Source organism: Trachemys scripta, chromosome 22 (assembly GCF_013100865.1).
Source record: "Trachemys scripta elegans isolate TJP31775 chromosome 22, CAS_Tse_1.0, whole genome shotgun sequence".
Taxonomy (NCBI): Eukaryota; Metazoa; Chordata; order Testudines; family Emydidae; genus Trachemys; species Trachemys scripta.
Window position 1 is genome coordinate 5282669 of NC_048319.1, and position 142690 is coordinate 5425358.

A 142690-nucleotide genomic window follows, 5' to 3' on the forward strand; every position below is an offset into this window, starting at 1 on the left:
AAGGAATAAAGAGCTGAATGTAATATGCTCTCCCTGCCCCCCCCCCAAAAATCAAAAAACCCAACCAAAAAATTAGTGGGGGGGGTGAGGAGAGGAATAAAACAGGGACTGTACAAATGCAAAACCTACTAAAAATCTAAACACCCCCCTACCCCAGCACAAAAACCAGTGACAAAGAGTTCTCTGGGGGCCATCCCGCCGGATTTCTCTTTGAAGGTCGTCAGGCTGGCCCTAAAACAGCACGTTGGAGTCCTAGCGGCAAGCGCTCCACGGCATCGTCCTAGCCAGACCTTCAGAAGTGAGCAGGTGGGCTCAGCAGAACTGTGGGCTAGTGGGGATTTGGGGGCCACGAACCAGAGTTAAGGGGATGAGGGTAGGGAATGACTCTTGGCTTGTCCAGTGTTTGGCACGCAGAGGTGCCCTGTGGCTTGTCTGCGCTGTAGGCCCCTCCAGCCCCTGTACCCGTTCCCCCCGGATGTGTGGCCTGCTCAGGGGCTCCTGGGTTAGCTGCCGGTAGAAGCCGGGGCAGCCCAGAGGCAGAGCGTGCCCACCGGCGAGGCGGTGTGGGAGACGAGCCCTTTCCACACACTAGCTGTCCCCGGTGTGGAACTTGAGGGTCCCCCTCGGGCACACACCCACGCAGCCCCGAGGCAGCAGGCCCACAAAGATGCACGCAGCCCTTTCTGAAGTCAAGTATCTCAGTAGTGCTCGGGTCCAGGTTTCCTTGCAGCCGCACGGCCTCCTGCAGCAAGAGCAGGGCAGAGACAAGCTGGAAGCGACGCTAGCAAAGCTGCCTCTCCTACGGAGCCAGCACTGGGGAGAAACCCAGGTCACCCACCCGCCGTGCTGGGCAACTTTAAGGCAAGTTTCTCCTGGATAAAAAAATCAGGGCTAAGAAATCACACCTCCTTCCCCTCCTCCCCCCAAATAACTGGAACTTAAAATAAATGACACAGCAAGCAAATCCTGCCCTGCCCCTTCTCCCCCCCCCCCATACCCAGTACAATCAGATCCAGCGGGTCTTTTTCCCCTGAGTTACAATCCTGCTCTTGCTCCGAGAGCCCAGATTGCATAAGAAACACGTTTTACCCCGAAAGTTGGTTGGTTTTGCTTTATACGCACACTCAAAACACACACGAGATATAGAATTTGACATAGAATTTCTCCCACCCCCAACCCACCCCGCTTTCTAAGGCTCCTTATACAAGGCGAGCAACGCCTTCGTTCTGAGACAGGATACGTTTCCAGGCCAGGCACAGAGCCAAGTCTCAAGGGCCTGACTGGCTAGGGCGTCTGGAGAGCAGAGATGCCACCTCATTGGTCCTGCACCCAACACGGGCTGAGAACAGCCACAGATCCCCTCAGCGACGAAGTCAAATGTACGGTCTGTGCTCATAAGTCTTCTCTAGCTACAGGTTTTGGCATTGAGGAGGTGGGAGAGGGGAAAACCCTTAGTTTTATCTAACTACCGAGAGAGGGTTTCGGGATCTTTGATCTCGCCTGAGTTGCATACTGAACGTTGGCTGCGGGTTAGCAGGGTTGCTGGTCCCAGCGTGCAGGGTCAATTCCACGGCAGGAGCGTAAAGAGCGAACTGCCCAGCTGGAAGGGGAACTGAACACTCTAGAAATCGGTCCCGTTTGTCAGGCTGCAGGGGTGGCTCTTGGTTTGCTCGAGGCCGCATCGCTCTGTGACATCGGACGCCAGCAAACACACCCAGCCCCTGATTCAGCCAAGCACATCAAAGGGCTTGGGTGACTCGGGGTGGACCGAGGCGAGACCCAGGAAGTGCTGGAAGGTTTCCGCAGGAGGGATGAAGCCCCGTGTTATGGTGCCGGCTAGCAGGGAGCAGACAGCTCCTATCTCTGGGCTGAGCTCCACTTTTCACTTTAGCTTGGCAGTTCCCCGTTCAAAGCTGCCCGGGCTCCATGAAAACGGAGCTCCGAGGGCAGCAGCCCAGGGCGGCTTCCAAAACCAGGACGCAGCAAAAGGAACCAGAAGGCGTTTGGGGCTAGCAGGCAGGGAAGGAAAACGGCAATGGGCAAAGGGCTGTAACTTTCTGTGCGTCTGCACAGGACAAGAGGAGAGCACTCCGAAACAGTCTGTTAAAGTACAGAGATCTATAATCACAAGTGGCACCAGGCTCCATCCAAAGCCCCCTGCAGACAGTGGGAGCTGTGCCGTTGACTTCAATGGATTCTGGCGGCTGGCTGAGGAAGTCGAGTGAGCCCTCCCTCTATAAAAACACCCTGCTTTCTCCATGACGGGAGCTTGTATCGCCGACGGCCTGCTTCTACAGCTGGTCCTCGCTCACCAAATCCCCTCGCTTCCCTATTCTCCCCGCTTGAGCGGCGGCAGAGAGAGATGGACGCTAGCTTGGATTCTCTGCAGGAGCTGTCCCATAGGGCATTAAAAAGGGCGCTCCTTGGCGATCGTGCCCACCTGGCTCTTGGTATAGAAGCCACTGGCGGTCTGACTCGTTGCTGTGCTGCCTAAGGAGGGACGGTCATGCCAGGAATCTGGTAGCCATGCGGGGAGAAGGGGCCAGGGAGTGAGATGCTAATTGCCACCGAGAGCATCAACAAGCAATTGGCAGCAGGCTGGACCAAGGCACATAAATCTGGCTCGCTCCGAGTCAATGGGAGAGTTGTCATCAATGGGTTTGATCCCGGGTGCTCCAGAAGGAGCTACCGCAGCATCATTAACCTAGAGATCGGGGAGAGTTTTTTAAAATACAAAACAGCTGCCTGGTTAAAAAGAAAAGATGCAACGGCCAGGCTGGACGGAACAGAGGGGAGCGGCTTGATGAGGATACACGTCCCCTGGCCTCTAAGGTCAAAGGGGCACTTGAGTGACAAGTCTAAACAGGGAGCGCATTTCTAGCCAGATTCTCCGGAAGGCCAAGATGCCTTCGGCCACCTGAGAAGCCTGGGCACCTCCCAGAAAGGCACAACCTCCTCCCAGGATCTCAGCAGTCAGGGAAATAAAGGAGTAGCCAAGCCAGGCCCTGCTTTGTACTGGGGGGTTACTGGCATGGGTGCGACCAACAGGCAGTGAGGATTGCCAAACGGGTCCCCAGCTGAGCAGTGAGGCCCCATGGCTCGGCATGCAGGGCTGTAATGGAGCAGATCCAGGCCTGGTTAGTTGGGAACAGGGAACCCCCAGCATTCCCCTCTGGCTGGCTCAGCAACGTCAGCATCCCACTTAGCGGAACACAGCTCACAACACTCACAACGATGCTCTCCCGCCACCCGGGAGCAGCCGCTTTTCTTCCGCGACAGGCACTGGAGACCAACGTCAGCCGTGGCCTAAGCAAATGCCAAGCCCACTGAAATCAACAACCACTTATCCCAGGGCTCAACAGGACCCCGTGCATCACAGGTATGTACCCTGCAAAGCGGATACATGCACCGTAGCGGTCACATTTCCCCAGGGAAAAGAGAGGAGCCCACTCTCAAGTGTAAGGCCGGGAAAGAGGACAAAACTCCACTCCACTCCAGAGGGTGCCCTCTCCCTCTGCCTGACAAAGCTGATTAACGCTTGAACCACAGAGCTTTTAACACTTAACAGGATTAAATCCAGCCTCTTTCGGCGTCACGTTTAAGCAGCTTCGGGGATCCTCCCTCCCCAGGTAGACAGGTATAGTTAAAGCAGTATAACCCCACTAGTGGGGACGCAGTTACACAGGTAGAAAGGTGCTCTTGCTGTAGGAGAAGGGAAATAACTCTCCTGGTATAAGTCACCTTTATACTGGCTTTACTGTAGCCACACTAGGAGCTGTACTGGTATAGCTATAATGGTAATAAGTCATACTCCTAACTGCCATAATGATATTGGTACAAACCATCCTGGCCTAGAGAACGTGTTACAGCTTCAACATTCCCTGCCCCACCCCCAGAGAAAGAATTACCGTATATGACAAAACCTAGGGGTCACGACCATCCTGCTGTTTCCATGAGAGGGAGATCCTGGCTAGATCCCAGCTAGATGGGAGGTGGGTCTGCTGGCACGAATACCTGGGTTCAGTGACCATTGGTTTCAGGAAGCCACTCAGGGGAGCTTTAAGGGACCATTTATGGAGGGACCCAATCAGCTTGAGATCTTGTCAATTTCAATGACCTGGAGGCAGCAGGAGGGTTTTGCACCTGCTCTGCAAACCCTCTGCCAATTTCCCTGCTTTCCCAATCCCCTTAAGATCCACTCTGAGGAAGGGAAACTGAGGCGCTAGGGGCTTGACCAAAGTCAGTGGAAACTGAAGTGGGCTTTGGCTTAGGCCCCGCAGAGGGGGGAAAACAGTGAAACTGACCACACACAAAGCGCTGTCAGATGCACAGAGGGAAACAAACTAAAAATAACCCAGAGGGATTTTGTCCTATCTCTAATCTCCTTCAGGGAGCAACAGATTAGCGGCAGCAACGCCAGGGGAACTTGTTCAGACAGCTATGCGGAGAGCCCATGGTGTCTCTTTAACATTCAGTGTGGAGATTAAAAAAAAAAAAAACAATCCCAGTGCACACTCTAAAAATATCACTGCAACAATATGTTTCATGGCAGCGCTCCCACCCTCGTCCGCCTAGCAGCACAGGGAGCACCAAAGGCCTGAGGGGGAAAAATCTTGGGGTGTGGGGCCACATTTTCAAATGCTCAATGCCCACCACCGGGGCTAGAACAGCACGAGCGCTCAGCTTCTATTGGGACACCTCGGATCAGTTTTCACAAAACGCTCACGACCCAACCTGCTGGATTCCTTTGACAATCTGCCCACTTATTTCAGTGCCGCAAAAGAGCACTGAGCCCGTCTGAAAATATCTAGTCCTGACATCTGCTTTTCGCCAGCGACACCGTAGGAGACATCAGGAAAGAGTTCCGCCCCCCTGCACGCTACGGCCGACCCAGACAGAAAATGGTGCAGAAAGATGGAAAGCAGGAACCTCACTGACTTTTATCTAGTACACCTGATTTTTCTGGTTATTTTCTTCACCTGTCCAAAAAGAAAAGAACAGAAAAGAAACCTACGAAGAACCAGTTTGCTGTTTCAGCCCTGAGCAGACGATGAGGTGTCACAAGTATCTAGAATCTGGCGAAAGAAGCAGGGGGGGCGGAGAGGGCATGTGTACAATCTGGATTCTACATTGTAGTACGAGATTCTCTGTGCTGGTTTCCAGCAGAGCAGTGAGCTAACAGGCTGGGTAGCTGCTGGCAGAATGCAGGGTCAGGGAGCTGGAGGCAGTCAGAGCGGCTTGTGACTAGAAAAACAGGCTGGGGAGGTTGGGAGCCGGTTTATCAAATGGAAAAGCACAAAAATCAGCAGGAAAAGAGGTTGTTTTAAAAAAATCCAGAGTGCCCCACCCCCGTTGTTTGCACGAGAGGCCAAGCTGGGAGGCTTTGGGTCTCCAGTTCATTGCTTTGCCCTTTGCACAGATTTTCACCCCAGTGCAAGGGCACTTACACCAGCGCAGAGGGTGGGCGTGAAGCGAAAATGACAGCAGCTGAGAATCTGAGAGTCCTTTAGGGGCCAGGACTATTATGCAGGTAAGGATCCTCGGGTGCCACAGGACAGGGCAGAGGAAACGCATGGCTACGGCAGGACACATGCTTAAGGCCCGATCCTGAGAAGTGCTGGGCACATTCAACACGCAGCTGCTTCGGTGGGAGTTAACGGCACTCAGCACCTTGCAGGGGACTTCCCAGCTGGGGATGTTTTAGGCTCCTCAGATGAATTCTGCAGCAAGCCCTCGATTGTCTCTAAAATGGAGTTTCTCCTCCAGAATAACCCCGCCCCCGCACTCACGTCAGGAACACGGCACACAGCGCAGAGCTCATTAAATTATGCTCCCTGGACCTAATTACAGGGAGAGAATTGTACTGTAAGCCCCTGGGAACAGGGTTCCCTGGGAGGGGATGGGGTGGGGAAGCAGAGGAGTCATCGACGTTAATTTCCTCCACCGAGAAATTAAACAAACACACGAGAAAAATACAAAACAGACCAAGTGTAACAGGCCAGCCGGTCCCTTGTGATGACGCCAAGTTGCAGGTAACTGCAAGTGGGACCCTCTCTCTCCCCTCCCTCAATGGTGCAGCATCAGTTGTGCCACAGATTCAGTTTAAGCCTGGGATTTCCAAAGAAGCCAGATGGAATTAGGGGCAAGTCAATGGGAGTTGGGAACCTAATTCCCTCTCATGTAGGTCCAGATCAGAGGGAATAAAAGAGGCACAGGGAGCGGGAGGGTGCTCTGGACTGGGGATGGGAAGTAGAATTCGGGTAGCTTTACCGTTCAGTCTCGCGATGCAAAACCTGTTTTTTGCCTCCGAAGCCTACCAGCCGGAATCGCACCTTTTGCTGCCCCTCGGGTTACGCCTGGAGAATTCCAGCCAGCGAGGGCAAGCGTATCGTTACTACAGGCTACGGGTGTCAAGCAACGACACATCCACATGCACTGCCTTCCCCCTGCTGCCCCCAGCCCCATCCACACAGCTCTCAAACCTAAACCGTAAAGCATTGGCTGAAGTCCCCTTACCGCCCGCGAGCCTCGACCACGCGCTTTGCTGAAGCAGGACCCGAAGGAAGCAGGCTGGCCGTGCGGACAGCTCTGCTTTACGCCGGCTGTGCGCTCTGGCCCTGATCCAAAGCACCGCTGTGATGCACCTGCTTGACTTGGAGCAGCGAGTAACCCCTTCGGCGTCACTGAGCCGATGCCTGAAGTCCAGCAGGCGCGTAAGAGCTTTTCTGGATCAGGGCCGGCACAAGCCCCTAGAGGACCAAGGTCTGACAGCTAGTTGTGGAGCGGAGCGGAGAGGCTGACGAGGTGGCACCTAATCCCTTTACCTGGATCCCTGAAGGAAACGGATCCTAGAAACGCAGACTTTTCCCAATGAGGCAGCTCTACAAAACCGTCTCCTAATAACTGCAGATCAACGACACAACTTCAACCCTAAGGATCTCCAAACGGAGTTTGCTTAAATCCCCCCCCCTCCCTCCACCCTGCATACAAACACCTGAGCTCATTTGGTGGGGTCACCCTGGCTCTCTCCCGAACCTCGGGCGTCACCAGTGTTCAAAAGAAAGTAGCGCGGATCGAACTCGACCAAAGATCAACATCCGACGATGACAAGAAAAAGAGGTCACAAGGTTTCCAAGTCCTGTTTCCCTGAACGAATGCTAACATATATCATTTTTGTGAGTTAAGGTTTGATTTTTTTTTTTTAGAGAATAAAATAGAAGCTATTTACAAAAAAAAAAAAAAATCCAAATAACCACCTCGTAAAATGCCATATAGTTTGAGTGTAGTTCTTAAAATTAAAAAGATTTAAAGGACTAAAATTCCTCCCGCTTTTGCAAATGTTGTTTTTGGTTTAAAATAAAGAAAAGGAGAGGAAGGTGGGGAGGTTTCATTAAAAACACAAGCCCGCGGGCATCGGTGCGACTGTGTGTCTGTCTGGAGGTATCCAAAAGAACACAACTTCAAACAACATTAAAACCAACAAACGCACAGTGCAAAGTGGGGTGTCGTGAGGTAAAGCGTTCCGGGAGGACGGTGCATCACCTCCAAAGCTAACGGGTAACGACTGGCTCAGGGTCCAGGCTGCTTTTAATGAAACCCCCTGGATTAAAGCTTTTCTCCTTGCAAAACGTTCTCCAGTCCTCTCGGGAGGAGTGGGAGACGGGGCTTCCTCCCCCCACCCCCCGGGAAAGCCAGATGCAAGCTTGGTTTTTGGCATCAGCTGTGATAGAAGCTCCATGTGTGGGTTTATTATTCTGTGTGTGTGTCTTTTGGTGAGATGAGGCGCTGCCGTTGGGGGGAGGGGGGGTTAAGGCGAAGAAGAGTTATTAGAGGTAGAGGTTGGAGGGGCGGACAAACCAGCGGGGGCAGCCTGGGAGACGCCGCTGCTGCCCCCCACACCGCTGCTGCTGCTGCTCCGGCTGCCGCTGTTTCCTTTGCTGTAGGCGGAGGAAGGGAGCGAGGAGGACGAGGGGCCGGGGGTCTGTGCGAACAACACACCTGGGGGAGAGACAAGAGGGAGAGGCTTGGGGTGGGGCTGCTCCTAACTCCAGCGGGAACCAAGCTGTGCAGTGGGGAAGAACGCTCCTTCTCCCCCCGTCCCCCCTGCTAGGACAGTGGGGCCCCGATGCATAGGAACCGTCAGCCCGGATCAAAGCAGCGATCCATCCAGCCCAGCATCCGTCTTGGTCAGTGGCCAGCGGCTTCAGAGAAAGGGGCAAGAAACTCTGCAATAAGCAGCTACGGCATAAGCTTCATTGGAGAGGGGTGATCTTGTGCTTAGGGCCCTGGCCTGTTCCTAGCTAGTTCCTGTGCCACTGTTTCCCCTTGCAACCGTGTCTCTCTAGACCGTAAGCTCTTCGGGGCAGGGACCAGCTCTCGCTAGGTGTCTGTGCCACGCCCAGCAGAACAGGGTGTGGCGCTTGGCCTCTAGGCACTACCATAGTGGTGCTAATTCGTGAAAATAACTTGCAAGTGCCTTTGTCCCCAGAGGAAAGAGTTTGGAAGCACATTGTCTAAGGGCAGCGAGACACGGAGAGGCAAGTCGCTACCTCCTGAACGCCAAGACCGAAAGCCTGCAAAGGGTGAGGTGCGTCCGGCACGGAGCAATCCAATCCACCCCTGGAAAGCAGGGTTGGCTCCAGGGTTTTGGCCGCCCCAAGCAGCCAAAAAAAAATAAAAAAAAAATCATGATCTGCGGCGGCAATTTGGCGGAAGGTCCTTCGCTCCGAGCGGGAGCGAGGGACCGTCCGCCGAATTGCCGCCGAATAGCTGGACCTGCCGCCCCTCTCCGGAGCGGCCGCCCCAAGCACCTGTTTGCCAGGCTCGTGCCTGGAGCCGGCCCTGCCGGAAAGGCTGGAAAGGGACTGCAGAATAGGAACCTTGAGACCAGAGCCTGGGCTCTGATCAGACAGCCTGCTCTCGGTTTGTACAGCTCCTGGCGCGATGGGGCTACTGGGGCATCGTCTCACAGTTACACGTCAACGCGATCACCGGGGAGAGCCGTGTTTTGCTGTTTGTCTGGGCCAGCAGGGGGCTGGGGAGGGGCGGAGCGAGAGGCAGAGACGGAGGCCCAGCCGCGTTCCCCTTACCTGTATAGACGATGCCGTTGATCTCCACTGACATGCTGATGCTGTTCGTGCCGTTGCTGGCCAGGCTCATGCCGGAGTCCTGACGGTTTTCTGCAGCAGGATAGATCAGATTATAAACAAAGTGCTCAGTCAGAACAAGGCCATCCTGACCCGCCAGGATCACAGAACCCTGCGGACGCCATCCCCAAATCCTTTCCTCTCAGCTATTAACAGGGATGGTAAAAAAATCCCTCTCCATTTACAGATGGGGGTCTTAGCATCCGGGTCTGCCTTTAAATGTTATTGTGGTCCTATTGGACAGGCAGCAGGGATACATGGAAACCAGCGGGTGGGAAAAAGGACGGGGAGAATGAAAAGCGAGCCCTCCGGACAAGGCTGGTTTAGGGGTCTGGTACCAAAAGCAGGAGCAGAGGCCCTGGGAATCAAACCCGGCTTCGCAAGACACCAGCAGCTTTGGGATTTGTGTCTTCAGATTTGCTAAAAGTGGGGCCAGCACAGTGCCAGGAAATGCTTTTGGGACAGGGAGAGGGACCGGATCAGACGTGACACGGAAGAGGCGCTTGTTTTTAAACCCGGGCTAGTAAAACAGCCCTTCCTATGCTGGGAGAGGGGAAAAGGCCTGGCTGAGCGGCCCAAGCATGGGACAGGGAGCTGGGGACAGCTCTTTTAGCTCATGCAGTGGAGGCTCGACATTTAAGAATCAGAGGTCCCGGGTTCAATCCCCACTGCCGACGACCCGTGCACGGGGTGGCCTTACTCCAGCGGGCTGGGATAGGGTTGGGGGCCCCTAGACTAACCTCTGGGGACGATCCACAGTGCGACCGCCTCCCTTTTCTCTCCCTCCCCCCACGCCAGCCCCAGCGCTGCCCACCTGGCGAGCGGGTCCCTTGGCTGTTAATGCGGATGCTCATGGGTAGCTGCGCCGTCATGGCCAGGAGGTTCTGCTGAATGGCCCGTTGCATCAGCCTCTGCTGCTCATCCGTCACCAGAGCCAGCTTCTTCTCCGGAGGCTCCCCGGACTCCAGCTTCTCTCGCAGCTGCTCCAGGGCCGCGGCCTGAGCGGCCACCGCGGCCTGAGCGGCGGCCGCCTGCACGGCCGCTGCCTGGGCCGCTACCACCGGGTGGCCAGCCAGGGACACAGGGAGTCGGCTGGGCATGGTGATCGGGATGGGGGAATCCTCTTCTGCAACAAGGAGAGGGCACGGGAGTCCCGTGAGCTCGCGAGGGCCGGTCCAGGCCAGACTCTTCATGTGCACGAGAAACAAGCTTTACGTACACCCAGCCTTCCCAGCCAGCTCCCTGCTGCAGTATGGGATGGCTCCTTCGTATGGTACTCTCCTTTCACAAGCATTGATTCACACGGGCGTGGCACTGAAGACTAGTGGTTAGACCAGGGGGGCTGGGATTCAAGACACCTAGGTCCCAGCTGCCTTCCTGTACGACCTGGGTCAAATTACTTCCCCGCACTCTGCCTCAGTTTCCCCAGTGGTAGACTAGGGATAATCCTGGCTTGTTTTATGGTGGGTGAGCAGAACAATCCCAATGGCTCCGTTAATGGTTATAAATTGCTCTGAGACTCTGACATTAAAGTGGCACCATGTAAAGGGGCCGGTGTAGCGGCGTGGACTGAGCGCAGGCCTGGGAGCCAGGACTCCTGGGTTCTCTTTCCAGCGTTAGAAGAAAGAGAGCAGGGAGACTGGGAATCAGGACTCCTGGGATCTCGTCCCAGCTCTTGGAGGAAAGCAGGGTCTAGTAGTTAGAGCAGGGGGGGACTGGGAATCAGGACTCCTGGGTTCTCGTCCCAGCTCTTGGAGGAGAGCAGGGTCTAGTAGTTAGAGCAGGGGGGGACTGGGACTCAGGACTCGTGGGTTCTATCCCTTGCTCTGCCATCATTTGCCCATGAGTGCCATACGAATGTTATTAACTCCCCGCTCCGGAGGGCTCTGAAACTACGGGGTGAAAAGCTCCAGCTAAAAGAGCCAAACCCTGAGGCCTTTACTCCCTCGCTCTCCCCATCGCTTTAACCCGCAGCCCACGGCCCAGTCCACTCATGCCAAGCAGGGCGCCAGCCAAGCCGTTACCTTTCTTTATCTTTTGCCCGGGGCCGATGGGGCCGCCGTTGGTGGCCCCCGCCAGCCCCAGGCCAGGCACTTGCAGCTTGGGGGAGGAGAGCAGGCTGGGGGTGCCGCTGGGGGAGTAGGTGAAGAGGGAGCCCCCGAAGCCCTGCCGGCGGCCCTCTCGCCGGTTGCTGTCGATGGCGGCCTGCAGCTCGTTGGGGTTGCTGAGTCCTCGCTTCTCGCACTCGTAGGGGTACAGGTACTTCATGTATCTGCCAGAGGAAACGCCTCGCTCAGCCCGCGGCACCAGCCGCCCCCTGCCCGCCCGAGAAACCTCCCAGCCCACCCGCCGAGGAGGCGGCTCCCGCAGGCCAGCAGCTAACACGGGTGCCTGTCGGCGTTGATCCAGAGGTGCCTTTTCCCCAGGGCCGCGCCGCCTCCATGCCTTCAAGCGAAAGGGATTTCTGTAGCCCCAACCCCTCCCCATCTGGGCAGGGGCAGCAGGAGGTTTGGAGACACCGACGCTCTGGCCTGCACCAGCCAAACCAGAGATCCTTAACAGGGGCGAGTCTAGATCAGCCTCTAGCTACAGAGGCCCCTTTCTCCATCCGGGGCGGGGAAGAGAGAGCGGGTGCGGCTCCAGCAGGGCAATCCAGGGGGTTGGACTAGATGACCTCTTGAGGTCCCTTCCAACTCTGATATTCTATGATTCTATGATTCTATGAATCCGGGAAACGGGGAGGGGACCCAGCACCCCCCACACCCCCCTTAAACAGTAGCTGATCCCCCCACCAGCCACCTCTGGCCCTTGCTGTACTAAGGAACGGCGGCTGGGATCTCCCACTGCTGTGAGCAGCTGGGATCGAGCACTAGGCCAGCTGGATGGAAGGGCAGGGTGGTCTCCCACCTGCCCAGGGAAAGCCCCCTCCCGCCCCCCGGATCCCACAGCACTTACTGAGTGCGTAGCGTGAAGGCAGCGCTGGTGATGGAGGTGGGCAGGTTGAGCCCTTTGGTGATCTCCCGCCACAGCTTCTTGTTGATCACTTCCACCAGGCCCCCTTTCTCGGTCACCAGCACGTAGAGCATGTACAGGTCCAGCACTTGCTTGGCCATGATGGGGATTCGGTTGACGGGCGTCCCTGTGGAGTGGGGGAGGTCAGTATGCTGGAGAGAGCTGGGCCAGGGGCCATGAAACGGAGGAGCAAGGTGCAACTGGGACTCAGAAACCCTGGATTCCATCCCTAGCTCTCGGACAAGTCACCTCCCTGCTCTGTGCCTCAGTTTCCCTCCCTTCCTCCTTTGCCTTTCTAGCTTTTCAGGGCTGGGACTGCCCCTAACCACATGTATATTATAGAATCTAGCACAATGGGGCCACGATCTCAGCTGGGGTCTCTGGGATCTACTATAATGTGTGATTAACACGAGGAAGGAAATACTTGTCCTTCAGATGAGATCTTCTTTATCCCGAGTGTGCCTGTGACAAGTTTTTGAAGAAAATCCTTTTCGTAGTAGCATGGAAAGGTCCCCTAAATTCCACTGGCCGTTTCATCTGTGCTTAGCACAGGAACAACCCCAGCTCCCTTCCCAGCACGCCTGGCTGGTATCCGATTGTGGGTAGGGGAGGTTTGCCTATTTGCAGGGTACTATTTAAACATTTTTTTATTCACATCCCTGCCCTGCTCTGCTGGGCCGGGGCCGGTCATTTGAAGGAGCCTGGTGTATTGGACTGGGCTGATATAGAGACCCCACTGCCTATTTTCTTGGACTTATCTGCCACCCTGCCCTGATCAGCGACAGCTCCTGGAACGTGGTAGGGGGCAGGGAGGTACCACAGAAGTGACTGGCGGTGGATAGGAAAAGGATATGATGGAGCGAGAAACCCAACCCTCCCCACACAGGATACTTTGGCCATCTTCCACCGCTCTGTCTTTGCATTAGCGTCAGATGCACGTCACTCTCCCCAGATCCTCGCCCTGAGACGTCAGCAGCTCCTCCGCACATCCAGTGCAGGGAGAGGAGCTTACAGACACCAGCTCGGTCATGTCCAGCAGGTGGCGCTAGCAACCAAAGCCCAGCAATGGGGCTTTTAAGAGGACGAGGGAATTCGTCAGAGAGCGGAAGAGGCAGAAGCCACCGTCCCAGAGCATGAGACACCAAACTGTTGTGCAACGGACCGGAAGGTCCCGTCTGCTCTGGTGAGCTGGATTTAAAAACCCACAAGGGATCACAGCGGAGACACTGCTCTTGGCGGGGCCAGAGGGGGCAAATGGGCCAATGCCTTCAAATCTGTGTTCACGCTCCAAGACGGAGACTAGGGGCTAACCGGGCTTGAGCCCGAAACTTTCCCTGAGAGTCTCTCTCTCCCAAACAGGGCTACAGAGGGTCCCCCACCTTCCCAGCCCCCAATGCCCCAAGAGACCAAAACTGCAGGAGAGTCAGTGTCATTCCTGATAAAAATCCCGGGATAGGGGCCAGGCCGAGGATACTTTAAGGATGTGTCTATTATAAAAACTGGATGCAGACTGTTATAGGGACAAGATGACATCATCTCACTGTTTTCTTGTGCTCCCCGCCCTGTCTCCCAGCTTCATCCATGTCTTTCTTCTCTTATACGTAGATTGTAAATTCTTTAGAGAGGGGCTGACATTTTGTTGTGTGTTTGTACAGCACCTAGCGCAATGCAGCCCCAGTCTAGGACTGCAGCTTCCAGGTACTGCAGTAATACAAATAATTAATAACAATGTGCCTGGTGACCCTCAGAACATAGACGAGGGCCCTGCCCGTAGAGCTGATTGTCTAAGGAGGATCTTACATTTGGTCGTTCGTTCTTTCAAAAACAAATTTTCAATGAAAAACAGCCTTAAAAAATAAAAAGTCTCTGGGGACCCCCCCCTCCCTCCAGAAAACGTGAACAAGATTTTTCACCAACATTTTCATTCTGTTTGGAATGTTCCAGTTTTTCAAAATTTTTTTTTTTTTTTTAGCTTTTAAAGCCAAACAGGTGTTGTTTTGTCAATGCGCCGCCTACCCAGGCTGTCTCCTCTCCCATTTGTCACTGGAAAGCGGGAGGAGAATGAGAAAAGGGGAGAGGAAGGATTTGAAGTTTGCATTTTTTATTGGAAAACAAACTTTTCCATGGAGGGGGAAAAAACAACCTTCCCCTCCCTCCCCCCAAACAAAAGAAAAGTAAAAGTTTTCTGCAAACCCCCTTGGCTCCCCAGTTTCCTACAACGCAGAGCAAAGAGCGTCTGGTCCAAAGCTAATGGGAACCTTTCCAGGCCCGTGGGGTTTGCCCTCTGAGGGCTGAGCAAAGTCAGGTTGGCTCTAGTTTTTCCCCACACCTGCCCTGGGAGATCCAGGCCAGCGGAACCCATACCCTGAGCTGTGAGAGAGAGAGACGAGATGGGCAAGGCCCTCTCAATCATATGATATGAGAAATCAGCTAAGCAGTACGGGGGCTTCCCCTAGAGGGTGCAGTCCCCACTGTTCACCCCACCCCAGCACAGTGCCTCCCTCTGACACCATGGAGGTGCAGTGAGCTCAATCCGGATCAGACTCACATGGCCGCAAGCCAGTTCTTACCGTGGGATCTCTGCAGACCCCACATCATTGGTGTATCAATGGTAGCTAGGGCCCTAGGGTTTGATGGCCCTCTGAGACTGACTTCCCCCCCTTACCCCATAGGGCTAGACAAGGGGGGGGCTGAGTGCCAACACTGCATGCAAGACAGACTCTGCCCATCAAGCTTACAGTCCGCGATGGATGGACCACATGGTTCCAACCTAATGGGTTGAAGCTGCCCCAGCCCCTGTGCAGCCCGAGTTCCCTGCCCTCAGCAAAAGGCGTGTGGGAGGGATCCCCAACCCCTGCATGCCACTGAACCTAGCTGCCCGGCTGTATCCCGGCTCATGGCAGGGGAGGGAAGGAGAAATTGGGACCTGATCCAAAACCCGCTGAAGTCAAGGGGAAAAAGCTGCCCGTGACGTTATTGGGGTTTGGATCACGTCCTTGGGATGTGGCTAACCTGGGTCAACCAGCGACGCCCGATCCCAAGGAGGTGGCATCGTGACCTCGAGGCTGCAGTAGTAGATGGATGGGAGCGCAGCCGCTGCTTTGTCGTGCGCGGGCACTGGGGGAAGGATCCTGCCCCACCCCAGCCCTCTGTCTCTCCCTGCACTAAGTCCAGCTCCTCACAGCTTGGCATGATGGGTAGGACCCAGCCCATTGCAAGCAGGGCTGGGCCTTCGTGCGCCAACAGGCGTCTTGGCACCAGACTCGCTGGTCTTACGTCGTCCAATCAGGGGCCGGAAGCCGAGCCCGCCCTGCTAGAGATGGAACGTCTGCGGTGGCTGGTCCCGGACCGTGGCACAAGCTGCCCCGGGAACAACAGCCCATCCCAAACCTCCCCACCTTCCACTCCAAGAGCCAAGCATGTTATCTTTGACCAGCCTTCGCGCCCATCGACACAGAGCAACGCATGTATTAAAAAAAAACCCGACCAACTCCGCTGCCCATGCGTCACGGCCACTACGGGAGGGGTGTCAGTTGCATGACTTAATACACAACTGGGAGGCGCTCAGATACTCGGGTGAGGAGCCCGGTCTAAGACTAGAACTTCAGAATTGGCTAGTTCAATCCAGCGACCACCTGGAGGGGCACGCTACGAACACCGGCGCAGGCCCCAATCGGAAACTGGGAAAAAAACAATCCACTGAGCAATCGTGCACGGACATTTGTCAAAGAAAATAGCCACCACCACAATGACAACCAAACAACACAACACACACACACACACACACACTCTCTCTCTCTCTTTTACACAATCAGTTTGTGGACTAATTTTCCCATCTGTAGAACAGTCGTCTGCAACGAGTCACGTGACCAGCTTTAAGGCTACACGTAGCAAACAGCTGGTTCCAGCCAGTATCATTCTGAACCAAACACCCTAGTGCAGAGCTGGGGCCGAGAGTGGCTGGGAAAGGGGGCGGGGGGGAGGGGGGAACGCGGACACAGGATGTTTATACAAAGCGGCAGAGAGACCACGTATATTCAGGGAGGGGGACGGGGCTGTAATACATCCATTCATCAATAGCTGCTTGAAGAATCATGCCGATGATTCAATCAGACAAGCCGGGGGAGGGGTGGAGGGGGGGGGTCTTGACCTCTGGTTTATTGTAGGGGGGAAGGGTGCAAAGGGCGGGGGAGGGAGGTGGCAAAGTCCGAAGTCGGGGGAAGCCAAGGAGGATTTCTCCTCTCCCGCCTCTTCCTTTATTGATTTATTGCCTTTTTAAAAGCAAGAAACAAAATCCCCACCCGTGGTGCTGCTGCTAATTTATGGCTGCTACCCGGAAGAAGGGAAACAGGCCGGGGGCGGAGGGGGGTATTGTTAAACCGCAGCTACTGCCATGGGGCTGAGCTGCAGCCTCTGTCAGCAACAGAGATTATTGATACGGTGGTAGCGCCTTGAGGCCGTAAGAGATCAGGGCCCCATCGCTGCGCATGCGCAGAGCACGGGGCAGTCCCTGCCCCAAAGAGCTTACTGTCTAGACAGACAAGAGAGAGGAAACATTTTACAGACGGGGAAGGGAGATTAAGTGACTTGCTCAAGGTCACACAGGGAGACGGTGGCGGAGCTGGAAATGACGTCTGGATCTCCTGAGACCCAGCTCAGCGTTTTAACCTTACGGGGCAGATTTTCAAAAGAACGTGCTTTGTTCGTTTAAAAATCTGGGCACTTATTCTGGTCCCTAACCAGGAGCCGAGAGCTTCTGGGGTATGTCTACCCGGCCACAACAGACCCGTGGCAGCGAGTCTCGGAGCCTGGGTGAACTGACTTGGGCACGCAGGGCTAAAAATAGCAGTGTAGATGTCCAGGGTGTGGCTGGAGCTCAGGCTCTGAAACCTGGTGATGAGGGAGGGTCTCAGAGGAACCCAGGCTATTCTGAACCCTCGTGAACAGCAGCCAGCCTGCAACCCAAGTCCCTAGCTCCCGTGTTCCCACCCTCACGCCTGCCATAGCCCTGCCCCTACTTGGGCGAGGCAGCAGGTCTCAGCGCGAGGCTGAATGGGACAGGTCACACCTCTTAGTTCAGGCTGTCTGCAGACTCAGGCAGACGTTCCCGTGTCAGATACACTCAGGTCCCCTTTTCAACTCTTAAGATTGCTAGCAATGTTAAGGCTGGCTGGTTGGTGCGCACATGGCTCAGGGTCAAACTGATCCCCATACGTGGGCCTGGGAAGGAATTTTCCGCAGGTCAAACTGGCAATGACCGTGAGGATTTTTTTTCCTTCCTCTGCAGCATAGGGTGCGGGTCACTTGCCGGGATTATCGGGGCACATCTCACTTAATCGCTTCCCTATTCTCTGCCTGTGGCACCTCACAGTCTAGTCTCCTGGGAGCTGTAATATTTTGCCCTAATTCCCGTTGCTGGGCCTGTGGGCAGGTGCTGGCAACCAGGGCTACAGAAGAGGTCAGACTAGATGATCTGCTGGGCCCCTGCTGCCTTGAAGGCTGAGATTTTGGATCTCATCACATGCCTCCGGGAGCCCGGGCCCTAGGCCAGGACCTCTAGTCCCTACACTTGAATCCGGCCCTGTCCATTCGCTGCTCATGCCTGCCACAGGGACTGCACCAGAGCAGAAAGAGTTCACCCAAGGAGTCACAGACCGACGAGGAAAAGGTGGTAGGCCTGAAACGTCTGCCTCATCTTCTCACCCCAGAGCTCTTCAGCCCTCACTCGGATCCCTGGGCAGTTAACCCGGAACAGGCTCCTGCCACTTGAGCTGAAGGTCTCAACGTGTTTGGTGGGAGCAGCTTACGGTGGCTGTCTGCCACTGATCAACCCCAGCCACGTTTAGCCTGCGCATTGCATGAAAGGGGGAGGGATAGCTCAGTGGTTTGAGCATTGGCCTGCTAAACCCAGGGTTGTGAGTTCAATCCTTGAGGGGGCTATTTAGGGAACTGGGGTAAAAAAAAAAAAAAAACCAACTGTCTGGGGATCTGTACTGCTTTGAGCAGGGGGTTAGACTAGATCAGTGGTCCCCAACGTGGTGCCCGTGGGTGTCATGGCGCCCGCCAGGGCATCTATGTGCGCCTGCATACTGTCTGGCAGACGAGCAGCTGCCGAGAAGCAGCGTCATCCAGAGGCGTTGCCGCTGAAATGCCGCCGATTTTCGGCAGCATTTCAGGGGCGACGCCTCTGGATGACGCGGCGTTTCGGCAGCGACGCCTATTGACGTTGCCGCTTCTCGGCAGCATTTCGGCAGATGCTCATCCGCCAGCCACGGTCCTCGGTGGCTCGTCGTCCGGCGCCCGCCAGATGAAAAAGGTTGGGGACCACTGGACTAGATGATCTCCTGAGGTCCCTTCCAACCCTGATATTCTAGGATAATTGTTATTTGCTGACCGTGCACAAGCAATGCTGTGTTGAGTCTGCCAGCACCTGCATGAGGTTTCACCTGGGAGTTTATAATCGATGTGCCGTCCCAATAGAAAATCCGGTGGCTTTTTTCCTCCAATAAGGCTAAATGTATTTCCCCAGGACCTGGGTGCGATTTCTGAGGTGGGCAAGGCCAAGAGTGAGCAGATCCAAGCGTGTCAAACATACAGGTCTCGTGTTCAGTCTGTACCTTGTCATTCTCCACTGCAGCCTTGCTAGGGAATTCCAAGAGGCGTGAATTTGTCCTGCAGGTTCAACGCTCATGCTTAGACCGGCCACCTACCCTCCAGGAATACCACTGCCATGTAAACTCAGCCTGCCCACCTGCTGTTCACCACCTCGCATTGTTCTCCCTATATTCTGCTGACACACCCGTGCAATTTGCTTTCGGCATCCTCCTCCTGGTAGTTTTGGCAGGCAGCGCGGTTGAGTGGGGAGGGCATGGGGCTGGGAGTTGGAATGGCTGAATTCTGTTCCTCGCTCAGCTGAGGCCTGTGGGTGACCTTCTGGAAAGTCTGTGCCTCAGTTTCCCCCCGCCCCGGCCCTTCTGGAAAATGGCAACAGCGATGCTCTTTCAAGAGCTTTGACAGCCACCGATGAAGAGCGTTACATAAAGTATTAATTACTACAAGATGAAATCAGGCCCTGTCTTCCTAACTGACTCTTGGCCAGATGGACAAGCCCCGTTGTTTAGAGGCCTCCTATGCTCCCCAAAACTTTCCCTCCGACCATGGGAAATTAGCTTCCGAGAACAGCTTTCCAAGGTTCCTGCACACAGTAATATCCGCCACGAATTCCAGCCGCTCTGGAGGGTGACCTTTCCTGCCTTGGAAGCATGTTGATTTCAGCCCCGCGTTGGCTGGGGCTCCTCCCTTCCCTCCCCCAGTCGAGGAGAGCCCACACCTTGCCGGCCGCATTGTTTGTGGAAGCGCCGGGGGCTGGGAGAGGACCCAGAGGATGGAATAAGTAAACTTGGGAAAGCGCCTGGCTGATTCTTTCCCCCTGCCCCGTTTCCTAGATGCTGCCTGCTTGACAAAAGGCCCCACGCAAGCGGCAGCACCATCTGCTTTCCTCGGGAACCCGAGCCCTCTGCTGAGGCAAACAGCCAGCCCCTTGGCCATTGTAAACACAGCTGCAGAGTTGTTTTTGCATCTCTGAGGCGGCTGGCTGGAAATCGCCTCCCTGACCCAGGGCTGCTTGGGAGATGGGGACCGGCTTCTCCCCCTCAACACGCCTCCGTCCTGCCACCATCCCCCTCAAGGGGGAAGGTTTGAAGCCAGCTGGGATCAGCCTCCTCCCCACCCCACCTACGAGCCCCAGTCCGTCCCGACCCCAAAACCTTACAAGCTCTAGTTCTACTTCGGGTCTATTTTCCACTCCCACTTGCCCTGTCTTATCCCCGCCAGGTATTATCCCAAACCCAGGGGCATGTGTGAATTCCTGGCTATCCTTACACTGCATGCGATAGCCACGCAGCACTTTGCAGTGAATTCAGATCCTCCTGCTCCCGCGGAACAGGCTGAGGTACTCGCTGTAACCCGTGAGCGGCTCAGGGGCCTAAGACACACACACTGACAGTTCAGATTCCATCCAGTAGAGGCCAGCGGCGCATCCGGACCCGGGCGACTTCAGTGCAGGTCACCAGCCCCTCAGCACTGAGTCACACGCACCGGCGGCGACACTCTCATGCCGTGTCTCGGAGCTGGTTTGCACAGGCCTCTCCGTAGGTGCCGCAAGATTTCCTGCTCCGGTTTCCCAGCCCATACAGGGGCCGGTGCACTGTCTTTCCCGGTGACGCCTCTCCTTGATCCCCTTCCCCATATGCTCCCTGCTGATCCTCTCTCCTACACCAATAGCAGTTTCATATTTACACAAATGTCTTAGAAGTCCCTCACTACCCCAAAACCACAAATATTGGCTTGATGTCCTGAGGAAAACTAGATTTTCTTCCCACAAGGCTGTACCCTAACGCTCTGCTCGGTGTTCTGGCTTGGATGTGTGGGGAAGTTATGCTAGGGCCAATTTCACCCCTCGAGGGTTGTTCTGCAGCGTAGATGGGGCTCAAGGGGTTTATGCTCATGGATGGTCACTGCATGTTTTGGTGTAGTATAGAAGCAATCCTATTGATTTCTATGGGCCCGATCCTCAGCTGGTATATATTGGTCAGGTCAGCAGAACTAAGCTAATTCATACTGGCAGAGGATCTGGTCCAGCCAGAGTGTAGCTTCGCTGCACGGGCCTGTATTTCACCCCCGTGCAGAGATCTACCCTGCTGAAGCAGGGCCAAATTTAGGTTTTGGCAAAAACTAAAACTGCTGGGATTCTGCTGCTGGGAAGCTTTAAGGTCTGTAGAAATGTTCCCACTTTTTAAAATTTTTGTTTAACAAATTTAAAGGCCAGCGGAAGCAGTTTTAAACAACCCAAACGCAGCAGGGCCGGGCTCCCGCAAAAGGAGCCAGAACAAGAAAGCCACTCAAAACTGATAAGCAAAGTGAAAGTGGCTCGTCTCTTTCCACTGTCCACACTAAGAAATGCAGGAAGTGAACAAGCCAACCGGCATAAACAGCAAAAATGGCTCAAACTCTGTCAGATGTATTCATCCAAGGTGTTTTTGTATCAAAGAAAGGAATTCAATATATATATTTCTAACTTGACAGCGCCCCTTTAATGCCACAGGCCTAGATATGGCAAAAGTGATGAGCAATTTGGGGTGCCTGACTTGAGACACCGTCAAGGGACCTCATTTTCAGAGAGTGGCCAGTTCGGCACTTCTGAAAAAGGAGGCACGAAAAAAAGAAAATCTCTAATTGCTTTTGAAAATATTGGGCCGGATTTTTCGTCCGCTCCATGGTGTTTGCCACGGAGCCGCTTTGCTGGGTTGACTCTGTTCATTGTTATTGCGCGGTGTGAATGCACCAGCTCCCTGCTCCCAAGCCAAAGGCATGTTTGAAAAGCCTGAAGGAGCGGCTGGAAATTGTGGATTCTACCTACGGAGTGAAGCTGCACGGGAGGAAAGGGGGATTCTAGCAGCCGCTTATCAATCCTGGTAGCAAAGTTTCTGATGCAGCATCACATCCGCTCAACAATATGAAGCGATGCACAGCGGGAGAGATGAGCAGAAGAGACAATGGAAGCAAATTACTGCTCAGTGACCAAATCAAGGATGCTGCATCCGTGCACAGCAGGCAAGGATCTCTGTTACAACGGGGCGGGAAAGAAGGAAACAAACCGCATTTAAGAAGGGAGAGGCGCTTGCCCAGAAGCAGGGATGGGGGGATATCAAGCGGAGAATGAATGGTCGTATGTAGGGCTTTGGCAAACCGAGACCCAAAGGATGAAAAGTCAAGAAAGCAAAGCCACTGGAACGAGGGGCCCAATCCTGCTCCACTGAAGTCAGTGGGGACAGAGGTGCCACCCATTTCAGTGCAGCAGGATTGATCCCCATGTGCGGAGAGGTTCATGTTCATGATTTAGTTGGGGATTGGTCCTGCTTTGAGCAGGGGGTGGGACTAGACCTCCTGAGGTCCCTTCCAACCCTGATATTCTATGATTAGGCCGGCGAGAGCTTTCACCTTGAGGCAATAATATTAAGCAAGAAAATAAAACCTGGAGCTCTGAATCTCACCTGAGATGGCGAGGGGAGAGGGAACACACATGCACAGTAGTGCAAGCTCGCCAGGACAATACAGCAGGGCTCACCTCGCTTCTGCATAAAGCTGAAGAGGTCGTCCAGGAATTCTTTCCTCTTGGGATCGCCATCCAGCTCGTACAACTGTGCACAGAGAAGGAAGAGAAGAGATCACTCGCAAGGCACCCGGGGTGGGAGAACATGACAAACACCCGCCTGTCGGTGCATCCCCTGTAGGGAGGGGCCCGGAGAGCCTGGCTCTGCAGGGCCCAGCCCGCCCCGTGTCAGAGGAAGTTAAACACGGCGCTTGGCCTAGTAGGTAGGAAACACGACAGATCGTTTATTATGAGAGCGCCACTGCCGGGTCAGCTGGTGAGCAGAGGCAGTGGTGAAACGGGGGAGGCTGCATGAAGCAGAGTCCTGAAACGCAGCCAGATCGCTGTCTCACCCACCCGGTTTCCTTTAGCTTCTAGGTTTTCCAGCTATGCGACGAGAGTTATAAACGCTGCTCCCTTTCTAGGCACAGCCGCAGCGCAGCGTGCGATACTTGCTGGTTTTAAACCATTCGCATGGCTGTGGTTTGGAGTGGTGATTAGAAGGGGGAAGAGGAGATAGCAGGTGAGCACACGCTTCTTTACATGCATCTCCACCCCGTGGCCCAGTGGTTATTTGTTATGGCTTGGAAAACTCACCGACTGTAAGGTTAGAAGGGACCACGGTGATCATCTGGTCTGACCTCCTGCACATCGCAGGTCACAGAACCTCACCCACCCACCCACTCCTGAAATAGACCCCTGACCTCTGCTGAGTTACTGACGTCCTCAAATCACGGTTTAAAGACTTGAAGTGACAGATAATCCACCATTTACAGTACTTTAAACCTGCAAGTGACCCGTGCCCTACGCTGCAGGGGAAGGCGAAAACCCCCATAGGGTCTCTTCCAATCTGACATGGGGGAAAATTCCTTCCCAACCTCAAATACAGTGATCAGTTAGACCCTGAACGTGTGGGAAAGACCCACCAAACTCACTATATGACCGTGGTCAAGTCACTTAGCCTCTCTGTGCCCCAGATCACAATCTGTAAAATGGGGATAACGGTTCCCATAATGCCCCACTTCACAGGAGGGCTGGGAGATTGGGAGGGGCTCCAATGCTATTGTCACGGGGACCATAGATAACTCCCAGGATAATGCCATCAGATTGGTCCATTCTGGCAACATCAGGTTACTGCTCCAAGAGACTCCCAGAAACCTCACTGGGGGGAGCGGGGGTTTATCCCCAGCTGTGTGTTAGGGGCTGATGATGTACGAGCGGCAGCACAGCCCCTGGCCTAACGAGCTTGACATCTAAGCCAGGCTGAGTGTGGGGTGCACTGGTACACCGTGGGGTCTCTTGGGACGGTAGCACTCCTTTGGGCTGGAGCATCATGGAGTTAGGTGCCCAAATGACAAGAGAAGCCAGTTCAGGAGTCGGGCGCCTGACTACCGTAGGGATTTGAAATCCCCAACCGTAAGCAGGGGCTTAGCTTCAGGAATGGGAGCAGGATCGGGGCCACAGCACTGTCCCACACGCGATCACGTCCTTCTTTGGAAGGAGGCGAAAGCCATTCTGCTGCCCGGCGGGCGGTGTGGGCCATCGGCGGTTGCAGGAGCCCTGGCAACTTTTGCTGCTTGCGGGCAGCGTTGATCTACACGAACAGCTGAAGCACCGGTGGCATGACCCCTGCTCTCGATAACGAACATGCTCTCCGGGCACACACTTTGCATGGCTTAGGTGAAGAGCAGCAACGTTTCCTCCCCAAGAATAGGCAGCAAGCGCGTCACGCCCCGCAGCGGCGTTGCGGCTTTAAAGAGGCTGAAAGACGGTAGGTTAACTGGAAAGGGTTCCAGATCGTTTGCAGTTAGCAAAGCAAGCCCTGGGCAAACACCTTTAAGCGTATGCAGCACGGTTGGTCAGAGGGTATTAGAGAGGGGGAGGCAATCTCTTATTGGACCGACTTCTGTGGGTGAGAGAGAGACGTCTGTGAGCCAACACCTGCAGAAGAGCTCTGTGGGGTGCGAAAGCTTGTCTCTCTCCCCAACAGGCGTTGGTCCTATAAAAGAGATTCCCCCTCCCACCTTGTCTCTCTAATCCCTTTAATGGCAAACGCTCCAGATCATTATGTGACGATCCCAATTCCCAAGATAGGGGACAGAAATTAATATATCCAGACTGTAAGCTCTTTGGGGGCACGGAGCATCTTATGTTAGATGCACGTACAGCTCCCTGCACACTGGAGCCCTGATCCCCAACTGGGGCAGGCGGGCATTACCACAGTACATCTAACAGCAGCAGCAATTAAAACAGAGCCGTCTGCATGGCAAAGTTCCACTGATGAGGTCCCACGGATAAGGGTGCATTCAGCGACCCAGCCAGGCTAGTTATTATGGATGATCCTTTGTTAAGCTGGGCACTAGAATCTCCTTTTCTTTAACAATACACCGCAGCAGTGCTCTAAAGCCGTCAAGGGAGGGGTGCACTGACACAGCACAGAGATTCATCCCCTTTCAAAGCCGTTTCCTTCATGGCTCATGCAAGCGTTTCTCAGCAGCTGTTTGCAGGAAGGGAAGCCCGCGAGCCGGTAGAGGGAACGCAGCGAATCTTCGGCGCACGTAACGCTCATTAGCGGCAGAGTGCCTGGGTGTCGGAGTCCTGCCTCAACTATTAATATCGCCTCCCCCTCTCCCCGTGCAGCAAGAGTGTCAGTCACTCAGAACAGCTGGTGGGACCTTTGCCCCTCTGTCCGTTTCTAACACGACCCCAAAAGCCTGCTACGTTAAATGAAACTGAGTCGGCGCCTCCGTCAGAGATTGAAAAAGTCACCGTAAAACCACAGCTCCCCACCCAGAGCTCCCGAGCCGGATCCCTTTCCGTTATTTGTAAAGCGTCGCTGACCTTCTGAGCGCAGCATGCAAGACACAATGACCTGGGCCCAGAGAGTCTTGAAGAGATTTAGGGACCTAATTCCCATTGAGGATCTGGGCCCGCCCCAAAGAGCTTCAACTACCAAGACAGGGCAATAAAGAGGCCCCCAGGACACTTGTTCCTATTAGTGCATAATGCAGAGAGCCCTATTGGTCCCAGGACATTAGAGAGACAAGCTGGGTGGGGGAATCTCTTTTATGGGACAGAAGCTGGTCCACTAAACTCCATTATCTCACTCCCTTTGTGTTTCTGTTAGTGTATAAAGGGCAGGGCTCATCACTTTGTTCTGTGTGCAGACAGCGCCTACCACCGTGGGGTCCTGGTTCACGACTGGGCTCCCAGGCATGACCCACAATCCAAATACCAACAGTGACTGTAACTCACGCTAACTGAATGCGTCTTGCATCCTCCACTAGCGGACACTGGTCTCCTGCCGCTACCAGCTATTGGAGTTACTCCCTGAGCTCAAGCGGGAGACCTGCCCTCTTTTACTGCTGCGGGTTCCAGGTTTGAATCCCACTGGTAACCTGTAGGTTGACCCCAGGACTCCCATGGCCCAGGCTAGTCCCCTAGCCACGGACCATCCTTCCTCAGCGGTCACACAAACGGCAGCTTGCCTGGCCCTAAAGCCTTCACCTCAGCATTAACTTGGACGGTCTTGGCTGGTGCAGGTTTTTCCATCAGCCCCTTCACGATACAGGAACGTTGCTTTGCCTGCAGCACTCCACTGCGGTGCCCCGTATTTCGTCAAAGAGCATCCCAATGGGATCACCGGGGCTCTTAGCGTCCGCAAGCCCCCCCCCCCCCCCTTTATAAATTGGATCCGGTCTGGTGAAGCTACCGACCTTATTTACAAAGCATCTTAAAGCCACCACCTCCCGCGATAGTGAATTTCAGTCTCAATGAGACCATAGGGACAGAAGCCCCTTCCCCTCCTTTCTGCAAAGGGATCCTTTGATGCAAGACGCCTTCTTCCCACCCCACATCCAAGCCTTACACAATGCAAGGCGCTAATGCTATTGTAAACCAGACAAGATTAATGAAGCAAGGCACAGGGGCATTACATGCTGCAAGAAGTCTTAGCAATACACAACTGGGGGATGTTTTTATAAGCCGTGACAGGAAGATCTATGCAAGGCTTCTAATGCAACCTCTCTGTGGGCTTCAATTTATACTTGCACCAGCTTTTCTCCTAGGACCACACCCATCGTTTGACAGCAGAGCACATTCCAGATGTGATTGATGAGAGCAGGCCTTGCCGGCCTGGGGAGGAAAAGAATTGAAAGCCACGTTAAATTCTTAACCGCCTTTTGGAAGCTGGATCCCAATGCTGGTTAGAGTTTTTGCACACCAGACGCATAGCCAATTAATAATCGTTATTGCCACACATCCGTCAGAGGAACTGAGTAAAGGGCAAGCACGTGTGAAATACAGCGAAGGCTGCTTCACAAGCTAAAGAGAGAAACAACCACTGCGCCCGCCTACAGCCAATGCGTCACCCACCAGTGTTTCAGGTCCTCCTTTAACGACTGGTCCGCATGTGCTCCAATGTTAGAATGGAAACGCTCTACAACACGGGCAGGGAGACAATGGAGTGAACTCCCCGAGGAACTAAGGACCACCCCACCCCACCTTCCGTTCCAAGTGGAAGGTGACTTTCTTTGACCTGCCTTCCCTACCAAACGTAAGCCACAGGGTGGCCTAGCTAATGGGTGGAGCAGAACCTTGCCTGGTGATTGTGGTGGCACTTTGGGGAGTGACAAGCGTAGATCCGGGAATCAGGCACCAGTCCAAGGGTGAAGCTGGAGTCAGGGTCAAGTGACCAAAAACTAAGCTCGGAACTGGAGTCAGAAGCCAAACCTAAGCTGACGGATGAGCTGGAATCATAGTTCAGGATGGAGCCAAGAGTCAGAAACCAAGACGGAGCAGAGAGGTTGGGGGTGCAGCAGGAACTGGGCTGGGAGCAAGGACTGGAGCAGGAAGCGGAAGTGAGAGCAGCTGCGGGCACGTTACGCCTTGAGCAGGCTGTATGCTGCCACGTTAGGCTCGCGAAGCAAACCGCTGCTCCCCAGCCCCGTCAGGAAACGCAACCGTTTGGAGGGAGCTCAGTGGGTCCAGGTGAGCTTGCGGAGTTGCCTAGCAACCAGGCTGAGCGCCAGCGGAACACACAGCAAAAAAAAGCCAACCCTACGAAAACAAGATACTCCACTGCACGCGCTTCTCTCCCGAGGGAGTGGAGGAGAAAACGAGCCACTTGGGACAGATGCGAGTCACGCCGTGTAACGCATGCCTGGATGGTGCTCAGATACGGCGGCCATGAGCGCGGGTTAAGAACCGATGCGGAACAGAAACGAAACCCCTAGAGAATAACAGCAAGACTGCTCCGAAAGTACAGCTTGGCTGCTGTGGAAAATGTCATCCAAACCTAATTCTCCCACCCCCCCCGTTTTCACTGAAGGTTCTGACTTTTCATTGAAATAGAAAAAATGGAAATATTTTGGCTGCGAGGCGTGTGTGTGTGTGTGTGTGTGTGTGTGTGTGTGTAAAGCAGACACACGTTTCAGAAAAAAAGTTTATTTATAGTTGAAATCCCAGAAGAGGTCCAACGGAAAAAACTGTGACCAGCTTGGGTAACAGCTTACTACTGCTGCTAGCTAGGAACCAGCCTGCTGCGCTGTTAATAGCCTTATTCCGTTAATCCCTCTCTCAGTCGATCCCTCTTTTCACCTCCAGCATTCTGTCACTTTAGCGCTTTAGGGTGAGGACTGTGTCTGCGCTCCCTGGGTCAGATGCCACATGGCCCTCGACGCTACAGACACACGTTAAATAATACGGAGAATCTAGAGATGCAATGGACAAGAGACCAGTAGTCACGTTTAATGGCTCTAAGCCGGTTGCATGGCAGAAGGGCTGGGGCATGGGCTGCACATTTGGCAGGGCAGCAGATTCGGTCAGGGTAGCTCAGTAGGGTATGTTAATGGGCACGGGGGATGCGGCTTTGAACACAACCGCTGAAACACAGGACCTGAGCTGCCAAGGTCTGGAGCGTCCCCTGGGAGGTGCTTTGCTCCCTCAGCGCCAGCCAGGAGACTGTAACTCCTTGTAGGATCAGACCAGGGGCTGGCAGGATCAGGTCCGGGTCTGGCATGGAAGGGAGGAGCTGGGAAGAGCGGCAGCCCCACCAGAAACCAACACAGGACATCAGGGTCCAACAAACTTTTGAGGCGAGGGGGAAGAACCCAGAATTCCTGTGTTATTTCTCCTCCCCCAAAATACATCTCCCCCCACCCAGTCCAGGGTATTGATTCAGGTGCTGCAGCTCCCCACCCCCCTGCAGTGCTGACGCATATGCCCCGGTCACCCCACAGGCTGGGAGCACGGTGCCAGGCGAGGCAGTCCCTAAGCAGCCCGGGCTTTGCCGAATCCCACGCCGCGTCAAGCGCCTCTCGCTTTTCTCAATGACCATTTTGATCAACTGCCAGCGGAGCCGAGGCCTCGGGGGCTGCTCCAGGCCTATAAATATTAGCAGGTATCTCAGCAGGGCACGTACCGCGGGGCCACGGACTGCGCCTTGGCGGATTAGCACATTAACCGTGTAACCGATATGCCGGGCCCCAAGCTCCAGCTTGGCTGCCTGGGATGATTCCTCTTTGGAGAGGCGTCTGGAGCTGCTTAAGAAGCCATGTGGGTTGTCAGGGCAAAGGTCTGCGAAAGCAGGTCTGCAAAGGAGCTGCCTCTTCCCCTCCCCTGACTGACAAGGGAGAGATGGGGGAAGGGCACAGGGTTTTCTCTGTCTGTCTTTGGTACCACTATGGCCCCCATTATCTCAATAATCAAGAGATAGCCAGAGCTGTGGGAGGCTGTGTGGCCTAGTGCACAGCCCACGCACCTGGGAAACACAAGACCTAGCTTCTATTCTTCACTCTGCCCCTGATCTGTTGTGTGTGCTTGGCCATGTCCCTTCCCCGCTCTGTTCCTCAGTTTCCCCTTCCACTCTTTGTCTGTTTAGACTGGACGCATTGTGGGGCAAGGACTCTCTCTTACTACGTGTGTGCCCATCACAAAAGGGCCTCTAGGATGATGATTGTCAAACGCTCAGGGAGGTTAAGAGAGGCTACAAAAAACAGAATACCCACTAATAATGGGGGATTTCAACTACTGTACCCCCATATTGACTGGGTACATGTCACCTCAAGATGGGACGCAGAGGTAGAATTTCTAGACTCCGTTGATGATTGCTTCTTGGAGCTGCTTGTCCTGGAACCCCTCTAAGGGGGAGGCAATTCTTGATTTAGTCTTATGTGGAGCACAGGATCTGGTCCACGAGGTGAATAGAGCTGAACTGCTCAGAAACAGCGACCACAATGGAATTAAATGTAACATCCTTGTAGGGGAGGAAATACCAAAAAAACCCACCACAGCAGCATTTAACTTCCAAAGGGGAACGACACCAAAATGAGGAAGCTAGCTAAATGGAAATTAAAAGGCACAGTCACGAGGGTGAAATGCCTGCAAACTGCATGGAAACCATTTAGAAACACCATAATAAAGGCTCCAACTAAATGTATGCCCCAAATAAACAAAAACAGTAAGAGGACTCACAAAAGTGCCACCGTGGCTAAACGGCACAGTAAAGAAGGCAGCAGCTAGAAGCAAAAAGGCATCCTTTAAAAATTGCAAGGCTGATCCTACAGCGGAAAACAGAAAGGCGCATAAACGCTGGCAAGTCAAGGATAATTAGCCAGGCGGAAAAAAAAAAAAAAATTTGAAGAGCAACTAGCAAAAGACACAAAAACGAACAGCAAAATTGGTTTTAGGTAGTATTTCTTGAGGGTGTTGACAACACGTGAATAGAGCCTACTTGGACTTTCAGAAAGCCTCTGACCAGGACTCACAACAAAGGCTCCTAAGCAAAGTAGGCCGTCCAGAGATAAGAAGGTCCTCTCGTGGATCAGTAACTAAACAATAGGAAACAAAGGGTAAGAATAAACATCCAGTTTTCACAATGGAAAGAGGTAAATAGTGGGGTCTCCCAAGGATCTGGATTAGGACAGGGACCGTTCTGCTTAGAAGAGGGATGACTGAGGAGGGATACGATAGAGCTTCTGTAAAATCATGAAGGGTTTGGAGAAAGAGAATAGGGAAGTGATATTTAGCCTATTACACAAGAACCAGGGGTCACCTAATGAAATGAATAGGCAGCAAGTTTAAAACAAACATAAGGAAGTATCTCTTCACACAATGAACAGTCAACCTGTGGAACTCATTGCCAGGGGATGTTGTGAAGGCCAAAAGTAGAACTGGCTTCAAAAAAGAATCTGGTAAGTTCACGAAGGATAGGACTAGCAGTGGCTATTAGCCAAGATGGCCAGGGACGCTGCCCCATGCTCTGGGGGTCCCTAAACCTCTGACTGACGGAAGCTAGGACTGGACGACAGGGGGTGGACTGCTCGATAATTGCTGTGTTCTGTTCATTCCCTCTGAAGCATCTGGCACTGGTCACTGCTGGAAGACAGGATACTGGGCTAGATGGACCATTGGTCTCACTCTGTGTGGCCGTTCTTATGACTATAATATAAATAATAAGAAGTCTGGTGGCACCTTAAAGACTAACAGATTTATTTGGGCATAAGCTTTCGTGGGTAAAAACCTCACTTCTTCAGATGCAACTGATTGCATCTGAAGAAGTGAGGTTTTTACCCACAAAAGCTTATGCCCAAATAAATGCCACCAGACTCCTTGTTGTTTTTGTAGATACAGACTAACACGGCTACCCCCCGATACATAAATAATAAGAGTTCATCTGGCCCCCATGCCTGTGGTACCTAAGAACTTCTCAGACTTGAACCACCCACCTAGGAGGTGGGGCTATTATTGCCATTGCAGAGATGGGCGAACCAAGGCACAGGAAGGCTAAGTGACTTGCCCAAGGTCCCATGGGGAGTCTGTGGCAGAGCAGGGACTTGAAGCCAGGGCGCTGATCCTTTGAACGATAAACTTCTGCCTCCCCCAGAGTCATTTGGCCCTGGCTGGCAGGGAAGGCTGCCCGCTAAGTGGGCTTTATAAGTAAGGGAACAGTGCAGAGGGCAACATCACGGTTTCTGAAGCCTGGCATTTCTCTCTGCGAAGTCAGGCCTCCGGAGCAGGGTGACCTATCGAAGAGATCAGTGGGACCGCACCGATAACCAGGGGTGTTAAAAGAAAGCCATAAAACCGGCATCTCCCTGGGAAGTCCGTTAAAGTCTCAGCCAGCCTCTGTGCAATGGATGCAGGCAAAGGTCAGAAGCTGCCTTTATCACCAACACCAGTTGTGAGCCCAGACTGCTTTCAAGTCGCCTCCCTCCCCCACTCCAAGCCGCGCTGGCCCAGGGCTGGGGAGGGAAGGGCAGCAATCCCAGAGAAGCTGCAAAGGAGACTGGGATCCAGCAATTATATGGGGGGGGGGGAGCCTAGAATTCCTGTATCGGGGGGATGGATTCCGGGAACAGAGCTTGGGTTTCTCTGGCTGGGGAAGGGAGGCTCCGGATCTGGCATGTGAGGAGGACAGTGGACGGGGTGTGGTTATCGGTGGCAGCAGGAATGCAATAGACATGGCTCCGGGGGGCCCAGCAGTGCAGGTAACGCCTGACCCAGCTGAGGAATCTTGGGCCCCGGCCAATGAAGAGTCCAGGAGACTTCGGGGTCTTTCCCAGCAGCCCCTGCCCCTTCCCGAGACGCTGGTCCTGTGCAGTGCTGAGCGCACTCCACTCCCCGGGGGATCGGGCCCTGAGCCAGAGAGAGGCAGTGGAGGGTGACATCCTGTCCCTTAGCTGAATTCAGTTCTCCACCGAGACGCTGCCAAACAGCTGTAGCTGCTCCGGGGGGCACTAGAAGCCCCTCCTGGGAACAGCAAAACTGTCGAGCTGAATTAAAGAAATACCCCCCACCCCCTTAACAGCCCTCCTTACCCCTGGCCTTCCCCAGCTGTCGCACACTAGGGGACCGGATACAGCTATAGAAGTGTGAAAAGGGATCATTGTGGGGCCAGGGGATCTCAGGGCTTGCAGGTGGGGGAATAAATTAGGAAAGGGCTTCTATCGATTAGGCAGATTAACGGAGAGGCTCAGACTCACAGGCTTGGTGCTGTGCCCACCCGGTGTGTGAATTTCCGGCTGGCACCAGCTCCCTGAACTCAGCACCACCCTGCAGCGCAGTCCTCCCCAGAAAACACCCTGGTTCGTTCCCTTGCCCATGTACCGCACAGACGCGAAGGCCTAAAAGCCAGTAACCGAGAGCAAGGATGAACCAGGGTTGGTAGCACGAATTTGGGAATGCTGGGTTCAAATCCCAGCTCTGCCACAGACTTCCTCCATGACCTTGGGCAAGTCACTTTGCCCCCTCTCTGCCTCAGTTCCCCGTCTGTACAATAGGAAGAACAGCACTACCCTGCCTCAGAGAGGTGCGTTCTGAGGATAAATACATGAAAGAGGGTGAGGTGCTCAGATGCTATGTTAACAATACCACCATAGTTAAAGCGGTAGAACTTCACGGCACTGAAGCAGTTATAAAAGGTGCTTTTCCCAGTATAGCTCTTCCTAGACAGGAAGGGAATAAGCTATGCTAGTATATAAGGCACTTTGATGCCAGTTGAAGTGTGTCCACACTGGGACCTTGTTCCGGGATAACTATATTGATTAAAAGACAAAATGAGAAAAACCTATCCCCTATTTGACACAGTTATACTGGTCCAATCCCACGGTACAGGCCGGGCCTCTGAGTTACACCCACTTCACATTGCAGAGCAGCGTAAAGGGGCCTGAGAACCAGGCCTGGAGTTTCTAGGAGGCACGGGATGGTGTGGAGGGGCTTCCCCGGTGCTGTTGGAGACCGATAACCCAGCACAATAACTCTCCCTTCACACCCACTCAGTCACTCCTGCTTCGACTCATGCCATTATCACAGCAGCCCAGCGGGTCTGATTTCAATGCTTCAGTTCCTAAAGGCTCGTTTTCCCCGCTCTACGCTGGCTTTCAAGTTCCCCTCCATTGCCCCGCTACTGGAATTGTTACTGACACCATATTGCTTTCTTGTAAAGAAAGCTCCTCGGGGAATTCACCCCCACCCCTCCTGCCCCTGTTGTGAACATGTGGCCGCTTCCGCACCACGGCCAGTTAATTCAGTTCCTTCTCTCCCGTCAAACACGTCACCGGGGAGTGGAAAATAGACCGGCCAGATGCTAACTGCATGAGGCCAGCAGGCGCTGAGTGCCAAGAGTGGAGCGGCTTGGTGGACCTTAGATTCCCGTTTCCAAAGGAGATAGGGACCAGAATTAGGCCCCTATGTAAGATTACATGCAGGTGAAGTGTGATCCTATCAGACTCTTTCCTTAAAACAGGATTCACCTGTCATCAGATTTCATCACCAGAACCCATGTCTCCTGACACCCGGTGCCTTGTCCGCTAGACTTCACTGCCTTCCATAGTAACCGCTTTGTTCCTCTCTGTCTCCGAGGCCAGTCTGTCTCATGATTAAAACTACGCTGAATGCTGCAGCCCAATGGCAAGCCTCCCCAATGCCACCCCAAAGGGTCCGTGTGCCCGCATCAGCCCAGAACCTACCCCCCGCACTCCCCATGGCGCACGTAGAAAATCTCAGACCTCCATCTAAGAAGAGATGGACTCACCACAGACCCACTCTACCTCCGATTGCAAAATCAAAACATGAAATTGTCATGGGGTTGTGGACAACGTCTGGAAAACCACTAACCAGCTTCCCACCAAGCGCCCGTATCACCTGCATGAACACGTGCCTCTCCCTCGCTTCACACAAAGGAGAGGGTTTGAGAATGGGAATTATGAGACAGGATCCTTTTAGGCGGAACCTGCTGTTTAAATACAAATGAGCGAAGCAAGGAAAGGTAGCTTAATTGATGGGGGAGGGTGTGGGGGGGGTTAAAATGTCACAGTCCTCTGCCGGATGGAATTGCAAAGAGAAAGCTGCATTAAGCAAAAAGTTCCTTGCGTTTTCTTTGGGGGAACAAGAAATGCACACACTTGGGCAGTAAGGTCAGTATAAAACAACCCACAGGGGGCTGCTCGCAGAGATCTGAAGCTAAAACCTGACCAATTCTGATATTCTTCATCAGAAAGAGACACTTGCTCTGCCTCACAGCCCCGGACTTCAAAAGCCTGGCAAACAATCCGAAAGGTCAGCCAGAAAAAAGAATCACTGGCTACTTACCACCTGGAAGGTGAATAATAAAATAGCTAACTGCAGCCAATCAGGAGGTGCTCATTTGCATGTGCAGTCTGACTGGCTGAAAACAAACGTTCGGGTATCTTATCTAAAGCCACTAGTACAATATTAGCCAATCAGGCTGTGCAATTTCTCTCTTCTACATAATCAAACAGAATGGAAGTTTTTTTTCCAGTTTATGGGGAAAATGTTCATCTCGTGGGATGAAAAAGTAAACTCAGATGGGCAACAAGGTCCCCTCCCTGTAATCTGGATATTGTAACCCAGTGCTGGTCTCTCATAAGAGTTAGCTAATTAAATTAATTATAATTGTCTTCCAGTCCACAGAACAATAGTGCTCAGCTACAGACCCCAATTTCAGTCCATATATATGTAAATAGTTACAGTACCTACCTTTAGCTATCCAAATAGCGTGGCTATCTGGTAAAACCAATGAAAATAAACAGTTTGAATTCCTATAGCATCTTTTTGGACATTACTGAATTAAGCTTCACAACCGTTCGAGATAGGTATTATCTGCACTTTATGGATGGAAAACTGAGACTCAGAGGGTAAGGCTCAAATATTCAACAGCGCCCTCTAAATTTGTGTCTCAGTTTCAGATGCCCATGTTTAGACACCCAGAGCCTGGTTTTCACAAGGGCCGAGCACCCAACCCTCCATCTGAAGGTGATGGGAGCTGCAGGTGCTTGGCGACTCTGAAACATCAAGCCCCGAGGGATCTAAGAACCCAAGAACTGTGAGTCAGTGACAGTCATAGAAAGAACCCAGGCATCCTGACTCCTTGTCCTGGGCATTAGCCACAACAACACCCTTCCCCTCTTCATGCTGTGCTGGCGTCTAGTGCCCAACAGTTCCACATGCCCAACGGCCGAGAGGTCACTCACCGGCCAGTGCACTCCCTCGTGGCCAGGCATGGTGCAGCAGCCTCTTCCGCTCTGGCGCCCCGTTCGACGGTCCCTCCGAGCCCGTGGTGCTTTGCCCTTTCTCACCGCTCAGCCCTCCAGCCAGGCCGCTTATAATCCCCACCCCTTCCAGGGTAATGGAGAGTCCAATGGAGCAGCAGTCTAGTGACCTTACCCCAGGCTTTCAGCCCCACGCTGGACTCGACAGTCCTTGTCACTCCTTGCATGGGGGGGCGGGGGGGTGTTTACATCCCCTTCCTTGGGGTCAGCTGGGGACCCCAGCCCTTCCTCTACTCCGGACTGTGGTCCAGGGACCCCGTATTGAGAAGCTAAGCGCTGCTTCCCTGGGCCACTGGCTCCTTCCTCTGCCTCCAGGCCTCTTTGGCAGAGCGACTCCCTCCAGTGCGCTCTCTCTGGAGGGTCTGGCTCCCTGTGAGTCTTCCTCCCAGTTTGTGGCTGATACAGTGGCTGGGGTCAGATAGCTGGCCTGTCAGATAACACATGATCAAACCGCTCAGAGTGCGTGTGTGTGTGTGTGTGTGTCGGGAGGGGGGGTGGGCAGATCAATGAATGGTTGCATTGTTTTCCCCTCCACTCAGGGTTGCCATGAGGCCGGTAACACGTAGCAGGAATACAGGCAGACAATGCACCGTGTCTAGCCCAGAGGGAAGGGGTGGGATAGCATGGTACCAGCGTGGCACTTGGGAGACCTGCTACTAACTCCTTGCGTGACCTTGGGCAACTCCCTTAGTCTCTCTGGGTCACGGGTCTCCATCGGTGCAGAATGGCAAATATTTGTGTGAAAAAAGGAACTGACTTGATGGGTTGTACAGGCCACACTTTAAGGATGGCTTAGAAAGGGTTAATACGAGGACTACTGACACTGCATTGATGAGCAGACAGAGGGAGAACAGATGCTAGAAGCAGGAGTAGTAGGTGGCATAGATGGTTATAAGCAATCTATTGACCTGGGGGACCCTAACAATTGATTAACCATTTGTTAAAACATCTGTTCATGGCTTATTTCCCCGTTACAAAACGTACCCATTCTATAAAATGTGACCCTCTCTCACTCCCCCTTATTCAAGAACATTCAGATACGCGCTGTGAATTCATGAAAACAGCTGCAAATCCAGGAAGTTGCATTATTTCTATTTATTTATTTCCGATTTTCCAGAGAGGATTATTCAGCCACAGAGACGGTCTCCTATTTGAAACATCTGTCGGACACATCCAGTCCAGGAGCAGAGCTAACACCATATGGTCTAGCCACCCAATGGCACAGCTGGAGTGAAGACCAAATAGCCGAAGCAAAAGGTTCGCGAGCAGGTTTACCAGGTGTCCGGTTTTCGACTGGAACACCTGGTCGAATAGGGACCCTGGTGTCCGTTAAAAATCCGGTTGGCGCAGGGCTGGCAGGCTCCCTACCCGGCTCCATGCAGCTCCCTGGAAGCAGCAACATGGGTCTTGACTCCTAGGTGCAGGCGCGGCCATGGGGGCTCCGCGCGCTGCCCCTACCCCGAGCACTGGCTCCACAGCTCCCGTTGGTCAGGAACCGTGGCCAATGGGAGCTGCGGGGGTGGCGCCTGCGGGCGGAGGCAGCATGCAGAGCCACAGGGCGGTGCCTTCGTCTAGGAGCCAAGGGACTTGTCGCCGCTTCCATGGAGCGCCCCCAAAGTAAGCGCTGCCTGGAGCCCGCACTTCTTACCTCCCCCATTCCAATCTTCTGCCCCAGACCTGAGCTCCACCCCCCCCTGCACCCAAACTCCGCCTCAGAGGCCACACCTTGCACGCCCCTCCTGAGCCTCAAGCCCCACCCGCATCCAAACTCCGTCTCGGAGGCCGCACCATGCACCCCCTTCCTGTGCCCCCTCCCACATCCAAACTCCCTCACAGAGCCTGCATCCCACACCCACCCTGAACTCCAGCCCCCTGCCTGGAGCCCCCCCCCATACTGTGAGCCCCTCCTTTCTGGCCCCACCTCAGAGCCCACACCCCCATACGCCCTCTCACACCCCAACCCCCTGCCTCAGCCCGGAGCCTCCTCCTACACTCCAAACCCCTCGGCTTCACCCCCCAGCCCAGAGCCCCCTCCTACACCCCATACCCCTCATTTCTGGCCCCAACCCCACTGTAACTCTGAAACTAGAGACATGAGAGCTCCGAAAGCATCACATTCAACACAAACCTGCTGCACCCGATCTGCACGAACCTTTCCGGGCAGCCTTGCTGCTTTCTGAGCTGCTCGACTCAGGCCCCATCCGAGGAATAAACAGCTGCCCTTAAAGGCTGCGTGAGGATGGTGTGTAACTCTCTCCAACTGGGTGTTTCAGCCATACACCTGCTGAAGAGTAACAGACGCCGTTAGGGCAAGCCAGTGCAGCATGGGCCATGCGGAAAGCAGTTATGTCCAGCCTGGCAGGCTCGATCTGTACAACGCGGCAGAGTTTGACCGATGCTGATTGGATACTCAGCCCCGAGATCAACCCGCTGCGCCTCCGGAATAGATGGTGCTCTTGGAGGTAAAAGCAAGAGAACGCGCTGAGACCTTGACAAAGACTCTGATGAGCCCGTGCGTCCTCTGTGTGTGGATACCGGTCTACCTTAAACTGCTGGAAGAGCCCCAGTTTGACTCCTGACCGCCTTTGCTCTGTGTCTCTGCATCTTCCACGGAATCTGCACTGGCGGCCTTTGGATGGAGCAGCTCCTAGAAAGTGCCTGCTTTTAGCAGTGCTTTGCTGGGATGGCCAGCTAGTGACAGCAGCAAAGAGGCCAGCTTCATGAGACGAGACGCATTGGTCTCTGTTTTCCAAGCGGAAAGGGGGTGGGAACCCAAAGGATCCACTTGACGGAGGGACAGGACAAAACGGCTCTGTAAACGTCAGAGAGCCGCCCACGAGCTGCCTTTTGCACTACCCTGGGTGTCACAGGAGGAGTGGGCCCTTCAAGGAAGTCTTGGGTTCAGCTTCGCATGCAACTAAGTTTACTGCTCAGTCCAGCGGTCAGGGACTAAGACCCTGGGACCTTGTCATCTCTAGGAACGAAGGTGCAGCCTTAACGCACATTAGCAAACACAAGGTAAAGTCCTAATGGAGACAAGGCAGTTTGTAGCTTTCACACGAGTGAGCAGGTTGAGGTAAAGACTATGCAGGCGCCTAGCTGCACCCTGGGGGGAGGGGAGGAGAAAGACACACAAAGGTTTGGGCGCCCACTTGTTGACAGGTTTTTGCATTTTTTCCACCAAAATGCCTTAAAAAAATTTCTTTGCCTCACATCACCAATGTATCCATCATTACTGAGAAGGGGCTGCCTATTAAAGTCAGAGAGATGGAAATGCCAAGACGTTAACACGAGTGAATTCCAAAAACCCGCCACGGGATTTCTTTGCATTGAGGACGTCCTTGTTGTGCACAGAATGTCTTATTTCCTGTCTATTTCTCTATACCAGGGGTGGCCAACCGGTGACTCCGGAGCCACATGCGGCTCTTCAGAAGTTAATATGCGGCTCCTTGTATAGGCACTGACTCCGGGGCTGGAGACCGGGAGGCAAGGGGAGGGAGTGGGAGGCGCTGATCAGTGGGGCTGCCGATGGGCGGGAGGCACTGGGAGCGGGGGGGGGGGGGGGGGGGGGGGGGGGGGGGGGTTTTCAAGGAGAGGGGGGCATACGAGATGCGCGTGGGGGGGGGGCTGCTGACGTATTACTGTGGCTCTTTGGCAATATACACTGGTAAATTCTGACTCCTTTTCAGGCTCAGGTTGGCCACCCCTGTGCTATACCATTTTTTCTGCTAAATTAAATGAGAGAGAGAGAGAGAGAGAGAGAGAGATAACACAGCATAGATAAAAATAAGTGTGAAATCCCAGTGCATCTCTTTTTAAGCACTGATCGTAAAAAGCTGAGATATCAGATCTTTTTTTAAAAAATAAATTGAGGAACTGAAATCCATTTTTGTTTAAGCAATATGTGAAAGTGAGAAATCAAGCAGCAAGTTTTTAGCTTGACTACAGCTACTGCTTACGCCGCCGGACTGAAATTAACAGGTGCATGGGTGTCGAACTTTGGTTGGTGCCAATTTTCATACGTTGCTCTCTAGGGCAAACAGCGTTTATACGGATTTCTGCTATTCAAAAACCAACTACCCATTAGGGAAATTCAATTAACGATGACAAGGAACTGCGGAAGTTCTAGGAGACACTAAGCTACACAGCAATACAGCCCTGCCCAGGGTTATACTGACAGGTTGTTGTGTTTAGGTTTTATAATGAACAATGCTATCAGGATTTAGATATATTGTTAAAATATTTGAATGACCTAATGGCCCCAACGGAGAATGGGGCCCCATGGTGCTAGGCGCTGTACAGTCCCAGCCTCAAGGAGCTTACAGTCTCAACAGACAAAAGGGTGGGAGGAGGAAAAGAAAGAAAGTGACTTGCCGAAGTTCACACATTGAGTCAGTGGCAGAGTTGGGACTAGGACCCGGGTCTCCTGAGTCTCAGGGCTTGTCTACACTACAGACAGGCTGTTGTAGGGCCATAGGATACACACCTGCTACACCAACGGAAGGGGTGTGTCTGTCCCTATGATTAACCCGCCCCCTCGAGAGGTGGGAGCCTTGCTGATGGAAGAATTCTTCCACCAACCTACCAGGGTCTATACTGGGGCTTAGGTCAGTTTAACTGCACCTCTCAGGGGTGTGAATTGGTCTAACACCTGAGCACTGTAACTAGGATGACCTGAGTTTTAGGTATGGACAAGGCCTGAGCCTGGTGCCGGTTAAGCTCTCAATAAGGGCGGGAGGGGTGAATGACATCCCCCCACCGTCCACTCCTTTCCAACTGTGAATCTCTCTCGTGTCAACGGCGGCCACGGGGATGTTACAGCCTCATGAACAGGAAAAGGGGGTGGGGTGTCTTGGCAAGACGCTCGCCATTAGGATCTCCTAACTCCATACCTGGCGCTGCCACTGACCGGCTGCCTGACCAGGAGCAAATCACTTCTTGTCCCACCCTTTGCAGCAGAGACCATCTCTGCGCTGTATTGTGTTTGTACAGTGCCATGCACAATGGAGGCCTCTAGCCATGCACAATGGAGGCCTCTAGGCACCAGCGCCCTTTTGAAAGCCTTTGCTTTCAGCCGCCTCCCTGCCTGTTATTGGAGCACAGGACTTCTCTGCAAACAACACTGTTACCCAGCACTTTCCAGATCTGTTCCGTGTCCCAGCTTTTCTCTTTTGCTACCTCACCTTGCAAGAGGTGTTTGCCCAAATGCACGGGGCCAGCAACTACTCTTGGTGCGTACTGTCTCGGTTACCAAAAAACCCCACCTCTGGGACCACACATGCGTCTCAGCTTCTCCTTCCGTCGGACTGGTGAAGAGGGGAAAACTGCACCGCAAGGCAGTCGGCGTCCCGACACGCAGGCTTGCCTATGCAGAAGTCGGGGCTATGCAAATAGCAAACAAATATCATCGGGGGATGTTTTAATGCTAGGCCAGCTCATTGCTACATAATCAGATGTGGTTTCCTGGAGAAAAACAGTCCAGGGTTGCACATGGCATGTCACAGGATCTGGTTATTCTGAGACTGACACAGATGATAACCCCTTACCCCAAAGCCACTGGGTTTGAACCTGCCCAGCACAGGTGCTGAGGGCCGCATGGCTAAGCTCCGAAGGATAAGGCAGTAGAGAGGGAGCACGGAAGGGCAGGGGCGTCTGATCCTGCATTAATGAGACGATGCTCTTGCTACAAAGCAGGAATGAGGCCTAACAGGGCAGAGGGAAGCCTGCAGCTAAACCACTCTGTGGCATAGGGAGGATGGTGCTTGCGCCCCAAACACACCTGTTTTCTGTCCGCTCTGCGCCCCCTTCTTCAAGCTCGACTCTAGGGCAGCCGGTGCACTGGGGCTTGAGAGCCCTGCTCAGCGCAGAGCATGCGCCTAGTGCTTATGAAACACTGGCAAAACGAGTCACAGCCACTAGAGGATAACAGCCTACTACTGCTCCCTGAATCACTCGGTACTGAAGGCCCCAGGTTCCAATCCTGCTGACAACCCGGTGGGGGAGGAGAGGAATCTTTACACTGAATTTTACTCACTCACACCCACAATTTCTGCTCCCACCTGCCCTGCAGAGCAACAATCTTGCGCTTTCTGCAAGCGCCCATGGGATCAGGCTTCATTCTAAACAACGCTCCCATCTCCCCCCCCCCCCAAAAAGTCTCCAAATACCTCCACCCTGGCTTGATGCTCATTAAACGCACGGAAGAGCACGCTAACAGAGGGGGGAAATGTTAAGAAAAGGAGGAACTAATCACAGGAGGTCAGCAGAACCATACTAGCCCTCTAGGAAAACAGCCCGTCCCCCCTGGTAGATTTCCAGGCCAGGCATTTAGTGCGCATTCTTATGCCATTAGCTGACAAGTGGATTAATGTTTCAAGTCCGATTATGCCAAAATCCCAGCCGGTTGACTTTAAATGGGCTTGCCAGAATTCTGCAACTGGTCTGAACAATGTCAGGAATGCCGGAGAAAGTGCCCCTCCATGTGGACACATACCAGATCTCCCACTGCATTCCTGGCTTCCCCACCCCCTCCCCAGCCTCCTGGCCAAGGCTCTCTGTGGAATTTGTTAATAGGGTCTGCAAAGAAAAAATAAAATAAAATGCACATAAAAAAAATGAACGCAGGGGGTTTGCGGGACAGAGAAAGGATTGCAGGGAGCTACTTCAATCTGATTTTATTTGCGGATGAAGCCTAGTTTCGAATGAAACTGCTCCAACAACAATAAGCACAAACTGGAATTAAAATGGAGGGGAACGCGACCACACAAGGCTGCCTTTTAATAAGGGTCCTGAGGCAGACACCCTGCAACTTCAGGATTTTACGCTGGAGCCAGACAAATCTTTTCATCAAACCCTTGGCTGCCAATTGACATGCAGGAGCCAAGGCTTTATATAAAGCCTCCCCCTGCAAAGCTACTCAGCAGGGCTTGATCCTGCAAAGATGTATGCGCAGGCTTGACTTTACCATCGGCGTAACCAGTTTTGCCAACCACAAGTATTCCAAAATCGTCAGTCGGACCCCCCAAAGTTACGAGATTTTAAAACCACAATTCTAGGGGTCACGTTTTCAAATCTTTCTCCACAACCACAAGGGCTAGAAATTTGTTTTTAAGAAAGCAAGCAGAGATTCCCATGTAATCACATGACTCCAGGAGCTGTGACTTTAAAACACACACAAAACTCACGCAATGGCAATTTGGAGTCCCACTGAGATCACCACAGTTCAGCTCATGCTTTGATCTTTGGAGGACGGGAGCCTAAAAAGGTCAAACTTCTACAGTAGAAAAATCAGGGTCTTTTCAAAAATGGGCTTGACATCATGTGCTTTAAAAATAGTCAGAGGGGTCAGCTGTGAACATAGAGGTTTCCAAAAATTATGAGAGGCTTTTCCAGAGGGGACATGACTTCCTCTTTGGCCAGGGCTGCCCTAAGCGTGGGGAGAAGAGCTGCTGGTCAATGCACATGCTAAGAAGTTAGTTAACAAGGAGCGCACACATGGACTGGGTCTCCAATGCGTGCGCACACTGCTCAGGTGTAATTATATATATATTAGAGCTAGCTGACATTTTTCAAACTAAAAGCAGCCCTTGGTCAAAAAACTTCTCACTCACCCAAAAAAATAAAACAAACCCAAACCCAAAGCTTTCCACAAATAAAAAGTTTCCTGAATAAATTACTGATTTGCATTTACCAAAAGGCTGATTTTTCAGGAAATGATTTTTTTTAATAAAGTCCCATCAATTTAAAAACAATCAACACACACACACACACACACACACACACACACACACACACACACACACACACACACACACAAAGGAAGACAACTTCCAAACTTTTTGAGTGAAAACAGCATTTCATTTATCAACCAGCACTAATTTCATTCTCTGGTAGGTTACGTATGGGCTTTACAGGGGCCTAGATAGGCCAGCAATATGGCCCCTAGAGATGCCATAGGTTGGATAAGATAAGCAACCTAAGGAAGACGGGGTCATGGTTGCAAAGCTCCACGTCTAGCCCTTATGGTATTCTGAAACGGGACAAGGCAACCTCCTTGTTGAATCCGATGGGCCTCACTGCAAAAATTAGCCCATCTATCCAACAGCTGTGCAGAAATGTCAAGTTACTTTTGTGCTTCACCCAACTCCAGAGACTGGGACAGAGATTGCACTGGTCAGTAGTTTATCCTCTTACTATCTGCCTTTGTCACTCATCTAACCCTATGGATGGGATGAGCGAAGGAGATTCACCAAGACTTTTCCCTCCCTGGTCATCAAAAAAAGAGGAAAATTCCTCCCAAAATCTGCCGCAAGAGACCGGTTAACTGGGCATTGGTCCATGAATCGCCTCCCCATTTCCCCCACCTTTGTAGGCCACGGAGCGCTAAAAAATCCCAGCAGGGTCACAGACTAAATCAAGCCAAGCGCCAGTCCTGGGCCCTGTTAGAGACTCCTTATGAAACTTGCTAGCAAGCAGTGAGATTTGCCTGGGAGAGTTCCGAGACCATGAAAGGCAGTCTCACCCGTGTGTAAAGAGGACATGTCCTCTTTTGTTGCTCCATTGTTAGATGGGCGTGCAAGACAGAAGCCTGCTGGGCTGGTCAGCGGACTCTTATCGCCTGAGCCGGGCTGCTGGGGTGAAGGAGGCTGGCAAGCATCAGGATGAAATAGCCAGGAACGGAATTTAAAAAAACAGAAGAAGAGCAGGCAGGCCCAGGCGAGAGGAAGCCAGCTAGAAACAGAGACCCCAGGAAGCTGTGTGATGCAACGAGAGAGAAGAGGAAGGCGGCATTCATTGTTAAGAAAAGGACAAAAAAAAAAAAAAAAAGGGAAGAGAAGGCCTGGGAAGTAATATTTGGTGGAAGGCCTCTGGGCTCCCGTGAGCAAGATGCAGAAGTATCCGGGAGGGAATTGGTTTCCAAAGCATACATGGAGACACCAAACAGCTCGCTAGCCAGAGCGTCTCTGGAGGACGAAGACGCAGGGTTTCCCACTCGGGCTGCTGGGCTGACCTTTCCCATCACCAGCCCCGTCCGCTGGCGAGCAGCCCGCTGCAGGTTTGCCATCTTCTGGCGCCGTGTGCTCAGCCTACCAGGGTTCAGTTTGGACTGACTGCACGATGGGCCACGCTCCCGTGACTCCCCTGGGAGGAGCACAGACACTGCCAGACTGGATCACACCCTAGGCCCAGCTAGTCAGTAACCTCTGACAATGGCTAAAACCAGATACTTTGGAAGAAGGTGCAAGGAACCCTGCAGGAGGCAGAACTAGAATAATCTGCCCTCCATATTAGGTCCCTAGTAGCTAGAGATCGGCTCAAGCCCAAGATTTAAATAGCCCTTCTAATGTTGCTATAATTGATTATGATCACGCTGATATTCTTGCCATCTGTGGAGATATCCAATCTCTCTTTGAATCTCATTAAATCCTCGGCCCCAATGACTTCATGTGGCAGTGAGTTCCGCGGTCTAATTATGCAGTGTGAAAAAGTATTTCCTTTGATCAGTTTTGAAATTACCACCTTTCAGTTTCATTGAATGCCCTCTTTGTTCTTGTGTCATGAGACTGTGAGAACAAAAAGTTCCTGATCTATTTTTTCCACCCCACTCATTATTTGAAATTATTTTAGGTCACCTCTTGCTAAAAAGGATAGGAAGGATTTGAGGTTACAGCACCTGGGACTCAGAGCTCTGGGTTCATTTCCCAGCTGTGCTAGAGAGTCTCTGTGTGACCCTAGGCAAGTCACTTGATCCTGCTCTACCTCAGTTTGCCCTCTCCCCCATCTATAAAATGGGGATAATAATTCATCCATCTTGGCTATTTAGCATGTAAGCTCTTCAGGGCACGGAGGTGTCTCACTGTGCGTATATACCACACCCAGCATATTGGGGCCTGCATGGAATGAGACTAGAATTTGAACCTCTGATGCCTGCATGCTGTTCGTTTGAAGCAACAAAATGGTGCAAAGTCGTCAGAGTGAGCGACAGTAGGTGAGGCCTCTCCTACTAACGGAAATCCGAATAATACACAACAACAGGAACATTTGGAAACATTCAGCTGAGAGCAGTTTGCTTTTTACCCCTTTTTGTGGCAGAAACGGATGAGCAGGGTTTGGTTATTTCTCCCTTTTTCTTTTTATTGAAGGAACGACTCTCACCCAACCACCCCCCCGTTTCCCACTAGGAGAAGATCCTAGACACAGTCTAGCTAGGTACATCCATGCCATGTCTGGCCACTGCTAAGTAACAATTACTCCCAATTGTGTTGTCTGAGCCTTTGTTCTTGCCGGATCTTACAAAGCCAGGGAGGGCTGGGCCTGACACCTAGGCACTAGAGAAAGCGGTGCTGGTGATGCAGTCACTCCGCTACAAAAGATGCCCTTAGCTGGGTACAGCTGAACTGGCGATGAATGTGGTTTTGTGGCGAGCGCAGGAGCAAAGCCACGGTTAGTTGTTCCAGAAACTCTGCAGTCTCAACCTAGGTCTGGTGACCCAGGAGTCAGATGCGATGTCTACAGCTGCAGGTCCACCCTGGCTGTCATGGGAGCAGCTTAGACGGTGCTAGGGTGAACAGTGGGAGAAAAATGCTAATGCAGACAAGAACTTCACGCCCAGTCACTAAAGAACTCAACTCGCCGATGACTGGTTTGTGGTGTGGTAGCGCCCAGCTGCCCCAGGAACTGGCTACACTAGGCGGTGTACAGACACAGGACAGACGGTTCCCTGCCCCAAAGAGCTTCCAAGCCAAGAAAGGGTTGGACTGGGTTGGATTCCATTGCAGCAAAACAGAACTTTCAATGGGATAGTTAATACTACGTCCATGGAGCGCCGTTCCCGGCTGTAGTGGAGACAGCCTTATAGGGAAGGGAGAAGGCTCTTAACCAAGAGGCTCTCCATGGCTTCACCTTCTTCTCCAAGCCCAGGGAGAACATAAAGCGGAGGAGAAGCCAAAGGCTGCTCGCCCTCCAGAGAGGCAGAGTTGTCCATCGAGAGCCTGGACCGCCCAACCAGATCCGTCCAAGCCTGTGCCCCGGTCTTTGGAATGTGGCTTAATTCCCCTTGACGCAGCATTCCAGAGACAAGTCGCATCCCGACCAGCGCCTGAGCGGCAGCAGGGCAAGGGTCAGAGTGAAGCAAGAAGCCCATTAAATCACAGGCAACGTTTAATCCCAGCGTGAGCCGCTCGGAACTCCTTCCCCGGGTGCAGACACAAATAAGACTTTGCTCTTCTGCCCAAGGATCCCCGAGTGCTATGGGAGCACTAGGCTGGAACATCTCAGTGACCATGCGTCAGCACCTCACTCCACAGGACCCTGATTTTGGTTGGTGCTGCCATAATACCAATAATAATCGTCACTTGGGGAAACTGAGTCACAGAAGGACAATTACTTGGATGCGGTTACACAGCAAGACCGTGCAAGTGCTGGGGAAGAGAACCCAGGAGTCCTGGCTCCCAGCCTTGGGCTGTAACTGCTAGCCCTGGCTCCTCGGAGGGGCACAGTCTCTCTCCCATCACGTCCACGTTCTTGCAGAACTGACTGATCCCATCGCGAGATACCAAGATGGGAACGCACGTCCGGTTTGGATCCTTGCGGGCGGCTAGAACAAAGCACTTTCAGTGCTTTAGAAAGCCAGCTGCCGTCCAAACCAATCGGCAATCTACAAAGTGGCAAGAGTATTTCTGGACCTGGCTACTGGAAACATGGAATCTCCCCTAGGGGGTTAAAGGGAAACAGACAGCAGGAAATAAATGTTTAGGGCCCAGTCTCTGTGCTCAGTGGAGCAGCTTTCTGAAGGATGCAACATTCGCAGGGAGTGGGGAGCAGCTCCTCTTCCGAACCAAGATGCATGAAACATTGCGGGCAACGTTCCCAGCTGTCCTGGTGCCACCCCGGGCTGCACGTTCACCTGGATGCAAGTCTCTCTCCGGAGGCCACTGCAGCCATCCAGCCTCCTCTGGGCCGCAGGGAGGATGCAGAACAGTGTCAGTGACTAACAATGAGGGTGTCACTGAAGCACAGAAGGCCATTCAACGGGTGAATTAGTTACCGTTTAACCTCCGTGACCCCCAATTGTCCTCTGTTTGTTAGCTGTCCTCCCCTGCACTATAGGAGAGGGGAAGAATTAAAAAAGTATGGCATGGTGGGGGAGGAACGGGATGGCAGAATAGATGTAAGGGGCTGATCCTGTGAGTTTCTGAGCATCCTCCAGTCCCACTGGCATTATCGGGGCAAATTCCGTCAGGGCCCAATCCTGCCAAGGCTCCCTCTGGGGTGAATGGCGCGGGAAGGCATTCAGCCCCATGCCGCATCAGGCGCCCTAGAGGAATTGGTCCCGGTTTTGTCTGTCAGATTGAACCACTGGGAAGCAGGGAGAAAAAGAAGATCATAGAAACGGAAGGGACCTCAGGAGGTCACGTAGTCCAACCCCCTGCTCAAAGCAGGACCAATCCCCAGACAGATTTTTACCCCAGTTCCCTAAATGGCCCCCTCAAGGATTGAACTCACAACCCTGCTCAAATCACTGAGCTATCCCTCCCCCCCCTTCCCTTTTTGATTCCTCCAGCTTTTCCCTTCCCTGCTTCCAGCCCGAGATGAAAGCCAGAGGCATCCGAGAAGGTAACCCCTCTCCCTTCCCTGCTTATCATATTGCCCCATTCACAAGAAGTGATTGTCTGTGGCCAAGGTTCTCCAAAGCAGCTCGGGGGGGGGGGGGGGGGGGAGGGAAATGATTACCAGGCACAATTATAAAATGTATATTAAAAAATGAATTGAAGGAAAGGTGGTTCAGTGGTTAGAGCACCAGCCTAGAACCCAGGAGACCTGGGTTTGAGTCCCTGCCCCACTCCCTGGGAGACCCCTTCCAGAGCCAGATTTTCAGGAGGAATTGGTGCTAGCTGCAAACTAGGTCCCTTCGAGGCGTTCCCCCTGCCCCATCACTGTTGAAACGCCTGCTGTCTCGGGGTGTTTATAAACTAGCCCCGCCCACCTCCATCATCAGTGAACAAAAGGCCCCCAAAGCCACCCGCCCGGCTTAACAGAGGGGGCCTTGGGCTCTGCTCAGCAGAGGGAGGGGCAGCAAGTTACGTGGGCGTGCCAGCTGATCCACGAGACCAAGCTTTGGACCACATCCTCCGCTGGCTCCATTGCAAGCGCTGCTGTGGGCCTGACAACCACCATCCCTTAGACAGAAAGGAACACTCACCCTGTCTTAGCCAGCTGCTGGGTACCACCATGAGCCTGTCATAACCCCACTGCGGGGAGGAGGGACGTGGCATCACCCCTATTTTACAGGTGGGAAACTGAGGCACCAGAGGCTAAGTACCTTGCCCAAGGTCACCCTAGGAGTCTGTGCAGAGCAGGGAATCAAACCCAAGTTCGCAGCTAGAGCGCGAGCCACTGAGCCAGCCCTGCTGCTCCTTTCCCTTGCATCCTGTTTCAAAGGGCCTGGCCAGGAAGACAGAAACCAGCAGGAAAGTCCACAGGTTTGTTTAGCTGCCTGAGGATCTGGCCCAGAGGATCTGAAACGATGAGAGGGCCCAAACCCACCTGGTACTGCCCCTGCAAGAGCAATCAGAGGGCTTGTGACAGCATGATCATCTATCTAACTTTATTTAAATAATCAGGCTTCCTTTCAATGGCTTCTCTTCATCCAACCCGCTGCTTAGGACACAGTCCATCTCTCCTGCCGCATCCTTTCAAACAGGAAGGTGGGGGGGGCCGGGGAGGGGGAAGAGGATTTAACATCTGAACACGCTCCATGTGCCTTAACGTCTGTCAGATGATGCCAACACAGTAGTTGGCAGGGAGCGTGCATTTAAGCTCAGGGCTACGGCCTCCAGCAGCTCCAGGGCTCCCATTTTGGGCTCGGAGGAAGTGAATGTTGCTGCGATGGTGTTTTAAATGTATACGTCAGGCAAACCTGCAGGATGGGAGGTTTTCTGGGGGGTCAGCCCTACAAGTAACGATTTATTTCTAATTATAGGCTGTGACCCAGAGACTAGGTTTGGCAGTCGGAGTGTCTGGGTCATGGCCTCTCACAGATCACCAGGAGAAACACAGCTCTGAAAGGCAGTGCAATCTGGAGACACGAAGCAAGAGGGCCTGGGTTCTAATCCCAGCTCCGCCACTGGATTTACCGTTTGGCCTTGGGCAAGTCATTCCACCTTTCTGCCTCGTTTTCTCCATCTGTCAAATAAGGGTTAATACTTACCTCAAAAGGAGTGAGGTGAAGATTAGCGTCCCCACAGCGCTCTGAACAGACGAGGCGCTGTGACAACGTTCAATAATTTGTTTAAAATAAACCCCAACCCGCTGCTAGCTGCGAAGTGATTTGGTTTCCAAGTGTATCAGCAGAACAGTTCTCTCCAGACACTCTCAGTGTGTGCGGACGTGACCCCAACATGAGCTCCCTCTCCTCCCTTATATAAATATTAATTCAGTGGAGTAAGTACCTATTGAGAAAGACTGGCTACCAGAGCACCACCCCGGTGTCTGATTATACTGCTTATGCTGTTTGCTCTGACGTCCTGTCTCGGCAGGTCCCTGGCGTGGGGGTGGCTCATTTTTGCCCATGTTAGCAGCAGCTGAGGCTAGTCATTGACCCCAGCCCCCCCCTCCCCAAACGACAGCCCTGGGAGGTAAGTATCCCTCACAGGTGGGGAAACCGAGGCACAGAGCGGTTTCACTATTTGTCCAAAAGTCACTCAGGGAGTCAACAATAGACTCCAGGAGTCCTGGCTCCCAGTGCCCTACCCCAGACCACTAGACTGGGTACGGAGTCCCCTAATTTCCTGGGTTACTCTTCCCCAGGTATGATTGCTGCCTATAACAACAACATCCAGATCCTCCGTCCAGCACGAGCTCTAGCTTCGTTGTGGTTCCACAGGGGATTAGACACCACGGAAAGCTCCACTAGCCATGGGTGAGCATCCATTCCCTATGGAAACGTAATTGGGGGAGGAAGGGGCAGGCCACTGGGGGTCCCTGGAAGCACCTGTTCTGAGCGGCGCACAGAGGTGCAGAAGCAAGAGGCAACCTCAGCCTTTGCTGGTGATCACGGTTCCAAATTCCACCATATGTAAATGATCATCTTTGAAAAGCGATCGCGCTGAGCCAAAGTGGATGAGTCACCCCGGGGTTTCCACCGGGGCTCACGCTCAGACTGACACCGCCGGGGATCTGTGCACTTACAAACCTGGCAGGCAAGCCCTGTTCCTGAAAGGCAAGGCACTGCACGTACATCACACCGTAGACACGTCCTCTTGGATGGGCCGCCCGGCACCTTTGATGCAACCCCATTTACATTTTTTTTTTTTTTTTTTTTTTTTTTTTTTAAAAAGCGCCACTGCCAAGAAATCCTGTTTTGTTACACTCAGCCCCCGAGAGCTCCCAGTGCCCTCCCAGCCACGGAGAGTTCAATACCTGGACGGGGTCCAGCAGCCACAGATGGTTTTGACAAGCGTCCAGCTGTGGGCCCTCGCTGCTGTGAACAATCACCGCAAATCTTTGCTGACGCCCGGTGAAACCTAGTCGCTTTCTAGTAGTGGAGAGCAAGAGGCAGGAGGTTGCAAGGGGGGAGGGGAGAGGGGGGAGGGCGCAAGTCTGCCAGCTGCCGGGTGGCATTTCTCTGGCTCATTCACCAACTCTGGCAGCAGGCGGATCTTCGTCAACATGCAGGCAGCGGGTTCCCGGAATGAGGCGCCCCGCGCTTGTTTCAGATCTCCAGATGACACACCCCTGCAGTCAGTCTTCCCTGAGCTCCCTCCGGCCCCCTCCCCTCCGTCTCACCCCCCCACTTCCATCCTGAAACCAAGGCAGCCTTAACAAGGCACAGCACTTCTATCGCACTTTTCAAACACGACATTGATCCTCGGAACGCCTGGGGACGAAAGGAATCGTCGTCCCTCTTTGACAGATGGGGAAACTGAGGCAGCAGGTAATGTCCCTTGCCGTGGTCAGGAAAGGAAACTGAGCCACAAAATGACTCAGGGAGTTCTTGCCTCTCATCTGTACACTTCTCTGCATCAGAGAACCGCAGGAGCTACTCCCAGTTCTGATGCAGCCTCTCCTAAAGCAGCAGCCGCAGGTCAGAAAAGGCCTCGAAAGGACATTCTGCAGATGCTCTGGATGTCACAACCTACACCACAGTAGCAACCAAAAGCCCCATCCAGGATCATCCCTGCCTCAGACAGTCTGAATAGACCTAACAAAGGGAAAGATTATCAGGTTCACTTTGTAAGACAGGGCACAGAGAGGTTCAGTGACTTATTTGAAGGGGCACAGACAGAGCCAGGAATTGAACCCTGATCGTCTCAGCCCTAGTCCAGCACTTTACCCACATGGCCATCCCTCTCCCTGACACGTGCGTTATAAAGAATAATCCCTAGCTCGTCAACAGCCGTTTTCACCCGTCGCTTTTCAAGCGCTTTGCAAAGGAGTTCAGAATCATCAGCCCATTTTATAGACAAAGAAAGGGCGGCACTAAGAGGGAAAGTGACTGATTCTTTGGGGGCCCTAGCACACACCACTGCCCCTTCATTTCTCTTTAGATCAGGACGCATGGACAACTGATGGCTGGCTGCGGGAGGAACGTGGGCATGGGGCAGGCCGCATGTGCGTTCTCAGGAGCATGTGCATGAGGGGTTACCACCATAACAACAAAACCACCCTCTTCCCCTATCTGCTTCCCACTCTCCACGCGACCCGGTAGCAAGGAAATTGCACCATCTCCGGTGCTGCCCGACGGCCGTCTGCACGGCAAGCGCTGTTCTGGGCAGAAAAGCGATGAGGTAGCAACAGCGCCTCCTGACTCAATCGCTCTGCTTCCCCGGGAGATCCGCTCTCCTCTGCTTACTGACAAAGACGTGGGTGGGTTGTTGTTGTTGATTTTAAAGCCGCCTCTATTCCCATGAGCGCAGCTGTGTGGGATTCGCAACCAGCCTGATTCCGTTACAGCCCACGCATCATGCAAAAGATTTGATGCTTCAGGTTTCACAGGCCATGATTCAGCATGTGACTCGGGCACCGCAGGCAAGGGGATGACGGGTGCATTTCAAGTTGGACACGTGCTTCCTGCATTGGTGCTCGGGGGGGGCAGAATGTTTATGATTGGGTGGGGAGCGCTCGGGGGTGGGAAGTGCGGCATGAACCAGAACTAACCCAGCTTGGCTCTCAGATCCCAGGCGGAGTTGCAGGGCAGTTAGGAAACATAGTTGAATTGCTAAGGGCTCATCTTTGATATGGCATCACGGAGAGGAACGGGGGGGGATCGCGTTAGGGAACCACACGGAGACTCAAGGGATCAGTTCCCAGCTCTGCCACGAGCTCCCAGGGTGGCCTTGCAAAACGGGCGGTAATAATCCTTTGTCTCGTCTCTTTGTAAGATCTTCGGGGCAGGGACTGTCTCTCGCGGCGTGTCTGTACAGCACCTAGCACAGCCCAGCTCTGATCGTCGTTGGGACCTCTAGAGGGAGGAAACTGAGGCACAGAGACTTGGCCACGGCCACACTAGGAATCTGTGGCAGAGCCGGGAATTGAACCTGGGTCTCTGTTCTGTGGCGTAGTCACCGGGACCCTCCTCTCTCCGTTGACTGTAGCACGTTTCAGCCTGAACGTTCTCTTTGGAATAAACGTAACCAGCCATCATTAACCAAGGAACACTGAGCAAGGCTAAAACCCTCAAGTGAAAAGGGGAGCCGCTGGCCCTCGCCTTGCGGATCTCTGCAGGAGGACAGCCCCAGAACCACTTGCTTATTAGGGCTAATAGCCAATTACGAGACTGGAATCCCTGCAAGAAACATACTTCAATGAACCAGGCATTAGAAGGAAGGAGGTGGAGAGGCCGGAGGGCTCAATAAAGGTTTCTCTGAGGGGATCTGTGTTGGGAGGGGCAGCACATGCTAATCAGAGGTGGTAATAAAAGAACAGGGGGGGAGGAGCAATAGCAGCCCTACAGATAAACTCAGGCCCCACAAACTCCAGCATAGATGGGGAGACGGAGCAGCTCAAACCGCTCTGCTACGGGCAACCCCAAGGGCTTTAGAATAACAGCTTCCTGCGGTCCTGGGGGTGGCTCTCAACACACCCCGCTGATCCGCCTCCCGCTGCCGGGAGAACTTGGCTGGCATTAGGTTTGGGGCATCTGGGATGCCTACAGGAGCGTTGCTGGGTTTGAGGGGTATCAAAGTAACACTTGTAAGAGTTGCCAATGCTCGTGAATTTATTGTAAGTCTCCTCCTACTTGGCCTTTTGCTTCCACCCCAGCTCCCAGGAGTCCTGTGACTTCAGGTCGTTTACACAAAAAATGCACATTTCTAGCTCTCCTGGTCTCGGAGATGAGCTTGACAAGGTGCCGCCTGGAGGCTCAAACCTCAGAAATCAAGTTACAAAGACACCCCCCCCTGCCGTTTTAAAATGTTGGGGTTTAACCCCACTCTCCTGATTCTGGGGTCCCAACTTTCGGTTTTGGAATGCTTGGGGCTGGCCGTACATAACCTGTTTAGTTATCCCCTTGCCCCCACCACCTCACAGGCTGTACTGAATTTCCCCTCCCAACCCCCAGGTGTCACCCCCATTTTACAGATGGGAAACTGAGGCCATCACACAGGAAGTCTGGGGCGGAGCAGGGACTTAGACCCATATCTCCCTTGCCTGAGAATCAGACCAATCACTGGACTCCTTGATCTCATTAAAGCGTATTCTATCATGCCTAACACATGGCTGACTGCAATGGAAGGGCAAGCTCCCCCCATACCCCTCCCAGACTTTTACTGCAACCTTTCCAATTGCCAGTCTAGTTCCCCTCCTCGCCCTCCTTATCTGGTGCGAGACTGCAATCGCTCTCCGGCCTGCAGCAGAAAGATCTGGCTCAAAAAAGGGCCCCCAAAGATGACGCAGTTCGCGGGGGGGTTTTATCAGCTTGATCCCCACGCGACAGCTGCAAGAGCAAAAACGCACGTGGCGGGGGTGGGAGGGGGAAGAACACCTCCCCGCCCCCACCCCGAACTGCCTCTGTCATATTTCAGCCAAGCCAGCAAAAGTTCTTGTACTTTGGGAAAAGGAAAGAGAAAAGGGAGACGAACCCCCCCCCCCCCCCCATCTGCTCTAGATTTCTCTTACATCCCCCAGTCGCTTCAGTTCCCAGACCTTAGCCGGGACTTCCCTTTCCTCCTCAACGGCCAACCTCATTTCTCTGCTCAGCCAGCTAATGGAGTAAAGCGCTAATCAATATTTTAAAGAAAGGAAACTGACCCATCTGCAGTCATTATGAGAGACACACTATCCGTTTCCCCCCAGGACCGGGACGCCCTGAAGTACCAATACGCCTGCACCCACTCCCCACCTACATAACCTCTCGGACCCCAATGTAATAAATTGCTACATTAGAGGCTTGTCTACCGTAGTGGGTTTGCATCGAAAAAGCCACAGCTGCGAAGACATGCACAGGTGTAAGGAGAGCCTTGCTTCCTCTAACCCCACGGTAGCGCTAAACCCACCTCAGAAATCCCCAGTGAGAGCTGAGGGGGAAATTTCCGACTTAGAGTGGTGTCGGAAAATCAGTTGAGTTTTTAATGAAAATGATTTTTTTTTTTTTTTGCCAAAAGGTGTCTGTATCCGGCAGAGAACTTAGATATTTTCCCAATCAGAGACAGAATGGCTGAACATTTTTGGCCAAACCCCCCCCTCTCCCCCCAAACTGTTTTTAAGTTTGGTTTTCAGACCACAAGTTTCTATTTTCTGGCAGAAAACAGAAATCTTCCACAGGGGGGGAAAAAAAAATCTCCAGTTTGGGATCAGCTCTCTCCGCAAGATGGGATTGCCCTGACTTCATTACATTAAGTAGTGCCCAAAAAACATTACCAGCACCCTCCATCCAGGGAAGGCAGGTTGGCCCAGAGAGTCCGCGCTTCCAGCCCCGATTAGACAAAGAAATGCTCCTTTCCCCTCCACCCAGGGGCGGGAGAGCTCTGCAGAACATTAGGAAGTGGTTATTGAAGTCTGGGCATGATAGATAAGCCATCAAATAAGAGCAACGCAAACAAGAGACGGTAAGAGAAAGGACAAAGAAAGGCTGCATTCTAGAATAACAAGGTGTTACAATCAGTGGCTGGAATGGATGACCCGAGCAGAGAAATTAAATGAGAAATGCAATAAGAGTTCTGTGAAGCTCAAAAGCTTGTATTTTCCACCAATAGAAGATGATCCAATAGACGCTCTTACCTCACCTACCTTGTCTCTGTCATGAGAAATGAAATCGTTCTGCAGAACGTCCCCCAGAATTAGGGGAGTCTTGTTGCTTATATGGGAGAGACGCAGATAGGAAAACAGGAAGGATAGTGGTGGATCACAGAACTAGGTAGCAGATCTGGGATCTGTAAGGTTATGTCTATACTACATTGTAAACCCAGGCTCAGATTCAGATTTCAGTCCGCACCCTCCTACTGTCCACACACAAATGTGTCCGACTCAGGACAGGAAACACTCAGGACCCAGGTCCTAGCATCCACCCAAGGGGATGGGTCTGAACCTGGGTCCCGCTGTGACTCAGGTCCAAGCCCTGTCATTTTGCAGTGTGGACACAGCTCAAGCCACAGACGCGAGTCAGGAGGTCTGTGTAGTGCAGTATGGATGTATTAGCACAGTTGTGAGGCCTGGATCCAGCAACTGTAAATCAGGTTTTACCATAGATGCTCAAGCCTGGGCTTGGAAACACTGAATTTGCAACCACAGATCCCACAGACCCAGGTCTGCAATTCAGCGTGGACATATTTTAAGTGACAGGGAACACGTCTGCTTAGGTTTTTGTGTTTGTTCGTTTTAATATAGGGACTTCTACGGTCCCTACTGGGAAATTAAGCGGCTGGTTCAAGTCAAAGTTTGGCGTAAGACAAGATGGGGATTCCATTTCCCCCCCACTTTACATCAGTGGTTCTCAAACTTGGGCTGCCGCTTATTCAGGGAAAGCCCCTGGCAGGCCGGTTTGTTTACCTGCTGCGTCCGCAGGGGTGGCCGATCGCGGCTCCCACGGGCCGCGGTTCGCCGCTCCAGACCAATGGGGGCTGCAGGAAGCGGCGAGGGCCGAGGGACGTACTGATCACCCTTCCTGCAGCCCCCATTGGCCTGGAGCGGCAAACCACGGCCAGTGGGAGCCGCGTTCGGCCAAACCTGCGGATGCAGCAGGTAAACAAACCAGCCTGGCCCACCCGGGGCTTTCCCTGAACAAACGGCGGCCCTAGTTTGAGAACCACTGCTTTACATCATGCTCTTAAACTGGATGTTTAAAAATGGTAGATGAGTCAGAGGGCACGACACTGGGTGATCTAGAGTTAAGCTCTTTCGCTTATGCAGCCGACATTGTGCAACTGGCAGACAAAACCAATACTCTTCTCTACCTTGGAAAAACTGGTGTAGTCTACTGGGACGGACAATAAATGCCAAGACGACAAAGTGGCACAGGGACAACAGATAAAGTGCTGATATGCAGAAGCTGAGAAGTTGTAGAACAAGTAAGATCTCATGTACCTAGAAAGCAGGATCAGTCCTGATGGTCCCAGCCAGGATGAGGTTAAAAGGAGATGCGCTTAGCTACACGTGCCGCACAGCAGTTGATGAAATTATGGGATGATTAAATCACTCTGTTTAGGATCAAAGTGAAAATTTAACAAACCGGTAATACTCTACAGTCGATGGAAGCAGCTGCATGAAATGAAACAGCCATCAGGAGGCAGTAGAGATGGGAGTGGAATGGTTTTAAGACAAATGAAGACGTGAGAAGGGGAGTGGGATGTGAAATCAGGATATGGGATTAGCTGTAATCGAAGAGATTACAATGGTGGGAACACTGTAGAAGACAAACAGATGAGAGGATACCAAAGAACATTATGCAAACGCAACCAAGGGTCAGTCCAACCTACAAGCCGACAAGGACTAGATGACGGGACAGCGCACGCAGGGACATAACCAAGCTGGGTTTAAATGGAGGAATAAGCCACAGACAGGAGCGAATGGCAACGCTTCCGGCTCCCCGTATCTGCAAAGATGCTTTGGAATGAGAAGAACAGTCCATGCTTCCATAGCATTTAAGTGCCTCAAAATCTTTAAATGTATTTATCCTCCCAGCCCCCAGAGGGGTTGAGAAGTGCTCTTAGCCCCCGTTCAGATCCTCAAAATGGGAGTGGGTTCTTCCTAAGTATCATTGAGAACGTGGCCCAGAGGCACGGAGTAACTCGCCCATGTTCACACAGGAAGTCTGGGGAGATGCATCACAACCCTGGAGACAGACAGACAGGCAGGCTCTTGACTTCAAAGACCTTGATTTAAGCCATTCATGACTTTTTTTGCTTCAAATCATTCTTCTAAAAAGCTCCCCTATATTTGGGTTCTCTTGATTTGCCTTCTGCATTTTGAGCTTTAAGGGTCACTTAAAAACAAACAAACAAACCACTTTTGCTTGAGGGACAGAAATTTAACTTTCATTAAAAGAAAATAATAATAAAAAAAAAATCGAAGCTGCGATTCTCACGCACTCACAAGACTCCAGGAGCTGGGGCTTTAAAAACAAAAGACATCAAATACCTCAAGACGGGCAATAAAAATCTGCCACACTCTGCAGCTCTGTACTGTTACGATACGAACAGCCAAAAGACAGTTTTTACTTACATTTAAAAAATAAATAAATAAATAAAGCTCCCCCGATCTCCTCCCCCGTCATCCCCCTCCCCTCAGTGATTCTTCCCCAGCATAAACCATTAGTGAAGTCTCTCTCCCTGACAAAAGTAACATCCAACCCAAAGCCATACCCTGAGGAGCAATCAAAAGAGAAAACTGGCTCCATTCAAAGGGCGCCTTTGAACGAGGGATCCGCCACTTCCCCAGACCCTCCCGCATTTCCCCCTTTTCAGCTTTAATTGCCGGCTGAGTCATGTGAACAGCATGCAACTATTCACAGCACCTGCCCCTGAGGGCAACAGGCTCCTGGATCTGGGCACAAGGTCTGAAGAACCAGAAAGCTAGTGAGCTGGGGGGCGGGTGAGGGGGGAAAGTGTCATTTTCGACTGCAGGCAGGGTTTGTGTGTGTGCGTGTGCCTGTTTGTTTGAAACAATCCTAAAAACCACTAGCTACCGGTTCCCAAAAGGTTCCCAAAAGGCCATCCCACTGACACAAGATGAAGGTAAAACAGTCATTTTCCAGATCCACAAGGTCCCTGTGTTTGCAAAGCCCACACTTTCCCGGACTGTCTATTGCCCCATCATTGAGTGGATTGCCCCATCATTGAGAAGAAAATCAAAAGCGGTGTCTCCTACAGAGGGCATGGCTTGTTTTTCCTAAGAGTTAATAGCAGCCCATGCTAAATGCAGAGTCTAGACTAGTCTATAAGCTGGAGATAGGGGGAAGGGTGGTAGAGAAATTGGTTTCCACCCCTACTCTCACCCTCCCCACCCCCTAGCATAAAGGTTACATGAGAGGTTGCAAAAGTTTTGGAGAGGAAAAGGTAAAGTTGAGATTTCACAACAGACTAGTTATTTCTGAATGCCCAACTCAGGACATCTTAAAGGGGCCGGATTTTCAAAAAGCGCCAGCATCCCACTCCTCTGGCAATCAGCTACTTTAAGATGGCCCTAGCTGCGTACTAAACCCTTTGCTGCTCTTTTCAAATCAGAGATGGCCAGGTGGATATTTAGAATGAACCTGGGTATGCAAAACGTAGCATGAATTTGGCAGGGCCCGCCCTAAAGGTCAGAGCGAGAGGCCACATTTCCAGCGTGAGATTTGTAAACCCCTGGCTCCTCGGCGCAGGGCCAGAGAGCTTGGCAACCTACGGTCTCCTTTCTCCCCTTCCAAATTCCTGGAGTCCCACAAGTCTAATATCAAACGTTCAGCACCGTTCGAGAGGGGGATCTCAAAGCACTCCATGAATATTAAACCTCCCCCCCACACACACCGGTCGGGATGCTTTAGCCTGGCTGATGTACAGAGGGGGAAACTAATGCACAGGGAAGGGTAGCGATGTGACAACAGAACCGAGACCCCAATATTCCAAAGGTCAGAACCGTGCTCCAACCACTAGGCTACCTGGTATCTGCATGCACACTCAACAGATTCCTGGACAGAATGTGCCCCACGGAATGTACCCAATTTAGAACGTTCCCCACGGAATGTACCCAATAGCCCAGGGCACTTCTATTCTATTTCTTGGAGGGCAAGTGAGGGGGTGGGGAATTCCATATGATCGGAGGCTGTGGCATGCACCCTCCCATTTTAATGATTAATCAAATCCGTGCTCCCGCCTGCTGAATTCCGGGACAGCGTGAGCAAACCAGAAAGCAGCTGGCTTTCGCATTACTACACAGGAAACTCCAAAAGGGGCAGCAACAGGAAACTCTGAGGCTGCGTGTTGCAAACTCACTTAAGTTCAATACTCCTGATATTAGTAAATTGCGGTAAGAAAATTAATCCGGAACAGAAAGGTCAGAGGTGGGATTCTCCACAATGCACCAGTAGCACAAAGGCACCAGATGGAATTTTTTTGTATATGTAAAGTACTCTGCAAGTCGTGGGGGCGGGGTGCGTGGATGCTCAAAAGCAGGTGTTGCCTTAGACAGTTAAGATGCTGACTAAATACAGAGCGGGCTTATTTCATAAGAAGCTTTTTGGGCCAGCGGCGAGGTGGCGTTACACAGCACTTTGCAGTGCGGTGGAGCACCGCGTTTTGCAAGGAAGGGGCAGCTGAGTTGTTGGCGTTCTAGGTCAGGGTGCAGAACCCGGATCCCATCGCTCACTCTTAGGGCTGGGAGCGGGTTCCACCCGATCTGGAGGAGGAAGAATCCCACGCAGCGTAGTGCCCGCCTCGGGGACAGCAGCTTGCAAGGAAGGGATAAAAGAAAATGGGGGGTTCCTGGCCTGACCCCTGTCCCACTAATTCAGTCCCACACACTGCCCTCCCACCCCACGAGTATCTTCTTCAGAGAGCGGCATACAATGTTTTGCTCCCCGTGTGCGCCCAGATTTCGGTTCATACCGGATTTGTGAATCAAGCCTAACCACCCGCCTCCAGCCAGCGGCCCTGGTCAAGTGGTTACAGCGGAGTCCAGAGTCCCGCGTTCTATTCTCGATTCTCCCATAGCGACTCCCTGGGTGAGCTTGGGCAGGTCACTTCCCCTCTCCATGCCTCAGTCTCACCCTCTGTAACGCAGGGCTGAGAGTTATTTGCCTCTCTCTTTACCGCTCGAGTTTGTGAAGCCCATCCAGCACCTCAGCTGTAAAGTGCTGGAGAGGGACTAACCCTTAAAAATATTGCAGCCAGGGGTCAGCTTTTATTTTGCGGCAAGCGTATTGCCGAGATGGCAGCAGCCAGTGTCACGGCTGTCATAGGTTTTATGGCCCTAAGGGACCCTTTATAATGGTCTATTCTGGCCCCCGCACCGCCAAACCCATAGATCCTCAGCCCGTAACTTCTGCAGCCGGCCCATAAACGCCTGGTTGGGCCGCGGCATATCTTTAAGAGAGACATCCAGGCGTGAGTTCAACACGTCAACTGCTCAGGTGCTCTGATGGTTAATTCCCCTGCCTGTTGAAACCGTACACCTTGTTGCTTAGGGTGAATTTGTCTAGCCCTGCATCTCCTGGTGACATTCCCTTCCCCCCCCCCCCCCCCCGCTAGCTTAAGGAGCCGCCTCTGATCAGAAATCTCACCCCAGAGTCATGTGGTGCAGACGCTGGAGGGGAAATCAAACCTACCCGAAGAGGACAGGACGTTTCGCTGTTGGGGCGGGAGGTGAATAAACATAAAACCAAAAGGGCTGCGTTCAACCTTCGGACTCCCCCTCCCTGCCGAGTCAGCGTTTACAGGGGAAAGGCTCTGCTGATATGATATCAGGATGCCCAAGAGGCTTATTCTGGAGAGGGGGGAGGGGAGGACCAGTGCAGGTAGGAAAAACTGCTATTCACAGGTAACCATTTCTGTGGGCAGGTTTTCAGCCATCTTAAGGGGGTCGGTGTCAATAGACAATTACTCTCCCTACCCCAACCCCCCTAAAATATACTTTGGTGCCAAACTCCCCTTGATTTCAACAGGAGATGGGCACCTCCGTACTTGAGTCAGTTCCAAACACAGGAATTAAAAGTAGCTTCAGATGGGTGGATCGAAAGGGCTCAAAAGGAAGTAGATGTCCAAACACCCATTGTCTTTTAAATACCCTACACACACACACACACACACACACACACACACACACACACACACACACACACACCCCTCTCTGAAGTCCCAGGCTAACTGTTGTGGTGCAATAACCATATTTTCCTAAATAATGAGAAGTCCTTGTGGCACCTTAGAGACTAACAAATTTATTTGGGCATAAGATTTCCTGGGCTAAGACCCACTTCATCACAACTGATGAACTGGGTCTGAGCCCACAAAAAACTTATGCTCAAATACAGTTGTTGGTCTCGAAGGTACCATAAGGACTCCTCATTGTTTTTGCTGATACAGACTAACACGGCGGCTACGCTGAAACCATTTTCCTAAATGTTTCTCTCCCACACAGGAGGAAACGGACCGCGGCCAGATTCTGCAAAGGGTTTCAGCTCTGAGGCTGTGCATTGACTTCCAGTGGGATCGAAGCCCACACAAGCGCTTAGCTGAACTGAGGGGGAGATGGAAGGAAAAGAGTGAAACTGACAGCATGCACTAGATCTGGCTGGAAGGGTTTGAAATTAAAAATAAAATAAATAAAGACTAGATTAGATAGACAGAGGTTGAAGTTTTCCTATTTCTGCCTCCCGGCTCCTTTTTGCCCAGCTCTATGCAGAGCGCTATGAAATGTACAAAGTAAAAATGAAAGCCCTCCTTCCTCTAACCCATCTCTTCGGTTAGCGTCACCTGTGACATGTAATACCCGGAGACTAAGCAGGGTTTCAGGCAGCAACATGATTTTTAAAGGGATAGTTTCGCTATCACTAGGAGAGCCAGTGTTGTCCAGTGGACAGAGCACTGGACTGGGCGTCAGGAGACGTAGGTTCTACTCCCAGCTTTGCCGGTGACCTCGGGCAAGTCACTGCCCTGCTTTGTGATTCAGTTTCCCCTTTCACCATGGGGCTATCTTGTCCAGAGGGACTACAAACTCTTGGAGTCAGGGATTCTTACTAGATGTCCAGTCCCCAGCACAGCAGGGCCCCTAAATCTAGCAAATACTTTTGTTCACATCTTTATGCCCCAGATTAGACCCACTGACTTCAATAAGGCCGGCCAGGGAAGTAAAGTTACCAGCAGGACTGTGTGCAGGATCAGGTCCTTTTGGGGGGGGGGGGGAGAAAGAGGGGGGCAGTTGTCCCCTCTCCCGGATGATCCTGCCTGCTTCACGTGTAGACGTAACCAGCTTTTGATCCTTACATTATTTCAGGAGCTAGTTACTTGTGCAGCAAGAGAGTCAAGGTCGTTTCAGGGTCTTCACTACAAACCCTGCCTAATTCTTAGGATTTCGTCACTCGGCTATAAAAATTCACTCAGGCCCAGAACATCGCATGCAAGAACCCAGCCAGGTAGCTACTCGCTGCCCTTTGAACAGCGCCCGTTAGCTAGGAAGATTTCAAAAAGTGGAGCGGAGTTTAATACACTCCCAAAATGAACCTTAAAAGTGGTGGCAAGCAGCGGATCATGAACACAAGATAGCGACAAGGGTAAAACAGAAAATGTTTTACTAGATCGGAGAAGTAGATACCTCCCTGTGGCGTAAATCAAAAGCAACTCCATTTGAAGTCTTTCGCACACACCACTTACGCTCAGCTGGTGTCACGGGCATTACAATGAAAGAGGAAAATTAGCCCCAATGCATGTTGTCTTGACTTGACTTGTGCCCCAGAGGCAACAGTTAAAACACAGAGCTTTCCACAAAGGGTTAAAAAAAAATTTAAGCTGAGCAAAAAGGTGCCAGGCAGTTATGATTGTGCAACTCACTGTGATGCCAGCAGGAGTCGAATGAAGGGAGTGTTTGCTTTAATATTTTGACATAGTTTTGGGGGAGGCGAGTGGGTGTTGGCATTTCCAATATACTTCGTAATTAACCAGCGCAGCAAGGGCAACAAGTCAGTTATCGGGGTGCCCTTCAGCCAGTTCGCAGGGCAACGCCAACGTCCCGCAGCTCAGCACGAGAACGAGTTTGACAACTTTGCTGAAAGTCACGCTGTGAGCTCCCCTCACCCCCCATTTGAAATCTCTGAACCTGGAAGAAGCTTTGTGTGGACTTATCTTTCCAAGGAGAAAAGAAAAATGAAGCTTTGTTTCTTTTGGCATGAGAACGCCCACTGCCAAATCAATCATTAAGCTGAGGGTGAGGGGCGGGAAGGCTGTGAGAAGAGAGGTAACATGGTCCAGTGGATAAGGTGTTGGACTGGGGGCGATGTAGCGCAGACTTGCCCTGGGAGTCAGGGGCACTTAGTGGTAGACCCCATGTGACCTTTTGGGCAAGCCACGTCACTGATATGGTCCCATCTACACTAGGGTGGTGCTTTTACACCCAGATAGCCAACACCTGGCTAAAATCTTAGTGGAAGCTGTACTTTTACCTTTATTCACCTGCTCAAGGGGACCTATAGGAAACTGGGATTCAACTAGCTCCATACAGCTGACTGAGAACTGCACCTCGTCTTCGCTACACGATTCCACAAGGCGTCCGCTACTAGTGTTTGAGCATCTCTTAAGCATTAGCGAATTCATCTTCAAACACACACCCAGTGGGGCAGGTCGATACTATTATCCCCATTTTACAGATGGGGAAACTGAGGCACCAAGCCAGTAAGTGGTTAGCCCAAGGTCACCCAGAGGGAGTCTGCAGCAGAGCAGGGAATTGAACCCACACCTCCTGCCTGTGGGCCTGGGGGTGGAGAGGCAGGCGGGGGAACATTTCCCAAAAAGCACCGAAGTCCCATTTTCAAAAGCAACATTGACACCAAAGTCCCCATTGACTTTCAATGAGACGCAGGGTGCGGCTGACACTAAAGATGGTGTAGCGGGGACAAATGCTACGGTGATGGAAGGGGTTCTCCCCCTCCCTCCCCCCCGGCACTTGATGTAGTTAGTCCCGAGAGGGAGCAGCCAGGTCAACAGAAAAAATCCCTCTGTCAACCGAGCGCTGGCTACACTGGGGCTTCGGTGGTCTTAACTACATCTCTCAGGGGCGTGAATTTTTTATTTTATTATTTTTTTAAACACCTCTGAGCAACGTACGTAGATCGACCTGAGTTCTAGGTGCAGACCAGGCCTTGGGCTCCTATGTCACTCCCGAAAAAACAGGATTTGGGGACTTCTGGACAATTTTACTCATGCCCTCTAAGCTCTAGTCCGCTGGGAGCCTGGAACAGGCCCATGACCTCAGAGGGGGTCCACCCTCTACAGGGACACCCAGCGGGCAGCACCAATGCAACATGGTTCCGCCCACCGGTTCTACCCGAGGAGAAGGCTGTCGCAGGGCTATAATTTCTCTATTTCTAGTGCTAAATTTCCTCTTCCACAGATTTCATTGGCGGTCCCTGCCCAAGCCCCGGCCCCACAGGGCACAGAACGGGGAGGAAAGAAGCCCTTCGAACGTTCCGGGAACCCAGCAGGTCTGCTGCAACTTGTTCTCTGTTCACTCCTCCTCCCTGCCCCAACCTTCTTTTTTGTGACTTGCCCCTACACCTTTTCCTGACAAGCCAGGACAATGGCCTGGCGCCTGTCCCTTTGTGCAGGCCTCCTTTGTTCTGCTCCCCGTGGAAGCTGTCCAGCATGCCAGTGGCCAGGAGGTCGACCTCTGATCTGACCTCAGCTGGTTCAGTAGCTCGCTGGCTCTCACAAGCGGAGGAGTTGCTTCCTAACTCAATAATTCTTGCTCACGCCCTCAGATCTGGACCAGGTTCCTAGGGGTGGGGAGCCTTTTCCTCCTCCTTTGCCCCCCCCCACCAACTCATTTAAGGAACCCCGGATCGCCTTTCCCGTGGGGCCTTGCAGTACTCCTGAAACCTCGTGTCGTCCTCGGGCAAGGGGTGGAGCGTTCCGTTTACGATACCACCAGAGACCGATCTGAGCCCAGCGGATTATCCATCTCATCCGGAGCCTTCTGCTCACCAGCCCAGCCACCGAGGCCCGCAGCTCTAGCGAGGAAAGTCACAGGGTCAGGGAATGCTTCACTAGCCAACTAGCAAGTCTTCGATCCCTTCGCAGGGCAGAGGGCGTCAGTAGTGAGACCGTACCGGGATGGAAGGGTTAAACGCGGGGGCGGGGGGCTATTGCAGTGAGAGGGCTTAGGGAGATCAGACTCATGTTTCACTAGAACTCGGCCACTCCACATATTTAAGCCGCATGCAGCACTGTGGTCTCTGAGCAGTTATTGGTCTCCTTAAGCACTGCCCCCACAGCCCTAGCGCTTGGAGATTGTCAGAGAGGACATGCACCCACAGCATGCTAGGAACAGACTAGTTTATAGGCAGCTTTGTCTGCCTTGCCCTGCACCTGTAAAAACCCCTGAGGTTACAGCCAGACCGACTAACCAGCTACAGCATCTTCACACATGGCAGGGAAGTTTCACCAAGGAAGCCAGGGGCTCGGGTCATGCTTATACAGCCCACGGAGCCCAATCTGGCTGAGGCCCCGAGCACTCCTGCAGAATCAGATGTTAAACTGTACAAATTCCCTTCACTAACAGAAAAGCATTCCCTTTCCTATGGGGCTGGGCTGGCAAGCGCTCAGGTCCCTCTTCGGCACAGAGACGCAAAGGAGAGGTAAGCTATCCCTCTTCTACAGAGACCCAGAGAGATGAAGTGACTTGCTCAAGGTCACACAGGGAATCAGTGGCAGAACCCAGGTCTCCCAAGTCACAGGCCAAACGCCTTAGCCCCCAGCCAGCCCTCCACCTGTAGGCCAGCCCTGATGGAGCAGATTTTCAGAAAAGTTCAGCGCCCACTAGCAGGGTCACATGTTCAAGAGAGTCCTCATCAGCCAACCTGCAGAGAGCGCCTCTGAAAGTCTGGCCCTTGGAGTGGAGCAGTTCATACAAATGACGCTGGGGGTAGGGGGAGGAAACAACAAAGGAACGATGCATGAAACAAGGCTAGACAGAAGGGGAGATTTTTCACAGGCACAAGAGGGAAGTTGAGTGCCCAACTCCCATGGACAGTCAATGGGAGTTGGGCACCTAACTGTTCTTTTATGCTTTTGAAAAATCTCCCGCAGAACATACTTGTCAGACTCTGTCCTTACATATGGATCTCCATTGTTGCTCACATTTGGTGCAGTGCCTTTTTTTTTTTTTGGGGGGGGGGGGAGGCAGGGGGAAGCAGTGTCTCAGGTTTCTCTCCTGGGGGGTACAGCGCCCTGTCTTCCCCCCGCCCCCCGCACTTTAAGGAAGGAGGTTGGGAGAGGCAATTGCTTAGTCAAGGTTAACGTGATGCTAAATGCGATTGCGTGCCCGGGGCCGGCTGGTGTAACAGCAGCCGAATTACTCCCACTAGTAACCTGAGAGTAGCTCATTTGCAAATACAAAGGAACCCCAAACCAGCACCTGGCTCCTGCTGGATTTTCCAACAGATAAGACGCTGCATGGAAGCCAGAATGTAAAGACGACAAGCAGACAACCCACCCCAAGGCTTGTCCGTCACCCCTCCCGATAGCGTTTACGTCCTCGGGCTGAGACGCCGTCTATTGGAGTTTTACAAGACTAACTCGAACCTCGGCATTTTTGGCAAATGCGCCAAGAACACTGAATAAAATGAAAGACAAAAACATATAAACAAAATAATCTCACCCCGCAACTGCGGCGCCTGTCTGGGCTCGGCTGCCCGCTCCAGGCCTTGTGACCTGGCAACGCCATTCGCGTTCAGACCGGCCACACCTCCATCGCGACGGGGACAGCCAGGCCAGATCTGAGCCAGTGGCTTTGTAACCTGGCACACGAGGTCATAGCACCGCCCGCTCATATTTGGTCCGGCCGTCCCTTGGATATCATGACGGAGGGGCAGCTGGGCCAGACCCGAAACTCTGCTTCCACCCTCTCCACGTGGAATAAAACAACAAAATTCCCAGAAAATTATGAAAAATAAAAGTGATTTCATGGGGCTCTACCTAGAACTAGACTGTACAAACCATCAGGAAAAAACAGGGACGAGGAAAGTTACATGCCACACCCAAGAGCTGCTTAAACAGAGAAGCATCTGCCGAATTAGGGCAGAAATGCCTGGTGCTTGGAGTCGGATTCTGTAATGCATAGAGCTTTACCCCAGAGTACAGCGGGAGGAACATTTATTATTTGTACTGAGACAGCCCCTGCCCAAAGAACTCCCACTCCAAATGGGCAAAGCAAAGGGTAGGGAGATTATCTCTATTTCACAGCTAGGGAACAGAGATCCAGAGAAGTGAAGGTCCCCCCTAGCGAAGCTAGGAATTGAACCCGGGTTTCTCAAGCTCCAGTCTAGTGTCTTAACCACACTGGAGTTGCGAGCTTCACGGGTGCCGTCGCATAGCGATCAGAATCCTCATGCTCTGAGCTGGAAGGGGGGGGAAGCTGGCAATGGTCAGACACTTCAAAGTGGACTTTGTAGGAGGAAGTTAGCTACTCTACGTAAGTCAGCTCTCATTTTTATATCCCCAACCCCATTTGGACTTATTTCAAAGGCAGCCTTGCTGCGCTCTGCCCAAGGGATGGAGAAGTCCCGCCGGAGGTCAGGCAAGCCTTGTGCTGTAGCAGCACCAGACAGCTGGTGTTATACCATGAACTGTCCTGGGCTTCCAGCGACCACAGCTCACCCTCCCCAGTCATTTGACCGTGGCCCTGTGCAACCCACACTCCAGTTCTCTCTGTTACTAGGTCCGGGGGAAAACCCCCCCCCCCCCCCCCCCAAGCAACCCCCCCCAGTGAGCCGGAGCCCCACAAAGCAGGAAGACTAGCCTGTGCTACTCAAATGCTACCCACTCAGAGTTACCGGGCAGACTGCGCCATGGAGATGCTGCCAAATGCCCTCTTGAGCTAATGCGTAAGTGCTATCCAGGACACCAGCCAAGGTGTACTATCCTCTGCCTCCCCTCAACCGCACACAGGAAAACAAGGCGGGGTGTGGGGAGGTAGAGGGGGATGGAATCAGACAGGCACTAAGAGAATCAAGTAACTGCACAAGGGGGAAGATAAGAATTTGCTTTTGTCCTTGGCTAGAGTTACTGGCACCCGGCTGAAGTAAGTCTGGAGTGATAAGCAGCCCGGATTATTCCTGGTATTTGGACTGTGCACAGAAGCATGCAGAGCTTGAGGAGCGTAACGGGGAGGGATGTGCTCGCAGCAACCTCAAGCCAGGAGGCTGGGGGCTGCGTCCCCGGCTCTGGCAAGGACTCATTGCAAGTCACGGCTGACCCGGTTTTAGGAAGTGCTGCAGCACTGGCTACCCCACCGCCGAGCTCGGGAGCTGCGCCTATGAAAAGCGGGTATCAGACCATGAACCTCCGATCCTGCTGGGGGAGGGACAGCAACCTCTCAGGCGTTTGAGGCTTCGTTCTCTATGGGGCAGGGACTGGCTTTTAGTTCTGTCTGTACAGCACCTAGCGCACTGGGGGCCTGGTCCACGCCCAGGGCTCCTAGGTGCTGCAGCGATTCATTAGCCTCTGTGATGTTGGTAGGTCTCCCGACCATGAAGGAATTGTCAAAAAAAAAAAAAAAAGGATTTAAGTTACAGGGTTTTTTATTTATTTTTTTTTTAAATGTATCTTAAATCTCAAGGGGGAAAAATAAACAACCTCAAGCTGGTGTGGAGAACTGGAGAGCAGGGGCGAAGGAAGTCATAAAGTACTCGCTGTCAATAACTCCTCCGGGGACAGCACCTCCAGTAGCGCGGCAGAAACTGCACCACACATCCTGCTAACAATCATTGTTTACATTCCTCCTGCTCCTTCCCAGCGAGCAGCGCTGCTCCCCATCAGCTGGGGCTGGAGCCCAGTCAAAAGCCTGCGCTGGAGGGAGGCCAAGCGGAGCTCCCGGCCAAAGGCTTCGCTGAGAAACCTCTGGCGGAGGTCCAGAGGCCGACACGTTTGCTTTCTGACATGCTCAGCTGCGGGGGGAAAAAGGGCTTTCCCCAAACCAGGCGGGTCTGCAGTGCTCTCCTCCGCCCACAGCGCGGGTACGCCAGGGCCGAAAACTTCAGAACAGGGATGCCGGGGAGCTCCCGGAATTAGTGCTTTGAAGGACAGAGCTCGCCGTGCCCGGCCCGGACAGGAAAGCAGGGGTTGCAGCAGAGAGCTTCTGGCTGGGATGGGCAAATGAGCCCAAGGGGATGCCCTAAATCCCTTGGGGGCTCTTGAAATATCCTAACCTCTGCTCCCTGGATCTGGTTTTGCCACTGCTGGCCAGACCAGTGCCCTGGCATGGCCAGCAGCCCTGTTCTCATGCACAGTTAGGTGGCATCTGCACCAGCTCATGCCCCAGCACTGGAGCGGCACCCGGGGGAGCAGTTTTAATTTGGAATGCTCTCTGGCATTTTAAAGTCATGGTGCTACCTTGACATGCTCTAAGCAGGGTGACGCAACACGGTGCTAACGTGGCCGGCAGCCTGTCTACACTAGCGTTCCCACACCTGCCACCACTGGTCAAGCTGGACATTGCTACAACAATGGCGGCATTGCCCCCAACTGAGTCAGCTCCCCGCTCCCCCAAAAGAAAAAAAAAAAAAAAAAAAAGCACCAACACAGCCCGAGGTAAGAGGTTTTTTTATTCGTCTTCTATTTGTGAGTCTCTCAGAGTCACGTCTTCCAGGTTTCGTCTGCAACCACAAAGGCTAGAAACATACTTTACTGTAAAACGAAAACGGAGTCTCACTCTAATCACATGACTCCAGGAGCTGCACCTCGAAGAGAAACGCCAAATATTACAAGACTTGGGTTACAAAAAGCCACAAGCATTGGCAAGCTCCGTTGACCTAAACGGAGTCACACAGATTTTCTGGCCCAGCATAGCGTTAAAATTAAGAACTACAAACTTTCAACCTATTAGCAAAACACCATCAAACACCCCAGGTAACAAGCTGCCATGTTCGTCACTTTCAGTTTAACATTAGCTTCCAAAACTGAATCCTTTTCTTAAAGCTGTGAGAGGCGCACCAGACTGTGTGATCTTGCTCTCCCAAGAACCCACAGAGCGCAGGGTTTTGGCAGTAACCGGGTGACAAAACAGGAAGATCACAGCTGCTGTATTTAAAAGCTTTTTCCACAGATAAAAAGATTCCGCTCCCCCCACTCTATTTACAGGAAGTACAAAAGAAGCCACATTAAGAAGATACATATCAGCCGGAGGAAGATGTAAATAAGAGCTCAAGAAGACAACACAAGAAGAATTAATATATTAAAAAACAAAAACAAAAAACCACATGTACGTTAGAGATATGAAAGGATCAGCAACGTTTTGGAAAGGGAGCGCGTAGACCGACTATAACCATGCTCATAGTAACACTGCAAGGAGGCAGTGTGGGCTAGCAGATAGAGTGCGAGACAGACTCCAACAATAGATGGTTTTTAAACCCCAGCACTGTCCCTGACCTGTTGTGTGACCCCTATGACAAGTCACTTCCCTCTCTCTGTGCCTCAGGAGTTTCCCCTCCCCACTCTGACCATTTTCTCTTTTTAATCTGCAGACTCATTGGGGCCAAAAAATGTCTTATGTGCATGTACAGCACCTTGCACAGGGGGACCCAGACCTCAGCTGGGGCCTCTAGATGTTACTGGGACACAGTAAGAGACCATCTAGGTCAGAGGAAGTGGAAAGAAAGGAAGACTCCATTTAAGCCAGTCTCAAGGAGTTTTTTTTTTTTCTTCTAGGCTCTAACTATTTAAAATTGATCAGAGCCTGGAAAAAAGGGTTAGTTGCACCAAAAATGTTAAGCTACGGGAGGATGAAAACGCTATACAATAGCTAAAACGAACAGACACACAGGACCAATCGGCAACCCTGTTATTTTTTTAAGTCAGAAAGCGGCATTGTACTGTTACGGAAACGGAGACACCAGGGCTCCTGATCCTTCTAGCAAACACTTTCTCTGGCTGACCCAAGCGCGCCCACTCGCAGTGTCCTGCAGCGATCTCAGACCCCAGGCGCCCTTGCCAGCTGTTCCCCTGGAGCGGTTTCTCTTCCCGTGGCCAGGGACCCCAAAATAAAAGGTCACAGCCACTAATCACCCCAAAAGCAGCACAAGCCTCCTTTTGCTCCCCGCACCCCACTCCATCTGGATTCCATCTGCTGCTACTGTCTGTGTAGCATCCCCTCCCCCCAGCCCTAAACTCAGATGGTACTTAAACACATACATCAAAGGAGCCTCTCAGTGTCTGGGGAGCCCTGCTTTAAGCACATTTCCTTCTATTAGCCAAAGGCTTACAGATTCAATACCCAGCTCTGGCCAATCATCAAGAGGGAAGGGGGGGGGGGAAATGAATGAGAGGAGAGAGAATCTTTGCTTCCCCAGAGCGAGGCTTGGCAAACAAGGAGGCAGGGGACCCAGAAGGGAAGGAAAGGCAGGGGCTGAGTGAAACCCAGGAGAAAGCTAGTTTATGATCTCCAATCCGCTATATGGGACTTGCATGGGCCTGCCCTTAGAGTTAGGCCCATGTTTAAATCGCATACTTAATCAGGACTGAAAGGACCACGATTCAAATAGCCCGTGCCACTGCCTCCACAGATCTTTGCAGAAAGACGCCAGGAGGTCAGATCTGCCTCAGAAACCAACGGTTCCCGGGACGGGGCGCACCACACGGGCTAGCTTTTCAAAAAACCTAAAGCCAACACAAGAGAATCCCAACGGCGAGTTTGGAGTGCCGTGTAGATGTCTACATGGATTCCCTACAGCATCTGCAAGCCAAACATTGCAGAGTTGTGCTAGTGCATGAGAACCCGACCAGAATATCTCCCTCGAGAGACACACACCCCAGCCAAGGAGACGGACGCATGAAGAGCAGAGTTTTAAATAAATAAATAAAATCGGATTATTAAAGCCAGAAAAAAACGGAAGCATTATTGACACAAGTAAAAACCGTTTGGTTTGAAGACACATGCACCCAGATACTCCATTTAGACTGCACACAATGGAGGCATTCACACCAATGCAAAACACCTGCATTAGCACTGGTGTGAATGACTGACCAAGATATCCGAGTTCCCTGGTTCTTTGACTTGGCCACCTTTCTCTGAAGTGGTACCAAACTGTTCCCGGTGGCTCACGGCCAAGATCTTAACCGGAGGTTGGCAGCATGTGAACTACAAGGACAAAACAAGGAACCAGTCGAAAGAGCGCCTCCCTGCAAGGAGAGGCAAAATTTCCAAACTATAAAATCCGTCTCAGCCCCTGAAGCACAAACTAACAGAGTCTATCCTGGAGAGTTCATTCACACACAGCGTCAGACCCGCCTGCCAGCCTTCAAAATCCCTTCCAAGCTACTCCAGCCATTCCAAACATGAATACACCAGCATTCCCAGCTTAGCCAGGCATGCAACACACCTCTTGACATCTTAATTCTGGCAATGAGGAGGAGGTAATTTCCCCGTGCATCAATGGGGAAGAACTCCTTGACCCGGCTCAAGGTCCCCAAGGGATTAAGTACTGGAGATGTAGCATTAAAGGTAACCGGCTTATAAACTCAGTGCCAGCAAGACATTTAAAGGGACATATGCCTTTATGGGTACCTACTTGCTTGAACTGCTCCTCGTAAGTCCAGTCTCCGTGGTCTGGAGCCTGCTGCTGTAGCTGCAAGTGCCCCTGATGGCTCAATCCAGACGACAGCCGCTCCTGGCCCCCCGGCAGCCTCTGTGGCTCACCTCGGTACGGCTGGGGGGCCTGCGGCTTGCGAAGAAGCAGAGATCCCGGCCCAGATCTCACCGCTTCTGCAGAGACCAGCCCTTCATCCTCCCCCATTTCTTCATCCTCTTCATAATCTTCCTCCTCCTCTTCTTCCTCTTCCTCCTCCTCCTCCCCCATGTCCTCTTCAAAGTCATCTTCATCCCATTTGCGCTTCCTAGAGTTTAAAAAAAGGGGGCGGGGGGAGAAAAGAAGAGAATGTTCATGATGTAGCATTTGGAGAGAGCTTGCTAAAAATCAACACGCAAACAGACGCCACCTGATTTTATGTACCCCACCTCCACGCCAAGAATCCCCCCCACCCCCAGTGGAGAAGGCACCAGATTCAATGCAATCAAGATTATTAGAGGGACACTCAATGAAACCAAAAAGGGGGCAAATTGAGAACTGGTAGAGGAAAATGCTTTTTTCCACACTGTCCACCCCACGGCCTGTGGAACTCCTTCCCACTAGATACGAGAAAGGGTTTAGGAGGGCGTATAAAACCTCCTACGCCAAGGCTTCAGCAGGAAACTTCTCCTGGGGAAAGTGATCCCATAATCGCCTACTGCAGGACTCCTCTAGCTGCTGGTAAAGGCTGGCCCCTTGGTCTGATCCAGCCCGGCTCTGTTCTACATAGGTTCTTATACCATGCCCGTCGCCACAGCATCTGAGGCCCAGATCCCCAAAAGGTATTTAGGCTCCTAGCTTCCATGGATTTCAATGGAAGTTGGGTGCCTAAATCGGAGCATTAAGCAACACGACTACCATAGGTCACATGTTGTTTGAGTGCACAGGAACACTGGCATTACCCATGCCCGGGCACCACCTATCCCTTGCGCCATCTGGAGCATTAGTATCTTACATCTGGCCAGTAACACACTGCAGGGTTAAGAGGTCACTAGACGAGGCAGCTCCCCACCCCCTTCCAGTGCTGCATGGTCAATGGTGCCTTTCAGAGGATAGTAAGAGAAGCCAAGGGTTGATCCCTTGCTCTCGTATAAACACTTATCAGCAGAGCTCAGAGCACTCCATTAAGCTGCTCAATGTCGTGTCCCATTGTACAGATGGGAAGAGACTTGCCCTAGGAACACACAGCAGGCCAGTGGCAAGAATAGAACCCAGTCCTCCCGAGTCCCAGTCCAGTGCTCTAACCAATAGAAGCCGCTGCCTCCCAATTTAATGGCTACCCGGTGCCCACTTTTGGCTGCAGAAGACTTGGGCGTTCTTGGGTGTAAACGAGAGTCTTATTTTATATCTCCTACTAGCTTACTACCCTGGAGCAATGGTCAGGAAAGCCTGAGGCAGGCTATATATTGAGAGGAACATCAGGGCAGGATAAAACCAAGAAGTCTCATTACACAGCCCTTAGTGGCCTAATCTAAATCTCTCTGATCCAGCAAGCCTGGCAACTGTTCCAAACTCCACAGCGCAATCATGCAGGATTGCAAGTCCTCCAGAGCCAGTCTTCCCAGGTTGTCTTTTGAACTATTCATTCTCTCTTGTAAGCTTTTTGGGGCAAGGGCTGTCTCTCACTAGGTGGTTGTGCCCAGATCTCAGTTGGGGCCTCTCTGTGCTGTTTGCATTGCAAACAATTAGTACCAAACTCCGTGCAGTTTGCATTGCAAACAAGAAATAATCTATTCCACACACTAGGCAATAGAAGCATGGAACATTTTCCAGTTTTCCTGAATAACTGGGGCAGTTCTGTCCACTCTCCATCCCAGCCCAGTTCACTTCCTCCATGCATCCATACTGGCCAAAAGGAGATGGGCAGACTTAGCACAAAACAGTCCTATGGTGCAGCTGCAAATCTTTTTCCTTCTCGTAATAAAAAAAAAAAGTCACAATATTTTACATACACCCTCGGAAGACCGTCTCCTTAAGCCAGCTTCTGCTCTCATTGACAGTGGTGTGAATTCACAGTAACCGCATAGATTCCTCTGCTACATCAGATCATCACTAGTCCCCCGAATGTACCCATCCAGACTGAGTCAAAGTCCAGTCTCTCTTCCATCACAGTGACCCATCCTCTCTGGAAGTAGCAGCATACCCTTCAACTGGGAGCTGCGCCCAAGGCTTTGGGATTTAGACTTGCTGCCACATCGCCAAGGGACCCGTTTCTACTGGAGACATTTTCTAACTGGTTTCAAAAGTGGTTCAGATAAGCCAGTCAGAGCTGCGGCACTGACCCAGTTTGAGGTGATCTAAGACAGCCTGGTTCCCCCCCTGCCCCAAACAGGTCAGACCATCTTAGAAACAAAAACAGGCCTCCACTAGGACTCCAGCCAGCTTAGCTGAACCAGTTTGAGAACCGATTAGAAGTTTTTCCCTTAGTGCCGACAGCCCTGGATCCGAGCCCACGTGATTGCTGGCAAGGACGCTCTCCTCTGCTGGAGCAGGAAAAACCAACCAACCAGTTGGGCTGGTTATCGACAGACCCCAACATCAGGGTGGGGACACCTCGGGAATGCATGAAATAGGGATGGGGAGGCCCAGCCGTAGCCCTTCAGTGCAGACACTCGTGATAGCGCTGGGAGGGGTTCTGCCGTTGCGTAGTTAATCCACTTCCCCCAGCGGTGGCAGCTAAGTCGACAGTAGAATACTTCCCTCAGCCTAGCGCTGCCTATGCAGGAACTTAGCTCAGCTTGACTCCGTGATCAGGAGTGTGGATTTTTCACACCTCTGAGGGAGGTAGCTGGGGGTGACCTAGTTTTTTTTTTTTTTTAAGTGCAGACCCGGCTTTAGTGGCAGGCAGGATTAGCACCTCCTGAAGAAAGCCCTAAACTGAGCTTAGTTCCTTCCTGCTCCTTCAAGGGGCAAAGGGGAGAACCCATCTGCAATAAAGGCAGCAACCCAGCTCTTCCTTGCCAGCATTTCAGCTCCCACCCTCCCCACCTCGCTATACCCGGGTTTCTCGTCACAGCCGAGTGCAGATCGGGATAGAGACGAGTGAGCGTGTGCATGCGGGGGGGGGGAGGGGTTGGAGAAATAGGGATCTCAGCTCTACAGGTGCCAGGCGAGAGTCGGGGCTTAGAACAAGAGATGGTGCTGGCCCCTGAGAAACGGGGAAGCAAGTGCCATCACTGGGCCCTCACGGCTGCCTGAAAAGGAGATTCGAGTGTCATTCTGTGGGAAGGAGAAGCCTTAAGCTCACACCCTGTCCCATATACATTTTTGGTTGGGCGGGGGAGGACAAAGGGTTTATTAGCTCTAGGTCCTGCTGAATTTCCCTTCTCCCAAGCGCGAGTGGGAAGGTTTGCCTGGCACTAGAGTAGCCCTGCACGGTTCTGTTCCTCTGTGCAGAGAAGTGTTTATTTTGGTGGGCCACGTTGAAATCTCACTTGGGATGCTCCAGGGGAGTGGCTGGCAAGTTGACCCCACGGGACACACTTTACAGTAACAGATTCCATGTAGAGATGGTTTGTAAAGGAATAACAACGGATTAGAGGATACAGGCCTGTAAGGAGACGGGTTGCGCGTGTCAGGGGGCGGTTAGTGTGAATGCCGCCGTTCCACACACTGGCCGGGACCTCCAGAGCGAAAAGCAGGAGCTGAAGAGTTAAGATTCCCTAACTGGCCGGGTAACGGGCTCATCCACTGCAGATCAGGCGCAGAGGATCCCCAACGCACTCAGTAGTGGTTTACATGAGCACATCAGTACCAGGTGTTTATAAGTGGCTGTCAGCTATGGGTATAAGCCACCTATTAGATTGTTTTAATAAATAGTTAATCATTTATACACCGACCCTTGGTAAGGAGTAGAAGTCCTTGTGGCACCTTTGAGACTAACAAATTTATTTGAGCATAAGCTTTCATGGGCTACATCCCACTTCATCAGATACATAGTCTGGAACATACAGATATTTATACATACAGAGAACATGAAAAGGTGAAAGTAGCCCTACCAACTGTAAGAGGCTAATCAATTGAGATGAGCTATTGTCAGCGGGGGAGGGGGGGGGGAGGAAGGACCACCACAGCTGCTACTCTGAAACTTGGTAAGGAGTGTCACTGTTCTGGGTCTATGCCGGTGAGTTTCCTGAGAGGTTTGCAAGTCTGCTCTGATCAAAATGGTCCAACCCCGGAAGGCTGGTGCCAGACCCTGGTTGCATCAAAAAGTCATCCCACATGAAAGAGAGGCTTGCAATAGAGCTGGGCACAGATTGCCAATGAGGACTGAAGAGGACACATTCCGCTCTAAAGGTTGGAGCCTCCACTAACTGATCTAGAAGAGTGACAATTAGCTGGCAGCAGTAGTAGGCACTTGTCTCCTTACATGGCCCCGCCACTAGAACAAAGCACACCTTGAACTGGTAGGTTACAGGTGCCCTATGGCTGATTTCTCATCATTGCACAATGGGTATCTGTTGGGCAAAGAGCAATTCGAGACGGTCGCTCTTCACTCCGGCAGAGTCTGAGTTTTTGGGAACATACAGCCCTATCCCCAGGAGGTGTGGATGGGCCCCACCTCTCTGCCTGGTGAGATCGAGATCCGCTCTGCCAAATGTTTGCTCCAGGTGAACACTCTGCCAGGATGCAACGGTGTATTTTTCTTTCAGGTTAGACAGATATTAAAGGGAAAGGTGGGCCCATGCACTGAGCCAGGCCCCTGGAGAACCCCCAGCACTGCCGCTTGGCTCCTGCCACTTGCAAATAGAGTGGAAAAGACAAAAGGGGGAATAAAATCCAGTGCATCCGTTTATCTTGAAAGGTGGCTAGTCGTGCTATGGGTGTGCACTTGCCTTAAGCAAACTGGCTCGCACAGAGGAAGGTGTGTCACCAGCTCAACTTTTCAAAAAGAAGGCAGATTTACACGTCAGGTTTCCAGTCCCGTTCCCCCTCCCCAGCCAACAGTATAATTGTACCAGATGCGTCATCGTTACCATACTTTATGCCACTTGTAACTTCACTGCGACAGCAGAGACCAAACTTCGATCCCTCTCCCACAGAAAGTCTCAGCCTCCCTCCCACCCATACTTGAGCTAAAATGAGAATCTCCATAAGCGGTTTGCACTATAGGGCATGTGACCCACACATCTGAAAAGTTCCGATTCCATCCTGTGGAGGGCAATGGTGGACACACATTTAACCAATTTATTACAGTACAGCGATTCCCTCTCTACTCCCAACTCCACAAGCTAGGCAGAGATATAGGCAGAATCCAAGCCCAACGTTCTGTTTTCATGGCCCAAGCCAAACCAAAAAACAGCAGAAGTGACTCAAAATAATGGCTTTTTTTTTTTTTTTTAATATTTAATTTTCAATTTTAAATGATCTAACGTATTAGTGACACAGGGAATTTTATCCATCAGAAATATGGATTGAATTGGACAGCGACCCTTTAACTGAACTGGAAAAAGGGCCCTATTGCCATCCAAGTGAAAAATACTGAGCTGGCACTTCCAAAAGCAGACAGCTGTTGACAGACAGTTCCCGCGGCTGTCCAAAGGGCCCTGTCCTATATGGGGCAGCAGGGGACAGGTGGCCTGGCACCAGAGGCAACAGAACAACCTGTTGCCTGGATAATTTAAGACTAGACCAGGCTGCTTTAAGGACCCTGCGCTGGCTGCCAGAGAAGATGAGGACCAAATTACCCTGCAATTCCTACAACTGTAAGGAAAGCTACACCTGAGTACGGCATGTGTGTCCCAGCATGCTCCGGAACGACCACAATAGGCATGGTATTGAGATGTAGACAGAAAAGTATCCCACCCCCTCTCCCCAACCCCCAGTTGCCTCCCCCAGGCTGAGTCCCTGGGATTCTCTCCCAAAAAGCAGTTCCCAGGCAGAAACCAGGACTGCCCCCGAACAGGTTCTTCCCACCAGCCGCCAAAGGTCGAACCTGCCTCTTGCACAGAGTTAAGGTGCTATCGGAGACTCGGCAAAAAGCTATGGCATTGCAACATTCTGACCGTATGTGGGCAGAGACCTTTCTCAGCCCCCACAATGACTTCAAACCGAACACACCCACAGTGCTTTGGCCCGTCGCCATATGGCATCATGCTGCCAAAAAAATCAGACCTGTGGTGGAGGCTAAACCATCCGGCACCTGCTGGAGAAGCGTGGCACCCGTATTTATACGGCAGAAGGGAGACACCGGTGCGAATCCCTCAGCGCACCACGCGATTTTAGTTAACATGAGACTTGTATGCTAAAAGTCTGTTAAATAGAAGCGCGATGGTTTTCAAACATGCAAAATCGGTTTCAGTTTATGGCACTTTTCTTAAATCAAGAGGAGTCGCCGTGCAATCTAAGAACGCTCCTATGTTAATTTGCATAAAACCAAGCTACTTTACCTAATTAGGATGTTATACACACACGTCAATGTAACATACCGGCCAAGTGTTCTAGTATCCCCATTCAGTGGCTGGGCCAGAAGATAAAAGCCCACTACTGTTAAACGTTAAGGGATGTACCCTTGTAGAAACGGTTGTATTTTCAGCAGTGAAGGTCCCAAGTTCAACCAGTGCTTACAACCCACGGTGGAGATAGAACTGCATTCATTTATACACCACTGCATTAATTCAAGTCAGTAGGCAAGGCCTATGCCACGGAAGGTGTTAATGTATGCAAATTTATCCATCCATACTCACAGCTCCTCCTCCTCCTCCGAGCCCATCTCCTGCTGGTACCCGCCATCCTCCTCCTCCTCCCCCTGCTCTTCCTCTTCTTCCTCCTCTGAGGCCTGGCTCTCATCTGACATTCCCGGGCTGGGCGAGTGGCTGAGTCCAGCTGCTGCTGCCCGCATAGCGGCCAGGGCAGCCATCTGGGCCCGCTGGATGCGGGCGCTCTCAAGCTCCACCCCCTCCTCAGGTGGGGCGGGGTCCTGGCTGCGGCCACGGGCCAACAGCGAGGCCCCAGCAGGGAGGGCAACGTTCTGTCCGGAGGGCGACGGAGGGGGCAGTGCTGGCGGGGGAGGCGTGGAGCGCTGCTGCTCCTGCTGCCGCGCCTCCAGCTCCTGCTGCAGCCGCGCCCGCTGCTGCCGCTGCAGGTTCTCCATCACCGCCTGCAGCTTCATGGCTCTGCCAGCCGGGGGCAGCTCCCTGGGGGAGTTGGCGGGCAATGCACCTGGGGTGCAATGCCCTGGAGTTGAGGATGCAATGTCCTGGAGGGGAAGGGTATCTGGAGGACAACGCCCTGTGGGGTGCAGTGCCCCAGGGGAGCTGGCCGGTAAGTTCCTAAGAGGGTAGAAAGCCCTGGACTGGGAGGTATCGGAGGTGTCCAGTACCCTGGGAGGAGGGGGGTTATAATGCCCCCGAGAGAGTACGGTGCAATGCCTTGGGGGAAATGCACAGACACGCTGCACTGGGGGATGCGGGCACCAAGGCGTTACACTAGGGGCTGCTTTGCATCGAGGGGCCGACACCCTGATGACACCAGAACGTTTCCCTGGGGACCAGGGATGGGACCCGCTGAGCAATCAGCTGGTTGCAAGCCCCCGCTCCAGGGCCGTTAGTCTCTGCAAACGCCACACCTCAGGGCCAATGCCCCTCTGGCTCAGCAGGCAGCCAGCGCAGTCCTGGACATGGCACGCCCCTTAGCTCGACGGGCACTCCCCAGGCTGGACTGCGGCTTCCTTCCTTCCTTCCTCTGGCTCTGCTGCAGTGGTAGGGCTGGGTCCCGCTAGTCCTTGGCCAATTCGGCTTCATCCAGGTGTCTGCGCAAACCTGGGGGGGCGGGGAAGGAGAGAGAAAGCAGGATTAGTGTGGACTGGGTTGGGGTTACCTTCTTGTGGGTGACTGCAGGGAGGAAAGAGTTAACCAGGAGCCTCATTAATCCAGAATTAATGCAAGAGAGGAGGGAGGAGTGTAGGGGAAGAAGACCACAGGGGAGAGGAAGGAATGGGGAATGAAGCTGGGGGTGGGGAGGGACAGTCCTTCAGCTTGATCTACAAGCCTGTTGCTTTGCAATCCGAGAGCACCGGAGCAGGGCGGTCTGGTCATTAGGCACCCGCCTCCCACCACCTCCAAGCAGCCCTGGTGTCACTGACCCACAAATAATGGGCTCCCTCCCCCCACACCCAACACCTACCAGGTGATCCTTCACCCCAGGCCCCACCTGCTCCTCCAAGGCCCAGCCACTACTGGAAGAGCCGTAGGCGGACCCTCCTCCTCCTAAGCCCTGCCCCGGCAAGGACGCAGAGCTGAGACTGCCCTGACCTTGGAGACAGAGTCAGGGAAACTGGCTAGTGGCAATTGTATGGAGGAAGGTTTCCCGCTGTCTGCACTAGGACTACCTCCCCGCATCCTCCCCTACAGCGTCCTCAGGACCTAACCGTGCGCCTCGATCTGCTCAGTCCGAGGTCAGGGGACCAGACAGCAAGTGTGAAAAGTCGGGAAGGGGGTGGGGGAAGGGTAATAAGCGCCTATATACATGGCCGTTGCAAGGAAGTTTCGCACCCTAGGCGAAACTTCCACCTTGCCCCCCCCCTGCCCTGAGGCAGCTCCCCCCGCGGCAGCTCCCCACCCCAGCTCACCTCTGCTCTGCCTCCTCCCCGAGCACGCTGCCCCCGCTCTAATTCTCCTCCCCTCCCAGGCTTGCAGCGCCAAACAGCTGATTGGCGCTGCAAGCCTGGGAGGCAGGAGAAGTGGAGCGGCGACCGCACGCTTGGGGAGGGGGCGTAGAAATGCCGTAAAAAAAATTGGGGGCACCACTTTTTGGCACCCCCAAATCTTGGCGCCCTAGGCAACCGCCTAGTTTGCCTTAATGGTAGCACCGCCGTTGCCTATATAAGGCAAAACCCCGAATATTGGGACTATCCCTATAAAAATCAGGACACCTAGTCCGAGGCGGCAGAGGAGGGAAAAACACCCCCAAGGACACAGTTCGGTCCAGTCTGTACCGCACAGCGGCTCAGAACTGGGGGACAACTGTGTACCTCAGCCTCCCGGTACAGTGGTTATAGCACAGATGAGCCCACAGAATCCACACTAGGAGCCGGACCGATTCCTTCCCGGAGTGCACAAGTCAGGCCCTGGACTGGGACCCAGATAACCTAGGATCTGGCCCCACCTCAGCCACTAGTTTGCTGCATGGTACTTCTGTGCATCAAGCACATCAGACAGCAATACTGATCCGCCTTCGCAAAGCGTCTCAGACCCTCACACACTGAGTATTGGCCAGCCCCCACCTCGTCTGGGGCTGAATATGGCTTGTCCAGTAGCATGTCCTGCAAATCTGGGGCTATCCGCTTTATAGCTGCAAACCATGTTTGCGGATCGGAGGCGGATACAAATTTTGTATCCGCGCGGGGCTCTACACGTCCGTACCCACGTCCTGCTGGCAGATGGAATTAGTTTACCTGGAACTGTGTGTAAACTCCGACTTGGTTTGAGCTCCACTGTCAACAGGTCCTGAAGAAAGGTCCCTCCCCCAGACCCCAATACTCCCACTCATGGGGAGTCAGCATGCTGCACCACAGGGGTTCCCACACTTGGGTGGCCCAGGAGGCCACTTTGACAAATTGCCAGGTGCACAAGGGCTACGTGTAGTTTGCCCGCACATTTACGCACTTAAGGAAAACAAACGCTTGAAAAGTCGGTCTGCCCTTTTCTTGAAAGAGAGAAGTTCCTTGCTGAGTTCATCAGCTGTGAAAACAAGAACCCACTTCCCCTCCACCCCTCAGGTTTTCCCAGTACTATTAAAAAAAAAAAAAAATCTGCCTACACTAGACTAAGATTTCCCAACACTGGGCTTTTATTACAGTAATATCCAGCCATGATCAGGCCCCCCTTGGGCTGGGAGCTGCACAGACACATAGCGAAAGAGTCCCTGCCCCAAAGAGCCCAGGCAAGAGACAAAGGGTGGGGGGGGGGGGAAGACGCACAGAATAGGGAAGTGACATGCCCACAAGTCACGTAGCGCAGAGCTGGGAACAGACGGCACGTCTCCTGACTCCCAGTCCAGTGCCCTATCCACTAGGCCACGCTCCCAGCGGTTCAGCTCCCCTGGCAGCCGGGAAGCAAAGACTGGAGGGCCAGAGTAGACACCTGCGTCTAAGCCGGTTCAGGACAGGTCTAGAGGACACCAGAGACTTGTTAACACGGGCACTCCCATTGTCGCTGGCACTGAGGGAAGCATAACCAAAGCTCCTGAGAGGACTAACGGGGCTGGATTCTGGTCTGGTAAAGTCATTAGCCCCCCGTGGGCTGGACTGCCAGATCTAAGATCCTGTGTTGAGCTAATTTGTCCCTTGGGCTTCACTGCTTAGAGGGCCAATCCACACCCTAAGGGCCACCATTTTGAGGTCGACCCGGCTGCAACACGGTAGTTCCAACGCAGTTAAAAAATACACTGGGGGCTTGAGGCCCAAATGGGATCAAGCGGCATTTTAAACAGCGTTCCTGGAGTGGGCAAGAGATGGGGGGAAAATGTGGCAAACAACCACCACCACCACACCACACCCCCCCTAATTTTTTATTTTAAGTCTCCACCAATATTGTTCTAGTTCTTAGACAAGGAATCTCACTTCCAGCCCTTCTGCATTGATTTCCCTGCAATCGTTCAGGGGATTGAGTTTTCCTGCTGGGAATGAGGTCTGGGAGCAATTTAACTCAGCAGCAATGACCTGCAGTGTATCTGTACCGGGGGAACCATCAGGCTGTAACAGAGTTCCTCAAGGTGGTAGAAATCAGTGTAATTGGACCTTAGGCCTGGTCCAGTTTAACTGAAAGTGTGATTAAGCTGGTTTTAAACCAGCGCAGGATGTATGTATACGTGTGCCTAGACTGCTTTAAGACTGGTTTAGATCAGTCACAAGAGAGCCGAACTGATAGAACCAGTTTTAAAAACCGGTCTCATCCACACACTAGTTTGCATCAGTTTAACAAAATCAATTTAAAAAACACACACAACCTAAACCAAACACAGATTTAAAATGCTAACCTGGTGCCCCTTTCACATTTCTAGCCCTGCCCATCCACACTGGAGACAGAGAAGCAGCACTTCCAACGCGAGTGCATCAGACGACAGAGCTCTGCTGGGAGAAATCTGCAGACAAATCCAGGCCTAGGCAGGACAGTGACCCATTTCATGGACGGCTTTGAGCGCTTCAAAGACACACTTTATTCTGAACCAGTTGGAGCAGGTGCAGAAATCTAGTCCCCTTTGAAGAGAACGCATTACAGGGAAATCAGTAGGTGGAGCGGGACACATGATTTCCAGAGGCAGGGACAGCTAGATTGGACTTGTATGATTTACAAAGGGAAAAAAAGAGAGAAGGAGGGAAATGTTTCTAGATTATCTCGTGTGTGTGTTTAAGCCAGAGTGACTGTTTATGTTTGCAAAATGCAGACTGTGGACTATACACTAGGGGCTTGTCGATGCAATTTTTGCACCACTTTAATTATAATCTGTTCAGAAGCTGGCAGACAGAAAGCAGTAGAATCCCCTGGCAGAGATCTAGTTATGTTCGTACACAGGCGATTATATATCTGTGTAGTAAATATGCAGAAATAAACTGTACCTTAAAGCACCTTCATCCAGACATAACTGCATCCGTGCTGTTGGCATTGGGCATTGTACCAATTTACCTAACCGCTGAAGCAGTACAACTTGCGTATTTAACTCTAAATGGGTCTCTGTGTTAATGGCTGGAGGTCTAAGACCCTCTTGAGTCTCCGCATGTTAAATGAAATGGAATTAGGTGGAGAGAGGCGAGAAGAGGGTTATGAATGGGATTTAGAATATTTGTGCGCAGGTGTGAATTTACCATCGTAAGGATTGAAAGTTGTATCTGAAGGACTATGCTAGTCCATGTAGATTAATAAACGACAAAATAAGTTGTTGGGGTTTTTTTTTTTATATAAATAAAGTGAATAAAGCCCGAGCTCTGTTCTTAGCTATCACAGCCAGGAGTAAGGCGTTCATTTGTTGCTGAAGACGAGGCAATCGGATTTTTTGGGACCCTGGCAGCTCACAGGTGGTTATAAACAATTCAGAGACATGTCCGGCTGGAAGTCCAGCCCCCCTGGGCTCAGACAGGACCAAGTAAACCCTAGACTATACCCGACAGGTGTTTGTCCAACCTGTTCTTAAAAAAAAAAAAAAAAAGTAATTTCACAACCTGCCTTGGAAGCCTGTTCCAGAGCTGAACTATCTTAGGCTAGGTCTACACTACCCGCCTGAATCGGCGGGTAGAAATCGACCTCTCGGGGATCGATTTATCGCGTCCCGTTGGGACGCGACAATCGATCCCCAAATCGGCGCTCTAACTCCACCAGTGGAAGTGGGAGTAAGCGCCGCCGACAGAAAGCCGCAGAAGTCGATTTTGCCGCCGTCCTCACAGCGGGGTAAGTCGGCTGCGATACGTCGAATTCAGCTACGCTATTCACGTAGCTGAATTTGCGTATCTTAAATCGACTCCCCCCTGTAGTGTAGATGTACCCTTAGAGTCAGAAAGATTTCCTAATATCCAATCTAAATCTCCCTTGCTACAAATTAAGCCCATTACTTCTTGTCCTACCTTCCGAGAACAACTGATCTCAAACCAGTTCTCCAAGAGGTTAGAGCTGGGGGAAAAAACAGAGCAAGCATCTTAGCAGGGAAGGCATTCTGAGCCCCCACCCCATGCTGGAGACATTCGTTGTTTAATGAGGTCGTAGGCAGCAGAGGGGACAGGAGACAAAAGCAGGTTTATAAAAGGCCGGTAGTTAGCTATGAAAAGACACAATGGCTGGCTTTTCCTCCTCCACCAAGATGGAAACCCTCAAGGGGAGGTGTGAGGAATCTGTGTGGCATCCATCCTGGTCTACACAAGGAAGTTGCATGGCCTTAACTAAACCCCTATCATTACAGCGGTACAAACCCCAGTGCGGATGCAGCTATGTTGGTATAGAGAGGTTTACACCAGTGTAGCTGCTTCCCCAAGTGCAAAGGGGCCTTCTACCACTGCAACTGTGTCCACGTTAGGAGTTGCGCTAATTATTTTTTTTTTAAAACCAGAAGTCATACCCCGAACCAAAAGTGACACCAGTACAAAAACTGGTGTTTAGACCAGGCCCGTCTCGGGTTGGTGTTTAATACAGAGTGTACCCACCTGTTGTCTCTTCTTATACTTGCTCTTTGGGGCAGACACAGTCTTTGTTCTGTGTCTGTACAGCGCCTAGCACGCTGCGGTCCTGGTCTGTGACTGAGGCTCCTAGGTGTTACCACAAATAACTACAACACGTACACACCTCTTATGTTTGTACAGCCCCCAGCACAGTGGCGGGGTCTCTCACATGCTACTGTAATACACAATAGACTAGGACATGGTGGATTCCACTTATAAAGGGAAGGTCTCTCCCCCTGACACACACACCACAACTAGTGCCTCCAGGCTGTTCTAGTTACTGCTCAGTAAGGGACTGTTACAAGTAGTGGCTGGAGCGGACGCAGGGTGGAGGAGGAAGGGCCTTTCCTGAAAGCATCTACTGCCTTCTCCAGCGTTCAGCAAAGGACCTTGGCATCTGGAGAAGGATCACACCAAAGGGTGCCCCGTGCGGTCGGTCTGGCTAGGGCAGATGCAGCCTGCCCATGCCGCGGGGTTCTCCATCCAAGTCTCAGGAGTTGCCAGCCGTGTTGTGGCACAAGGCTGGAGTCGACACTCTTACCGTCTTGTCTGTACCGCCAAAGGACTCACCTGGAGACCAGTGACATCACCCCAGCGAGCCCGGATGCAAAGGCCTGGTCTGTGGCTTCTCCTCTAAGCAGAGGCTGGAGGGGGGCACAAATCTATGCTAATCTGGTGAAAGGTCAGCCCCAACCCCCAGAATCCCCACAACCCCTCCCTGCTGCAAAGCAAACAGCAGGATCAACTGGCTTTTAAGATACTTCCTAGAAAGTCTGATCCAGACCCAGGGCCCCCAAGAGCGAACAAGATGCTGGGTCTAGGGAGCAGCATCGAGAACGCCGCAGTTCGTTAGCCCAGGTGGACAGGAATCCTGTTTAAACACTATTGGTATCTCAGTGGCACCTGGAGGCTTACACTCGGCTCAGGGCCCTGCTGCGCTCGATGCGGTATAGACACATAAGAGACAGCGCCTGTCCTAAGGGACTTACAGTGTAAACAGACAGACAAGGTGGGAGGGAAAACAGAGTCACTGACAGGTGAAGTGACTTGTGCAGGGTGACACAACAGGGCTGGGAATGGAACCCAGGTGTCCTGAGTCTCAGGACGGTGCTCTATCCACTAGCCCATGCTGCCACTAAACACAGATTCTCTTATCTATATGAGCCAGGCTTTCCTGCCTGCCATGCCATAAAACAAGGTCCCAGCTGGACTGTGGCTGGGACATTAATTGTGTCCACGTACCCAGATTTCTTGCACCTTCCTATGAAGCACCAGTGCTGTCAGAATATTGGTCCAGCCCCATATGTCAGCTCCTGTGTTCCTAATTATACAGCAGAGGTGGGGAAGGGGTTGCTCCCATATGGTCTGACAAGCACAGTTCTCAGAATAGAAGATTCCCATGCACACCAAATCAGGAAGCCAGGCGAGACCCCTGGTTTCAAAACCCAGTTCTAGGCAGAGCTCAAAGTACAAGTCCAGCAAGGAGGGACCGGCTCACCCAGCACTTATCCGCCGACAGCTGCAAACATGGTTCTGTCTCGCAGTGCACGTGGGCCTGAACAGTCTTAACTTTGTCCTCACATTGCCCTGCTAAAGCCAGACGCTGCAGCGCCAATGGAACACAACCTGGATGTCGCTTTCTCCCTTCCATGCTGCAAGGGGAGAAAGCATTTCAAAGGCATGAGGTGGGGACTGCTTTATATAACCAGGTCCCATAACCTCACAGCTGTTGTGGCCGAGAAAACAAGCTAGCCCACTGGGGGCCTTAACCAGGAATATTTTGGGCCCCCTTTCCCACCCCTTAAAAATACTAATTGCATTATTTCCACAAACCAGATATTTTCTCACACACACACACACACACACACACACACACACACACACACACACACACACGTTAAAAAGTCCACATTAAATAAGATGCATGGTATTTTGGGGGTAACACTAAATCAGGGCCCCAAAAAAATTGCTTGGTCTGCTTATGCCTCATGCCACCACAGGAAACATGTTAGATTTCGTAGCAGTCCCGTGCAATGAGGGACATCCTCAAACCCTGACCACAGCAGGTGTACACAGGACGGCTCAAACACCAGCAGCACTGGCCCATACTAGGGCTCCCACCATGGTCTGGAGGACAGGGCAATGGAAACAGGAGTGAGGAGAACAGAATTCTTATTCCCATCTCTGCCACTGACCCGCTGGGTCACCTTGGGCAAGTCACTTCGTCTGTTACTGCTCCTGCATTTTATCATAAGCGCTTAGAGCGGGGACTGTTATCTGTTTGTGCAGCACCTGGCCCAATGGGGCCCCCCCCGATCTTAGCCCAGGCCTCTAGGTACCACTGCAACATAAATAACAACAGCAGTTACCAATGGGGGAGGGAGGGGGGGGCGTGATCGCAACGGCGGGAAAGGCACAAACAAGGCTGAGAAGTCTGCTCATTCCTCCGCCCTCTCCGTTTACAAGAAAAGGGTGGTGAGCTCCATTCATAGAGAGACAGATCACAACTGGAACACGAGTCATTACAGTAACCATGAGCTTGTAAGTCACACTTCTCTGGTGGTTGGCTCTCTTCTTTTGCTATGAGTTGCCAACTTTGATCAATGCACGGATCAAAAACCAGAGCAACTAGAAGTCTCTTTTGTACGATTAGCTTAATTTCACCCAGCACCTTCTGGCAATACAAAGGATCTTGTAGTAAGAAGTTGCTCATTGAGGGACTGAGGGTGGGAGGGAAATCCATTGCCTTCTAATAAAGCTAAAGCAGAGGTGTACTGTATTCTTTGGGGGTGGGAAGGTATTTTGGGGGGCCTACATCAAGTGATCTCTTGTACGGGTTTCTACTATATTCCCATGCAATTGTACCCTGGGCAAAATGAATTTCTAACCACGCTTATGAAAGCGGGCAAGGGGGCTTGGGAAGCCAGTGTGGAAATTTGTTCTTGTGGATTGGACAAACGTACCCAGTGAAAAACTGCTTTCCAAAGAGGCCCTCCCACCTATGCAATGGGTAGAGGCGCAGGTCTCGAGACAATTCACACACACACACACACACACACACACACTTTTCATCCCTGGCTGCGGTGCATCAAGTGAAAGGGGTGTTGCCACGGGCTACCTGCCATTTGACCTCCATGGATCATTTTCTTAATGGAAATGGACGTAGCGTCAAAATAAATATTTTCTACGTAAGGGGTTCCCTCCTGAACCCCCAGCCAGAACAGAGCCATTTAGTGGATCCTGAAAGCCACATCAGAATGTAAGGGAGAAGGGGCCTTGAATTCAATGAGAGTCAGAGGCAAAGGCCTGGTGATATCTGTGGAAGCCAATTAAAACCACACCCTATGCAAGGCAGTGTTGTCTAGTGGATAGGGATTCCAGAGATTAGCCGCTGACCTACTGTGTGACTTTGGGTAAGCCACTTCCCCTCCCACCCGTTAGCCGTCATGTCCCTTTAGACTGCAAGTGCTTCAGAGACGATCTTAGGACATGCCTGTACAGCACCTGACACACTGGGGCCTGGATCTCGGGCATTGCTGGACTCATTTTAAAAATAGTTTCAGAAGTCTGATGTGCTAGAAGCAAGCACGTTGGCACTTCAGCTGCTAACCCCACTGACTTCCCACGAGAGCAGGTGCTCAAAAGAAAAAAAAAAAAATGGTGTCAGTTGAATTCAGCTAAAAATAAGCCATAACAGGCAGTTAGGGTTTTGCAAGTCGATGGACAGCTCTGTTGTGTCACGCTGCCTAGCCACATAGCACATGCACAGACACGGCGTAATGACCTGGAGTGGACAACTGGTTTCAGTTTACCTTGAATCCATTTAAGGAACAATCAGAAGATCAACAACGCTGGGGGGGGGGGGGAAGGGGAGGGGTTTTCTTGCAAGTATACTGCCGTGGTTTAAAAATTACATCAGGGGAGGAAAAAAAAGAAATCAAAAGCCAGAACAGGGGGGGAAATCTGCCTTGATCTCCCTCTCATGGAGCAAGACACCCTGCATCAGGCCATGGGGAAAATGGGACGGCTGTCTGGCTTTAAAGAGACACTGCAGATCCTCCTTTAGCATAGACAGGTTGCTTTGCCTTTTTGTTTTTAAATGTATTTTTTTTGCCCACTGTGTCCGTTCCCCTCCCCTTTCGGTCTTCCCACACATTAAAGCAAGAGAAGCCATTTCCTCCCTCCCAGAATTTGTTTGTTGCTATGGCACGGTTGAGTGAGCTGCAGGAGAGAACAGAGAACTCCATCGATAGCCCACATTGATCACGTTGGTGAGTGTTAGAAAGTGGCTTTTGGTCTTGCCTGTACCGATGTCACCCGCCTAAGGTGTCCAAATACCCGAGAGTCAGGCCCCGCAAAAATCATGGGATTTACACCTACATAAGGGTTGGGGCCTTCTGATTTTTTTTAGCCTTTAGAATTCATGTTTTCAATCTTGTCAGTGCAACCATGAGGGCTAGAAACTTAAAAAAAAGAAAGAAATCTGAGATTCGCACATAGTCTCGGAACTGAAGCTCTAAGAGAAAGAGCAACACATGCACACCCTGACACCAAACAAGGGAGTGTGGTGTTTGTCCTGTGTCTATTGTCATCATTGGCACCAGTGCAGAATACTACCATCCCGATGGTGTCAGAAATCAACCCACCCACACACACACCAGCGACAGGAGGCAGTGGGGAAGTAGCCCAGGGATCTCCAAAAAAAAAAAAAAAAAAAAAAAAAAAAAAAAAATACAATTCGAACAATTAAAGCCATTTGTATTGTTGTGGTGCCTCAAGGCACAGTCATGGACCAGAAACCATGGAACGAATGGAAATGCAGAATGAAAGATGGCCCCAGGGCCTACTTAAATTGTAACCCCACCGTCTTGAATGGATATTATCCCCATTTCACAGATACAAAAACTGAGGCCCAGAGAGAAGTGACTTCCCTAGGATCACACAGCAAATGACTATCAGTGACTCTTAGAGCCCTGCCCTAGCCACTAAACTGTATTCCCTTTCGTTCCAAGTTCTGAAGGGTGCATGTACTGTCAGTTTGTTCATTAGATACACACACAATTACAAAACGTTGGAAAGCATCCTTTTGAATGCTAAAGTTTTGTTGTTGAAGATACAAGGGGAAATAAATATCTGTCAGAACAGATTTTAAACAAGCTCCTTAGACCGTTAGCTTGTAGTTAAAATAATTTGAGTTCGGGGAAAACTGCACCCGCTCAATTTTTGGTGAAAGAAAAATTGCTACGAGCTGTAAGAACAGCCAAACCACAGAAATTAGGAATATGAATCAAAGATGCTGGTATAACCTTAAATATAAACTATTTCTACTAGATCACAGCAACTTTTTAAATGGCACCTTGTCCCCCAGGGCCCCAAGCCACTTTACAAACTAAAATACAGAACGTATCATTACGTCTATCAGTGTAGGGCAGCCACCCCTGGAGCAGCTCGAAGCAGCTTTCTAACTACACACAGCAACTCTAAGCTACAGTCGAGGACAGGAAAAGACGACAAACACCATGGTCATTTGAATTGCTAGAGCCTCCAGGTCAGTAAGTTATTTATATTACAGTAACAACCAAGGGCCTTAATTGGGAATCAGGGCCCCGTTGTGCTAGGCACTGCCAAAACAAATCTTAAAGAGAATGTGCCTGTCAATAAATTCCATTTAATATTCCCACCAGCTGCCCTGATTAGAAGTTTGTGGTCTCATTAACAGGACGGACTAATATTAGCCACGAAGCAGCACGGTAACAACTCTGCAATCCTGACACACAATCGCTTTCCTGCGTCAGACCTCTGCCTCTCAAGAAGCAACCTCCAGCAAAGGTTTTGAGTTTGCAGAGGACAAGTCGAGACCAAGCACAGGACGGAGATGCGGTGGGGGGCGACCATAAAGCTGGGGAGCAAAGGATTTGGCAGTTGCGGGATGTTGAAAGCGAGCCTGGCTTATTCCATGCGTGGCTCCAGACAGCGCAACTTGTTCTTCAGTTTCATGAACCCTAAATTCTCCCATTTCTTTTTGGATTGCGATATTGACCCCATTGTTTTAATAAGATGGATCTTAGTGAGGCAAACTGACAGGCAACGCAGGCGAACACTGGAGACGCCAGAGACTGCAGAAACCTGCGTTCTATTCCCAGATCTGTCACAGACCTGCTGCCTGACCTCAGACAAGTCTCAGCTTCCCCTCCAATACTGTCTTGTCCATTTAAATCAAGCTCTTCAGGGCAGGGATGGGTCCTCATTATATATACACACACACACAGAGACATACACAGCTCCTAGCACAATAGGTCTCTAGGTGCTACTGTAATAACTAATTAACAGCAATAAGTCATTTAGATTCCAGCAAGCACAGGGTTTTTAATTTTTTTTTTTTGACAGACACCTGGCCTAAATGGAGATGGAGGGATGGGGAAAAAAGTTGTTATATGACAGGCTTAAATACGCTCCCTTACCACCCCCATTTTCATACAAGTCAAGCTGTCCCAAGCTTTTATATTTTGGAGGGTAGGTGGACCTCAGACATCAGTCACTCCGCTTGAAAACCACACGCAACAATTTACACAACTGGAAATGGCGTGGAGGCAGAATAGAGACACACACATACACACACACCAGCAATCAGGGAGGGGGGTTACATTTAAAGAGCCAGGAGTAACAAAAGTTAAATTCAGACATAGCAAGAAACAAGGCAAACAAAAAGACTGATCTAAAAAGCCCAGAGTTTTGTAAACCAAAAAGAAAAGAAAAAAAAATTTAAAGGCAATTCTCAGGGCTTCCTTAGAGAATTTCTAGCGGCAGCATTCGTATCCATCCCCCTCCCTCCCCTTTTTCTCCCACCCCAATATAGATTTGTATTTGCAAGTCAGCCCAGTAGAATCAATAGACCCTGAACCCCAACCATGTAAGCAATCTGGGTGGTGGTGGGGGGAAATAATCACACAATCGACGTGGTCAGTTTTACTGGGTTCTTTCTTTAAACTGCTAAATGAGGAGGGTTCCTCTAAAAACCAAATACACCGGGAGGGAGAGGATTGGGGGGGGTGGGGGGGAATCAGCCCAAGCAAAACTCAGGATTTGAATGGGGAATAGCCTGTGTGTGCCTGGAACTATCCAGGGCCTCTCTAGCTGCCGGGGGACCGGCGGGGGAGGGTGTTTGAAGTGCTTTGCCATGCACGGAAAAAGGTCAGTGTCCAACTCTTGCGGCTGCTGCGAGAGAGGGGAAAAAAATGGAGCCTTTTGCAAAGACAGAGACAAGCCCTTTACAAATAAACCAGGCGGAGAGTTTGCACGTAGCCCTCCCCGGGTGCAGATCCCCTCTCCCCCGGGGAAAGGCTCCACTGCTTTTAACAGCGTCTCTGCTTTGGGGTGGGGGAGAAGCCCTCCCCCCCCAAAAAAGGGGGTCCGATCTGCTATTTGCCAAGAGGATTTCCTCCCAGAAACAAACACAAAAATTTGATCTTTGAATTCCAGACCCCCCCCCACACACAAACAGGCTAGATTTCTTTGGAAGTTACACCTAATTTAAAGGGGGCAGAAAAGGGGGTGGTGTGTGTGTCTGGGGGGGAAGTCGATAAAAGTTGCAGCCAGGCTCAGCTGCAGGAAAGCCCCCCCCCCCCCCCGGGCGCCCCCCATTCATCCTGCAACTTTGTTTAGCCGGGACCCCACTCCGCGCCCCCTCTCCCCCTTGTGCTAATGCAAAAACTAAAAGCCAGCGCAAACCTTCCCCTCTTCCCAGCGATTGGGGTTTCAGCCGGCAGGCTGGCCCTATGGCTTTGAACCCACTTTGCAGGGCAGAAGAAAGGCGATTTGCTTACCCAGGGCTGGCTCTCTGCTGGGGAGCTTCGGGGCAGCCCGCGAGACCCCCGGCAGCTGGTTCACCTTGCTGCCGAGTAACTTGGACGCTCCTGGTTTCTTTTTCTTTTTTCGGTATCTCTCTTTTAATTGTGTTTGTTTTAATGCACCCCTATCTGGCCTGATTGGTAAATTTCTCATTTCAGGCAATGCAAGCCCTGGCCCTTTCCCCTCCCCCTTCTGCCTAAGGCGTGCTCATGGCTGGATGTAGACAAATCATTGGGTGACAAATAGCGATCAGATGCAAATTCCTAACCTCTGAATCAGAGACCTGCCATAAGAAGTGGGCTGCCCGGCCAGGGACCATCTCCCATTTCCCCAGCTGCTCCCGAAAACGCGCAGAGGTTAGGGGCGGCCCAGATGATGGGAGATTTAAAATCCCAGAAGCCCCTTTTGAGCCGCATGGCCATCCCATTACCTGGTGGGGGTTGTGGGTTTTTTTATAATTTCTTATCTTTGCAGGCACGATCCTTGTTCTAAGTGGCTGGTGTTATTTTGGTGTAAGCTGTGGAACTGTAGATTATTATGTTTTTTTTTAATGACATCCTTGCAAAATGCAAAATGAAGAGCTTGACCCTTCAACCACCACTCAAGCCCCTTTAAAGGGGATGCGGAGGGGAGCTGTGTCCACGAATACTAGTTATTTGCCTAAACGTTTGCAGAATTAGGGTTGTAAAACTCTGAAAGGCTGTTCAAACCCATGCAGCGCTCCACTGACTTCAGTGCAGGTCTATGCCTCAGTTTCCCCATCTGGAAAATGGAGGCGGAAAGATACAAAGTGCTTTGAGAGTCTTCTTTTGAGTAGTTTGAAGTTTCCCATAAAGATTATCCCCCAAAGCAACAGAAATCATCCCCTAGACTCCTGACTCTGCATTTGTTTAGAAAATAAATACCTGTTTCTATTCTGGTCGATGGGGTTGGCTTTGCTGTCCACAGGCACAAACCTATATAGACGTGGCCCCTTTAAATTAAAAAAAAAAAGGGGTTGACGCGTAACTGCCTTTAGGTTGGTGGTGTTGCACATTAGGAAGCGTCTCAAAAGAGCCCGGAAGGTAGAATTTAAAGGGGCACTGTCCATTTGATGTTTTGTTTTTGCAAATACTCAGAGCACGTGTGTAATACCTTTACTCGCAGGAGTAGTTCCATGTACTGCAATGGGGGGCTACTCACATTACCCACCTGTGCTTAAATCTTTGCAGAATCAGACCCTAACTCTTTTCTTTTTTAAATCTAGCTCTGGGCTGATCATTCTCTCAATAGTATGTCCTGGATTCGATTAGTTTTCGTGAAGGTTTTAGCGTCTTTGAAGATATTCACAAGGATGTTTCAGTAAAGGAAAAACTGAATAAATCTTAACGTTGACAGGAGGTCAGACCAGATGATCATCATGTTTCCCTTGATCTCCTCTACAATTCCTGCATCAAGCCTGTAATTTCTGTTTGAGCTCCAGACGCTCTTTGATTTGGTCTTTGGGCCCGCAAATGCTCCCACACAGCTGAATTGTTTCTGCTAGACTACCAGGAGTAAAGACTAATCTGGGAAGTCAAATCAGCAGTTTTGACTAGAAAACACTCAGGGAGCAGAGGGGAGGGCATAAAAAAGGTGTCATTTTTTATAAGAAAATAACAATACACAGCACTTTTCCTTTGTGGCGCTCAAAGCACTTTACAAAGATCGGTCTCACTGTCTTCATTTCACAGGGAGGGAAACTGAGGCATGGAACGCTTACAGCCAAAAGCTCACAGGCGTGCCCACTATTTGGGGTGTCTAACTTCAGACATAACAGACTATCAATCTGTGACTCTGGTCCCCCTAGTTTTCAGAAGTGCAGAGAACTCACTACTCCAGTTGAATTCAGTACAAATGCTAGGTGCTCCGCACGAGTGAGAATCAGGCACAAAGAGTCTGCTGTGTGGCCCCCAAGAACTGGGTCACTCAATGTTTCTGCCTTGTGTTCACGAGGAAGAGAAGTGTGTTTTTAACGGCTGACACATGGTAAAATTGTATTGAGGACAAGGCAGCTGTAGTTTTAACACGTGTTAGCTGGTCAGGTACCTTGTCCCCAACATGTATTAACCAGCCAGCTCTCGGGGTTCCTGAGAGTTGACAACACTGGGTTAAGCATGTTCATTCAAGAGAAACTTTCACAGCAGTACTGTTGCATTTTGTACAGCTCCATGCACATTGCTGGTGCTAAACAAATAGTAAATCCTACTTATTTCCCAGCTGCAACCTCAATCACTAGAAGATCACGGTGTCCTCAGACTCCGTATTATTGTTTGGATTCCCCTGAGGATGTTATCCTTGCAACTATTTAATTTCTTGCTGGAAATTAGTTTATTTCAAACAATCAAGTCAATACCAGGGGACTTGAATTTTATTTTTATAAACACAAGTTATTTTCTGCTATAAAATTGCAACACAGCAGTTTAATATTAGGTCAAGAAGGCTATGAAGATCAACCCAGAAAGGTTCAAACAGATGCTTTTGTTAGGGACACAAGCCTCTGTTAACACAACCCGGTGGTTGCAATTTTAATTACACAAAAAGTCAAGAAATTCAAAGTTATAGTGTACAGCTACCTTGATTGGCAAACTGACACATCTGAAGAAGTGAGATTTTTTACCCACGAAAGCTTATGCCCAAATAAATCTTTAAGGTGCCACCGGACTCCTTGTTGTTTTTGTGGATACAGACTAACACGGTTACCCCCGATACTATGCTTCACTTGACATTTACTGTGTGTGTGGAAAGTTAAGCGCACTCCATTGTCACAGGGCATATACAAATGAGTCAGCATGGTCTTATGGTTAGCGCTATGGAATGGGAGTCAGGACTCCTGCCTTCTTCAGAGCATTGGACTGGGACTCAGGAGACCTGCATGCAGTCTGGGTTGTGCCACTTACCTGCTGGGCAGGTCACTTTCCTGCTCTGTGCCTCAGTTTCCCCATCTAGAAAATCTGACCCGTCAAGCGCTTTGAGATCTACGGGTGAAGAGGGCTATATAAGAGTTAGGGGTTATAGTTTTATGTTATGGCTTGTGATGTTAACGTTAGTACAGTATGTGCATGTCTCAGTTACAGCTGCCATGAGCATGCTAGATCTTTCTCAATCAGAACGGTGCATTAAGAACAATTATTTAACCTTACATTTTGTTTCATTGTTGACAATAAAAACAAATTTACCAGTGCACAGGCAAGGAAAAGTGCATTTCCTAAACTAGGAAAGAATCCAGCAGGTCTTAATAATTAGCACTTAATATCCCCAAAGCTCACTATTACCCCAATCAGTCCTCACGGATACATTGCAGCACAGTCAAGTATTATCACACACACCCATTTTACAGATGAGCAAATTGAGGCACACAGTGGGTAACGCCAAAAATTCCAGAACTGGATACTAATTTTAGGGACCCAAGCTAAGACATGCTGGGCCTGATTTTAAGAGGTGCGGGGCACCCAAAAGGCCCCTCAAAATCAGTCCCAGCGAGTGTCAAGTTGGGGACCCCAACCACTTTTGTAAAGTTGGGCCTAAGTGACTTGCAAAGCTGCAGACGGAAGGAGAAGCAGAGCTAGGAATCGAATGCAGCAGTTCCTGGCTCCCAGTCCAATGTTCTGACTACGCTGCCTCTCCTGCAAGCTTTCGTGCCAGGCCCTGCTGCATAGCTGAGGATGCAGGACACAGGATGCACAAAACCAGAGGCAGTGGGGGCCCAACAGAGAGAGCGAAAGACCTTCTGCTCCCCATTGTAGGGGATTTAAGTTGCAGCAAGAGGCTAAAGTGGAGAAAGGATGGGCTGGGTGCTGGGAGATCCTGCGGATGAAGATCCAGATGCAGCTAATCATCTGCACAGCTGCTGGTTAGGATGACCTGCCCTCCGTCTACACTGAAACCGGGAGAGGAAAAAGCACCCTGGGTGTTTGCACTGAAATTTCCTAGTTCAGAACTTTATTACGAGCTTTCAGAGCTCACCCTGTAGTCCCCTTAGGATCTTCAAGAGGGCGTGGTGAGAAGATGGAACATTTCCTGTGATGCAATGGGTTGCTCACACCTGATGTACCTATGAAGCGTCACCTGAATCCTAAATGTGAGCTGAGATGCAGCTAACTGCTCTAAGCTGCTCTCCGTTACCAGCTGCATCAGAAGAAGGGGGAAGGCTCTTGTTATGCCTTTGTCTAGATCCAATGTCTGAAAGCTGAAGTTGATCAGATACCACTGGTCCCCCAAGTCTAGAATTCTCTCTGCCAGTGGCAATGCTGTAGAGAGGGACATACGTGCAGTGACCTGGACAATTGTGCAATGCTGGACATGGATGGGGTAAATTCCTTCCTGACCCCTGCAGGCAAACTGCTTATGCCCTGAAGCATGACATTTGATGATTACCCTTATCATAGCATGCATAATTACTGGTGTGATTTTGGATCACTACATCACACACCCTTTCCTTCGGGTTCCTGCTGTGATGAGCAACGCAAGGATGGACGGCACAAAACTAAACAAAATCCTGATTTTCAAGTAAGGTTAACTTTGTAAGGCAGGAAAAATATCACAATTTTGTCTCATTTCCTTGTACTCTCCTGCCTATCTGTATCGCTCTGTTGTCTCTTGTCCTATAGTTAGATGTAAGCTCCTTGGGACAGTGCCTAGTGCAACGGGGTCTTGGTCCATGAACAGGACTCCTAGGCATTATGGTAATACAAAGAAATAACAACAATGCAGGGAAGGTTGTGTAGTGGCTAAAGGAGACGAGGAGGAGTCAGGACTCCTGGGTTCAATTCTCAGATATGGGAGAGAGTATGGTCTAATAGTTAAAGCTGGAGGGCGGGGGACAGGACTTCTAGAGCCAAATTAATTCCTGGTATACCCACCATGATCTGATTTTCTTGTCTTTGCCACATGACATTGGGCAAGTCAACTGATCTCTCTGGCCCAGATCCTCCAAGGTATTTAGGCTCCTAACTTCCACATCTGGGGCTCAGCATTTCTGGGGATAACACCCTATACAAGGGCCTGTGTGAGAAGGTAAACAAAGCACTATTCTGCAAATGGCACTGAGCTCCTCAGATGAAAAGTGCCACAGAAATGCAAGTGGCTATTGGCAGGGGTGGCTCTAGCTTTTTTGCCGCCCCAAGCATGGCAGGAGGTCCGCCAGTCCCGTGGTTTTGGCATACCCGCCGCCGAATTGCCGCCGAAGCCGCGTAGGGTGACCAGACAGCAAGTGACTGGCGGACCTCCTGCAGGCATGCCACTGAAGGCTGCCTGACTTCCACCCTCACAGGGACTGGCAGGGCGCCCCCCGCGGCTTGCCGCCCCAGGCACGCGCTTGGAGCGCTGGTGCCTGGAGCCGCCGCTGGCTATCGGCAAACGTTTCACCCTCCACCCCCAGCAACTGGATTGGCAGGGCGGTTCAGAAACGACCCCATCGGGCCCAGCAGGGGCAGATCCCTGGTGCAGTTACTGGCTTTTTCTTCACCAGGAAAAAAAAGGTGTTTCCACATGTGTCTGCTACCACAAATCCTATTCCAGCTCTACACTCCAAAACCAGGTGTGTCTTTTCAGCGAGAGAGCTCCGATCCCATTAAAGACAAGGCTCCGTAGTTTTCACCTTGATATAGTCGGTCCAAGTCAACCCCAGGTGCGAGATGGATCGACCTTGACTAGCTACGTCGAGGTAAAAACTACCTGTGCCTCGTCTCCACTAGGATTTTCCCGAGAGAGAACTAGCTAGACCTCAAATCCCACCTGTTTTTGCAGTGAAGACGCAGTGTGGACAAGCCAATAGCAGTTTTAACACGTGTTAGCAGCTCAATATAAACACCGGGCTGGTGTTTAACGGCTAATGCATGTCAATGCTACAACTGCCTTGTCCACATGGATTTTACCATGGTAGTTTCCATGTATTAGCTCCCATGTGGTTTAACCCCTCCCACCCCATGCCTTTGTTCCTAACGTGGGTGCATCCCACGTCGGACAGAGCAAACCTTTGCAATGTGGAATGTGACTCCCTGGAAACATCTTATCTCTGTGCGGTGGGGTGAGCCTCTCCCCAAATGCAGCGTTCCTGATGCTAGATCAGAACTCGCATGGAAAAAAGAGAACATAAAACCAAACAAAGGCGTGCTGAGCTGGGGGACAGAACACAGCAATATGTTTGAAAATCAGGATCTCTCTGGCTGGGTCATCACTCGGCTTGTTTAGCCAAGGAAGCCGGCGGGACCTGGATTTGGTAGGTTGTTATTGAGAAAGGGCCGGATCAGCATTTTAAAATAACCTGTTTCAATATTACATGATTGTCCTTCATTATTTGTATTGCTGGAGCGCTCTGCAGCCCCGGTCGTGCACCGTGTCCCCGTTGTGTTAGGCGCTATACAGACACAGAACAAACTGTTCTACTGTAGAGGCCCCAACTGAGATCAGGTCCCCCACTGTGATAGAGAGATAGTAGGAAGCAGTCCCTGCTTGGAGAATTATTTGGATGGGAACGTGTCTGGAAATTACTTATTGGTGTCAGGAGGGTTTCTTAATAAAATATTAATACCCCAGTGTAGTCTGATGAATAGGATACTGGTATGGCAGTCAGGAGACCTGGCTTCTACTCTCAGCCCAGCCATCAGCGTAGGCTTCCCTTCCCTGTGCCTCGGTTTCCCCAATTGGGGCTCATGATACTTACCTTGGTAAAGTGCTGTGGGATCTAGGGATGAAATTTACTCGACATTGGGGTTTTTCCATAGTAACTGTCGTATTTGGAAGTGTCTCCTCTAATTTATTACCTCAACTACACAACCCTTATCCCCGCTGGCCGGACTGAACTGTTTGATTCCGAAGTGGGGAGAGCCCTGCTTGCTTTCCTCCTGGGAGCAGGCGTGCTGAAGTCAATCAACCTGTTTGTCTTGCTCCCTACCCTGCCTTAACCTGGTGCCTTCAGGTTTGGAACTTGAGGTCTTTCCCTCTGCGAAGCACACCGGGCAGCGATTCTCCTGCAAACAGCCACGGGACCAGAATGGTGCAACAGCTAAGTGGGAGTCCATTGCTCCGAGCTGTGTGTTGCTGTCAAGGCAATCTCCATTTCTGGATCCTGTCGAGTTAGGCACCTGGAGGCCACTGAATCAGCCTCTCTTGGCCGCTGGGGAACTGAATCGCACCAGCCCCAGATGGGCATGCGGGTTAAAGGCCCACAGGGAGCCAGTGTACGGAAAACAATCACCTGCATTCGAGGGAAGTGGAAAGAAAATGTCTCACTTTGGGGACGCTCCCTAAAGCAGATCAAGGCTTGTAGTAAACAAACCAGAGTGACTGTAACTATATCCTGCCTGCTAGGCGGAATAGTAGCCCTTAGGGCCTCTCGGGGAGGGTAGAATTACAAGCAAGGCTAGTGGGGGGAGTGGCTACTGGAAAGGGCTTCTGGGCAAATAAAGGAGCAGGAGGAACCAGGGTTGCTGTGGTTATCAGCTCCCATATTCATGATCATAGAGGTTGTGCCCAAAGCATATGCCTGGCAGAAGGGGGTTTACAGGGCCAAAGCGATTTCACGTCAAAACCAACTTCTCCTCCCCAGCAGGAGATCTGAGCTTGGGCAAATCATAGAAAACTCTGCTCTCGGGTTCTTCACATCCCACTGGCTAAGGTGGGAAGCGTGTTATGAATCTCACAGTGGGGGCCATGGCCCCCAAAGGATCCTGGGTACAAGAACCGGATTCACTTGGGAGCAGGGGTGGCTGCTGCTTTCCAATCGCCTGCACAGGCCAGCAACGTAGTAAAAAATACCCCAGAGCGCTCAGCAGCTCCCAATTCTGGGTGCTGAGCACTTGGGAAAACCCACCTTTCCAAGGCTTTCGCGCCTCTACCAAGGAGCCTTTCAAGCTGAATTCACATGGGGACGGACCTGAGCGCGCGCACACACGCTGGCTGCCCCTTAAAAGGAGGCATCTGCCCGATCTAGGATGAAGCGGTACATGACAAACACCCGGCAGGGCTGGTCTAGGTATATTTAATCCTGCTTCAGCCCCGTAGTTCCCTACGCCTAGGGGCCTCTAACTAACCCAGATCTGACCTTCGGTTGCCGCCTGCTCCGGTCCGTAGCCTGAGACTGCCCACATCCCGCCGGGCCGCCCCTGCGAAATAGGAGCAGGCACCTTCAATCCTCTGGGAAAAAGGTCTTCAGAACGGGAGTCAGGAGTCCTGGGTTCTATTCCCAGCCTGACGCACTATGCGACCTGGAGCAACTCACTTCCGCCGCTCTGTGCCTCAGTTTCCCTCTCTTTAAAACAGAGAATAATAATGCTTCTGCCGGCTTTATCACATGACGGCTGAAAAGTTCTAGATGGGCTAGACCCTACACTCATTGGAGTCAGTGGCAAAGCTCCCATTGACTTGAATGGGGCCTGTGATTGCAAATTAATATATTATATTTCAGCCATAGCTTGTCCTCCAGGTGCTGGCTTTCGTTCTGGTGGGGCCATTTCGCCATCTAGTGGCGTGAGAAGCAATGACCACAGAGGCCTGTTGGAGGCAGGTGAGTTGTGCATGTATCTCACAGAACTGGGATGCTGAACGGCAGGCCAGCAGTCCTGAAACACCAGGCAGCAGGGAACTCAGATGTCTAGGCAAGGTGCAGGCACAGAATGAGGGTCGGCAAGGAGGCCAAGCATCTTCCAAGAAATACATTTATAATTATCTTGTTATTTTTCTTGCAAAAATCACACATTGGAAGAGCAGGCTGAGGTAAAGGGAGTTGATGGTTTGTGGTCTTGCCAAAGCAAAGGTTTTTTCCCCCTCTAAACAGTAATGTTACAGGTTTTTAAGCTGCAGGGGAGGTGCTTTTTAATGGCTGGAGCAGGGGATGGGGAGTCGGGACTCCTGGGTTCTGTTCCCCGCTCTGGGAGTGGAGTGAGGTTAGAGCAAAGGACTGAGAGTTAGAATACCTGGGTTCTGTTCTGGGGTGGGAGAGTAGAGTCTAGTGGTTAGAGCAGAGGACTGGGAATCAGGACAACTGGATTCTATGCCCAGCTCTAGTAGGGACTATTGGCAGTCACTGGCTGGATACAAACCCCTCAATGCCACGCCGTGCCAAAGCTGTAGGATGAATCAGAAACTCCTTTGTCCCCGGTCATCCTTTGCTCTGAGTGCGTTCCCATCCCAGCACTCGCTGGTCCTAGCTGGAAAGCCAACGTAACGTTTGCCCCATTTGTCTTCACACAAAAGCCGGAGCAGGCACGAACATTTCAGTTCATTCATCCGTTCATTTCCCTCCACCGCCTCTTATTCCTTTTCTGGAACACTCAGAGACCCTCCCTCCAGCCTGAGAACACCACACACTAAAACCGATTGATGCGTTGGGGGGTGGGGGGGAACGAAGATAGGGCAGGTGAAGTTTCAAGTGGCTTTGCCTTGCAGGTTAGATATTCAGAAAGGGAGACCCCCCCCGCCCCCTCCGTCCCCAGATGCTGTCACAGCTGGGCTCACTTGTTCCATTGTCAAGGCGTCCAGGTGCAGGGTCGAATTTACAGACTTCACTATTGCTAGCAAGACTTTGTCTGTTCGGTACCGTCCAGTTAGGCGCCCATAAAAGCCAACACTAGTCGCTGGCTATCGAGGAGACCCCACAATCCCCCCTCTAGGATGATCAGCTACTTCACCCAGCAGGATGTACTTGAAAATGCACTGGGTTGGAACATTTCAGCATCAGGGGGTCAAAGATGAGGTTTCTTTTCCTCTGGACCCCCCCCCCCCGACAATGAAATCTTCCCCCACCAGGGCTGGTGGTCTCCCTGTCCCAGCTCCCCTTACTCTGCTCTGCTGTTGTTTCTCAACTCGGAGGTTATCAGGCCTCTCCCACCCTGGGGCTGACTGAGGAGTTCAGGCTTCGTGGCCTACTTAGTCCTTGGTCTGGCTACATGAGGCTTCCAGCGAGGGGCCTAGTTTAGCGCTGCAGTTTCTGGGCACTGTGGTATAACTGCCTAGGCCTGGGTGTAGGGTGACCAGACAGCAAGTGTGAAAAATCGGGACGGGGGTGTGTGTGGGGGTAATAGGAGCCTATATAGGAAAAAGCCCCAAATATCGGGACTGTCCCTATAAAATCGGGACATCTGGTCACCCTACCTGGGTGTTTCAAAAGAGCAGGGGATCTGAGGGGCTCTGGCAGAGCCAGGGGGAACAAGATGCCCAACTTTCCCCCCAGACTCCTCCCCACCCTCATTCATAGCGGCTATGTGACCGTCCCTACTTACTTTGTGTATTTTTGGCATGTTTTTTGGACAGTCAGACTTGTTTTGGATGGGTTTTATGGCAAATCATCACCACTAGAGGGCGACCAACACCTGCCGTAGCCTGCTGCAGTCCAGTGCAGCTGGTGCGTACAGGACACCGGCTGCAAGGACTGGACCTCATGGCTCCAAATCCAAAATCCAACCAAAGCTGGGGTCTGCTTGCAAACCGATGGGAACTCCAGCCTTCCAGACACGTCATCCCCAGCCAGCCTGCTTCTACCCTGGGCATGAGGGGCGTTCAAGCGCCACTGCCCGGGGGAGCCCTTTGCCTCTCTCAAATTGTTGCCCTGAAGCAGGACAGTTGCAATGGGGGTTTGGCGGGCAGGCAGTAGCGGTGGTGGCCGGGAGCCCCGGACCCTTTTAAATTGCCCAGGCAGGCCTCAGGGCCTGCTCTGCAGAAGCAGTGGGCTGGGGAAGTCCGTGGCTGCCCCACGCCGCCCCTGCAAGGAAACGCCTCCTCTCCACCGCGGGCACCAGTGCCAGGCAGATAGGGCTGGGTGGGGCCCCGGCGGATGGGACCGCGCTGTGCTCCCAAGCTTCAGGTGTTCTGCCCCCTAGGACAGTGCTGGGAGAGGGGATCCCCGTTCTGCGCTGGCTCGGCAGGGCGGGTGAGTGCGGCCGGGGGCAGGGCATGGGGGAGTGGGTCTCTGGGGGGGTGCTGGGCTGTGAGGAGGTGGGGGGTGCTGGGCAGTGGGGGTGGTTTGTGTGTGTTGGGTGCTGGGCAGTTAGGGGTCTGTGTGGAGTGCTGTGTAGTTGTAGTGGTGGGGCTGTGGGGAAGGGCATTGGGTAGTGCAGGGTGGGGGAGATCTGTGTGTGTTGGGGTACTGGGCAATTGTGGGGCTGTGGGAGTGCTGGACAGGGATGGTGGTGGACAGAGTGCTGGGAAGTTGTGGTGGGGCTGTAGGCGGGGGGGAGGCGCTCGGCTTAGCGGGTGCAGGGGATGCTGGGCATAGGGTGTTGGGTGGGGGATGGGCTGTGTGGCACAGCATGGGCCAGCCCCAGAGGGGAAGGGGCACGCTGGCAGCAGAGAGCTGGGCAGGCCAGTGTGCGTCTGGCGGCTGCCGGTTTGTAAACAGTGCCCTCACACTGGGCTGGGCAGAGTGGGGCTGCCCCCTCCATGCCATGCCCCATTGCCCCTGGCTGGCCCCTCGCTCCAGGTACTGACCTCCCTGCATGCTCCATTGCCCCCATGGGGGCCGACAAATATGTTTGGCACCGGGCCCACAAAAGGTTAATCGGGCCCTGGCTCCTAGGTGCGTGCTGGGTGGTACTGGTAGCGGTGAAGGCAGCCGGGCAGACACATCCCTTTCTAGGGGTCCCATTGACCATTCTGCCCTGGTGCCCGGAATCGCTGTCCGTGGGCCTGTCAGCTGGGTCTCACATACGCCAGCTCACACAGGCCACCAAACAGCTGTAGCTACGGGGCTGTCAAGGCCCTGCTGGCTTCTGGTGCCCGGCCCCAAGAGCAAACCCAATCTGCCTGGACTCCAAAGGCTTCTGACTATCTCAGCCTGCATCTCTCCAAGGTACCCTGCTCAATGGGACCATGCACGGGGGCTGCTTGAACTGCCAGGGGGTTTAATAAATGCAAAGGCCAGCAGGGCTCTTGCGATCTTCGATGCTGACCTCCTGCATAACCCGGGCCAGAGAACCTCGACCAGCACTTCCTGCATCCAGCCCAATCACATGGGGTCTAACTAGGGTGTATATTTGTATCTCCAACCTTGACTGAAAGATTCCCAGTGACGGAGACTTCACCCCATCCCTTGGCCATCTGCTCGTCACCCTCACCGTGACACACCTATGTCTTGCCAGGCCGAACTCAGCTGACTTCATCTTCCAGCTCCCGTGTCCTACACCCGGGGCCCTCCCCCTTTCCAGACGACTGTCCCCCTTTCAGGAGTCTCGTTTGTCTTGCCTACCCCCAAGTTTCACCTCACTTAAGAGGTGCTTGCTTATAAAATCAGACACAAAAGCGTCACAGCCCACTAGTACTGAACCATGGCTAACTTTCTCATTTCTACCATATAATTATCAAATCAATCCATTGGAATATAAATATAGTACTTACATTTCAGTTTACAGGACACAGAGCAGCATAGCCAAGTCATTGTCTGTATGAAATTTTAGTTTTTCCTGACTTTGCCAGTGCTTTTTATGTAGCCTGTTGCAAAACTAGGCACATATCTAGATGAGTGGATGTACCCCGCAGGGGTACGCATACCCCAGGTTGAGAATCACTGTCCTACAACAAAGTGGGTGTGGGGTAGGGTTGCCAAGCCTCCAGGATTATCCTGGAGTTAAAGATTACTTTTTAATTAAAGATAATGTCATGTGATGAAACCTCCAGGAATTCAGCCAACCAAAGATGGCATCCTTATGTCAGGTTTCAGAGTAGCAGCCGTGTTAGTCTGTATCCTCAGAAAGAACAGGAGTACTTGTGGCACCTTAGAGACTAACAAATTTATTAGAGCATACGCTTTCGTGGGCTACAACCCACTTCTTCGGATGCATATAGAGTGAAACATATAGGTCAGGAGCTGTGCGAGGTTTAGGGACAATGGGGGGTAGAGCAGGGCTCTGGGGAATACCAAAGAGGGAGGATAAAGCTACTGACCTGTCTCCCCAGCCCACACCCGAAGTCCCTTCAGGCCCATGCTTTAGGGCACAGTTGATTTACAAGGCAGCTATTCCCCTGACCCGGCTGCATCTCTCTTCCCCCAGCTACAGGCACTAATTTCCTTCCCATATCTCCCCCCCTCTAACAAAGCCCTTTATAGCAATCACTGGCCCCTTCCCAGCTGGGTCTGATAATCTAACAGGGCTGGCCCCGGGCCCCCGGCCCTTAAAGGGGCAGCGCTCCCAGTTACAGGGAGCCACGAACAAACCCCAGCGCCTGGGGAGCCATGTGGGGTTTAGTCCTTTCCCGCCTGGGCGGAAACCCAACCACGCAGAGGGGCTGCACGCACCTGCCCCCAGAGGGAGGAGAGACGATGCCGTCTGCCACCCTGAGCTGCTGCCACCTCCACAGCCGGGAGGGACGAAGAGATGATGGGATACCACCGAGTAGTGCCTGTTGCTGGGCAACCCAGCACCCACAATTCTTTCTCCTAGGCAACCCAGCACCCACAATACTTTGCGGCCCACCTGCCCCCAGAAGCAGAGGAGGAGTAACTACAGAGGTACCAGCCAGTGCCCCAGCTAGAGGCCAGTGGTGCCCAGCAAGGATGCTGAGACAATGGACTGTCTCAGGTGGGTGGAGTGTAGGAGAGTCTCGCGCCTTCCCCTCCCACCCCAGTTTGAGCCCTGCCTTGGAGCAGAGAACATCTGGGTTTCCGCAGGACCCCGCCTGTGGCTCCGCCAGAGAGGGGGCCCTGCCTGAGATGGGTCATCAAACCAAGCAGGGGGATTTCAGCTCCCCTCCAACAGAGTTTGGTCACAAGTGAGATGAGTTTTCTGCTCTCAGCTGACACCAGTCTGGCACTAACCAACTCCATGAAAATACAGAGGGGCTAATCTGTTATAAGCACAGGAGGTGTTGGGCTCTGGGAATCCTGGAACAGATGGAGACAGACTCTGTGTGCGAGGCTAACAAAAGACTTGACTTTATTCTATTTATAAATAAACGGTGATTTTTTTTTCTCCCCACGCTCACAAGAGCAGGAACTGGAGCGAAGCCATCAAGAGCACAAAGCAGTGGGTGGCGTTTGTACATAGCTGCCTCCTCAAAGAGCCCTGTTTGTACAAAAACTCAGGGAGCCGCACCATCCCGAAACCTCCCGGCCTCCTTGGGAATCTGATTCACCTCATACCGTGAGCGATGCCATGAGCAGACCCCACTTCCCACGCAGGGAGCTGGGGTGAACCACCTGCTTTCCCCGGCCTTCCATGGTCACAAGTGTCATGAGCTGGGATAAGCTCAGCTCTCCCCCCACCATGGTATACATTTCTTAGTCCCAAGCAATTGAAGGGTTAAAATCCATGTGCATTTTATATAACAACCTGGTATGTGGATTGTGCCAGCCCTTTTCCAGACCCAAAGTCCAGAGTATGGTCAAGAGACCAGAGGCCTAGCAAATAGTGATCAGTTAAGAGAAAGTTGGGGTAAACAGATAATCTTATTTTGCTAAAATAAGACTAGTCAGCCAATTGCCAGGTGTTGGAGCTAAGAACTAAATAATTGTGTCTTATTCAGAGTTGCAGATTGAACAAAGGATCCCTGTTCCTATTGTTTGTCTCTTCTGTAGGGAGACGTTCTTCCCACAGATCCAACCTTGAGTTTATGAAAAGTTGGCACATGTCAGTATAAGATATACTGGGGACTGGACTCGATGACCTCTCGAGGTCCCTTCCAGTCCTATAATCTATGAAAATCTATGAATATGGCATCCTTCCACCTCCCCTTCCCAGGGACCAATGCCCTGCCTTAAGACATAAAGGAAACCATCTTTATTGCCATATACTTTCACTGTTTCTTTGCTTTAACCCCTAGGAATGTACCTGTTGGACAATCAAAGGAGTTGCTCCATTCCTACGGACCCCAAATCAGAATTCAACATATATATTTTATACTAATAACATTTTATCAAAGAATTGATTAAATGTTAACTTGCTAACTTGAGACCATGGGCGGAGACATTATGTAACCTGTTAACCATTGGCTATCTTGTCTTGCTGCAAAACCTATCCCGGGGTGTGGAACTGCCTATCCCCGTCACTTTCCCCCGCCCATGGAAAATCCATATATTCCATTGTAATCGATTGATTGATAGTGTCTCTGAGCCTAATAAGCCAGGTGACACTCCGCCAGCGCTGTGTGTAATAAACTCCTATGCTTGACCTCTACACGGTGTGGATTTATGTCTTGCAGCAATCTTCTCCCCTGCAGATGGAGAGAGCACAGCATGTTCTCCAGAGGCCGGTGGCAAACATGGGCTGCTAGCCCCTGCGCAGACATTCCCCCTCGGCAGGCTCGGCTAGTCCTAGCCAGGATCGATGGGTCAGTTACGCTCAAGGCAGATTCCCAGAGCCTTTGCAAGGACAGGAACTGCTAGGCTGTATGAATCCCGGGGGTCCGCTGAGTAGCCCATCTCTGAGAATGGCCAGTACCAGAGGAACGTGGAAGAGGACGGTGGAAGAGGTCCCACAGGAAGAACCTGGCCCAGTGGTTAGGACACTGGACGTGCATCCTGATTATCCGTGTTTGTGTCTTTGCTCTGCTACCGACTCCCTGTGTGCCACTTAACTTCTCTGTGCCTGAGTTCCCACTCTGTAAAAAGGGGATAACGGTTCCCATAAATCCCTGCATGACCGGGGGATGGGAGGCTAAGAGTGTGAGGTGGCCAGATGTCGTGGGGATGGGAGCCACATAATGATTTAAGTTAGATCTGACCCCAGGAAAAGTTTATTCCCAACCCCTCCATTAAGTGAGTCCTTAATGGTGGTCCCCAGTTTTCACTGGCCATGGCTGGGAGGATTTGAACGGAGATGGTTGGGTTTTCGTTGACCCTAGATGAGTGCCTCTGAAAACTAGCCCAGTCTAGTGTTTATATGACAGAAACAATTCCCTGGATTTGAGATATGAACCTTTCCCCCCAGCCGGGTCTAATATGGTGGGTGAATTACACAACAAGTCCATCAGCAGGATGTACAATGGGCTGAGCTACTGGATGGTCTTGCTGGACCCCACTTAGATGGGAGACTTATGAAGTAACATCCAAGGTGCTGCTAGTGATCCAGAAGGTGGCACTCTCCTCCACTGAGTGAGCTCGGTGCTGTTGGAGGGAGGGTGACATCTTTATTACTGGGGGAATTCTGCACCACTGCGCATGCGCAGAATTCATGTCCCCCCGCAGATTTCTTTGCTTCCCTGCAGAAAAATGACTTTCTGACAGGGAAGCAAAGGGAAGCTGCAAGAGCAGTCACACACCACTCCCTAGCTGCGCAGGTGCATAGTTTCAGGCTCCTGGAGCAGCCGGCGGAGAGGTAAATCACTGCAGGGCTGGGAACACCCCCACCAGTGGCTCCTACCCTGAGCCAGGATCAGCTGCTAGTCCCAGCTGGGCTGGAGGCAGGAGAGGACGGGACTTCCTCTTCCCCTGCAAGGAGTGGCTGGGGCTGTGTCAGACCCACTCCCAGAAACCTCCCCCAGCTGCAGGAAGCTGCAGGGGGAGGGGTCACTGTATGGGGAGCTGCTCCCCCATCTGCCCACCCCCATGCATCCGGACTTCCCATACCCAGACACTTCTACCAAGCCTAACCCCGTCCACCCAGAACCCTCCTAGCCCTCCAGACCCAAACCCCACCCCACTGAACCTCAACACCTGCATCTGGAACCCTCTGCACCCAGACCCCCTGCCTCTAAACCCCCACCCCTGCACTCAGACCACTCCCCACTGAGCTCCCTGCACTCAAACCTCCATCCTGATGAGCCCCCCCCCCAGCACCCCCCCAAGCCCTCACATCCAGAGCCCCATGCAACTGACCCCCAACTAGCTGCACCCAGACCCCCACCCCACCAAGCCCCACTCCCCAGCACCCACACCCCCTTGCTGAGACCCCCACACCCAGACCCCTCCGCTGAGCCCCATCCACCTTCACCTGGAAGAGTCCCATTGTCCCTGCACCTGGAACCCCCCAACGAGCCTCTGTGCACCCAGATCCCCCCACACCTAGACCCCCCACTGAGCTGCCTGCTCCCAGATTGTCTCACACAGAATTCTCTCACCCCAGATCTGGATCCCCCCACACTGAGCCACTCCACACTTGGATCCTGCCTGGTTGAGCCTGCCTGTCCCACACCTGGTGCCTGGTGCAGAGGGGCAGGGCCCCAGCCCTTGTGCTGTGTCAGGGTCAGGTGCAGCCTCACCGCTGAGTCCGTGTCCCTGGGGTGAGAGGGCTGCAGGGTGATCTCCCACCTTCGTGCAGCCAGTGGCCTGTGCCCACTGCCATGCTGGTGCCTCTGTATTTATTTATTGACAAATACAACTTACAGAATTTTGCAGAATTTTAAGATATTGTGCGGAGAATTGTTCATTTTTTGGCGCAGAATGCCCTCAGGTGTACATCTTTCAAGGAAAAGCAGAGGTTCTGTTTCTGTGGGGGTTAAAAGTCCCAGGCCGTTTTTAATGGGAGTGGTTTAGCCGTTTAGCCCCGGTGTTTTGGGGGTAATTACATACTGCCTGCCTGCCTACCTCTCCAATCAGCGTGTCCTCCTTCACTTCCTGTCCGAAACTGCCAGGCAGTGTTGCTCTGGGCTATATGAACAGCTGCTGCCTTCCACCCCAGAGGTGATTGCATTACAATGGTGGGTGAGATGGTTTGTAAAGCACTTTGGTGGGTGAGATGGTTTGTAAAGCACTTACGAGCTGCAAGTTCTTATCAGCAAAGACGGTCATCTGGTCTCATGTTCTGGACAGGGAGGGGCATGTCCACCCCTCTATGTGCCCGAGGACACGAAGTGCATCTCGGTGTTGACATGGGCGTTGCCCGCATTGGTGCAGCCCACCTTTTGCTTGAAGATGAAGGGGAAGACCTTCTTGAAGGCTTTCCTGAAGTTGACACCCATGAAGGCGTAGACGATGGGGTTGATGGAGGAGTTGGTGTAGGACATGCAGTGGGCCCAGATCTTCACCTTGTAGATGTAGTAGTTGCGCTGGAAGCTAGGGCTGAAGGCCTGGACGAGAATGAGGAACTGCACGGGCCCCCAACAGACGGTGAAGAGTACCACGATGATGACCACCATGCGGGAGATCTTGGCCCGCATCGCCTCGGAGCGCTCGGCCAGCTGTTGCACCTTGCAAGCCACAGAGACAGGGTGTGTGTGTTAGCATTCACAGCCAGGCAGCTCTGGTGGGAGTTAAGCCATCATGCCAGTGGGTGGACATGTGCATAGAGGTAGACACACAAGTGGTTGCATGTGTGTATAACATCACACCTCTAGGAGGTGGTTGGCAGTGGGGATTGAACCTGGGAACCTCTGGATTGGAGCGCATGACCCTCTGCTGCCTGAGCTAAAAGAACAGTGCAGTGGCAGACTTATCAACCTCTAGTTACGGCCCAGCTGCCACTGGGGGCAACAGAGCATTACATGGAGTGGGTCAGATGTGCAAGTAGTGGGGGGCGCCTCTACACGCACTCATGTGCACACCAAATGGTGGGTGCATGGGTGCAAATGGCAGCATGTGTTGTGGACAAGTATCTGCAGACACAGGCCATGCACCCAAGCATCATCGGGCATGCGCCGTTGGATACAGAGGCCAGGGATGAATCTGGCCCAGTGGCCAAGGAGTCCTGAGCACCATCAACTCCTGCTGGAGCCAGTGGGAGCCGTGGTTGCTCAAAGCCTCTGTAGATCAGGTCTTATGTAGATCTACGCATGCACACGCCCCCTACAGACGTGCTCAGGGAGTGCAGGGGGGAGGAGCCAGGTACCTGGTAGTTGTTATCGATGGGCTCCACGGTGGGATGTCCCATCTGGTAGAGCATGGCCACGTAGCAGATGCAGATGGTCAGTAGGGGCAGCAGGTAGACGGCCAGGAAGTTGTAAAGGATAAAGGCCTTCTCGTGGGAGGCGGAGGGGAAGGACTCACTGCAATAGGTCTGCGGCCCGAACCAGTAGCCCTCTGTCAACCTGTTGTACATCAGCACTGGGGCGGAGACGATAAAGGAACCTGCCGCGGGCAGCAAGGTCAGAGTCAGCGACCCAGCGGCAGGCTGGGTGCTTGCTTTAGTGGTCGGCAGGGGATGAAGGGACCAAACCGAACCAGAACCAGGATCCCAGCCAGCGGAGGAGCAAGATGGAGGTTCAGAGCCGAACCAGAACCAGGATCACAGCCAGTGGGGGGAGCTGGATTGAGGGACAGACCTGACCCAGGGTCACAGCCAGTGGGGGGAGCTGGATTGAGGGACAGACCTGACCCAGGGTCACAGCCAGTGGGGGGAGCTGGATTGAGGGACAGACCTGACCCAGGGTCACAGCCAGTGGGGGGAGCTGGATTGAGGGACAGACCTGACCCAGGGTCACAGCCAGTGGGGGGGGCTGGATTGAGGGACAGACCTGACCCAGGGTCACAGCCAGTGGGGGAGCTGGATTGAGGGACAGACCTGACCCAGGGTCACAGCCAGCAGGGGAGCTGGTCGGAGGGACAGACTCGAACCGGAACCAGGAAGGATCATGGATCGCAGGGGTAATGACTTGGAGGGACAAAGGGAAGGGGCAGAACCAGGACATGAGGATGATAGGTGCCAATGGCCCATTCCCCTAGGGTGGGGGAGGACCCCACTTGATACAGCCAGCAGCTTCAGCTCATGCATGTGTTACAGGTGTCCCCTCCCTTCTTCCATCCCCCCAAATTCCTATTTCAGCCCCCATCCTTGAACCGCCCCCCCACCCTCCCCAGGTAGGGCTTGGCTTTGCAAACCATGCCTGGGGTGGTTCGGATGCAGGTCCCATTTTATCTGAACCCTGACATTTATTGGGTCGGGGGCTGGCTCAGGGGGTTGCATAAATGGTTCTGGCTGGTTTCTTTAAAAAATAAAGGGGCCCTTACCCAGCAGACTCTGTCCCCTCATACCCACATGAATCTCTCCATCCCCCTTCCTCCTCCGAGAGCGCCAGTGACAGCCCCTGCTGGCCAGCTCGCCCCAGCTACCCGGCACCCCTTCAGGAGGGCCACGTTTCCCCAGTCCCCCCCATCCACGCCGGCTCTACTCACAGATCCAGATGCCCAGGCTGATGGCAACGGCAATGCGGGGGGTGCGCTGGCGCAGGGAGCGCAGCGGGAACACGGTCACATACCAGCGGTCCACGCTCATGGCCGTCAGGGTGACGCAGGTGGCCTGCACGGAGACCTACCAGGGGAGGTAGAAGCGGAGAGGGGAGCCCATTGGAGCGGAGTTGGCTGGGGGAACACACATCCATCCATGCACCCACCCTGTGCACTGTCTGCGCCAGATCCCCAGCTGTCGACTGTAACAGAGATACAGCAATACCCGGCAGCTGAGTATCTGGCCCTCTGGGTCTGAGTATTCTACCCATGGAAGCTGATGACCTCGGTTTGCATGGTGTGTTGGAAATGCAAGCTACCTCCATAAGAGCAGGGGGGCTCCTGGTCTTGCTTGCAGGCTGTGTATGGACGTGTGCCATCTGGGACATTTCCAGTTCATCTGGAAAATGTCAGCTTAAATCAAGGTGGGTTGATTTACATAAGAACGTCAGTGCTGCCATAGTGGGTCAGACCAATGGTCCATCTCGCCCAGTATCCCGTCTCCAACAGTGGCCAGTGCCATATGCTTCCGAGAGAATGTACACAACAAGGCAATTTTACAGCAATCCACCCTCCACTTCCGGCAGTCAGAGGTTTAGGGTCACCCTGAGCATGGTGTTGTGTCCCTGACCATGTTGGCTATTAGCCACTGATGGACCTGTCCTCCAAGAACTTATCTAGATGTTTTTTTGAACCTATTTAGACTTTTACAACATAGAATATCAGGGTTGGAAGGGACCTCGGAGGTCATCTAGTCCAACCCCCTCCTCAAAGCAGGACCAGTCCCCAACGGCCCCCTCAAGGATTGAACTTACAACCCTGGGTTTAGTAGGCCAGTGCTCAAACCACTGAGCTATCTCATGGCGCTGAAGGCCCCAGGTTGACTGTGCGTTGGGTGAAGAAGTACACCCTTGTGTTTGTTTTAAACCTGCTGCCGATTCATTTCATCGGGTGACCCCTGATTTTTGTATTGTGTGAAAGGGTAAATAACACTTCTCTAGTCATTTTTGCCACCCCCTTCATAATTATAGAGACCTCTCTCCTATCCCTCCTTCGTCATCTCTTTTCTAAGCTGAACAGCTCTAATCTTTTTAGTCTCTCTTTGTACGGAAGCTGTTTCATACCCTTGATCAGCTTTGTTTCCCCTCTCTGAACCTTTTCCAATTCCACTTTCTCCTTTTTGAGATGCGGTGACCAGAACTGGACACAGTACAGAAGATGTGGGCATACCATGGATTTATTTAGTAGCATTATGATATTTTTATCTTATTTTCTATCTCTTTCCTAGTCGTTCCTACTATTCTGTTAGCCATTTGGACTGCTGCTGCACACTGAACTGAAATTTTCAGAGAACTATCCACAGTGACTACAAGATCTGTGCCCCTCTGCCTTAGGGAGCAGCCTGCTTCGTCTCTCTCTGTTTTTTGTCACTGTGTGTTTATCATAAAGTCATGTTATGCTGCAACCTGCCAGCAAGAGTATGTTTTTTATCTAACGTTTCTGTTTGTATAGCATGCACACAGGCCATGTGTGTGTATGGCTTGCACCTGTGCGAGGCATGGGTGTGTGCCCTGTTGTGCAACTGCATGAGAAATGTACTTGTGAGGTGCCTGCATGCAAGGAGAGGGAAAAACTCACCTTGTTGCTGCCCCCATAGTCTCTCTTTTGAAGACTAAACCACCCCAGCTCTGTCCACAGTAGTGAGCGAAGCCCTAAGCCAAGGCCTCACCTGTTGGATGTAATTGACAAACTTGCACATGAACTCCCCGAAGATCCATCCAGGAAGAGGATACAGCATGGCAGTGAACGGTACGCAGCACACCAGGAAGATGATATCGGTGGTGGCAAGGTTGGCTGTCAAAAGAAAGGAAGGGTCATGCTGTGATTAGGGCACAAGCCTTGGCCTTAGGAGGCCTGGGTTCAAATCCTGCCTCTGCCACAGACTCCCTATGCCACCTTGGGCAAGTCACTTAGTAGCTCTGTGCCTCAGTTTCCCACCTGTGTGATGGGAGAACAGCCTCTTAGGGGTGTGGTGAGGCTAAATCCATTCAAGACGGCGAGGCAACAAGGTCTAGTGCTCAGAGCATAGGGCTGGGAGCCAGGAGCTCCCAAGATCTAATCTCAGCTCTGGCACTTAGCTCACTGTGCAGCCATCAAACCCCGCTTGTGCCTCAGTTTCCCCATCTGTAGAAAGGGGATCACATTTACCTCCCTCCTGGGGCTGGGAAGAGGAGGGTCTAGCTCGTGTCCCTATTCATGTCTGTGCAGACCTTTGGAGATGCAGAGTGCTAGCTACATCCTAGTTATCGCTGGAGCGAGCAGAGAAGGGTGCTGAAGGCAATACAGAATTTCAGCCTGGTAGCTATCCGCTCCCTGGCTCTCCTTGTCAGTCCCTTCCCCAGCCAGAGAATATGTTTCCCTCTCTCTTGTTTCTCTGAAGGTTGCATTATCCTTTGGCGGCCCCATTACTCCATGCTATGTACCTCTGAGAGCTTAGCGCAGCTTCTTGGCTCTTGCCTCTAGCAATTTCATGGGTAAATCACTGAGAATGAAAGAGGTTTGGCACCTGAAAAATCCAAGCGAGAATAACCTCATAATGCACAGTTGTTTATCTATTATATACTGTGAACACACTCAGTAGAATCCACTCACTCAGCCTCCTGATGGATGACATGTCTCTTTGATCCGTGCCAGCAAAAGGGATTTGGCATCTCAGTGACTCCAGACAACGGCACATGGGAGCCTAATGTTTTACATTGCACACAGACGGACACAGCACCTTGCAGACCAAAGCCTTTCACCTGTGTAGCAGCTGCCCTCTGGGATGGAGCATGGCAGGTTGGCCAAAAACACTAGGGAAAACCCTCTCTACTCTTATGGACCCTGGGGATTTTAACATTCACAGAGAGCAGATAAGACATAGTTTTGTAAATTGCCTTCTCGGGGTTTAGGAATTACCAGATCAGAACAAGGGCCCAGCTTAGCCAGTTCCAGCTGCTTAACAGGAAGATGCAAAAAGCCCCAGAGGAATAACCTGTATATGAGGGGTGTTTCTTCCTGACCCCCTGTCAGTTAGTGCTTGCTTATGCCCTGCAGCATGAAGGTAGTATTCAATTTAGCCACCACAGTGAGGTGAAGGGCTGGGTTGACACAGCTAGGATTCGAACATGCATTTCCAGGCAGTGTAGGGATTTTAAACCTGCATCTTAGCCCTGGCCTCCGCCTCAGTCTTGTTAAATAGCTCAGCTTGATTACAAATACAAGCCTACTCATGGCAGTTAACTGCTGTGGATTGGTGTTTGCGGGTAAAGCGTCCCACTTTTGTGGCCTTATTGCTGACTCCAGGTGGCTTCCCAGATTGAGTATGATGGCCAAATGAGTCAGGCTGACAGTAACCCTTTCGCTGTATGCTGACCTCATGGCGATTTCAGCCTGGTTTTGTGCCGCAGGGCCCCTTGGCTGTCAAAAGGGGATGTCGCAAGCAGTCGCTTTGGTGCTACGTTCTGCATCATGTGAAGCAGCAAGGGGGAGTGGTCAATACTGATCTGTATAACCTTAGTCCTCAGCTGGGGGAAATAGGCGTAGCGCCATTGCTTTCAATGGGATTATGCTGATTTAGACCAGACACCAGCCCTCTTTCTTTAAGGCATTGCACAGTGCTAATTTTTTTAAGCAATCAAGGTGTGAACGTCAATATCCCCCCCAGGGCCAGGGTTGTCTCTGAGTCAGGGGGATTTGCTGTATTGGCTCATTTCAGGTTCAGCCGGGATGTCCTGGTTAACCCCTGTGCTCCTGGACTGCAGCAGGGTTCTGGTAAGCACGGATGGATTGACAGTGCTTCCATAAGGGATGTACGAGCTATGCGGGGCCGTGCTTTGCCCACGCAGCACAGAGCTGTCTTAGTCAGGCGAAGACGTTCATGCAGCATCAGCTGGTTCAGTACAGCTGAGTGTCACTTACTTCACCGTCCTATCCCAGGTGCCTGTTCCTACTTGCACTGAATGGCGACATTTGTAAGGGCCTGATCCAGCCTTTTGGCGCTTTGTCTGGTCACTGACACAATAAAAGAGTCCCGCCGACGTGAGTGGAACACCGTGAGCTGGTGGCATCTTGCACCCACTTTGCACAGATGTAAACGAGGACAGAAAGCACAGGGCAGCTGCGGATCAGGCCCCTCAATATTTTAGCTGAACAAAAAGCTCTCAGTAACCTGGGTTACTGCACACAGAACACAATGAGCCAGGAGATTCATTGTAAAAGCGGCTGAGGCGAGGATGGCGGGGGAGGGACTGAGATAGGCAGAGTTTAGACTCTAATTTTCTGTCACTGGGGATCACAAAAGGGTCAAAATCTCTCCAAAGAAACTAGATGCAAAGCGACAAGTAACCGGCGTGCGGCTGCGTGTTGTAACTGATGCTAGGAGGAGCGGAGATTGCTGGGGTGAAGGGAGAGGCCAAGTGACAAGTCTGGATGCTATATTACTCATATGGGCAATGGATCTTCCCTGGGGCAAATTCCCAACCTCTAGGCAGCCTCCTTCCTAGTGCTCCCACAGTCCCCAATGGGCCTAGGGTGACCAGATGTCCCGATTTTATAGGGACAGTCCCGCTATTTGGGACTTTATATATAGGCGCCTATTACTCCCCACCCCCGTCCCCATTTTTCACACTTGCTGTCTGGTCACTCTAAACGGGCCCTTCACGGGCCTAGAAAATGGCCTGTAATTTCCCCTGGCTGGGCAGAATTTTGTATTGTTACCAGTGGTCACTTCCAGGTCCTGGGCATAGGGACACCCCAATGTGGTGACACTAGACAGCGCAGTTAGAAAGCCAGAGAGAACCACAGGGTCTGTCTGTGCCGAGTAGCTTCAGTGAGGAAGCCCCGTTACCTTCATTACAACTGATTCCTGCTCTTCTGCATTGTCGGAGAGCCACGACACCCGTGTCCAAGAGTCTATGACAGTGATAGTAATGCTTAGCACGTTAGGGCCCAATCCAGCTGGCCCAAACCCTACGGACGCATCGCCCGAGTACGACTAGCAGGATTAAGTCCAATGTCTTCAAAGCACCATGGAAGGAAGGAAGGAATTAATATCCCTCTGTATTGGGGATGTTTGGTTTGGTTTGGTTTGGTTTGGTTTTTAACAACTAGCCATCACAATGTATAAGATCGTCAAGCACAAAAAGGGGAAAGCTCTTGTCTAAAATGTCTCCTCCGGAGTCACCAATAAATCTTCACCACGCACGGACTCCGAAGATTTGGGTCGTCAGGAGTTTTGTAAAACCCTCTGCAGAATCCCTGCGCTGGAGGGGCTGAAAGGCCCTAGTTCTCCTTTGACTTTCCTTCACATTTTCGCAGTGCTCCGTCTTCTTGAGGACACTGATCACGATGTCTTTCACTCCGTGCTTAATTTGCAATGAAAGAGGCGCCGTGCTGGGGCAGCGGGGCTCAAGCAATTAGGAGCCGGGGCTCAAGAAAGTTTTTTGCTTTCATAACTGATGCGGCAAACCCAGAGGCACCGGGGCTACGAACTGCCAGGCCCAGAGACACCGGGGCTACGAACTGCCAGGCCCAGAGGCGCCGGGGCTCTGAACTGCCAGGCCCAGAGGCGCCGGGGCTCTGAACTGCCAGGCCCGGAGTGCCGGGGCTACGAACTGCCAAGCCCAGAGATGCCGGGGCTACGAACTGCCAGGCCAGAAGTGCCAGGGCTATGAACTGCCAAGCCCAGAGGTGCCGGGGCTACGAACTGCCCGGCCCAGATGCGCCGGGGCCCTGAACTGCCAGGCCCAGAGACGCCGGGCTATGAACTGCCAGGCCCAGAGGCGCCGGGGCTCTGAACTGCCAGGCCCGGAGGCACCGGGGCTACGAACCGCCAGGCCCAGAGGCGCCGGGGCTCTGAACTGCCAGGCCCGGAGGCGCCAGGGCTTTGAACTGCCAGGCCAGAGGTGCCGGGGCTGCAAACTGTCAAGTCTGGAGGTGCTAAGGTTCAGCCCTGGCACAAATTAAGCCCCTCTCTCAATCCTACCTGTGCTTGAGCAGCTCACACATACCCCTAGGGATCTCTCCAAACGCTCCAGTAACGATCTTGGTTCTAGTTCTTCATGCTTCACTCTCTTTTGTTTCTTTTTTAAGTCCCTGTCTGCCAGGATGGCGATACCCATCACTCACCCACTATGTCTATGTTTTGTCTGGCCTGTTTACCTGCACTGCTCAGTCTATGACAACTGCCAGATCCCATGAAATCTTCAGTCTCCAGTGTGCTTTCAATTCGGTGGTCGTAATACAGCCTGGTGCATTTAAATCCTCACTTGCCACAGAGAGTCCAATGCAGGCACTCCACAGCCTCATTGTGTCTGTTCATATATTCCCTCCCAGCTAGGCTCCTGCAGGCACTCAATACATGCTCTGCCCTCACCTCCTTTTCAGAACATACGCCGTAGTTTGGGGAGCAGTTTGTAGATTCACAGATCCTAAGGCCAGAAGGGACCATTGTGATGATCTAGGCCAGTGGCTCTCAACCTTTCCAGGCTACTGTCCCCCTTTCAGGAGTCTGATTTGTCTTGCGTACCCCAAATTTCACCTCACTTAAAAGCGATTTGCTGACAAAATCAGACAAAGAAATACAAAAGCGTCACAGCTGAACAATGGCTGACTTTCTCATTTCTACCATACGATTATAAAATAAATCAATGGGAATATAAATTAGGGCTGTCGATTCGTCACAGTTAACTCACGCCATTAACTCAAAAAAATGAATCGCGATTAATCGCACGGTTAAACAATTGAATACTAATTGAAATGTATTAAATGTTTTTGGATGTTTTTCTACATTTTCAAATATATTGATTTCTATTACAACACAGAATACAAGCTACACAGGGCTCACTTTTTATTATTATTTTTTATTACAAATATTTGCACTGTAAAAATGATAAACAAAAGAAATAGTATTTTTCAAAATGCCTCACACAAGTACCCTAGTGCAATCTCTTTATCTTGAAAGTGTAACTTATAAATGTAGAATTTTTTGTTAATAACTACATTCAAAAACAAAACAATGTAAAACTTTAGAGCCTACAAGACCACTCAGTCCTACTTCTTGTTCAGCCAATCGCTAAGACGAATAGTGCGTTAATTAAATTTTGACTGAACTTGGGGGAGAATAATATGCCCCCTGCTCTTTTTTACCTGCATTCTGCCATATCTTTCATGTTATAGCAGTCGCAGATGATGACTCAGCACATGTTCGTTTTAAGAACACATCCACTGCAGATTTGACAAAACACAAAGAAGGTACCAATGTGAGATTTCTAAAGATAGCTACAGCAGTCGACCCAAGGTTTAAGAATCTGAAGTGCCTTCCAAAATCTGAGAGGGACGAGGTGTGGAGCATGCTTTCAGAAGTCTTAAAAGAACAACACTCCGATGCGGAAACTACAGAACCCGAACCACCAAAAAAAAAAATAAAAAAAAAATCAACCTTCTGCTGGTGGCATCTGACTCAGATGATGAAAATGAACATATGTCGGTCCTCTCTACTTTGGATCTTTATCGAGCAAAACCCATCATCAGCATGGACGCATGTCCTCTGGAATGGTGGTTGAAGCATGAAGGGACATATGAATCTTTAGCACATCTGGCACGTAAATATATTGCGATGCCAGCTACAACAGTGCCATGCGAACGCCTGTTCTCACTTTCAGGTGACATTGTAAACAAGAAGCCGGCAGCATTATCGCCTGCAAATTGTAACCAAACTTGTGTGTCTGAGCGATTGGCTGAAGTAGGGACTGAGGGGACTTGTAGGCGCTAAAGTTTTACATTGTTTTATTTTTGAATGCAGGGGGTTTTTTTGTACATAATTCTACATTTGTAAGTTCAACTTTCAGGATAAAGCGATTGCACTACAATCCTTGTATTACATGAATTGAAAAATACGATTTCTTTTGTTTTTTACAGTGCAAATATTTGTAATCTAAACTAAATATCAAGTGAGCACTGTACACTTGGTATTCTGTGTCGCAATTGAAATCAATACATTTGAAAATGTAGAAAACACCAAAAAATATGTAAAGAAACGGTATTCTATTATTGTTTAAGAGCGCAATGAACCGCGCAACTGATTTTTTTAATCTCTTGACAGCCCTAATATAAATATTGTACTTACACTTCAGTGTGGGGTCCCTTGTGGTGTGGGGACCCGGGCAGTTGCCCCGCTTGCCACCCCGTAATGCCGGCCATGCACTTGCAACCCCCCTAAACCCATCCCGCCACCCCTTGATCTAGAGGAGTTGAGTACCCCCTGCAAGACCTCGGCGTTGAGAACCACTGATATATGCTGACCTCCTGAATAGCCCAGGCCAGAGAACTGCCCCAAAAGAAATCCTGGATCAGATCTTTTAGGAAACCATTAAAAATGGTCAGTAGTGGAGAACCCACCATGACCTGTGGCAAATTCTTCCACTGGTTAATGACTCTCACCCTTAACATTGTACACCTTATTTCCAGTCTGAATTTGTCCAGCTTCAACTTCCAGCCACTGTCTCACGTTCGACCTGTCTCTGCTAGTTTCAAGAGCCTGTTATTAAATATTTGTTCCCCATGTAGGTACTTCTAGACTGTGATCAAGTTACCCCTTAACGTTCTCTTTGTTAAGGTAAATACATTGAGCTCCTGGAGTCTATCACTAAAAGGCAGGTTTTCTAAGCTTTGAATCATTCTTGAAGTTTTTCTCTGAAGCCCCCCTAATTTATCACCGACCTTCTTGAATTGTGGTAACCAGAACTGGACACAGGAATCCAGCAGCTGTCGCACCAGTGCCAAATACAGAGGTAAAATCACCTCTCTGCTCCTACTCCGGATTCCCCTGTTTATGCCTCCCAGGATCACATTAGCTCTTTTGACCCGAGGGACGCACTGGAAGCTCCTAATCGGCTGATTATCCACCACAGCCCCCAAATCTTTTACAAAGTCCCTGCCTCCCAGGAGAGAGACCCCCCATCCTGCCCTCCGTTCTTCGTTCTCAGCTGCAGATGGGTACACTGAGCAGTATCAAAATGCATATTGTTTGCTTGTGCCCAGGTGATCCAGAGATTGCGCTGAATAAGTGACCTGTCTTCTGCGTTACTTACCACTCCTGCAATTTTGAGGATCAGCTGCAAGCTAGAGCAGCAAGATTTTATGTTTTCCTCCAGGCCCTTGAAAAAGAGGTTAAATACCGTAAATAATTCGATAGGTCAATTTTGTTTCAAAGGAAATTAACCCTGAAGGACTGCTCTGGAGTGTGCTCCCTCTCTTTTGAGGCATCCGTCCATAAGCATGAATCTTCAACTGCTAATGGGTTAGCTCTCTCGCCACCGCCTGTGCATTGATTTCTGTGTAAATCTTTTGAGTCTTTCTTTGACAATTTGCTTTCTCTTTTCTTTCATGCTTTCTTGGGCTGGGACACAGGCTTTTTATCACTACCAGATGATCTTTAATTCTGGCTGACTCCTAATATATATTGATGTTATATTCTTCATTGTCAATTGCTTCCTCCACTGATTGCAGACCTGCTCCATCACACTGGGAGATGTACATCCTGTCCATGTCTTGATTGATATCCATTACTTTATGAATCACCAGGAGATTTCTTGTTTGGATGTTAATTGTTTTTCTTCTCTTGATTCTTACTTGATCACTCTGGCAGTGTATCATTCTACGAATAGCATGGATCAAATTTTTCTAGCTGAGTTTTATCCTTAGAGCAGTTCTTATTTGTCTGCAACGTTCTTTGCTCACTTTTTCTTTGACTTCCTCATGTTGAAGTTCTGACAGTTCCCTGATTTTAAGGCATTTGCTGGGGTCCTGCTGCAAGGTAACTTGGATAGTACGTTTGGTAACTTGCACGCCAAGGGGGTACATCCCCCCTCCCCCACTTTACAGATGTCAATGCACATTTAGTCAAGCCAACCTGTAGCTTCTTATCTTCACCAAACTTTTCTCCAGGAAGTCTGCCAAGCAGTCAGTGCCACTGAGTGCCCAGCTGCCCAGTTCAGCCCTGACTGCCCAATTCTAGAGCCACAGGGTGCCAGTGTCCAGCCCCAGGTGCCCCATGCCCAGCCCCAGCATGGCCCATACCCAGCACCAGGTGCCCTGTGTCCAGCCCCAGGCACCCTGTGTCCAGCCCCAGGGTGCCCAGCCGCAGACACCCCATGCTCAGCTCCAGGGTGCCCAGCTCCAGGTGCCCCGTGCCCAGCTCCAGGTGCCCCGTGCCCAGTCCAACCCCAAGATGCTCAGTCACAGGTGCCCCGTCCCCAGCCCAGGGTGCTCCATGCACGGCCCCATGTGCCCCATCCCCAGGGTGCCTCGTGCATAGCCCCAGGTGCCCCAGCCCCAGCGTGCCCAGCAGCAGGCACCCCGTGCCCAGCCCCAGCGTGCCCAGCCCCAGCGTGCCCAGCAGCAGGCACCCCATGCCCAGCCCCAGGTGCCCCGTGCCCAGCCCCAGAGTGCCCTGCTACAGGCGCCCCATGCCCAGTCCCAGGTGCCCCGTGCCCAGCCCCAGGTGCCCCGTGCCCAGCCCCAGAGTGTCCAGCCCCAGGTGCCCCATGCCCAGCCCCAGGTGCCCTGTGCCCAGCCCCAGAGTGCCCAGCCCCAGGCAGCCCGTGCCCAGCCCCAGGTGCCCCGTGCCCAGCCCCAGAGTGCCCAGCCCCAGGTGCCCTGTGCCCAGCCCCAGAGTGTCCAGCCCCAGGTGCCCTGTGCCCAGCCCCAGAGTGCCCAGCCCCAGGTGCCCCGTGCCCAGCCGCAGGCGCCCCGTGCCCGACTCACCGATGTAGAAGTTGGTGACCGTCCTCATCTGCTTGTGCTTGGTGATCACGTAGATGACCAGGGAGTTGCCCGCCAGCCCCACCACCATCAGCATGGCGAAGAAGAGGGGCACCAGCCAGGCGTCCACCAGGCGCGGGGGGCTCCGGGGCTCCGAGCTGTTGGAGGAGCGGTTCGGGAACAGGAGCGAGGCGTTGAGCTGGGCGCCGGCGGATGCTCCCCGCATGGTCCCCGCCGCGCCCCGGGGCGCAGAGCGCAGGGCCCCTGCCTTTCCCTGGAGCAGGAGGGGTCCGCTCCCTAGCAGGACTCCTGGGTTCTCCCCTTAGCCCTGGCCCCCAGGCTCCCCGCTCACTCTGCCCCTCTCCAGCCCGCAGCCCGAACTCCCCGGCGCGGGGCTCCGGAGCCTGGCGAGCTCCCTTCTCGAGGGGCGGCTCTAACTAGCCCAGGAAGTTTGGGACCAGCTGAGGGGTGTGTGTGTGTGTGGTTTAGCTCCTGCCACTCCGTTTCCCCCGCCCGGCGCGGGGAACCCAGGAGTCCGAGCGCTGCCCTTGGAGGGATGGAGCCCCAAAGGCAGAGGCCGGTGGCTGCAAAGCCCCTTCAGCAGGACGCCGCATCCCCTCTGCTCCGCCTCGCTCCGAATCCGCTCTGGTTTCCCGCGCGCCCTCCTCTTGTAGTGGAGACGCGAGAAGCCCCTCCTGGCAGGCGCCTCCGGGGAGCGGCGCGTTCGCAGGGAGACGGGCGGGGGAAAAGTCCCACCCAGTGGGGGGCTGCCCCAAATCCAGGGGGGCGCCGCGCGGAGATGCCCCCCACCCCGTTAAAGAAATAAACAGCGGCTGGGAACAAATCAAAAGTGTGTGTTCTTTAATGCACAGTCAGAGGGGGAGAGAGGGGTGAGGAGCAGCAGGAGTTCAGAGGGCAGGACTCCTGGGTTCTTTCCCTACCGACTCTCCCTCCATCACCTGGGCACAGCCCTCAGCTTCTCTGCGCCTCGGTCTCCCAAGAATAAAGCGAGAGGGGAGAATAAGATTTACCGCCCTACGGCAGTGGGGTAAACAGTCATGAACCGGGAGCTTTAAAATGAAAGGCTCTGGGGAAATGTAAGGTGTTGGGGACTGGTTAGATTCTCTCAGCTCAGGACATCTTTTGGGGAAACATCTTATTACAAACCCCTTGGACTTTGGACAAAGAGAAGATCTAGCCAAGCTTCTCCTGCTCCCATAGGATGAGAACCTCACAACACCTGGTAGGTAAGGTGGTGCTGTGATCCCCATTGCACAGGTGGGAAACTGAGGCCCAGAGACACTAGGTCGACCTAGCTAACTAAGCATCTCCACTACAGACCTTACAATGGCCCAGCTCTTCCTTTCCCCAGTAGAGCCTCCAGAGGAAGGTGTCCCCTAAGGCATGCATCTAATTGCACAATACTTCACCATGAAGGGAGACTGCACATATGAACCCAGATGGGGATCAGTTTATACCCTGAAGCACAAGGATTGAGAGCCCAGGCCATTTTCATCTTATCTAGTGTAATCACAGTTGTTGGTCTCATCTACATAGATAGCAGAGCCTTTTTTATTACTGTTGCTTCAGAAATGTCATGCGGCGGGTAGTTCCAAAGGTTAATTATATCTTGCATTTAAAAAAAATATTCCAGCTTGTAGGATCCAGGAGTGGCTGCCAACCTGCTAGGACTTTAAAAGCAAGCTAGTTGGGCAGTAATCAGCATGGTTGAAGGGGGAAATGATTCTTGTCATGTAGCAGGGAGATCTAAGGGCTAGCCGTCTGTAGCATGAAAAAATAAAAAACTGTTGCCTCTTGCAGGACCCTAGAGCAGCTGTCAGCCCGCTAGTGCTAGCTTGTTGGCTGGTGATTGCAGAATGGCCAAATTAGCACGGGTAATGGGGGAAATCAAACTTTGCATGGAAGCTGATGCAGTGTCGGAAAGCCAGCATCAAACTCATTCACTATCCGGTGGGAGATGAGCCCCCCCCGACTGGTCTGGAGCCATCTCAAGGCATCCGTTGTCAGATTCAGAACAGAACATGACTTAGGCCATGTTTACATTTACCAGCGTACGAGCGGCACAGCTGTACCGACAAAAAATTTTGCCGACCTACGTGCTGGTGTAGACATGGCCTTACGTGATTTTAGTGCCGCGGATGAAGATGTTCAGACGTAACGCATATGAAGACACAATGTACATAGATGGCACCTGCTCTAGCACTGTTGAAACCTGGAGCCGGCAGGGCTAGGAGACAACGTGGGAGGTGGGATGGGGGAAGAGAGGCAAAGCAGCAGAACGGTGGGGAATTAAGGTGAGAAAGGACCCTTGTGTGCGCTGAATATGAAAGGTGGAGACGGTAAAAGGTCTATCCCAGAAAGCACTCAGGCCCTATTCTCAAGGATTTCAGCACCTAACTCCCATTGACTTCAAGACGATTAAAACCTCCTTCTCTTTCACCTGTGCATGCCAGCTAGAACTGGGCAGCGAACAGGGCTGCTTCTAGGCACCCCGGGCCTGGTGCTAGGCACCCACTGCACAATGGTGCCCATTCGGGGCCAGGGGTGATAACCCCCTCTGCAGGGCTTTTGCACTTGCTCAAAATTCTACTGGCCCAAGAGTGAGGGGGGCATGGCTGGAGCACTTACAGCCACTGCTTGAGCTGTCAGGAGGGATCTGAAGCAGGGATTGAAGCAGGTGTCGTGGTTTTGTGCAGGGTGTCCTTGCTTCAGCGCTGGCCCGTAAGACCTTGGCACAGCCGTGACTTTAGCTGTGTCTCATTGCCTGGCACGTGGGCATTGTGGCCTCTCACCCCTACCCCTGGCCTCACTCTTGAAGCCAGAAGGACACGTGCGGTTGTCTGAGGTCTACTAATGTCACCGTGCGGCACAGTCCCCTCTCCCATCTCCAAATTATTATCTGGGGTCTCTGCGGCGCCAGCCGACATGACTGATTCTGTCCTCTCACCTTGGAGCTGTTGTAATTCTGTGGTACTCAGACTCTTGGGTCACTCTCTTGCCACTCATCCGATCTTCTTCTCCTCCTCCTCTTCTGACTCCTTCTGCTCCTTCTGTGTCCCCATCTCCTCCTTCTCCGTCTGCTCTTCCTTCTTCTTCTAATTTCTCAGCCTCACACAGGGCCCTGAGGTTATAATTGTTCTGCAGCCAGGATTTTACAAATATTGCCAAGGTTACAGAGAAAAATAGGCACCAAATTGCTCCTGGATTGAGGCAGCTCTGTGCAGCTCTCCAAGCATGATTCTAAAGGCCCAGAGAACCCACTGATTCCCACACTGGCCCGGGTCCAAATTGTCTCCCACTGTCAAGCTCAACACAGCTCAAAATGTGGGGAGAACCAGAGATCTGGTTACAGCTACCTGATTCTGAGGCCCAGTTTCCAACTGCCTCAGTTTGAGTTAGAGCAGCCTAGGGGCTGCTCTGATTTATGCCACTGGTGGGTGGTCCCTAGGGCTACATCTACACTGCAATAAAAGCCCCGCAGCAGCCGACTCAGGCTCACAGGCTCCTGCAGCGAGGCTAAAACTTGCAGTGTAGATGTTTGGGCCCAGGCTCTGAGACCTCATAAGGGGGGAGGGTCTCAGACCCCGGGCCTAAACATCTGCATTATAATTTTGAGCCCTGCAGCTTAAGCACCCTGCCTGCCCTGGCCCCTCGCTGCTCCCAGAAGCAGCCAGCACCATGTCGCTGCAGCCCCTGGGGGAGAGGGGGACAGAGGGCTCTGTGCGCTCCCCTTGCCTGCAGCTCAAAGCTCCCATTGGCCAGATCCAAAGTCCTGACAGGCCAGATCCGGCCCGCGGGCCGTAGTTTGCTCACCCCGACCTAGCTTCATTAACACCGTCACCTCTGGTGATTATCACACAAAGGAGTTGGCATTTCCCCTCTCCTTGCAGTCAGCTCACTATGCATCGGAGAGCACCCTCTACACCCTCAGCGTCCATCGGGTAGTCAATTGCTCCCTGCCTAATAGTCCCTTGCAACCATTAGTAAGACTGCTCTTGAAAGATTTGTTGTTGTGGCGTCCCATATAAGCAGGGCGTATATTTCTGAAGAGGTGCTCAGTGGCTCTTGAGTGCCCGGACACATTAAAATAATTACATTCCTCATGAGTGCTGACGGAATAATTAGAGCTCCTTATCTTCTAAAAGTACGCCAACTCCATTAAGGACTACATATTAATTAAGGAGAAGGAAGAGTGAAGCAGATGGGGGGGGGGGACGGACACTTAACCCTGAAACTAGCTGGGAACATCAGACCATTGGAGGGTCCATAAGTTGGTTACACGCAGGTTTAATTAGCACTCCATCCCAATATCGGCTCTTTGGCCCTGACAGTGCCACACGAGTGAGGCAACATGGCTTTGAGCCTGTGCCATGCTGGGGCTGTTTAAACCCAGCCAAAGGCCTCTCTGCCCCTTGCTGCGGTAACAATGACTTTCCAAAGAGTTGGTTGGTTTTTCTGTTGCCCGGGGCTCAGTGGGGAAAGGAAGAGAGAGGAGTGAAATGCTGACTAGGGCCCTCGCCAGCCTTCCTCTGCGTGGGCGATGGACAGAGTGCACAGCACAGACCGGCTGGCATTCTTCGCAATGGTACGGGCCGCAGCCAGTCCCCCGTCTAGAGTGCAGCTGCATCTGTGGAGTAGCAATCACCCGAAGTGTCTCCAGTGGCAGAGCTGGGAACCAAACACGGGTTCAAGTCGCTCCGTGGCACCTACCGTAGTTAGCGACACCCCCTCAGTCGACCGTCCGTCACGGGAAGGAGTTGGCGTTTTTCCTTTCTGCTTGCAGTTGGTTCACGCTGTGCATTGCAGAGCGCTTTGTGTAGCATCATTCCCCACTGCGGAGTGGTCAGTTTCGGGAAACAGAAGGCTGTCCCCTGGGAGGTGGGGTAGTCCAGAGGTTAGGACATTGGTGTGGTGATGATCAGAGGAGCCTGGTGCTATTTCTAGCTCTGACTTGCTGTGGGCGACTCCCTTCCAATCTGTGCACCTCTGTTTCCTCATCTATAGGATACAAACAATGCTATTCTTTGTTTTAAAAAAAAATCTACCAATGAAAGGTGTTTGGTGGGTCTGATTTTCACTATTGAAGTCAATGGAGTTTTGCCATTGGCTTCCCAAGATGCAGGATTGGCATCCTAGGCATAAATATTATTTCCCATATAAGTTGCTGGGTTTGGGGGGGAGAGAGAAATCTGGACAGGGGACACTGGGAGATTTTGGTACCCAGAAAATCATGAGAGGCCCTTTGGTTCTGGGGAGATGCGTGGACTAGGTGGATGTTCCTGCTAAAATGATCAGGAGAGAAATAATGAACAGTGTTCTTTTTTAAAACATCATTAAGTTTCAGAGTCAACAACGATTGCTCCAGAGCTAACATTCATAGCGCTATGAACGGAGCAGTTCACATCTCTCACAGCTATTGTTTCAAGCTGCCTGCTGACTCAAGACGACAACCCTGCATGTGGTTCAGGTTTAAAACATTCTCTTCACAACCACAATGGCTAGAAATGTAATTTAAAAAAAAAATGGCTGTCCATTTCTGTAGCAAGGGATGGAGTCTCGTGATGATTTCGGGGCTGCTGAATACCCCGGGCTCTGGCTAACACATCTAAACTGGTTGAAAACTTTGTCAAAGCGCAGCAAAGCGCCAGTGCATGGCGCAATGTGGCTGTAGAAAATTTCAAATAGGGAGGTGACGTGGCTGTAGCTCAGAGGGCTTGTCCTCATTGTTATTTCTGTTAAGGTCTCCCAACAGAGGTGAAGCTGCATTGGTGGTGGTGCGCCCGTAGACACAGCACATCCTCCAGCATTTTTTAACCACTGTGTAGTACAGACCTGCCCTGAGCTGGTCAACATTAGCACCCACCATTATTGCTATTGTTGGTGGAGCTGCACTGGTGGGGTGTGAACCGGTGTTCAGGGGGTCATGACCATCTTACCCGTCCTATCATGGTAAATGAGAGAGGGCTCCTGGCAAGATCAGAGGAGTGTCCGGGAATAGACAACATGGTTAACCACTCAGCAAATGGGATTCTTTCCCCAAAAAGCCTTCCTAGCATGGATGGAACTGACTCTGTCCCACTCTGTGGTGGCCGAACCACAGAGTGGATGATGAGCCTGCTGCAGCCTGGCCTAAGGGAGTTAGGGTTATTTTCAGATCAGGCGGCAGAGGATCATACGTTTAGCTCTAGAGGTTCCAAGCCGAATCCCTTCCAACAACCCACTGAGAGGCCCAGTCCTGAGTGCACTCAAAGCACTTAACAGACAGCACTGAAGTGTCCACAGGTTTGTGACTTCTATGGCAACTGTAGAGAGGAAAAGACACTGAGTTAAGAGTGAGTGACAGAAAAACTGAGGGAGAAACAACATTTGCTGAATAGCTACAGAGACCTTTAGACAGTCTTAATCTCATAAATGTGCCTCTCCCGGCACCCTGTGCACTTGCTTAGAAGAGTTTTTACATCTTCAGAGACTTCATGGGATTGCTTTTGTCTAAGTTATATTTACCTGGGGAAAATAGGGCAGGAGATACAACAAGGGACGTGGTATTGGCATGATGTCAGTAGAAGAGGTTTTAGAACAAATTGATAAACCAGGACCAGATGGGATTCACCCAAGAATTCTGAAGGAACTTGCATATGAAATTGTAGAACTCCTAACTCTGGTAGGTAACCTATTGCTTAAATCAGCCGTGGTACCAGGTGACTGGGAGGTAGCTAAGGTAACACCAATTTTTTTAAAAGGGCTCCAAAGGCAATCTGGGCAGTTACAGGCCAGGAACTGCACAAATTAGTAGACACTATAATAAAGAACAGAACTATCAGACACGTAGATAAACATGATTTCTTGGGGAAGGGTCAACACAGCTTTTGTAAAGGGAAATCATGCCTCACCAATCTACTAGAATTATTTGAGGGAGTCAACAAGAAAGTGGATAAGGGTGATCGGTTGATATAATGTACTTAGATTTTCAGTCGGCTTTTGACAAGGTCCCTCACCAAAGGTTCTTATGGAAATGAAGTAGCCCTGGGATAAGAGGGAAGGTCCTCTCATGGATCAGTAATCGGTTGAGAAATAGGAACAACAGGTAGGAATAAATGCTCAGTTTTCACAATGGAGAAAGGTGAACTGAGGGGCTCTCAAGGATCTGTACTGGGACCTGCGCTGTTCAGCATATTCATTAATGATCTGGGAAAGGGGGTGGACAGTAATGTGGCCAAATTTGCAGATGATACAAAATCATTCACGATCGTTAAGTCCAAAGCAGACTGCGAGGAGTTACAGAGGGATCTCACAAAACTGCGTGCACAGTAATGCACACTGGAAAAAATCATCCCAACTCTACATATACATGGATGGGGTCTAAGTTAGCTGCTATCATCCAAGGAAGAGATCTTGGAGACACCGTGGATAGTTCTTTGAAAACTCCTGCTCGACGCACAGCAGAGTTCACAAAGGCTAACATATTCCAGGGCTAAGAAGTGACATGTTTTTTGGGGGGGGACATCTTGCTCTTCTTCATTAAGAATTCGCCATTTTAATCAATTAATTAATCAGAATTATATGTGGATTGCTCCTTGTGAAGCAAAAAACCCCCAGCCCTCAGGTCGGAAGGCTTGGTGTGTGTTTGCCACTTACCTTTCCAGGGGACACTCAGTGGAAACACGGTTTGAATAAACATATCGTCAGCTGATGTAGGTCAGCAAAGTCGATTGACATCAGCTGAGGTTCCCGCACACCCAAGCTCTTCTCCACTTGTGATCATCAGTGGTGTAACTGCCCCCTGTGCAGAGCGCTAGAAACCACTTAGACCCTGTTTGGAGGAGTTCGGTTGTGCTTACGCCTTGTGATGTCGTGCTGCCCGGCGGGGAACATCGTCCTGCGAATGTTAGAGGAAAGGTGTTTGTGGAACCGTGGAGGATGAACAGGCTGGGCAGCGTTCGATTTTAATCCACAACTGTGCGTACAGGTGGATTTCAGCTGACACGTGGAAATTGACAAAAGAGAATACGAAGCGGTAACAGGAGGGTGCCTGCAGGATCTGGTGTCACAGCTCAGCCTCGCAGGGCGCCCTCTGCAGCCCTTGTGCCCTGCTAGGGTGACCAGATGTCCCGATTTTATAGGGACAGTCCTGATTTTGGTTTTTTTTTCTTATATAGACACCTATTACCCCCCCACCCCCATCCTGATTTTTTACACTTGCTATCTGGTCACCCTAACCTGGGAATGAGGGAGCTGGGCTCTGACAGCGGAGCTGCAAAGAGCTGTCTGGGCTGCTGGGGGGTGGCACCCCATCCCTGCAGGCACAAGATGCAGGGGAGGCTGCGGTCATCCTGACCCGATGGGGCAGAGCCTCCCGGCCAGGGTGGCAAGGAGGAGGAGTTCCCAGCTGTGGAGGAGGCCACCCCGCTGCTGAATGGCTCTGTCCCTGGGCAGGTAGCCGCCCCTGGGGCTGGGGACTCCTCCTCCTCCTTGTGGTCCTGGCCGGGGGGGGGGTGTCTCTGCTCTGCCAGGTCAGGCTGACTGCCCCCTCCCCCATACCTTCTGCCCTTGGGCCCCTCGTCTGTGTAAGCATCCCCATACTGCCCCGCAGTCAGTTTAGACCTAGCCCCAGCCCTGCCCCCCTTAATGTCCTGCAAGTGCAAAAATCAACATATCTAAACAGAGAAAAAATCCTTTAAAATCGTTTTTTTTTTAAATGGATCAAAATCAGAAAAATCAATAACAATCAAATTCCGCCAGCCTCAGCGTGAGAGGAAACCATCCCGGCGAGGGGTTTGGTGTTAGTGAAAGAGTCCCCGGACGGAATGAACAGGGTGGATTTGCTTCCACCTGGTATTGTTTTGCTATGGAGGTTCCTGCCCTAACCCTCTGTTAAACCACGGGTGCAGCTGGCTGGTTCCTTCCTCATTGGTCCCTCTAATCCCTTGTCATCTAATCCTAATCATCCCTCCAGGACCAGCTTGTCCTTGTAGTTCCATGTCAGGCTACGGGATGACAGACTGAAACTGTTAAAAGCGGTCGCGGAATCGAGGGTAAATGTTACCACTTCTCACCTGGGGAATACGGAGTTTACCTCCATGCCTGCCTGGCCTGGAACAGCAGAAAAGTTAGTGTGTCCACTTCTTCTTCTTTTTTGTTTTTTTACCATGACACCACTGGTTTAAAGTAAAATCCAATGGAGAGAGATTGCAGAAAGCGCGATTCAGGTTAGATATTGGGGAAAACTTTCTAACGATAGGGATCGTTAAGCCCTGGACCAGGTTACCTAGGGTCTGGGAGGTTTTTAAGATTAGACCAACATCTTCTGGGGATGATCTAGGTACAGGTAATCCTGCCTCAGCACAGGGGAATGGGTTAGATGGCCCCTTCCAGCCCTACGTTTCGATGATTCGATGGTGGGATTGAAGAGTCAAGCGGGGTTTGTCCTGCACCCAGACTCAGGGAAGGAAATGAGATGCCAATGTGCCCGCCATGAGATTTAGAGGGACCCTCTTGTGTGTCATGGGTGATTTGCCTCCTGCAAGGTGTTTTTGTGGCTCTCAATATTTGCTGGGGCTAGCAGCAGGGTGGGGCATAATTTCCCCCCGTCTGTCTAAGGCATGGTTCTTATACCTTCCTCTGAAGCAGCTGGTGCTGGCTACTGGCAGAGACAGGATACTGGACTAGATGGATCAGGGATCTGATCCAGTCTGGCAAGGCCTATGTTTCCTGTAAAGGGCATGTCTGGAGTCAAGTCTTGTCCCTACGCATGAGTCAGTCTTGCAAGGGCAAAATCCAGGCCATGGCAGGTTCTAACCCTAAAGTCCCTGCTCTGAGCTGTAGATCCCTGCAGCCTCCCTTTGTAGTTCTGCATTGTACAAGATCGGTCGCCATTGTCCTGGGCAGGAAGCAGGAACCCTGAAATCATCCATGCATCCCTAACAAAGATTATATACATTGAAAGCAGAGATGGGTTTGAACCACCCCCTGTCCACCAAGTTCCTCCCACCTTTTGTGCGATGTGTGATGTCAACACCTGGGATCCGGGTCTGCATTTTGGGTGGAATTCACCCCTGTGTAGAGGGCTCGAATGAGGCCTCTGTCCTGGACAAGCCCCAATTTCAAGGCTCAAAGCTGGTCTGCTAGCCCTCTGTACCACCTGATATTCCTCCCTTTCCCTCTAGAGCCTGTGTCATGTTTAAAGCAGTAATAATGAAACGATGTTAAACAACCATCTCAAAGCACCTTACAAAGATGGTGAAGTAGCCTCAGACCTGCCCTTAGGTGGAGAAACTCAGGCACAGAGAAGGAAAATGACTTGTCTGAGGTCACCCAGCAAGTTGATGGCTGAGCCAGGAACAGAGGAGAGGGACATCCCCTGTCGTTCATTCCCAGCTTCTGGCAAATGAAATTAATAGGCAGGTTTAAAATAAATGAAAGGAAGTATTTCTTTACACAACGCACAGTCAACCTGTGGAACTCCTTGCCAGAGGATGTTGTGAAGGCCAAGCCCATAACAGGGTTCAAAAAAGAACTAGATAAATTCACGGAGAATAATTCCATTAATGGCTATTAGCCAGGATGGGCAGGAATCATGTTCCTAGCCTCTGTTTGCCAGGAGCTGGGAATGGGTGACAGGGGATGGATCACTTGACGATCACCTGTTCTGTTCATTCCCTCTGGGGCACCTGGCATTGGCCACTGTCGGAAGACAGGACACTGGACTAGATGGATCTTTGGTCTGACCCAATAGGGCCATTCTTATGTTCTTATGACATGACCTTCGCTACGAAAGCCTGACCTTTACAGCTCCCTGTGTGGCCCAAACAATCACTACAGACCCATTTCCACATGAAAGGTGGTGAATTTATATTTTGCCTTCTCACGAAAAGCCTTTTAAAGTGTCAGACTCCTGTGGAGACTTTCATCTTTACATAAGGTGGCACCAATGACGGGTCTGATGTTTGCTCTTGCAGTACACAGAGTGGGTTAAAACACTCCCTAAATAGGAGATTTTGCCTAAAGTTTGTCTTCATGTTCCGGGCGGATGCACCATTGGGGTTTGTAATCTGATTCCTTTTCATTCCCCTTGTCCCATTTTCTTTCTCAGATGACAGTAGCTCAGCATGGACGGAGAACACCAGGGGCCTGATCCATCCATGCCCTGCACGGTGGGCCCGATTCTTCATTGTCTGCACCTTTAGCAGTCATTCACACCGCTGCGACGTGGGAGCATTCTGCTCTGGCTTCTGCACGAGCTGCAGGACAACGATCAACCGGTCCCCAGGCATGCATCTAAAATACCCTCCCCCCCAACAGCTACGTTGGGGCAGGGGGAGGAAAACGTGCGGGCAGAACTCCCCACGATCACAATAGTGGGGTACACACATTCCATACCCCTCTGACCCGACCCACAATTCCGGGTGAAGTCATATCCCAGAGCAATGAGATGGGGCTAGGAACACGTGAGCCGGTTTTTGCAGTGCTGGCCTGTTCTGTCAATTTCGCACTCCTCACTCCCACTGAGGAGTTGGAGTGCCCTTCGAACGGTGGCAGGCTGGAACAGCTCCGTATCAGGGTCTGTAAGGCACATGCAAGGGGGTATCCACAAAGGATCAATGAATCATTTAAATGCCAGGTCGAGAGCTCTCCACTGAAAACATTATTCTCTCGGCTGGGATTTTGTTTGCAGCCGTTAAAGCAGAGAGGCCTCATCAAGCCGAACCCCCATGAGTCCACGGAGCCCTGAACCACTTTTCCCAAAACTCCCTTGTCCAAAGCTCCGGTGGCTGGAAGGAGCGAGATCCAGACTGGAAGCAGTGCAAGGAACGAGGGTTTTTCAGCATCCAAACCGGCCTGGCTGCAGTGAGACCGAGGGTGCAGTTAGCAAGTGCCACAAACTAGAACCCAGAGTGGTTCCCACTGAGTCAGTGGCAAAGATTGAACTGTCAGAGCCAGACCCGAAGCTCACTGGAGTCAATGCAGAGACTCTGCTTGGCTTCAGTCAACTTTGGATCCGGCTCTCAAAGAGTCACAGTATGGAATGGAGACAAACCCCACGCGGACCTGGAAGGGTTAATGAGCTGCTGTCGGCCCAATCAGCCCCCCTCCCTGCATCCACCCGTAGAGGGTGTCAGGCCAGAAGGGAGAGGCAAGAAAGGAGAGAGCCCACTCCTCTGGGGATGAGAGCAGATCAACAGTGAGAGATCAGTGGTGAGAGAAGCTGGTTTGGAGCTCGGAAGCGGGCTCAGATTGCGCATCTCTGGAGGGAAGGCAGGCCTTGATGGGGAACTATTTGGAGGGACCTGCCAAAGGTTCTTAAGTCAGGCCCGACAAGGGCATCTCCCACCGGCAGCAGCAGGAGAGCGATGGAGAGCTGAGCCCAGAGGGTGCAGGGATGCATGACCCTAAAGGGGCTACACTTAGAACTAAGCCCAGCTGGGACAAGACTCTTATTTTGCACTTGCTTGGGCTGTGACCTTGGACTCTTCCCACCCCCCCACGGCCGGAAGGGGACTGAACTTGGCCAAGCTGGAAGGCTGAGCCACATAAACCACCAGGGGAGGCTGGAAATGCTGGTTGGGGAAACTGAGGCAGAGAGCCTGCAGCACCGTGCCTCGCCATCAGGAGGTTCCCCGGATGGCAACGACCTCATAGTAACAAAGGGAATTTAGTCTTTGCAAACTGCACCACAGACAGCGTGAGGCTGGAAGTGATTGTTCCTCTCTATTCGGCACTGGTGAGGCCACATCTGGAGTATTGCGTCCAGTTTTGGGCCCCCCGCTACGGAAAGGATGTGGACAAATTGGAGAGAGTCCAGCGGAGGGCAATGAAAATGATCAAGCCTCTGGGGCACATGACTTACGGGGAGAGGCTGAGGGAACTGGGGTTATTTAGTCTGCAGAAGAGAAGAATGAGGGGGGATTTGATAGCAGCCTTCAACTACCTGAAGGGGGGTTCCAAAGAGGATGGATCTAGACTGTTCTCAGTGGTGGCAGATGACAGAACAAGGAGTAATGGTCTCAAGTTGCAGTGGGGGAGGTCTAGGTTAGATATTAGGAAACACTATTTCACTAGGAGGGTGGTGAATCACTGGAATGGGTTCGCTAGGGAGCTGGTGGAATCTCCATCCTTAGAGGTTTTTAAGGCCTGGCTTGACAAAGCCCTGGCTGGGATGATTTAGTTGGGGTTGGTCCTGCTTTGAGCAGGGGGTTGGGCTAGATGACCTCCTGAGGTGCCTTCCAACCCTGATATTCTATGATTCTATAGTTGCTACACGGCCAGATTCAGAGGTGAGCGCGAAACGGGGGTAAATGACACTTGTTCCTGTCCCAACAGTGTATCGGTCCCAGCTCAGCCTATGCCCACTCAAGATTTACTTAAATCCCCATCCACTTTCCAGTGTGTAATCCTCATTCTCTCCCTCCTTCTGGATTTGTCCTACAGCGTGAGTCCAGTGTGACAGATGCAGTGGAGAGCAGGGAAGCGGGATGCAGCTTCCCAGCAACGAGCAGATGGATGTAAGACAAAGTAGATTCAAGTAGCCCTCTCCTTGCATTAACGTCCCCCTCCTCGGCCTGCAAGTGATACCAAAGGCTTTACACATGGGCACGTGGATGTGAGTAGATCTAAGGGGGTCTGAGGCCCGGAGTCAGGAAAACAGACCTCTGCAGGACAGCACTTTAAGCACGTGCTTCAGTGGTTTCCTGAATCGGGGCCCAAAAGCTTAAGGGAGGGTGAGCGCAGACCAAGAGTGCTTCCTTGTACTGCTCTGTCTGTCTATATCCATTGGTTCTCGCTTGTCTTACACTTAGATTGTAAAGACAGACTGGCAGCTTGCCCTGTGTCTGTGCAGGCTCGTCGGTGTTACCAGAATACAAAGAATCCTAATCATGTAGCATTGGGGCGTCTAACTTCTACCACCTCACTTCTCACCCCTGCATTTGGCCCAAACCAGAGAGGAGGCCACCCTTCAGATCCGTCCCTCAGGGGGTTGCTGGGAGACCGCGTGAGGCCTTTTCACCTTCTGAAGCCCTGCTCTGCCCCAGGGGCTTGGCTTCCGTTTGCGCCATTACTACACAGCCGGTGACATTTTCCCTGCCGCCGACCAGAAGGATTAACTGAGTCTGGTTCGCGACCAAAATAAATAACACGAGGCAACAAATGAAACCCAGGATGTCTTGGGGGGATTGGCAGGCATGAGGCTGAATAACTGAGGAGGGAATGGAGAAAACGTCGCTTGCAACGTCTTTGCTCCAATGTGCTTTCTCCAGAGATGGAAACACAACACTCACTACAGAAAATGCACAACAAAAGGCTCTCTCTAGCCGAGGTGCTTATATGGCTCACTTACTGTATTATCCAAATACCTCACAGTCTTCAAAGTGTTTTTCCCTGCAATCCCCTGGGAGGACAAGATGTGCTTCGTCCTCTTTTTTCCCCCAATAAAGGAGGAACGGCGGCACAGAGAGACGTAGGGCTTGTCTATATGAACAGTTAGTACACAGCAAGCTGAGGTGTAACACGACCTCATGCTAGCTGCTGGGCATTCATTGTGCATGTGGACCATGCTGCTGTGTGCAAAGCTTTCCCCACTGCTCCTGTTTCAAAGCACACCACAGCTGGGGACCGACTGGCTAAGCAGCAGTTTTGCAGAAAAGGACCTGGGGATTTCAGTGGACGAGAAGCTGGATATGAGTCAGCAGTCTGCCCTTGTTTCCAAGAAGGCCAACAGCATACTGGGCTGCATTAGTAGGAGCATGGCCAGCAGATCGAGGGAAGTGATTATTCCCCCTCTATTCGGCACTGGTGAGGCCACATCTGAAGTATTGCGTCCAGTTTTGGCCCCTCCACTACAGAAAGGACGTGGATAAATTGGAGAGAGTCCAGCAGAGGGCAACGAAAATGATCAGGGCACTGGGGCACATGACTTATGAGGAGAGGCTGAAGGAACTGGGGTTATTTAGTCTGCAGAAGAGAAGAGTGAGGGGGGATTTGATAGCTGCTTTCAACTACCTGAAAGGGGGTTCCAAAGAGGATGGATCTAGACTGTTCTCAGTGGTGGCAGATGACAGAACAAGGAGCAATGGTCTCAAGTTGCAGTGGGGGAGGTCTAGGTTGGATATTGGGAAACACTATTTCACTAGGAGGGTGTTGAATCACTGGAATGGGTTCCCTAGGGAGGTGGTGGAATCTCTATCCTTAGAGGTTTTTAAGGCCCGGCTTGACAAAGCCCTGGCTGGGATGATTTAGTTGGGGATTGGTCCTGCTTTGAGCAGAGGGTTGGACTAGATACCACCTGAGGTCCCTTCCAACCCTGATAGTCTATGATTCTAGTGCCCAGGAGTGGGATGCACACAGACAGCTAGTCTAGTTTTACACCCTGCTTGTCATGCATTAACTGTTTGAACAGACAAGCCTTAAGTGACTTGACCAAGTTCACTGATGGAGTCTGTAGCAGAGCTTGGAAGGGCTCCTACCTAGCTTGAGTTCTAGTCCAGTGCCTTTGCCACCAGACCATCCTTCCAAGGGTGGAGTCCGAATTTTAATCTAGGAGGTTTCGGTAGAAGAGAAACATCCCACCCTAAACTCAAGGGAGTTGTGCAATAGCGAGGGCTGAAAGTTTAGCCGTGATGGGAGTCACCTCCACTCAAGGTCTCAGTTTCTGCTCCTAACTCACTTCCTTGCCAGGGGTCTCTCTCGTGGAATAAAACCCCGTGCCTCTGATTGGAACGCGTGCAAACTGGGATATTTCCCAAACCGGAGAGCATTAAGGCCTCTCTATGCCATGGAAAGGGGCCTAAATGTGGGGGAACATGGGTGCCTGAGAATCCCCCATGCGGAAGGGCCACTGTCCATCTGGCATAAGGGCTCTATGTCCCGCTCTCAGGATAGGAGAGTTGGGTCGGGGGAATGGCCAGAATGCACGGCCTTACCGGGCCATAGCAAGTCAGTTGTGAGTTAGAGCAGCCCTGCTGCTGCTCTAGTTTATAACCAGGGGTTGAGCAGGCTCTGGCCTGGTCCCAGAATGCGAGGGGGGCAAAGGTAGTTTAAAGCCCCTTTTCTCCCTTCATGCACAGAGAGTCCCATCCATGGGCGCTGGGTGAATGTGCTGTTGGGGGAGGCTAGCCCCCAGCCCCTCCACTACTCCTCCCCTTCTGCCCCCCCTCACCTGCCAGAGCCCGGAGCACACACACACACTCCCGCATGGCCACCGGCCCCCTTGCACGCCCCCAGCCCCGGAACACTGGGTGAATGGACGGTCAGCACAGTGTAGCCCGAGCCCCAGGCCTTGTGCGCACCAGCCCCAGCCTGCCTGCCCCAGCCTCTTGGCCACAGAAGAGCGGGAAGGGAACTGGAAGCAGGCAGGAGGGGACTTTGGGGTGGAGCATGGGCAGGGCCACGCAAGGCTGTTTGGGGAGGCACAGCCTTCCCCGGCCTATGCTCCCCGTCGCCCATGGTCCCATCCCTTCGCAGTGCAGTGAAACCACAACTCTTATTTTCTTAATTTCCTTTGGAACGGGCTGTTCCTGCCTTTGCCAGGTATAAAAGGGAACGGCGCCAACTGTTTAAATTGCTAGTAAAAAGGCCTGTTCTTTCCTCTGAAGACAATTTTCTCGGCAGGCTGTTATGCTTCTCTCTCCTGGGTCTTAAAGGAAGAACAGAGCTACGGAGCTTTACTTCAAGGGGAAGGTAATTAGTCATTATGCAGTTGCCTTAAAGCAGCTTTGAAAGACTTTGTGGCCCATTGGGCACCACACACACAAGCCAGCTACAGCCGAAGTCTTTATAAAGTCCGGAGTGAGGCTGTAGCAGGAAAGGCCGTTTCCTTTATAAATCCCCATGTTCAGGGGGTAAACTTTTCCTGACCTCCTCTAAAACAGAGTCCACATACTTCACGGGGCCACAAACTCGCCTTCCTGCTGAAGTTAATCATTAAAAACGTCCTTGTTAATAACGCCACATAACATTCACCTTAAACCATCACCCCAGGCGTGGCCGCTCCTAGAGTTCCTCCCTCTGCACTGTTCAGCCCACACCCTAGATCTTCTCTCCCCAGACTCTCACTCCAACCCCTCTCATATTCAAGTGGGGTAGTGAGCCACCTGCCTCAGTGAGGCAGCTAAACCCACTTAACCCTTTCCCGAAAGTTTTAACACCTATCACCAGGCAGATGCTGCTGGCATATTACTTAGGGGCTTGGAAACATACCCTGGCCAACTTCCTATCCCTTCCTCGTGACTCTGAAACCTACTGCAAGCAGGAGATGGATGATTTGAGCTGGAATCAGGAAACAGCATCCTACTGTTTGGTTCCTGTTGGCTGCACAATAGCTTGGCCTCCAGCATTTTGCAGGGAGCGGAGGATGAGAGGTGGGCTCCTTGGAGCCGACAGGTGAACAGCCAGCACTAACACTCTGCTGTTCCTCTGGAGGTGTTGTTTAATGGGCAGCCCCCCAGTGACTGGAGAGTTGAGGCATTCTGTCCTTCCAATCAGCTGGTGAAGGAGGGATGCCCAGACTTGGCTGAAGTTGTTGATGCTCTGTATTTTGCCTTGCATAATAGATTGACTATTTCCCCACGTTACGTATCCTCACCCCTTTTTGTCAACTGTCTGGAATGGGCCATCTTGATTATCACTACAAAAGTTTTTTCCCTCCTGCTGATAATAGCTCATCTTAATTAATTAGCCTCTTAGAGTTGGTAGGGCAACTTCCACCTTTTCATGTTCTCTGTATG

The 142690-nt window shown here is 51.9% G+C and overlaps 2 protein-coding genes across 2 annotated transcripts; both read right to left on the reverse strand.

The window, feature by feature from the left end:
• Window positions 1–7205: 7205 nt before the first annotated feature.
• Window positions 7206–94376, reverse strand: ARID3A (AT-rich interaction domain 3A). The gene is made up of 9 exons (XM_034755178.1): window positions 94081–94376; window positions 79800–80873; window positions 73057–73381; window positions 22285–22357; window positions 12102–12285; window positions 11171–11418; window positions 9961–10272; window positions 9090–9179; window positions 7206–7998 (listed from the first exon to the last, which is right to left on the reverse strand). Exons 2-9 carry the CDS (start codon window positions 80222–80224, stop codon window positions 7808–7810), a joined length of 1848 nt encoding a protein of 615 aa, XP_034611069.1. The 5' UTR covers window positions 80225–80873; window positions 94081–94376; the 3' UTR covers window positions 7206–7807.
• Window positions 94377–111323: 16947 nt separating this feature from the next.
• Window positions 111324–125626, reverse strand: KISS1R (KISS1 receptor). The gene is made up of 5 exons (XM_034755605.1): window positions 124956–125626; window positions 115879–116003; window positions 114099–114234; window positions 112816–113054; window positions 111324–112177 (listed from the first exon to the last, which is right to left on the reverse strand). The coding sequence occupies exons 1-5, from the start codon at window positions 125176–125178 to the stop codon at window positions 111821–111823; spliced, it is 1080 nt and encodes a 359-aa protein (XP_034611496.1). The 5' UTR covers window positions 125179–125626; the 3' UTR covers window positions 111324–111820.
• Between the last annotated feature and the right edge of the window lie 17064 nt (window positions 125627–142690).

Bases quoted from the DNA above. Each gene is read 5' to 3' on its own strand.
- ARID3A (XM_034755178.1), bottom strand. From the start codon at position 80,224: ATGAAGCTGCAGGCGGTGATGGAGAACCTGCAGCGGCAGCAGCGGGCG. The intron at 73,382-79,799 runs GTGAGTATGGAT...TTTAAACTCTAG, and splicing joins TCGGAGGAGGAGGAGGAGCT to GAAGCGCAAATGGGATGAAG. The intron at 11,419-12,101 runs GTAAGTGCTGTG...TTCCTCTGGCAG, and splicing joins GCCTTCACGCTACGCACTCA to ATACATGAAGTACCTGTACC.
- KISS1R (XM_034755605.1), bottom strand. From the start codon at position 125,178: ATGCGGGGAGCATCCGCCGGCGCCCAGCTCAACGCCTCGCTCCTGTTC. The intron at 116,004-124,955 runs GTGAGTCGGGCA...TTCTTTTGACAG, and splicing joins GGTCACCAACTTCTACATCG to CCAACCTTGCCACCACCGAT. The intron at 113,055-114,098 runs GTGAGTAGAGCC...TGCCCGCGGCAG, and splicing joins CAGCCTGGGCATCTGGATCT to GTTCCTTTATCGTCTCCGCC.